Here is a 144,179-nt window from a genome sequence, read left to right as displayed (position 1 = left end):
TGGAGCATATTTAATCAGTAGGTGAAGTTATGATAGCTTAAAATAAAGGCTCCAAGCTCTTCCCTTTGGTTTACTTCTTCCATGATAGCTTACTTAGATAAAAATTCAAGTAACACATAATGGCTGAGGGATCCCCATCAATTCATATCTACAATTAAGTACATAACTTATAGCAGAACAAATGTTATAAGGCATCTTAGATTCAAATTCACTTAATGACCCTTGGGCTTAACTTTCTTGTCTCTGCTTATTAACAGAGAACTCACAACATAAATTATACCCTTATTTAGCTACTAATGAAACATATTATCCCTATTTTTTTCAGTATCACATCCTTGTTTGGTGTCACCTGAAGAAAGACTGTAAGTAGCACCCCTACTTGGCCTCTGCATCAGCTCCTGCCTCTAGGATCCTGCCATGATCAAGTCCTGACTTCCTTCAAGATGAACAGTACTGTGGAAATTCCAGTCAAATAAATTCTTTCCTCTCCCAACTTGCTTTTTGATTATGGTGTTTTGTCATAGCAATTAAAACCCTGACTAAAATAGCAATTTAGAGGATATTTTAGAAAACATTGAAGAAGAACACATTGCTGCAGATTAAAGGCACTATATTATCAAAATTTTAATAACTCCTTCATAAGTGCAGAGAGGATTCTAGGTACAAATCTTGAAGGAAATGACAGCACCAATTCTTCCAAATGCAAGGAAGTGTTAGCATTGGTATTTTTGTATCTGAAATAAGATTTCAATTATAAGTAATAACAGTAGTTCTAACATTCTCTTTTAAAATTACAATAGTTCAGAAATATCATGTGGTTGAAAAAAGTTAAAATACAGTTCATAATAGCTCTTTCTGAATATAGAAATTTGAATGAGAAGTGTCTCCCTTAGTCTTGTATGTTTGAATGCTTGATTTACAGTTGGGACACCTGTTTGGAAATGTTTACATAGTGTAGTCATACTGCAAAGTGTGTGTCATTAGATGGGGAATGTGACAATGACTTTTTTTACATTTCAGTACACATTGGGTAAATGCTTCCACTCAGAGAATCACTCTGAAGAGCCATTGAGAAGTGAAGTAAAAAAGGCTCCAAGTAATACATATGTTAAAATACTTACAAGTTAGTTTCCTATACATAATCTAATTAACCTCTGCATGACCTATTAAAAACTGTGTATACATAAACTGTATTATATGTGCAGAAAGCTGAGGCTCAGATAACCAAGGCCTAATGGCCAAAGTGAAGAAATCTGTAAGCAAGTAGCCTCATCCTCTGAATGATGTTCCAGTACACGATGCACACACATTTCCACATGAAAACACACTGTCACTGTGCAAACCAAATGAGCTTCCCTTAAGGCCCACAGCTGTCACCCTATTGTCAGCTCAATCTTGTCCTCTGACAGGAAAAATGTAAAAGCTGCTGCAAGTATATCTGATACTGACTATTAGTGTAGGGACTAGAGCATAGGTCTATTCATCTTTCACCCCTGGTGCCATCTAGGCCTTTGGAAAGTTCTTTCATATTTTTTTAATATAAATCCTTTCAGTTGAATTTCTTAACCTGAACTCTAAACTTTACTTGAACTTTAAATCACGTAGGATATGAAATCAGTCATTTCTTTATGGACTTCAATTCCAATTTAGCAGACTGTTTACTTATGCCATTAAAACTTTATATTATGGTACCTTTTCCTATAAGTTATATCTTCACATCAACAACAGTGACATGAGATTGTAAGATTGTAAGGGGCCGTGGACCCAAAACTATGCGGCTTAAAGCCCACCTTTGTAAGCCTTTTAATGACCTTTAAGTTTGCAGCTTAAAGCCAGCTCTGTGAGCCTCCTGTAACCTGTAATTAGATGGTTTGGCCACACGGAACTGCTAATTGCTTCTGTTCTGAGAAAGGACCTGGGGCTTTCCTGTTAGCTGTTCTGGGGAAGATCACAAGATATTCCGGCTGATAAGAAGAATGCTCCGGCTCCTTCCTGTTATCCCCAGCCTGCCTAATTTACTTGTTGCAGGGCTATATAAGCCCAGTGTGGACCCCAATAAATCGAGACCTTGACATTGCATAGACAGACTCTGGTCCCCTCTTTTGCGCCGCTTGGTCTCCTTCCTTCACCTGCCCATGACTCTTTCAGGCAGCCCCCCTCCAGAACCCTGAATGACTGACCCGCAGGACGGGACATGAGATCAGTGTAGTACCACTAGTTCCTGAGTTTTCAGATCCTCATCATGTGGGAGACTGCTCCTGCCACCCCCACTGGCACTCCCCATGTGGAGAAGACACCTGCAAAGAAGAAGAAGGGTGCCAAGAAACCCACAGGGGTTCACCACAAGGTGTAGGTATAGAAGAAAGTGAAGAATGCCAGCTCAAAGGCACAGAAAAACATATTCAACAAAATCATTTGAGAAAATTTTCCCAACCTGAAGAAGGAAATGACTATGAAAGAAGCTTACTGAACACCAAATAGACTGGACCAAAGAAACAAAGTCTCCTCACCACATTATAATCAAAACCCTAAACATACAGAATAAAGAAAGAATATTAAGAACAGCAAAGGAAAAAGACCAAGTAACGTATTAAGGCAGACCTATCAGAATTACTCCTGACTTCTCCATGGAAACTCTGAAAACCATAAGGTCCTGGATAGATGATCTACAAACACTAAGAGACCACAGATTCCAGCCCAGACTACTATAACCAGCAAAACTCTCAATCCTTATAGATTGAGACAACAAGATATTCCAGGACAAAACCACATTTACAAAATACATATCCACAAATCCAGCCCAACAGAAACTTCTGGAAGGAAGACTTCAACCCAATGAAGTCAACCACACTAGCAAAAACATGGGCAATAGATACTCCCAATTTACCAAAAGCCATAAAGGGGAAAAATCACACACAAAACCACCACCAAAAATGAATACAAAACAAACAATAATCAACAATAAATGGTCATTAATATCCCTCAATAACAATGGTCTTAACTCACCTATAAAAAGACATAGGCTAACCAAATGTCTACAAAGACAGAATCCATCCTTCTGCTACATACAAGAAACACACCTCACCTTCAAAGACAGACATTACCTCAGAATTAAGGATTGGGAAAAGATTTTTCCACTAATGGAGGTAGGAAGCAAGCAGGTGTAGCTATCCTAATATCTAACAAATTAGACTACAAATGGAATTAATCAAAAGAGATGAAGAAGGTCATTTCATATTCATCACAGGAAAAATCCATCAGGAAGAAGTATCAATTCTGAACATCTATGCCCCAAATACAACGGCATCCATGTTTGTAAAACAAACATCACTAAAACACAAACCACATAAAGCCTCACACACTTATAGTGGGAGACTTCAACATCCCACTCTCACCACTGTATAGGACTGCCAGGCAGAAACTTAACAAAGAAACAAAGGAACTAACAGAAGTTATGACTCATTTGGGTTTAACTGGCATCTATAGAACATTCCATCTAAACACGAAAGAATATACCTTCTTGGCACCACAAGGAACCCACTCTAAAACTGACCACATACTGGGCACTAAACAAACATCAAAAAATACAAAAAAATGGAATAATCCCCTGTATTTTATCAGATCACGATGGTTTAAAGTTAGAATTCAAAAGCAACAAAAATTGCAGAAACCCCACGAACTCACGAAAAGAACAATGCTCAATTGCATCACTCCTGGGTGAAGGAAGAAATAAAGAAAGAAATAAAAGACTTCCTAGAATTAAATGAAAATGAAGTAACAACATACACAAACCTATGGAACACTCTGAAAGCAATTCTAAGAGAAAAGTACATAGCACTAAGTGCCCACATGAAGAAACTTGAGAATAGCCACACTAGAGCATTAACAGAACACATGAAAGCTCTAGCACAAAAGAAGTAAACTCACCCAGGAGGAGTAGACACCAGGAAATAATCAAATTGAGAGCTGAAAACAATACAAAGAACAATGAAACAAAGGGTTGGTTCTTAAAGAAAATCAATAATGTAGACAAACCTTTATCCAACCTAACCAAAAGGCAAAGAGAGAACATGAAAATTAACAAAATAAGAAAAAAAGGGGGGACATAACAACAGATACTGAGGAAATACAGAGAATCATCAGGTCACACTATGAAAACCTGTACTCCACAAAATTGAAAAATTTAAAGGAAATTCAAGATTTCTGGATATATATCACTTATCAAAATTAAATGAAAAATGTATAAACAATTTAAATAGAGCTATAACCCCTAAGGAAATAGAAGCAGTCATCAAAATTCTCCCAAACAAAAACAGGCCCAGAGCCAGATGGCTTCAATGCAGAATTCTACTGGAAATTCAAAAAAGAGCTAATACCAATAGTCTTCAAATTGTTCCACACAATAGATGCAGAAGGATCATTGCCAAACTTTTTTTTACGAGACTACAATTATGTTGGTGCCCAAACCACACAAAGACAAAACTAAGATCCAATATGCCTCATGAACACTGATGCAAAAATACTCAATAAAATACTGGCAAATCAAATCCAAGAACACATGAGAAAAATCATATACCATGATCAAGTAGGCTTCATACCAAGGATGAAGGGATGGTTCAATATATGAAAATCCATCAATGTAATCCACCATATAAAAAAACTGAAAAAGAAAAACCACATAATCATCTCACTAGATGCTGAAAAAGCCTTTGACAAAATTCAACTCCCCTTCATGATAAAGGTCTTTGAGAGATCAGGAATAAAAGGAACATACCTAAACATAATAAAAACAATATATAGCAACCAAACAGATAACATCAAACTAAATGGAGGAAAAACTCAAGGTGATTCCTCTAAAATCAGGAACAAGACAAGGTTGTTCACTCTCTCCATACCTCTTCAATATTGTACTTGAATTTCATGCTAGAGCAATAAGACAACAAAAGGATATAAGGGGATACAAATTGAAAAGGAAGAAGTCAAACTTTCACTATTTGCAGATGATATGATATTCTACATAAGTGACCCAAAGAATTCTACCAGGTAACTCCTACAGCTGAAAAACACCTTCAGCAGAATGGCAGGATACAAGATTAACTAAAAAAAATCAGTAGCCCTACTATAAATAGACAATAAAGAGGCTGGGGAAGAAATCAGAGAAACATCACCCTTTACAATTGCCACAAAGAACATAAAATATCTTGGGGTAACTCTAACCAAACAGGTGAAATACCTGTATGACAGGAATTTGAGTCATTAAAAAAAGAAACAAAAGAAAATATAAGAACTGGAAGGATCACCCATGCTCTTGGATAGGTAGGATCAACATAGTAAATTGGCAATCATGTCAAAAAGCAATTTACAAATTTAATGCAATCACCATCAAAATCCCAACACAATTCTTCACAAACCTTGAAAGGACAATTCTCAACTTTACATGGAAAAACAAAAGACCCAGGACAGCCATCTAATGAAGACACTGATATTAACCCACACACCTATGAACAACTGGTCTTTTACAAAGAAGCTAAAACTATACAATGGAAAAAAGAAAACATTCAACAAATGGTGCTGGCATAACTGGCATGTAGAAGATTGCAAATAGATCCTTATCTATCACCATGCACAAAACTTAAGTCCAAATAGATCGAAGAACTCAACATAAATCCAGCCACACTGAACCTCTTAGAAGAGTAAGTGGGAAGTACCCCCTAATGTACTGGTACAGGAGATTGGTTCCTGAACATAACACCAATAGCACAAACACTGAGAAGGACAATTAATAAATGGGACCTTCTGAAACTGAGAAGCTTCTGTAAGGCAAAGGATGCAGGTCAGCAAGACAAAACGTCAGCCCTCAGACTGGGAAAAGATATTCACCAACCTCACATCTGACAGAGGCCTGATCTCCAAAATTTACAAGTACTCAAGAAGCTAGTATTCAAAACCCCAAATAATTCAATTAAATGTTGGGTATAGAACTAAATATAGAATTCTCAATAGATGAATATAAAATGGCTGAAAAATACATAAAAAAAAGTGCTCAAAATCCTTAGCAATCAGAGAAATGCAAATCAAAACAACTCTGAGATACCATCTCACTCCTGTCAGAATGGCTAAAATAAAAAACACCAATGGCAGTTTATGCTGGAGAGTTGTGGAGAAAGGGGAACCTCCATGGCTGGTGGAAGTGCTAACTTGTACAGTCATTTTGGAAATCAGTATGGATAATCCTCAGGAAAATTGGAATCAGTCTACCACAAGATCCAGCAATTCCACTCCTAGGCATAAATCCAAAAGATGCACATTCATACAATAAGGACATCTGTCAACTATCTATGTTCATAGTAGCTTTATTTGTAATAACCAGAACCTGGAAACAACCTAGATGACCCTCAACTGAAGAATGGATAGAGAAAATGTGGTATATTTATACAATGGAGTACTACTCACTGGAAAAACAACAATGGAATCTTGAAACTCTGAGGCAACTGGATGGAACTAGAAGAAACCATCATGAGTGAGGTAAGCCAGTCACAAAAAGACAAACGTGGTATGAACTCACTCTTATATGGATTTTAGACATGAGGCAGAGGATTACCAGACTACAATCCCACCACCAGAGTGTCTGTGAAACAGGGAGGACCTTAAGGTAGACGTGCATGGTACCCTGGAGAAGGAGAATGTTACAGGATTTCCTTAGCAAATTGGGAGCATAGAGGTAGGGGAGAGGGAGCTTGGAGAAAGAGAGGGGGAGAAGAGGAGGGAAGAGGAGGACATGCAGGAGCAGGAAATTTGAGTCAGGGGAAGAATAGAGAAGAAGAAGATAAATGATATCAAATAATGGGAGCCATTGTAGGTTTAAAGAGAAATCTGGCACTAGTGAGACTTCCAGAGATCTACAAGGATGACACCAACTGGCAATCTAAGCAATAGTGGAGAGGCTACCTTAAATACCCTTTCTCGATAATGAGATTGATGACTACCTTATATACCATCCTAGAACCTTCATCCAGTGGTTGATCGAAGCAGAGGCAGACACCCACAGCTAAACACTGACCCAAACTCCTGGAACCCAGTCACAGAGAGGGAGGAGAGATGAGCAAAGAGGTCAAGAATGAGCTGGTGAAACCCACAGAAACAGCCGACCTGAACAAGGGGAGATCAGGAAACCCAGACTGATGGCAGAGAGGCCAGCATTGGACAGATCCAGACCCTCTGAACATGGGTGTCAGTGAGGCAATCTATGGAGCCTTGGGTAGTAGGCCAGTATTTATCCACACAAATGGACTTTGGGAGCCCATTCTACATGGAACAATGCTCTCTCAGTCTGGGCACATGGGGGAGGGCCTACACCCTACCTGGGATGATGTGACAAACTTTGGAGATGCCCCCCCATGGAGGGCCTCCCCCTCCCTGGTTAGCAGAGGGTGGATGGTGGTGTTGAGGGGACTGGTGGGGGTTGGGGTTAAGGGAGGGAGAGGGAGCTAGGATTGACATGTGAAGCAAGCTTGTTACTAATTTTAATAATAATAATAATAAAAGAAATAAAAAACAATAGTGACGTGAAACTGATACATGCAATTAAATTCTCATCTCTATACATTTTTCATCTAATATACTGAAACCATTAAAGACTCAACCACAACTGCCTTCCTCCCTCCTCCATTTGTACTATCTTGAAAATATTTTGTGATGAGCCAAATATTTGGGATTGCTGTATGAGTGTAATGATATGAATGAGCAGGCAGTATTAAAGATGTTGGTGATGGAGACTTCTCTAAAAATCTGTTTAATTTTCCTTATTATTCATGCTTTCTTCATCTTAACATCCCCAAAATGTATTGTGACTTTTTTCATCAGTTTTTATTCTGTGCATATGAATTTGAAAGAGAGTGGAAAAGGGTATATGGTAATATTTGGAGAAAGGAAAGGGGTGGAAAATGTAAATAAGATACTATCTCAAAAATAGCAAAAAAAATGTTGTGGCTCAAACTGTGAAAAGTCTCAGGATTTTGACTCCAATGTGTGGTTATATTTACATCCTGTTACTTGGGGTACGAGGGATTACTTTTTCTTTGCTCCACCTATGTCATCTGACAAGAGAGATCATAACATTCCAGCAATTTAAATTAAAAAGTAGAAGAACCAGACCTGGTGATACATGTCTTTAATGCCAGAATTTGGAACACAGAGACAGGTCTATTTTTGTGAGTTCAACCAGGGCTACAGAATAAGTCTACATTAAGAAAATGTAGAAAGTGACAGACACTTGCTTATGACAATAATCAAGTCCTTATTTGACATTTATGATTTTGGATTATCATCTACCTCACTCTACCATTTAAGAATCCGGCTGTGTAAGGTCCCTTACAGCTTTAAATAGGTACCATATCTGATGCACAAAACACAGAAATGATACAGCCCTTCCATTCAGTATTGACCAAAGAAACACTAGCATGGCCTACCACATCACTGAATGGATTTAGGAGAAGATACTTAACCAATAAATGTGTTCCATTACTAAAAATATTTGAAAGTCAATGAACTCCTGTAGTTCTATAAAACATCATTTTTGTATCTTCAATTAACTACCTTTTAGTTGTTGCCATAATCACACTCAGAAAAGTATTCTTCTCAGAATTAAAAACATAAGAGGTTATCTTGAAACATCCACTCTTTTCCAAAATTGAAGTTTGTTTTTCAGAAACAAACTAGCTTGCATGCTATTTTCAAATATATAGTCATCCTAAAGCATTCAGGTGCTGAGCAGTTTTATGAGGAGAACGTTTTCCTTCAAACTAAGTACTTTTGATGATCTCCATATATAAAATAGCATAAAAAATAAAACAGCTGTGGTTGAAGTTAATATGCTGACAATAAAGCCCTTCAAGATGGAGTAGCTCCTCTCAGGTCAAGTAATAGGGTCTGTTCTCCATGATATCAAAATGCAGTGTCTCCATCCAGCTTTCCTGGATGATGCCAGTTGTACAACACTTCCACTGGCCCTGGTTTAAGCTCACTTAGCAATCCCAGATGGCTAGGAGATAACTAATATATTCTTTCAAACCAAAGACATGTAAAGTCACATGAGAAATGCTATGTAATTGTGTTGTAATTTGTTTATTCTTTACTCTTCAGTGCATAGCATGTTACCTCTGTACATTATTTATTCCAAATAAAAAATGATACCCAGAGAGAGTTTGTATTATGCATTAATATGAGGCACAGCTACTTGGGAGTATTTTTTTCTGTGATTAATAAACATGACTTTCTGTTCTTTTTTGATAAGTATGTCCTACCCAAATTTATTCATAACTTTACAGAACCAGGAACCACATCAATACAATAAAAAGAGTAATATTTTTAATTTATAACAAAATCAGTAACTTGTCCTGACCTGCAGGATGTCAACCTGGGGCAAGAGAGTCAGGGATAGGGAATGGGGACAAGAGACACAGAAAGAACGAGTGCATGACAGGATTCTGATCAAGTGGCAAACTTTACTTTTCTCAGGCCACCTTATATAGTCAGGATATGGAGAGGGGTAGAATGGGTTGTTTGTGCACCAGGTACTAATGTAGGCATGATATTAGGAAGCCACAAAGATAATGTTTGGCAGGGTAAAGATTTCATGAGTAAGAGGTCCAGGAAGAGTTGCCTAGTTGACTGAGCCTGTTGGTGGAAGACTGGGTAAAGTTGTTTCTTTTCTTGAGCTGAGGTTCTAAGGAGCTGATATGTAAAGGTTAATATACAACTATGTGGCCAGCCAAGAATGGCCTAGGATCTCATGCCCAGCCCTGAGATTTGGCTCCCAACAGTAACTGGAGAAATTCAGGTCCCTCCAAATGTCATTGTTAATAACTGATAACACAGGAGAAGCAACTTGTTTCCCCTAAAAGCAAATTACAAACAGCCTTACTGACAATAGGTTATCTAGCAAGATGGTCAGCATCACTAATGCAAGCAAAATATAAATATAAGCCACAATGAAATATTAGTTCTAAGATAGATGCAGACAAAAAGAAGAAATTTATTAAGGCAATTGGTTCATATGATTCTAGAGGCAAGAGGTCTCAACACATGTAATCGGCAAACTAGAGATAGAGGGATGCTATAATATGATTTAAATTAATGTCCAAGTTCAAAGCCTAGGAATGAGCAACAGAGAGGCACTGACCTAATTCTGCCATCTGAAGATCCAGAAAACAATCCCTGATGTCTAAGTGCAGAAAAAAAAATAGATACCTCAGGTCACAAAGAGAGTAGATCTGTTCTTACTCCAGTCTATCAATGACTTGGATGGTGCTAGATAATATTAGAGAGATTAGACATTTTTAATTATTTTTGAGTGCATGTGTAAGAGAGAAAAGGGGAGGTAGAGGGAGATATGTACAATGCATGCTCTGAGAGTGTTTAGGCATGTGCATGACACAGCATATACACGTGGAAGTCAGAAGACAACTTTCAGGAGTCAATTCTCTCCTTCTATCATGGGTTCCAAACACTGAGAGTCTCACCAACGACTGGAGGTAGATGCTAGCTATAATTGAATGTGATGAGTTGCTTTACTCCTGCTGCTTTCAAACTTCTTTGTGTTACTTCTATGAATTTGATTACAAAGTGCTTACAAATGTTATACTCCTGAGGCCTTGGGACAATTGCAGGTTAGGGAGAATAAAGATTATAAACCAGTGCCTTTTGAACATGACTGGACCACTGTTCATGAACACACAGCAGCATGTATCTACCCAAGATCTGCAGGATCAAGCCAGTTAAAGTTCCAGCATTTTGTTAGAGAGGTTTCTTGAGCCCCTAACTTGGCTGACAATCTATTCGCCATTAAATCTCTTAGCAAAAGGAGAGTCAGTTTTCTTGAAGGCTGTGTCATCTAGTTGATAGACCATTCACCAGAGGTTAACACACAACCAGAAGTATATGGGCATAGAGAACACAAGTCATTAAGAAGGAAAATGAGAAAGAGGACATGGAGTTGAGAGGACAGTGTAGGCAAGAGCAGATTTGGAAAGAGATAAAAAATATGATCAAAATACATTGTAATAAATTCCTAAATTTTTAACAAAAATATTATATTAAGAAAAGATGATTTATCTATTTGAGATTATTTGAAGACTCTTGAATCTGGATGATCAGGTCTCTGTCTAGATTTTACAAGCTTATATTTCTTAACAGAAGTTTATTTCTTTCCAAAAAGAAGAAAGTGAGAAGACATGATATTTAGAGAAGAGTGTAGGCAGGGCAAAGGTGTATCTGGAAGGAGTTTAAGAGAGGAGTGAGGGGGAAATATGTTTTTTTTTTTTCGCATGTACTTGTGGGCTGGCTGGTGAGTATACAGTTGAGCTCATTCTTAGAGCCTATGGGAAGGATGCCCTGGTAACTGAGTCCTTAGCAGTGAACCTTAAGCACTGGTCCACATTAGTAAACTCAATGCATTTTATACCCCCAAAGGAAGAGTATAATAAAACAAATTAACATAAGAGGTTTCTTATAGAAGTTGGGGGAGGGTTTGCTGGAGAATGTCTCAGTATTTAATAGATATATCTATTATGTAATTTGTTTCTGAAAAGAACACCTCTTCAAATTAAAAAAAATGAGCCAATGTTTCAACATAATTTGTTTTTGTTATTGCTGTTTTGTTTTCTTTTGCATTCATCTTAATCAGATAATAACAAATTTATTTTTATTTTAGTTATACAGCTCTACTCCTTCTAGCTTCCCTCCACCTTCCCTCTCTCCCATACTAATCCCCCTTCTGTTCCCTCTTCAGAAAAGAGCATTCTTCAAGAGACACAGCTAGACAGGAGAAAACAATATACAAAAAAGAAAAGGTCAAGTTCCTACATTTATTTTCCTGAGAAGCAGAAAATTTTGATGAGTGTAATCATGGAACAAAAATTAAAAGAGAGCTAATTCAAGAGACAAAGAATTATAAATTATAAAAATAAAGGAGGCCATTGACCTTCAAGAGAACGGAAACCAAGTTTCCAATACCTACATCTAGGTGACTCACTGCTGCTAACAAGTCAAGCTTCAGGGTGTCCCACACATCTAGCAATTTGGGCAATTATACTAATGTGTACATGTCCATGGAGAAACATACATACAATTTAAAATAATTTTTATTTTCTTTTTTCTTATTTGAAAATAGACTTTCTCATTTAATGTATCCTCATGACAGTTTCTCTGTCCACTCCTCCCACTTGTTCCTCACCTTCAATCTCCTGCAGACCTACTCCCTTTCTGTCTCTCCCTGAAAACAAACAAACAAAACAAATCAGGTTTACAAGAAACAACAGCCAAACATAACAAAATAAAATATAATAAGATGAAGCAAAAACTAGCACATCTAAGTTGCATACAGCAACTCAACAGGGGAACCAGTGTCACATAAAGAGGCACCAGACTCAGAGACCCACTTGCTGTCAAGTCGAGAGTGCCATAAAAATATTAAGCTAATAGAGGACATGGTGTAGACCCATGTAGGCCCTGTGCTTACTACTGTGAACTCATATGTGCCTTGTTTGCCTGAATCACAGGGAGTTGTGCTTCCTATGTCCTCTATCTTTTCAGGCTTACAATCTTTTTGCCCTCTCTTCCTTGGGATTCTGAGCTCTAAACAAACAGGGTAATTTGATGATGATCTCCCATCTAGACTTTTCTGCACAATTTCTGACTGTGGATATCTGCATTGATTTTCATCTACTACCACAGGAAGCTTCTCTAATAATGGCTGGATAAGACAGTGATCTATGAGTATACCAGAATATCATTAGGAATCATTTTATTGATAATTTTTAAAAGGCCAGTAGTGTTTGGTTTTACTCTAGATTTCTGGACTATCTAGTCTCTGGTTCTTGGTTACCCAAGCAATGTTGGGTATGGGTTCCTCCTTGTGAAGTGGGTCTTAAGTCAAATCAGGTATTATTTGACTACTCCCACAAGTTCTGTACCACCTTGCCCTAACTTCTAGGGCCTAGAATTTTTACAGGTAGGTCAAACGGTTTTTGACTGAGTTTGTTTCTACATTTCTCTTTGGAGACCCCACAGAGTATCAAATATTAGAACATACGGGTGAAGGTTCCATGTAGGACCAACTCAACTTCTCCATGTTCAAAGAGTTCCATGTATGTTATCTTCAAAAATGCCCTCCCACCAGTTTGTGGTTGAGGCTTTATTCATAGTAGCCAGAAATTGGAAACAACCTAGATGCCCCTCAACCTAAGAATTGATAAAGAAAATGTGACACATTTATACAATGAAATACTACTTGGCATTTAGAAAATAATGACATAAATTTTGCAGACAAATGGATGGAACTAGAAAAAATCATCCTAAGTGAGGTAACCCAAACCCAGAAAGATAAATATGGCATGCATCCACTTTTAAGTGGATATTAGCCACTAAGTAAATGGTAACCAAGATACAACCTGTAGGCCCAGTGAGATCAGATAAAGAGAAAGGATCTGGAGGGGGGGTTGCATTGATCTTCCTGAAAGAGGAAGATTTTATAAATTTTACAGTTGGGCTGGGGGTCAGTGGGGATAGGAGATGGGGGATCAACTAAGGGAGATATAGATTGAAGTGAGGGAGTGTGGGCAGAGGTAGTTGAATTGGGGAGGGTAGTTGGAGTGCTGTGGAAACATAGTGTAGTAGAAACTTCCTGCTATTTATGGAGGTTATAGTAATGAGGATTCCTAGTAATGGGGGATATGGTGTCTCAACTGACCATCTCTTGTCACCAGGTAAAGCTTCCAGTAGTAGAACTGGATCACATTCACTTGAGTTGTTCGTCAAAGGAATCCAATGGAAACATCCCACTCTCTGCTATATTTCCCCTATATGTGCCAACCAAGCACTTAAATATACATCTCAGAGCTTAACCTCTCACCATCCTGTATGGCAAAATTGGCATCATTTGTTTGTGTTTGCAGCTGTTCTGACAGTTTTAAGTGATTTTACAAAAGGACTTCTGAAAACAACTCAGCTAGATCTGCAATAGGAACTCATGGGTTGGGTCATTCTGATTTCACCCTACCAGAAGGTTCTTTTGATACTAAGATGCACTTGGCCACCATGTGTCCTAAAGAAGACACTGATGATCCTTTTGAGGAGTGAAGAAATTAAAGATTTTAGCAAAGCACAAGATCATATAATATAGGCTAAACAGATCCTGAGGAAATGCAGATAATGAATATGATATAAAAACTCATTTTTGAGAGATCATATTAAAATTAAAAATCTAATCTATGGAGGGCTATGAAATATGTTGGCATTGCCCAAGAATCATTGTGGCTTCTGTATCTCCAGTGATCAGAGAATCTATTGGCAGCTCAGTCTCTGAGCTGAAATAGCTCTGAGGCATTTCAAATCACCCTTCCTGAGACTGCCTTGACCTAGGACAAAAAAAAAAAAAAAAAAACAGCAGCAGCAACTATGAAAAGACCACAAAGCACACAAATATCCATTCAGAGTTCCAAGACGTATACTCTTTCAGAGCTGCAAATAACTTGGAAAACTAACCATCCATAGACTACACAGAAAGAGTTCAAAGGCTAGTCAACTACTAGTCCTTAAGGAGACATGAACTCTGCCTCTGCTGTCATTCCTGGCACTTTAATATAATAAATATGGCCATTCAACTCAGCTGCTCTAAAAAAGATTTTAGAAAGAACTTTGTTCACATCCAGCAGGGAATGCAAAGATAGTCATTTCTCCCATTGAAGCAACAATGTTGACAACTATAACCCACCGAACAAAAGTGTAATCAGCACAAAGCTCCAGAAGTCCCCAGGGAAACCATCTGAAAAACAAAACATGGACATGGAAACTGAATTTCTTAGAGGGAAACAGTTTCTCTTGATAGCTTTGTTTCAAATTTGTCCTTTTCTTTTTTCCTTTTTTTAAAATACTGGAATTTAGGATGAGATATGTAACGATAACTCTTTCTGCCAGCCGCCTGAGTTCCACCACCACATTAGCGCCCCCAAATAACACAGAAAGACTTAATATTAGTTACAATGCTGCTGGCCAATGACTAGAATTTCTTATTTTCTAGCTGTCTTAAGTATCAACCATAATCATTAATCTATACATTCTATAAAGACTTATCAAGGATGCCAACAGCATGCATCCTTTCTTCCCAGGATCACATGGTGACTCTCCTCTTTACTACATTTCCCAGAATCCTCCTTGACTCCTAGCCCCACCTATCCTGCTTCCCTATTGGCAAACAGTGCTTTATTTATCAACCAATAAGACAAAAATATACGCAGAAGGACTTCCCCCATCAGAGATAATATAATCTAACACTAATGTAGCATGCTACTGAACTATAGTTATTCCATCTCATGAAAGTATAACTAGTTAAGTACTAAAGTTAAGTTACTAAACCTATCTTGGGTAAACTAGTCTCTGGACCAGCCATAAATTCCTATTCAATGTCACCATGAGCTAAATAAAGGTTATGAGAAATTCCTGACCATTTAATTACTATCTCTCTGCTTCCATAAACAGGACTTTCTGACAGCAAATGTCCAGAGTTGTCTTTCTGTATATGTCACAATTTTGGTTTTTTGCCCTTATAAACCCAAACAAACCGTAGATCAAGTCTGCTTCCCACTACTCTTACTGAGACAGATCCAGTAAATAAATATTCCATTTAAATTATTCAGTCATCTTAGTCATTATTTTTTCCTTTTCAGGTATCCAACAATAATAATTGAAGTGGTTTATTGTGAAATGAGGCTCTGCACCTGTAAGCCACATGAGTGACCAGGCCCCTCCCCTGAGGATGTCCAATTCTCAGGTTCTCCCCAGAGAATATTCTAACTGCCTTAAAGAGTGGACCCTACCCCCAACCTACAGAGCAAAAGAGCCTCACTATGGACATGAAATCCCACCATTCTCCACCAGAGAAAGCTTCACTCTGAAAAGTTCTACACAAACACATCCAAGAAATTATATATAAAACCTGTCTTCTTCTCAGTTCTTTTCTGTTTCTTGCACAAGGAGAGGCAGTCACCCTTCTGTTTTTTCACTCCCAATAAATTTATTGCGTGAGGTTTATTGTTCTGTGTTACTCTGTGGTATTCCTTGGCTCCCAATTACCAGGATACCTTTCCGTCCAAGCTGTAATTCATACAGTATCATCATTACAGAAGTGAACAAAAAGAAGGACATGCTCTGGAAAGCCATTTTGAAATCTTGGAAGATAGACCCATCATGAAGGAAGCCATGAAGAAATGGAAAGAACTTAAATTTGGTGCTGGCTTCACTGGGCTGAGCAGTTTGCCACTGACCCCCCTTAATGCTTTCATAATCATTCTGCTATTTAAAAAGCCTCCCCTTATAAACACTCAGGTACCCTTGGCCAGGTTCCTACTGCTTTCTACCTGTCTTCCCCACTGAGTTTTATATGAAACTTTCCTGATCATCCTTCATCCAAGGCCTTCTACCTCAACATCTTGCTAGGTGGCATTTAATTTCATCAAGGCTTTGATAGAAGTTAATGCATTGCTAACTTCTCCTTACCAGACTACACCTGCTAACTCCTTGGCCTGCAGGATACCCACAGTGTGTGGGCTCTCTCTTTTACTTGTGGTCTGTTAACCACTGGGCCACTAGCACAAAGGTAGCTGAATGGGAGAGTAGAGTTTTATCTGGCTGTGAGTACTGTGGAAATACCCTTCTGGGAGCTAGCTTCAGTGAAACAGCACAACTTATTCCTTAGTGAGGAGAATTCATAAGATGGAGACAGCAGCTTGGGCATCACCTAATGGGTATACATAGTATGCTTCATTTGCATTTAGCAGCATGGTCCTATCCCATCATACAGATGGAAGCAACACCTAATTTTAACATGGGCAGTAAAGGGACCTAAAAAGGCATTTTTAGGGACCTGTGTCAAAGGTCACACTTAAGATGGATCAGGTGTCCAAGTTCAGGGCCAGCTTCCAAATAAGGCCATCCAGAGAGCAGGTAGCCCCTGATAGGGGAAGGGAGTCTTCCATTTTGTGCCAAGGTCAGAGAGATGTTTAGATATGGTGGACTATAACCTTAAGTAACTGGGTCTTCCAACAAAGGTCTTGACATCTGAAGGAATTTTTAGCCTTGTTACAAAACAAGAAATAGCATAGAGCAGTTCAAATCATTTTAAGTTGTCTACATTCAAAACCTTGAGCACTTTTTTTTACCTAATAAACAATGTCATTAAACACATTAGCACCCCCCCACACACACACAAACAATTCCCAGTCTGTCTTAGAAACCCTGTGCCCTTCTCTCCTGCTCAGCATTTGCTGATTTGGGGGGGGGGGGCATGGTCTGACCTCTACAATGGTGACTGGGCTTTTGCTTTGCTATTACTTATAAACTTGCAAAAGCCCAAATAAACACTATGATAAAAAATGCTCAAGAGTACACATTTGTTTAATTAACTTTACTTTCTTATCAATATGACAGAACAGAGGAGTTCAACACACATTGAAAGAAATCAAGTAGAGTCTATCTTTGGACAGGTAGAAGTGTTGTTTCAAATTTTAATCACTGATGAGAGCCATGTCTGTTTGACCTTATAACATACAATAGTGTACTATATTGCACTTATTGAAACTATTACACATGAGCATTAAAGTACAACATAGTTACTTACCTTCATTTTTCCAAACTGCAGACACAACAACCTTAGGGGCAATGTGAAAAATGCAGAAGGGTCATGAATTGAAGCTTTAAGTGACCTTTTAGAGAATGGATGGCTTCTACTCCAGTAAAATTATAGCTAAGATCTGAAGTCACTGAGTATGAAGCTTTTATACACATACCTCTAAAGGTTTCAAACCCCAAAGAGAGCTTAACTTAGAAATTAGCAAACTGGAAAAAATGCAGTGTTTTGTTTTGTTGTTGTTGTTGTTGTTTTGTTTGTTTGTGGGTTTTTTTCCTTCCAGGGAAACTTGTATAAGTCATAAGCCAATCTTGGGGCTGTCCCATATCAATCATTTTTTATTCACATAATGCTGATGTGTAAAGTATTCTGAGATTGTGGAGGTATAAATGAGAGTGCTAAGAACCAGGAAGCATGATCATCAGGTAGAGGAAAGATTTATAATCATGAGGGGAAGATGACCATAATGTTGTGATTTTACCTGAGAGTTTCCCAATGTGGACAGGATAATTTTTCTTACCTGAAATTATCTAACACCTCACTTTCAAAATTATCTTGCTCAAAAGAAGTTCTTCTTGGACTGGTTACAATGGCATACACCTATGAGTCTAGCTATTGAGGAGTCTAAGGGAGGAGGATTGTTTGAGCCTTGAAGCTTATAGCAAAATCTTGTCTTTTAAAAGAAAATTTGTAGTTGAAACCACATTCTACAAATATATTCAGAAAAATGAATTCTCTCAAAAATCTGTCATGTTTTATATCCAGTGGGGAAAGAGGTGAGGAAAGACAAATACAGTTGAGGAAATAGACACAATATTCCTAATATTTTGAATGTTTTAAATCATAAATTCAAGAATGCCCAATTGGCTTCCCACAGACCCCCCCCATACTACTAAATTTTTCCAAGAATTTATTTTCTAAGAAGGAAGCCCTGTACCCATAGCCACATTCTTGTCCCTGAGTTTTCTAATCTGGCTAAAGGAATCTCAAATCTTTGAGAACCACAGTTCTGTCTTTAAAGCCAATAGCTCCTAAATGTCACTTAATTTTCTAGACATAGAATTAAAAGATAACTTTTCCACAAACATACTTGCAATGTCAATGGCAAAAAGTTACACATAATAAAAACATAAGACTCTAATGCACTATGCAGAAAGTCCGGCAGCCCTGTCTAAAATGCCAATTCAAACAATATGACAATGGGCTCCTCCCCTACAATTTTGAAAAAGTCATTAGTGGAGCACTCCTTGGCTTATTCAAAGAGTTAGAAGTCAATATCACCCTCACTCCAGTAGGCACCTCATTCTTCAAGGAAAGATGTCGCGACCGCCTCGACCAGCAAGGAAGACACAATGCTGAGACTCTTCCTTAAGCAGTTTATTCAGGAAACTTAAACAATCTTCTGACCCCAGGGAAAGCCCGCCCACAGCTTAAAAGCACTCTTGCCAGCCAACCCCAGAACGCCACATGGCTAAGGCAGATAGGCTTGCATTTGCTGATGCAAGTTTGAATCTTAGACCAAGCCAAATAAGGAGTTGTTTATTCCAGAGATTGCTCACCCTCGGGATGGTGGAAGGCGGAAACCGGCGCCATCTTTAAGGGGTGCATCGAAGCTCTCCACAGAAAGAGACCACAACATCCAAGGGCTATGTTGATTCCTTCCATTTAACTCCTAAACTGACCCTGTCCTTACTCTCTCTTCATAAAAATTTTCAAAGAACTATGAAGAATGAGTGAAAATATCAAGATTAAAAGTCATACTTCTTTCAAAGAAAACTGTAGAATTGAAATGTGAAGCTCACATTCACATTTAGGAACATACAATACTCCACAATGCCATTGTATATTAAAGTTAGTAAACATTTATAAATAAACTTGCCAGGGTCAGATCATCATTTTCACCAGCTGTGAAATGGAAATCACACTGTCATCAAGAACCAGGATTACTTGCAGTGTCAGTGCTTAGGAGGGAACCAGGAATTGCAAGTAAACCTCTAACATACAGATATCATAAATGAATGTGAGCTACCATGTGGGCACTGGGAATCAAACTCGGGTTCTTCATAAAAGCAGCAAGTGAGCCAACTCTCCATGCACAGCAACAAATTATTAGTGGTTAGATTACAGTGGTAAGAGCAGCTGTCATAACAACCAAAATGCACTGTCCTTTTATGGCCTCCATTGGTACTAGACACACATATGGTGCGCAGATAAATAATCTGGCAAAACACTCACACTCATGTTTTTTTCAAAAATCTAATAATTTTTATTGCTGTTCTATAGTAATTAGCCATTTATAACTAATTGTGGCATTTGGTTCAAAAAAAGAATATTAAAACTTGATTTTTTACCTTTTATCCTGCTTTGTATTACATGTATTCTCATTAACAAGGGTTGTAATTACTGTTTTTTCTGATTTACAATATGTCACCTCAACTCAAGAGGTTTCTGTAAATGGGGCAGTTAAAATATAAGAAGTTTGACAGCTCTATCAAGCAAATGAAATGTGCAAAAATGAAAATGACTTTGAATGAGGACGAGAGTAACGTATCATTGCTATGAAATGGTAACTCAGGTGTGAGATATTATGAAAGAGAACTGTGCATGTGGAGAAATCCCCAATTAAAAGTGCCCTGCATAGTATATGTAAGAGAGCTGACTTTAGCTCTTTGGTTGCTGGTCTGCAGAATACTGTGGTAAAGATATGAGTCAGAATCAAGGAAGATGAGTTATTTCCTATAGAAATCAGAATCTTAACTAAAATTTCCAGAGCATTGCGCTGCATTGAGCCAGCTTGACAGAACAACAAATGCTGCCTTCCATATGTAAGCAGAAACAGTGTTTTGACAGTTCATGGCATATTTTGCAGGTCTATTGAGACCTCTGGGATTGTATTAAAGGAAAGATTTAGTTTTGTTTCTATGGAAACCATAGTTATTCTGTAATCCAGTAAAACAAAACAGTTCACAATGTGGTACCTTATTCAAGATGAGTAGTTTTTGCAATGTATCACTGATATTTTTTATCTAGATTTCAATATCTGCCTGAAAACAATTTAATATGTGATGCTCTGTATTAAAAGGACCAACCAAGCAGTCCTGGTATAAGCAAGCACCTCTGCACTCCAGATCCTATGCTGGAAATCAGAATGGACTCAACCTTGAGAAGGGATTCTGCCCAGCAATCACAACTAATATTCCTGCTTTGAACTAATGAGACAGTGCATTTCTTTATGCTGGTTCCAAATGTGTTTCTGTTTATTTCTCACCTTGTCTAATTACAAAGAAATTAAGCCACTTAAAGCAAATTGGCTTACCACCATAGGATTATAAAAGTCTGTCATTTCTTTTACCTGCTATCTATGATGATTGATGCATATCTACTAGAGTGCCATTTATCAGCAGTACCTATCACAAGACCCAGAACATAGGCTGAAAAGTAACTGCATGGATATAACAATAGTATTATTTTTATTGGTCAGCAGATATATTATAAATATTGTGCTTATTTCTTTAATTGAATGATCTCATTTAATCCTCAAGACAGTCCTAAGCATTGATACTTTGATGAGCCCCAGTGCACAGATAAAGAATCTTAAGTTCAGTGAATCTGGGAATGTGATATGACCTGTGTAGTGCAGCTAGTACACTAGTAGTAATGAAATATAAAGTTTGATCTGAGACTGGGGAGAGAGCTTAGTTAAGTAATGTGCTCATGTTGCAAGCATCAAGATCTGAGTTTAATCTTCAGAGGCCATGTGAAAATGTTGGGCATAGTGATATGGAAAAAGGGATCAGAAGTTAAGAGAGCCTACTCTTTTTCAGAAGACTCAAGTTTTGATCTCACCATATACACTGGGCAACTCACCACTGCCTATAATCCAGCTTCATGTGGTTGTTATCTATCTAGCCTCTGCAAGAACTTGCACATACACACCACCTACACAATTAAAAAGAAAATAAGTACTTTTTTATTCTGTACTATTTTGGTACCAAGTTATAAAGCCAGAAGTGGGGAATCAGAGAGAAGAATCCCTAAGCCCAGCCAAACTAACCTAATTAGTGAGTTCTGGTCCAGTCAAAGACTCTGACCCAAAGGAAGTGGATGGTGTTCCTTAAGATAATACCAGAGAAATACATTCCTACCCATGCAATGAAAAAAAATATAGTAGTATACTGAAGATAACACATAGTTAGTAAAATGGAAGCAGTGTGAGTAAGGTAGATACTATCCTCGATGTGAAATACTTTCTTTATATAGCTTTTTACTTTTCATCTGATATGAGGGGTATGTAGAGTTAAGACTGTAAAGAAACCTCCCATAAAGCTAAGGGCTTCCTTTAGCCTGAACTAGTTAGCATTCCAAAGAAAAGAAGACAACAAGTATTGGGCATACATTGTGGATGACCTGGGGTTCTGCTAATTACAACAGCTTAGAGCCAAGTTAGTATTCATGAGGTGGTGTGGGAGTTGGCAGAGCTGAAGTTGTCACACACCCTTGCTCCTCGACCAAAGTTTTCATTGCTGCCAAAACCACCTCCCCAACCATCACCAAAATTTCCAGAACCACTTCGACTGCTTAGGCTGGACGAAGCACTAGCCATCTCTTGCTTTGACAGGGCTTTTCTCACTTCACCCTTGTGGCCATTCAGAGTATGATATTTCTGAATAACAATCTTGCCCACAGAGTCATAGTCATCAAAGGTGACAAAAGCAAACCCTATTTTCTTCCCACTGCCTCTGTCCCTCATGATTTCAATCACTTCAATTTTCCCATACTGCCCAAAATAATCTCACAGGTTCTTCAGTGTCCTCTTTAATATCACCAACAAAGATCTTTTTCACAGTTAATTCCCCCCCCCCCCGCCCTGGTCTTTGAGAATCTTCACTTGAAACAGCTCTCTTAAGTTCCCCAACTCTGCTATCCACCTTGTGTGGCCTTGTAGTCATAGCAGCATCTACTTCTTCCACAGTGCCATATGTGACAAAGCCGAAGCAACTGAGTCGCTTGGTGTTTGGATTGCTCATTACCACACAGTGTGTGTTCCCCATTGCTCAAAATGTATTCTCAGACTCTCCTCAGTTGTTTTCAAGCTCAGCCTCCAATGAAGAGTTTCCACAGCTGTTCTGGCTCCTTGGGAGACTCCGACTTAGATGTGAAAAGAGACTTCAATGATGCTTCCTCCACCGCATCAAGAGGCAGAAAGGAGAAAACCCATTGAGCACATTCTTATGCATCTTTCAGCCATTTTAGATTGTTCCATTAAGAATTGGTACAGGTAGGAAGTCACCCAACATTGACCTCTGAAACACACACACACTTCACCAGCAAGAGCCACACTAGGGATGTGCCTGTCTACTTTTGCTAAGCTGTAACTCAGCATTCTAGTAGCCTAGTGATTATCAGAGAAAAGTGAGGAGGCCTTAAGAGAAGGCTATAATTTTATCCCACCAGTGACACTGAACCAAACTTCTGTGTTAACAATGATTACCATGTGGAAACCTAGCCTTTACTCTTCACCTCAAAACAGCTTAGTGTTCCCCCACCCCACCTGCCCACATCTTCTGACTGAGATGGTACCTGAAGAAGATCAGTGAAAAAATCAAAACTTCTTCTATTACCCATTCTGAAAAAAAAATAGTAATTTATTTTAAAACTAAATATACGTCTGTCATACAATGTTCAGATTCTTTTACTGGGTATTTATACCAGAGAAATGAGATATGTTCACACTACAATTTGCATACAAGTGCTTGATAATGATCTTTGTGCCCTTGATGGGTGAATATGAATAAACTGTGATACAGTCATACCATGGAATATATACTAGTCAACAATATAAAATAAATAAACTGTCACCATGAAACAATATCAATAGATCCATGGAGAGTGATGCAGAATGTAAAATATTAATGCCCAAAGGTCACACATGTCATAGTTCCATTTCTACAACACGTACATAACACCAGATTTACAGAAACAGAAGACAGACTAGTGGTTTTCCAGGGCTTAAAGGATCAGAGCAGTGAAGCACGTAGCTATAAAAGGTAATATGGATGGCTCTTATAGTGAAGGACTGTTTTGTGTCTCAGTTGTACCAATGTCAGCATTCTGCTTGTGATTTGTACTGTACTTTTTAAAAATATATAAATATTAGAGAAACTGAATAAATGGAACATGAGCTCTCTATTATTTCCATATGCAAATCTATAATTATCTCAGAATTAAAAAGCTTTATTGAAAACAGATTTTTTTCATGGAACTTGAAAAATTAATTTAGATCAATGTAGGAAAATGAAGCAAAAAAAATTATGTAGTGGGTTAGGAGTGTAAATAAGCACTGTTTGCTGAACATGGACAAGGCTCTAGGCTTCATACCCAGTAAGACCAAAACCAAAAGTAACAGTGAAGGACCTACTTAAGACTAAAAACAATATAGGGTTCTCTCTCCCTACTAAAAGCAGAAAATGAGCCAGCAAATCCTATTAGTTTCACTTTTTGAAGAATTTGGAAGTCTAGTAAAAGAAGAAAAATAGATTTAAAAAAAAAAAAGCTAGGAGTGACTTGGGGAAGGAATAGGCTGATGCTTTGTGGTCAGAGAATGAGCATTATGGTGTTTGAAAGTACTTGTCTACCATGCCCACACAGGCTGTACACTTAGTTCAATTTCCTACTGCCAGAGTTAGCAATGTAGAACTCACTCTCAAAGGCTTGTGCATGTGGATCTAAACCTGTCGGATAGTTTTTTCAACCAGGACAAGAGTTGCTTTATGCTACAACTAACTCAGTTTTTCTGGTTTCCCAGACAGCTTTGATAAGCCATGTGAAAGCACAGTATTGGCTGAGGTGTCCTAGGGCATACAATAAAAAACATTTAAGACAATCAATACATAGATCAAAAGTCTCTAGGAAGGCAGAGCTTAGGAAAGTAAGGGCTTCTGTGTATGCCAGAGGCTCAAGAAACCCATGTGTGGGCTCAGGATGGGATGAATGCTACACAATGACTTGGAAGACCTAAGATTTCACCTATAGCTACTCCCCAGTCTCCATACAAGTGAGGGAGGCTTAAATAAAGTAACAGAAAAACTGAACACTGGGGAATTGCTACAATACAAAGAAAAAGCGCACAAAGACCACAATACAGCGATTTTCTTTTCTCTTTTGCAAGCCTAAGTCTCTAAGATTACACTGTTAAAACACATGATGATAACTGAACTTAAAGACTACAGACTGCTATGCTTGACCAAAATAATACACAGGCCTGAAAAAAAAAATGGTTTGGAAAAACCACATAGCAAATAAATGACTACCTGAAATAGAAGCGCAATAAACCCCGAGGGGGTGGAAGAAGAGAAAATCTGAATTTTTGTGTTAGAATCACCTAGTATTTGGTAAAAATAAATAAGAACATATGATCTGGAAAAAAAAGAATTGGTACAGGAGACTGCTTTCTGAACACAACACCTGTATCACCAACACTGAGATCCACAATTAATAAGTGGGACCTCCTGAAACTGAGAACCTTCTGTATGGCTAAGGACACATTCAGCAAGACAAAATGGCAACCCACAGACTGGGAAAAGATATTCACCAACCCCATATCTAACAGAGGGCTGATCTCCAAAATACACAAAGAACTCAAGAAGCTAGTCTCCAAAACAATACAATCCAATTAAAAAGTGGGATAACATAACTAAATAGACAATTATCAATACAGAAATCTAAATGGGCTGAAAGACACATAAGAAAGTGTTCAACATCCTTAGTCATCAGGGAAATGCAAATCAAAACAACTCTGAGATACCATCTTACTCTTGTCAGAATGGCTAAAATCAAAAACACCAATGATAGTTTATGCTGGAGAGGATGTGGAGAAAGGGGAACATTACTCCAATGCTGGTGGGAGTGCCAACTTGTACAGCCACTTTGGAAATTAGTATGGCGACTTCTCAGGAAATTGGGAATCAATCTCCCACAAGATCCAGCAATTCCACTCTTAGGCATACAACCAAAAGAAGCACATTCATACAACAAGGACATCTGTTCAACAATGTTCATAGCAGCACAATTTGTAATAGTCCAGAACCTGGAATCAGCCTAGATGATGCTTAACTGAAGAATGGATAAAGAAAATATGGCACGTTTACACACTGGAGCTCTGCTCAGCAGAAAAACACAATGCAATCTTGAGATTCCAGGCAAATGGATGACACTAGAAGAAACCATTCTGAACAAGGTAACCCAATCACAAAAAGACAAACGTGGTATGTACTCGCTCATATGTGCATTTTAGACATACCAGCCTAAAATCCACACCGCCAGAGAAGCTAGTAAACAAGGAGGTCACTGAGAGAGACATACATGGTCCCCTGGAGAAGGGGAAAGTGACAAGATCTCCTGAGCAAATTGGGAGCAAGGGAGGAGGGGGGAGGGACCTAGGAGAATGAGAAGGGGAGAAGAGGAGGGGTTAGGAGGACATGAGGGAGCAGAAAGGTTGAGTCGGGTGAAAAATAGAAGAAAACAAGAAAGGAGATACCATAATAGGGTTTTAGTTGGGAGGGGGTGGTAGGAGAGGAAGAGAGGTAGTGGGAACTTGGATTGACATGTAAAATTATCTTTTTTCTAATTCAAATAAAAAAGAAATATAAAAAAGAAAATTGTATCTAATAAATAGTACATATTTAACAATAAAAACCTCCAACCCAATGAAAATAACTATGCTCAAAAACCATAGGCAATAGATAATCCCACTCTACCTAACACCAAAAGAAAAAAGGGGGGAATTCCACACATAATAACACCACCACCAACAAACCCAAAACAAACAAGAATCAACAATCAATGTTCATTAACAACACTCAATTTCAGTGGTCTTAACTTGCCTATAAAAAGATACAGGCTAACAGAATGGATATAAAGAACGAATCCATCCTTCTGCTGCATACAAGAAACCCATCTCAATGTCAAAGACAGGTGTTCCCTCAAAGTAAAGGGTTGGGAAAAGACATTCCAATCAAATGGACCCATGAAACAAGCCAGTGTAGGAATCCTAATATCTAACAAATTAGACTTCAAAATAAAATCAATCAAAAGAAATGAAGAAGGACATTTCATACTCATCACAGGAAAAGTCCATCAAGATGAAGTCTCAGTCCTAAACATCTATGCCCCAAATACGGAGGCAGCCACATTCATAAAAGAAACATTACTAAAGCTCAAATCACACGTAAAACCTCATACACTTATAGAAGCAAATTTCAACACCCCTATCTTACCACTAGATAGGACCACCAGACAGAAACTTAGCAAAAGAAACAAATGAACTAACAGACCAACTAACAAATGACCAACATAAACATTGGGTTTAACAGATATCTACAGAACACTCCATCCAAACAAAAAAGAATATACCTTCTTCTCAGCACCTCATGGAACTTTCTCTAAAGCTGACCACATATTTGGCAACGTAGCATACCTACACAGATACAAAAAGAAAAATTGGATAAACCCCCTATATCTTATCACACCACCATGCCTTAAAGTTAGAATAAAACAAGGGCACAAATTGTAAGAAGCCTACAAACTCATGGAAATTGAATAATGCGCAATTGCACCATTCCTGGGTCAAGGAAGAAATTAAAGACTTCCTAGAATATGAAGAGAATGAAGACACACATACCCAAACTTATGGGACACTTTGAAAGCAGTGCTAAGAGGAAATTTCATAGGGCTAAGGGCCCACATGATCAAACTGAATAAAGGTCACACTAGAGAATGTACACTGCAACTAAAATCTCTACAACAAAAGGAGGCATACTCACCCCGGAGGAGTAGACTGCAGGAAATAATCAAACTAAGGGCTGAAATCAATAAAGTAGAAACTACAAAAACACTACAAAGAATCAATGTGACAAAGAGTTGGTTCTTTGAGAAAGTCAACTAGACAGATAAACCTTTATCCAAACTAAAGAGAGAGCATAATAATTAACAAAATCATAAATGAAAAGGGGGACATAACAAGACACTGAGGAAATCCAGAGAATCATCAGGTCATACTTTGAAAACCTGTACTCCATAAAATTCAAAAATCTAAAGGAAATGGACAATTTTCTGGATAGATATAACTTATCAAATTAAATCAAGAACAGATAAGCAATTTAAACAGACTTATAGCCCCTAATAAATTGGAGCAGTCATCAAAAGTCTACCAACTAAAAAAACCCCAGGGCCAGGTGGTCTCAATGCAGAATTCTACCAGAAATTCAAAGAAGAGCTAATACCAGTACTCCTCAAATAGTTCCAAATAATAACAGCAGAAGGGACAATGGCATGATCTTTCTATGAGGCTACAATTACATTGGTGCCCAAGCCACACAAAGAAACAACTAAAAAAGAGAATTACAGATCAATTCAATCACTAACATCAATGCAAAAATATTCAACAAAATGCTGGCAAATCGAATCCAAAGACACATCAGAGAAATCATTCACCATAATCAAGTTGGCTTCATTCCAGGAATGCAGGGATGGTTTAACATATAAAAATCTATCAATGTAATCCACCATATAAACAAACTGAAAAAGAAAAGCCACATGATCATCTCCCTAGATGCTGAAAAAGCCTTTGACAAAAATCCAACATCTTCTCATGATAAAGTACTTGGAGAGATCAGAAATAACAGCAAGATACTTTAACATGATAAAAGCAATATACAGCAAACAAACAGCCAACATCAAACTAAATGGAGAGAAACTCAAAGTGATTCCTCTAAAATCAGGAACAAGACAAGGCTATCCACTTTCTTCATACCTCTTCAATATTGTACTTGAAGTTCTAGTTAGAGCAATAAGAAAACAAAAGAAGATCAAGGGGATACAAATTGAAAAGGGTTTAATTGCAGATGATAGGATAGTTTATATAAGTGACCTGAAAAACTCTACCAGGGAACACCTACAACTGATGAACACCTTCAGCAAAGTAGCAGGATACAAAGTTAACTCAAAAAAATCAGTATCCCTACAATATACAGATGATAAATGGGCTGAGAAAGAAGTCAGAGAAACATCACCCTTTACAATAGCAACAAACAACATAAAATGTCTTGGGGTAGCACTAACCAAAAATGTGAAAGACATGTATAGTAAGAACTTTGAGTCTTTAAAGAAAGAAATTAAAGAAGATACCAGAAAATAGAAAGATCTCTCATGCTCTTGGATAGGTAGGATCAACATAGTAAAAATGGCAACCTTACCAAAAGAGATATACAGATTCAATGCAATTCCCATCAAAATCACAACACATTTCTTCACAGATCTTGAATGGAAAGGACTCAACTCCATATAGAAAAAAAAAAAGGATACCCAAAACAACCATGTACAATAACGGAACATCCGGAGGCATCACTATCCTAGACTTCAAGCTCTATTATAGAGCCATAGTCCTGAAAAGAGCTTGGTATTGGCACAAAAGTAGGCAGGCTGACCAATGGAACCAAAGTGAAAACTCTGATATTAACCGACACACCTACAAACACCTGATTTTTTACAAAGAAGCTTAAGTTATACAATGAAAAAAGAAAGCATCTTTAACAAATGGTGTTGGCATAACTGGATTCTGATATGTAGAAGATTGCAGATAGATCCATATCTATTGCCATGCATAACACTTAAGTCCAAATGGATCAATGACCTTGACATAAATCCAGCCACACTGAATCTTCTAGAAGAGAAAGTGGGAGATACCCTTGAACAAATTGGTACAGGAGACCGCTTCCTGAACATTACACCAGTAGCACAGACATTGAGACCTGCAATTAATAAATTGGACCTCCTGAAACTGAGAAGCTTCTGTAAGGCAAAGCACACAGTCAGCAAGACAAAAGACAGCCCACAGAATGGGAAAAGATATTCACCAACCATATCTAACAAAGGACTGATTACCAAAATATAAAATGAACTCAAGAAGCTAGCCATGGAAACACCAAACAATGCAATTAAGAAATGGAGTGCAGAACTAAATAGAGAATTCTCAACAGAGGAGTCTAAAATGGCTGAAAGACACTTGAGAAAATGGTCCTCATCCTTAGCCATTGGGGAAAAGCAGCTAAAAACCACTATAAGATACCTTCTTACTCCTATAAGAATGGCTAAAATCAATAACACCAATGACAGTCTATGCTAGAGAAGATGTAGAGAAAGAGGAACACTCCTCCATTGCTGGTTGGAGTGCAAACTTGTACTGCCACTTTGGAAATCAGTATGGCAGTTTCACAGGATAATGGGCATCAGTTTACCTCAAGATCCAGCAATTCCTTTCTTGGGCATATACCCAAAAAATCCACACTCATACAATAAGGACATGTGTTCAACTATGTTCATAGCAGCATTATTTGTAATATCCAGAACCTGGCAGCACCTAGATGGCCCTCAAGTGAAGAATGGATAGAGAAAATGTGCTACATTTACACAACAGAGTACTACTCAGCAGAAAAAAATATGGAATCTTGAAATTTGTAGGCAAATGGAATGAACTAGAAGATACCATCCTAAGTGAGGTAACCCAGTAACAAAAAGATAAACATGATATGTACTCACTCATATATGGTTTTCAGACATAGAGCAAAGGATTACCAGTCTACAATCCACACTGCCAGAGGAGCTAGGAAACAAGGAGGACCCCCAAGAGAAGATTTAATAGTCCCTCAAAGAAGGGGATGGGGACAAGAACTCCTGAACAAAGTGGTAGCATGGGGGTGGAGAGGGAGGAGGTCAGATGGGAAGAAGGGAAGAAGAAGAAGAGGACTGAGACAGGGGATAAATAGAGGAGGGCAAGAAAGGAGATGCCTTGATAGAGGGAGACAGTACAGGTCTGACCCAAGGGAAATTTAGGGGATCCACAGAAATGACCCCAACTAAGAATCAAAGCAGTGGTGGAAAAGATGCCATTGATGCCCTTCCCCTATAATAAGATTGATGTGTAACTTGGTTACCATTCCTACAGCCTTCATGCAGTAGCTGTTTGAAGCAGAAGCATGCACCCACAGCTAATCACTGAACCATACTCCTGGAATCCAGTTGTGGAGAGGGAGGAGGGATGAGCAAAGGAGCCAATACAGTGCTGCAGAAACAGTTGACCTGACCTAGTGAGAGCATAGAGACCCTAGTCATAAAGCTGGGGAAACAGCATTGGACTGAACAAAGCCCTCTGAATGTGGGTGCCAGCTAGGAGGCCAAGACAGTCCATGGGACCTCTAACAGTGGAGCCAGTCTTCAACCCTAGAGCACAAATGGACTTTGGGTGACCATACCCTATGGAGGGATACTATTGCAGCCCATATACAGCAAGTAGAGCCTAGGCCTTCCCCCAAATGTTATGACAGACTTTTAAGGCCCCTGCTGGAGCCCCTGGGGATGGCTTGGGGGGATAAGAGGGAGAGGGAATGGGGGGATGGATATGTAATTATGAGTAGTAATTAAAGAATTTAAATAAAAATGGAAGAAAAAGATATCTTTCTTTAATAACCCCCTCTGTTTTTCCCCCAACTTGACCAACTGGATCCCTCATGTTCCCATCCCCAACCCACCCCCAGTTTACCCAGAATGTCTCATCTATTTCCCCTTCCCATGGAAATCAGTGTATCCCTCTTAGGCTCCTCTGTTACCTAGCTTCTCTAGTCTATGGATTTTAGCCTGGTTATTCTTTGCTTTACATTTGATATCCAATTATAAGTGAGTACATATCATGACTGTTTTGGGGGTGTCTTTGTTACTTCACTTAGGATGATTTTTTCTAGTTCCATCCATTTTCCTGCAAAATTTATGCCATCATCTGTTTTTGCCACTGAGCAATACTCTATTGTACAAATTAATCACATTTTCTTTAATCATTCTTTGGTTGAGGTATCTAGGTTGTTTCCAGGTTCTGGCTATTACAAATAGCACTTCTATGAACATCATTGAGAAAGTATCCTTGTGATACGATTAAGCATCCTTTTGCTATATGCTCAAGATTGATATCGCTGGGTCTTGAGATAGATTGCTTTCCAACTTTCTGAGAAACTACCATACTGGTTTCCAAAGTGGTTGTTCAAGTTTGCTCTACCACCAGCAGTTGAATAGTGTTCCCTTTGCTCCACATGCTCTCCAGCAAAGGCTGCCATTAGTGTTTTTGATCTTTTGATTCTGAGAGGTATGAGATATTATCTCAGAATTGTTTTGATTTACGTTTCCCTGATAGGTAAAGATGTTGAACAATTGTTTACCCACTAATATATTTTAGAGTTGCCTTGATTTATGACTTTTTCTTTTGTGTAAAACTATAAAATCTTTGTGAAACTGCTTCCATGTTAGAACATGGAATTTGGGGTATCCTCAATCTGTTTTCCAGGCTCATGGTGACTCAAAATTGCTCTAGAGTACTTTGCCTATTGCTGGGAGCCAAATTTCGGGGCTTGGCATGAGAACCTAGGCCATGCTTGGCAGGCCACATAGTTAACCTTTACATAGCAGCTCCTTAGAAACTCAACTCAAGAAAAGAAACAACTTGACCCAGTCTTCCACCCACAGGCTCAGTCACCTAGGCAACCCCTTCCTGGACCTCTTACTCATGAACTCTTTACCCTGCCAAACATCCTCTTTGTGGCTTCCTAATATCCTGCCTATACTAATACCTGGTGCACAAACAACCCATTCTGCCCCCCCCATATCCTGACTATATAAACTAGCCTGAGAAAAGTAAAGTTTGCCACTTGATCAAAATCCTGTCTTGTGCTCGTTCTTTCTGCGTCTCTTGTACCCATTCCCTATCCCTGACTCTCTTGCCCCAGGTTGATGTCCTGTAGGTTGGGACAGTCTATTATTCTCTTTAAGATGAATGCTGTGCTTTTTGGATTGACAGTTCTCATAACACAATGTAACACCCTGAGAATGATCTACTTTTCAATGAAGGCATCACATGAATGGAAGCCAAGTACTTGCATGGACCCATTGAATCCAGACCATCTGGTGTTATTTCCTCAGGTGAATTATTGATGAGTTCTTTCCAGGACCCAAGACTACCCGGTGTTTGGTCAGAGATACATTTTGTTTATTCTGGGCCACTTAAATAGGATCCTACTTTAATAGACACATTTTTGGGATAAAGACCATGCTGGGGAAATCCACAGAAACAGATGACCTGAGCAAGTGGTAGCTCATGGACTCTATCTAGAGTGAGTCATTGGAGAATGACTTTCTAACACAGTGACTTTGGAGTTGAGATCCAAGGAAATGAGTGAATTAGTAATTTCCCCAGTTACTAAAACCATGAAACTGAGAAGCTTCTGTAAGGCAAAGGAAACAGTCAGCAAGACAAAATGGCAGCCCACAGACTAGGAAAAGATATTCACCAACCCCACATCTGACAGTGGACTGATCTCCAAAATATACAAAGAACTCAAGAAGCTAGTCTCCAAAACACCAAACAACCCAATTAAAAAGTGGGGTGCAGAACTAAATAGACAATTCTCAATAGTGGAATCTAAATGGGCTGAAAGACACATAAGAAAGTATTCAACATCCTTAGTCATCATGGAAATGCAAATCAAAACAACACTGAGATACCATCTTATTCCTGTCAGAATGGCTAAAATCAAAAACACCAATGACAGTTTCTGCTGGAGAGTATGTGGAGAAAGGGGAACATTTCTCCACTGCTGGTGGGAGTGCCAACTTGTACAGCCACTTTGGAAATCAGTATGGCAACTCCTCAAGAAAATGGGAATCAGTCTACCACAAGATCCAGCAATTCCACTCTTAGGCATACATCCAAAAGAAGCACCTTCATACAATAAAGACATCTGTTCAACAATGTTCATAGCAGCACTATTTGTAAAGCCAGAAATTGGAAGCAGCCTAGATGCCCCTCAACCAAAGAATGGATAGAGAAAATGTGGTACATTTACACAATGGATTACTACTCAGTGGGAAAAAAATGGAATCTTGAAATTTGCAGGAAAATGGGTGGAACTAGAAGAAACCATTCTGAGCGAGGTAACTCAATCGCAAAAAGACAAACATGGTATGTACTCACTCATATGTGGATTTTAGACAGAGTAAAGGATTACCAGCCTAAAATCCACATTACCAAAAAAGCTAATAAACAAGGAGGACCCTAAGAGAGACATACATGGTCCCCTGGAGAAGGGGAAAGGGTCAAGATATGCTGAGCAAAGTGGGAGCACGGGAAGAGGGGGAAGGGAGCTAGAAGAATGAGAAGGGGAGAAGAGGAGGGATACAGAGGACATAAGGAGCAGAAAGGTTGAGTCAGAGGATGAATAGATGATAACAAGAATGGAGATATCATGATAGAGGGAAACATTTTTGGTTTACCAAGAAATCAGACACTAGGGAAATGTCTGAAGATCTACAAAGATGACACCAGCAAACAATCTAAGCAACAGAGGAGAGGCTACCTTAAATGTTCTACCCTGATAATGCTATTGATGACTAACTTATATGCCATCCTAGAGCCTTCATCCAGCAGCTGATGGAAGTAGAAGCAGACACCCACAACTAATCACCGAACTGAACTGAAACCCAGATTCAGAGAAGGACGAGTGAAGAGTGCAGGGGTACAGACCAAGCTGGTGAAACCCACAGAAACAGCTGACCTGAACATCGGGGATCTCTTGTTCCCCTGATTGATAGCTGGAATAACAGCATGGGACTGACCCAGACCCCAGGAACATGGGTTTCTGTCAGGAAACCTCAGAAATCTACGGGACCTCCTGTATAAGTTCAGTACTTATCCCTAGCATAGGTGTGGACTTTGGGAGCCCATTCCATATAGAGGAATACTCCCTGATCCAACACACATGGGGGTGGGCCTAGGCCCTATCCTAAAGGATATAATAGACACTGATGACACCCTTTGGAAGGCCTCATCATCTGGGGGATCAGAAAGGATATGTGATAGATAGGATTTTAGTTGGGGGGGGGGTAGGGGAGGACAGGTGGGAGAAGGGAACTGGGATTGTCATGTAAATCAATCCTGTTTCTAATTCAAATAAAAAAAAGTTGAAATAAAATAAATTGCCACAAACTTGTTGACTCAAAACCACAAGAATTTATTATTCCCAATGCCACATATCTGGAACCAAGGTGTTGGAAAAGCTGAACTCCCTCCAAATGTCCCAAGGATGAACCTGATGTCCTCTTTTTTAGGTTTTGATGGTTCCATACATCCCTTGACTTGTGGTCATAAAATTTCCATCTACTTCTGTCTTCACAATGCCTTTTCTTCTTATCACTTAAATAGCCAACCCAAGGATCAAGGATGATCTCATTTCAAGATTCTTAAGTACTCTTGGACAGACTTTGTTTTCCAAAATAAACTCAAATTCAGAGGTTCTAAGAGGTAAGGCAATGCCATGCCCTTTGGTGGGTGCATCATTCAACCTGTTATAGGCCTTGAGTACAAAGTACAAGATCAAAGCAGTTCAACTCTGTGTCACTCAGTTCCATAAAAGATAGTATTGACCTTACTGTCATTGTTTTGGAAATATATGTATCTCTGTAATATAAATTTATTTAGGTCAAAGACTTTATTTATCCTATTTTTATATTCTAAACTCTGACTTTGGCTATATGCACACAAAACAACTCCAGAAGTTTAAATTCCAAATGTGTGATAACAAAGTAAGAAATGACAAGTTTGCAAAGAAAATTAATAAGATAAACAAAAATGAAGGAGATTGCCCATTATAAAGATGTTTTCAGGAAGAAACATTTTGATGAATATTCTTGGTAGGATTAAAACTTTTTTGAGTCGGAGGTCTTTTATTGGCTTGGAATTAGTCAATTTATCTAAAATGGTGGACAAATCTTATGTCTCATCAGTGCTGGGATTACAACTACATACTACCATGCCTGTGCTTTTATGTGGATGCTGAGGATCAAACATGGTGTCTTTGTTATTGTTCTATTGTTAGGAAGAGAAACTATAATCAAGGAAACTGTTATAAAATTTTTAAAAATGCATTTAATTAAGACTTGCTTACATTTCAGAAATGTAGGCCACTATCATCATGGTAGGGAGACTGGCAACAGGAAGGCAGCCACAGTTCTGGGAAAGTAGCTAAGAGCTCTACATATTGATATGCAGGGATAAGACAGAGATAGACAGACAGACAAACAGACACAGACAGAGACAGACAGAGAGAGAGAGAGAGAGAGAGAGAGAGAGAGAGAGAGAGAAAGAGAAAGAGAGAGAGACTCTATTTGGTGTGGGCCTTTTAAACCTTAAATTGACACACCTCCTCCACCAAAGCCACACCTATTTCAACAAGGTCTCACCTCCTAATTATTCCCAAACTTCCAGTAACCTGTAATCAAGTATGCAAATATATGCACCTATAGGGGCCATTTTTATTCAAACCTCCACACCCATGGTCTTGTGTTTTTATGGCAAAGTCTTTCAGAGTTATCTCCACAGTCCTAATCCACAGTATTTTATTACAGCATTACAAACAAACTAATACATGAGCTCTGCCCAAAGAAGAATGATCTAAGTAGTTTGCTCTTCTATTCTTTGGAACTTGAATGGGGAAATGGCTTTAATCAGAAAATAAGCAGTCTACTCTGAAACTGATGAGTGATATAACTAGTGTTCCACCTACACAGGGTTAGGCCTTAAGTAAGCTCAAACTGTAAATTAGAATAATATGTAGAAGAAATACCAAAGGTTGGAAACATAAAAAACAACATGTGATGTTGGGTTGCACAGGCAATTGAACACTGCTGTGAGATCTCATAACTGATAGGGACTTTATTAACTTGTGTTGACAGGTTCAATTAAGCTTTGTGGCTCAGGATAGCACCTCTTTTACCTGCAACCTGGTCAGTTTTCTGGGTCACCTGACTGGATTCCAGCTTATCTAGTTCCATGTTAAAAGCTCTGTAAAAGTTACTACCCCTCCCAACATTCTTTTTATTTTTATTGCATACATAATTTATTGACAATAATTTCCAATGGTGCTGTCTATGTGGCAGGACTGTGAGATTTAGGGGCTTTCATCACAAACATGCACCATCTATCCACTTTCCTTTAAATGATGCCCTTATACATATTACCTTCTGATAGCAAAACAATGACAAAAATTATGGAAACTAAATTCTTGCTGGAGCAAGGGAGAGAACCATTTTTACTCTTACTTTAATAAAATCCTGTGGTTAGGTCAGACTTGATGGACTTAATTAATGTGCTAAGTACAGTCATGAACCAGTAATGACATTCTCTTCTTGATTCCAGGGGAAACAGTAACATCTAATCAGGAAACCTTAGCGTTCCTTATTCTCCCTGGGACCTGTCAGATGCTCATAACCACCAATTACTTCCCATGGCAACACAATGAAGTCAAACTTTCCTACTCTTGGCCTATTGTACCCTGCATTATTTGACCTATGGCAGTTGCCTGAGCACAACTTTCATTCTCCTTTCCCCAACCTATGGATGGCGTATATGCTCTAGCCTTACTTCAGATAAAGGGATCTCACTCTGGTTTCCCTTCAGCTCTCCAGTTCTTGTTATCTCTGTTGAAATACGTCAGAAAGGACAAAAGGTGGAGTATAGAAGATAGATGTAGTTTATCATAAGATAAATTGGTACATGCTCAAGGATTAGAGTGGGCAGTAACCAAAGGGACCATTGCTGAATGAACACTTTCATGGGGACAAAATGGACAATGGCCCTTCTGCCATTTTACATTGTTAAGTAGGTTTTAGACTGTATCTTCAAGTTTCTAAGATAGCTTTCCTGAGGAGCTTTTTTATGTGATTAACAGAAACATTATATATATGAAACAATCTTATTTTACATGATCAGGGATCATTAAAATCTACCAAGTCATTTGGGGCAGGGCCTAGGCCCTCCCCTGTGTATCTAGGTGAAGAGAGTATCCCTCCATGGGATACTCCCAAAGTACTCCTAACTGACACTCACATTCAGGGGGCCCGGTTTGGTCCAAAGTTGGTTCCCCAGCTGTCATACTAGGATCCATGAGTACCCAGTTGCTCAGGACATATGTTTCTGTGGATGTGACACATGGATGTGACACCATTGTTCCTCACTCCTCCCTCTCTGAAACTGGATTCTAGTAGTCTGCATCAGTGCTTGGCTGTGGATCTCTGCTTCTGCTTCCATTAGCTACTAGATGAAGGCTCTACAATGTTATTTAAGATAATCATCATTCTCTTTATAGGGAACAGGTATTTAAGGTCCTAGTTGGGGTCATCCTTTTGGATCTCTGTATAATTCCCTAGAACTAGATTTTTTTTAAACCTATAGTGGTTCCCTCTATTGATGTGTCTCTTTACTTGCTCTCCTCTATTCCTCTCCCCACTCAATTTTCCTGATTCCTTATGTTCTCCTCCCGCTACTCTTCTCCCCTCCTCTTTCTCCTACATCACTCCCCGCTCTCCTCATACTCTCCATTTGTTCAGGGGTTCTTGGCCCTTTTTGCTTGACTGGGAGACCATGTATGTCTCTCTTAGGGTCCTCCTAGCTCCCTAGCTTCTCTGGAGGTGTAAATTGTAGGCTTATATTCTTTTTCACTGTGTCTAGAATCCATATATGAGTGAGTACATACCATGTTTGCCTTTCTGGGCCTGAGTTACCTCAGGATGGTTTCTTCTAGTTCCATCCATTTGCCTGCAAATTTTAAGATTCTATTGTTTTTTTTCCCAATGAGTAGTACTCCATTGTGTAAATATACCACTTTTTCACCAACCATTCTTCAATTGAGGAGCATCTAGGTTGTTTCCAGGTTCTGGCTATTACAAATAATACTCCTATGAACATAGTTAAACAGATGTCCTTGCTGTATAAATGTGCATCTTTGCATACATGCCTAAGAGTGGAAATGTGCTAGATCTTGAGGTAGACTGGTTCCCATTTTCCAGAGAAATCACTATGCTGATTTCCAAAGTGGCAGTACAAGTTTGCACTCCCACCAGCAGTGGAGAAGCATTCCCCATTCTCCACATCCTTGCCAGCATAAACTGTCATTTTCAGATTTTAACCATTCTGACAGGTGTAAGATGATATCTCAGACTTGTTTTTATTTGCATTTCCCTGGTTGCTAAGGAATTTGAGCACTTTCTTACATGTCTTTCAGCCATTTTAGTTTCCTCTATTGAGAATTCTCTGTTTACTTCTGTACCCCACTTTTTAGTTCAATTATTTGGTGTTTTGGTAACTAGCTTCTTGAGTTCTTTGTATATTCCAAACATTAGACATGTGTCTGATGTGGGGGAGGTGAAGATTTTTTGTAGTTCAGTGGGCTGCCATTTAGTCTTGTTGACTGTGTCCTTTGCCTTACAGAAGCTTCTCAGTTTCAGGAGGTCCCATTTATTAATTGTCAATCGCAATGTCTGTGCTACTGGTGTTATGTTCAGGAAATTATCTCCTGTGCCAATTCATTCACGGTTACCTTCCACTATCTCGTCTAAGAGAAGGATCATTGCAAAACTCTTTTTATGAGGTTACAATTATCTTGGTACCCAAATCACACAAAGACACAACTAACATGGAGAACTACAAACCAATCTTCCTCATGAAAATTGATGTAAAAATGCTCAATAAAATTCTGGCAAATCAAATGCAAGAACATATCAGAAAAATCATGCACCATTATCAAGGAGGCTTCATCACAAGGGGATGGTTCAACATATGAAAATGTATCAATGTAATTCACCATATAAAGAAACTAAGAAAGAAAACAAAAACATGATCATCTCAATAGATGCTGAAAATGTCTTTGACAAAATCCAACACCCCTTCATGATAAAGGTCCTGGAGAGATCAGGGATAACAGGAACATACCTGAATATTATAAAAACAATATGAAGTAAACCAACAGCCAACATCAAACTAAATGGAGAAAAACTCAAGGCGATTCCTCTAAAGTCAGGAAGAAGATAAGGCTGTCCACTCTCTCTGTATCTCTTCAATATTGTACTTGAAGCTCTGGTTAGACCAGGAAGACTATAAATGGAGATCAAGTGGATAATAACTGGAAAAGAAGTAGTCAAACTTTCACTATTTACAGATGATATGATAGTTTACATAAGTGACCTTGACCTGAAAAACTCTACCAGGAAACTCTTATAGTTGATAAACACCTTCAGCCAGATGTCAGGATACAAGATAAACTAAAAAAAAAAAAAAATCAGTAGTCCTACTATATATAGACGATAAATGGGCTGAGAAATCAAAGAATCATCACTCTTTACAACAGCCACAAACAACATAAAATATTTTGGGGGTAACGCTAACCAAACAAGTGAAAGAACTGTATAGTAAGAACTTTTAGTCTTTAAAGAAAGAAATGAAAGAAGATACCAGAAATTGGAAAGATCTCCATGCTCTTGGATAGGTAGGATCAACATAGTAAAAATAATGGCAATCTTGCCAAAAGCATTCTACAGATACAATGTAATCCCCTTCAAAATATCATCAAAGTTCTTCACAGACCTCAAAAGAACACTAACCAACTTTATATGGAAAACCAAAAGACCCAGGATAGCCAAGACAACTCTGTATAATAAAGGAATTTCGGGCGACATCATCATCCCTGACTCAAGCTCTTTTATAGAACTATATTCCTGAAAACAGCTTTGTATTGGCACAAAAATGGACAGGTAGACCAATGGAATTGAATTGAAAACCCTGATATTAACCCACACACTATGAACACCTGATTTTTGACAAACAAGCTAAATTTGTACGATGGAATAAAGAAAACATCTTCAACAAATGGTGCTGGCATAATTGAATGCTGGAATGTAGAAGACTACAGATAGATACATATCTATAGCCATGCCCAAAACTTGATTCCAAATGGATCAAAGACCTCAACATAAATCCAGCCACACTGAACCTATTAGAAGACATAGTAGCAAATTCCCTTGAATTAATTGGTACAGGAGATCGATTCCTGAACATTACACCAGTATCACAGACATTGAGATCAACAATTAATAAGTGGGACCTGAAACTGAGAACCTTCTGTAAGGCTAAGAACACAGTCAATAAGACAAAACGGCAGCCCACAGACTGGGAAAAGATATTCACCAACCCCACATCTGATAGAGGGCTGATCTCCAAAATACACAAAGAATTCAAGAAGCTAGTCTCCAAAACACCAAACAATCCAATTAAAAAGTGGGGTAACAGAACTAAATAGACAATTCTCAATAGAGGAATCTAAATGGGCTGAAAGACACATAAGAAAGTTCTCAACATCCTTAGCCATCAGGGAAATGCAAATCAAAATATCTCTGAGAAACCATCTTACTCCAGTCAGAATGGCCAATATCAAAAACACCAATGACAGTTTCTGCTGGAGAGGATGTGGAGAAAGGGGAACACTCCTCCACAAGCCAACTTGTACAGCCACTTTGGAAATCAGTATGGTGACTCTTCAGGAAAATGGATCAATCTACCACAAGATCCAGCAATTCCACTCTTAGGCATATGCCCAAAAGAAGCACATTCATACAACAAGGACATATGTTCAACGATGTTCATACAGCACTATTTGTAACTGCCAGAACCTGGAATCAGCCTAGATGCCCCTCAACTGAAGAATGGATAAATCAAATATGGCACATTTACACAATGGAGTACTCCTCAGCAAAAAAAAAAAAAAAAAAATGGAATCTTCAAATTTGCAGGAAAATGGATGGAACTAGAAGAAACTATTCTGAGCAAGGTAACCCAAACACAAAAAAACAAACATGGTATGTACTCACTTATATGTGGATTTTAGACATAGAGTAAAGGATTACCAGCCTACAATCCACACCACTAGAGAAGCTAGTAAACAAGGAGGACCCTAAGAGAGACATACATGGTACCCTGGAGAAAGGGAAAGGGACAAGACCTCCTGAGCAAATTGGGAGCAAGGGAGAAGGGGGAAGGAAGCTAAAAGAATGAGAAGTTGAGGAGGACATGAGGGAGCCAAAAGTTTGAATGGGGCAAGAATAGGAGAAAACAAGAAAGGAGATACCATAATAGAGGGAAACATTTTAGGTTTACCAAGAAATCAGGCACTAGGGAAATGTCTGGAGATCTACAAAGATGTCACCAGCTAACAATGTAAGCAACAGAGGAGAGGCTACCTTAAATACCCTACCCTGATAATGAGATTGATGACTGTCTTATATGCCATCCTATAGCCTTCATCCAGAAGCTTGGATGTAGAAGCAGACACCCACAACTAATCTCTGAACTGAACTGGAATCCAGTTGCATATAAGAATGATTGATGGGCAAAGGGGTCCAGACCAGGCTGGTGAAACCCACAGAAACAGCTGACCTGAACAACAGGGAGCTCTTGGTCCCCAGAATGATAGCTGGAATACCAACATGGGACTGATCTAGACCCCAGGAATGTGGCCTTCAGTGAGGAGACCTCAGAAATCTACAGGACATCCTGTAGTAGTTCAGTACTTATCCCTAGCATAGGTGTGGACTTTGGGAGCCCATTCCACATAGAGGGATACTCTCTGAGCCAAGACACATGGGTGTGGACCTTGGCCCTATCCCAAAGTATATGGTAGACTCTGATGACCCCCTATGGAAGGCCTCACCCTCCCTGGGGAGCAGAAAGGGTGTGTGATAGGTAGGGTTTTAGTTGGGGGGGGTGTGGCAGGGGAGGAGGGAAGGGAGAGGGAACTGGGATTTACATGTAAAACAATCTTGTTTCTAATTCAAATAAAAAAAAACATGGGGGAAAGAAAATCAATCACACATAAAACCTCACACACTTATTGTGGGAGAATTCAACACCCCACTCTCATCACTTGACAGGCACACCAGACAGGAACTTAACAAAGACGCAAAGGAACTAATAGAAGTTATGACCCAATTGGGTTTAACAGATATCTATAGAACATTCTATCCAAACACAAAAGAATATACCTTCTTCTCAGTGCCACAAGTAACCTTCTCTAAAATAGACCCATACTTGGCAACATAGCAAACCTAGAAAATTTTATTGTTCATTGTGGAAGACTTAAATATTAATATCAACACAGAAAGTTTAACTTTTATAGGTATGCATACTGGGAAAGGTAATAATAAGTATGAAAATAAGCATGAGGGAAATTGGACTTTTAGAGAGATAACAGAGTTTTGATAAATACTAGTCCCTAGGTTTTGTTTTCCTCAGTCTTACTCCAATTGGCTTCTTTATAAGTTACAGAAACTCTGAATTTTATTTTAACAACATGCTTGAATTTAGAAAAGGAAAGCCAAATCCAACTCCAAAGCCAACATTGGTTTAACATGAATTGAGATTACCATAGTACTAGGAAGTAAGGATATATATATATCTTTATATAAAAATGGGTATTGGTACCATAAGCCAAATTCTTTGTTTGTTGGTTCTTTCTGGATAGCTATCCTTTCTTCTTTAGGCATCTACACATCAAGTGTCTTTTGGCATTTTGAAGGTGAGTGTTTTCTGTTTTCCTGTAAATACAAGAACAGAACACTCCCCCATCTTTGTCAGGTGTCCATACAACTTGTGGGATATACCTTGGTGGATGATCTATCATTTCTCCTCATCAAGAGGTTTCTACTACTCAGCAGTAAAAAACAAGGACATCCTAAAATTTGCAGGCAAATGGAAAGAACTAAAGGAAAAAGCATCCTGGGTGGGGTAACCCAAAACCAGAGAGACAAATATAGTATGTACTCACTCATAAGTGGATACCAGACATAAAGCAAAAAATACCTAACCTACAATCCATAACCCCAGAGAAGCTTGAACCCTCTTCCAGAAATAGATGGAAGCAGATGCAGAAATAAACAACTAACCAATGGGCCAAACTCCTGGAGTACAATTGAAGTGAGGGAGGAGTGGTAATATGAACAAAGGAGACAAGACCATGATGAGGAATCCCACAGAAACAGCTGACCCCAGCTAGTGAGAGATCAATGAACCGAACTAGGCTCCCTTAATGTAAGTGGCAATGGTCTGACTGGAACAATATATGAGACTATTGGCAGTGGTTCCAAGACCTAACACTAATGCACAAACTGAATAGTGCAGTTCATTCTATATGGAGAGATAACTTGCCCATCCCAGATACAAGGGTGTGTGGGGTAGAGAGGTGCCTTGGTCCTGTCTCAAGAAGACGATAAAATGGAGTTAGTAGACTTCCTGGGGTAGGCCTTACCCTCTGTGTGGAGCAGATGGGAAGTGGGGAGCTAGAGTGAGTTGGAGGAGCAGAAGAAATTGGAACTGGGATTGGAATGTAAAAAATAAATTAATAAAAAAGAAAAATTAATAATACTATGTATCTTATCTGATCACAATGGTTTAATATTAGAATTCAACAACAACACAAACTACAGAAGGCCTACAAACTCATGGAACTTGAACAATGCCCAATTGCATCAGCCCTGGGTCAAGGAAGAAATAAAGAAACAAAGTAAAGGCTTCATAAAATTCAATGAAAATGAAGGCACAGTATACCCAAACTTGTAAGACACTTTGAAAGCAGTGCTAAGGAGAAAGTTCATTGCACTGTCTACAAAAAGAAACTGGAGATTACCTACAATATTGACTTAATAGCAAACCTAAAAGCTCTAGAACAAAAAGAAGCAAACCCACACAAGAGGAATAGACACCAGGAAATAATTATATGAAGATTGGTATCAATTAAATAGAAATAAAGAAAACAATAGAAGGAATCAATGAAACAAAGAGGGGGTTCTTTGAGAAAATCAACAACATAGACAAACCTTTATCCAAACTAAGCAAAAGGCAAACAGAGAATAGGCATATTACCAAAATCAGAAATGAAAAGGGGAAAATATCAGTGGACACAGAGGAAATCCAGAGAATCATCAGGTCACACTTTGAAAACCCGTACCCCACAGAATAGGAAAATTTAAAGGAAATGGAAATTTTTCTGGATAGCTTTCTCATATCAAAATTAAATGAGGAACAGACAAGCAATTTAAATAGACCTATAACCCCTAAAGAAATAGAAGCAGTCATCAAAGTATCCCCCCCCTTCAAAAAAAAAGTCCAGTGCCAGATAGTTTCGGTGCATTATTCTACCAGAAATTCAAAAAAGAGTTAACACCATTACTCCTCAAAATTTTCCACACAATAGAATCAAAAGAGTCCTTGCCAAACTCTTTTTAAGAGGCTACAATTACCTTAATACACAAACACAGACACAACTAAGAAAGAGAATTTCAAACCAACATACCTCATGAATATTGATGTAAAAATTCTCATTAAAATTGTGACAAACGGAATCCAAGAACACATCAGAAAAATCATCTCAAGGCTCTCTGTAAGATTTTTCCTTTAAAGTTCTTTCTAATAATTTTTCCTCTATAAGTTCTCTCTCAAAAGTTCTTAGAAAGCTCTCCTCCTTAAAGATTCTCTCTTTTAAAATTCTCCTAAAGTTCTAAAATTTTCTAAAAGCTCCTTCGAAAATTTTCATGGATCCCACAAGGCTTCCAGAGAGAGAGAGAAAGAGAGAAAGAGAGAGAGAGAGAGAGAGAGAGAGAGAGAGAGAGGAGATTTAATAACTCTCTGACAATAGAGCATGCATACCTCTCAGAGCCAGGAAGGCAGATAAAATGTTGACAAAACCAGGGCACCTCATGTCTCAGAGAGGAGATATGACTCCTAAAATGTCCTGGCAAACTCAAGCCTCAAGAGACTTGTAAAACATGCTGCTAACTGATTAAAGGGGACTTTCTCAGCACTGTATCTAAAGGAAAAACTACGGTGATTTAGTATGAGATTCAGAGGCTGCTGCCTCCAGCCTCAGTAAGTAGAGGGGATCTCTTACCACTGACACCCTGGTGAGAAGGAATTCCTTTCTCTAGAGCCTATTTGAGAATATGAAGTACCCAGTATATATTCTATATACAGCCAAATTTGTAGTAATAAATATTCTGGAGTCTGTATTTCTTGCAGAATTTTCAAGGCAAGTTTTCTCCATTAGACGTTAATTCTGGAGGGTTGATGCCTAGAAAATTAATTGCTACCACTGTAATCAATGATAAAGGATTCCAGCATCTCATACTTTTTCAGTTTATTTTAAAAATGTATGTAGATTTCAGCATCTCATACTTTTTCAGTTTATTTAAAAAATGTATGTAGATTTCTCTCTTTGGGCAGCATAGACTGTGGAATAGAAAATGACTTAAAGTATAATAATTAATTAATGTACTGCTGGGGTTATTTGGGATGCATCCTGCTATGGAAAATGGAGGGTGCATTGGCCTCCAAAAGGTTCTACAGTGATAGCAGTGACTACTTCAAAAGGCAGGTATCCCCAAGGCCTTGCAAATAATTTTTCCTCCAACATATTGCATTATGATCTCACTGGGTCAGCCTAATGATTTTGTCAACTGAGATCTCATTGTATTATGCCTGTGTCCTATAGCAATTTTCCATATTTCCTTTTTTTGCTGGTAATGGAGTCAGTTTCATTAAGACATGCTGTCTGGGTAATTCATCTCAGTTTTCTGAGGGCCAAGTAGACTTACTAACAAGACTCCAATGATGATCGTAATCACTGAAAGTCCTATAGAGCAGGGGAACCATGGGGGTGCTTGATTATCTATGAATCATGACTGCAGGGTCCTTGGTGGCTTGGAGGAGGATCACAGGGTCCTTGCTAGATATGCTAGCAGTGTTGTTTTTAAAATAAAGCTCAGACTTTCTTCTTGTCCTGGAAGCAGGACATCTGCCATGCAGGATGGTGTCCCAGCCGACTGGCAGACAAATGCACTACAGGGCAGGTATACCTGTCTACCAAAAGCCTGCTCCTCCCTTACAGCATTTGTGAAGCTGAAAGTGGAGATGCTGAAGCATTGGTGATGAGAAGGAAAGGGTCTTGATGCTTTCTGGACAGTGATACTTCTGGTCTGATAGTTGTCTCCAGCATATAGGCATCCCACCACCTGGATTGGCCATTGTGTTTGATGAAAAGGGTTTGGGTCAGGTCTGTCCCAGCACTACTCCAGAAGTTGCCCCAGATAGGGGTCTGTTCTATGAAAGGTGGAGACCTTAACATAAATAGGATCCTGGAGAAATTTCATCAGTGGGTAGTCTTCAGTACCATAGTAAGAGCCATAGGTTTTGTCCTTGGTAATCTGAAGCTTCAGAGAGAGGGCCTCAGGCTGGGTCTTAGGAATGGGTGGTGGGAGAGTCAGCACTTGCATGTTAATTGGGGATGTGTTGCTGAGAACAGAGTAGCTACTGCTGACTCGGAGCCTAAAGATGCTGTAATAGATCCACTGCCCCAAGTTCTCACATCCTGAGTGGCCAATAGTTCATTTTCATACACTACCTACTCTCTAATGAACTTTCGATACCACAGGAAGTAAATTGAAATTGGAACACGGCAAAGGTGGGTGTTGCCATCACAGGATTACATCCACTGTCACTCCTGATGAGCAAGTGTAGTGAATTCAAGTGCATTCAGTGGTGAGGTCACATTCCTGGACATAGCAATGAAGAGGCCCTCTCTGGTGCACTGCGAAGTTACTGTGTTTCCATAGTAACAGGAGCCTACCTCTTCCTCTTCAGAGCTATAGTAGCAACCCAGCTCCTCACAGACACCTCGAGAGACCCGCAAGGGAGCACAGGAAAGCCTTTCTTTTACTGGCAAGGGATTACACACTTCAGTACTCAGGGTGTCTGGAGCTTGAGGATCCAAAGGGCATTTAAGCAGTCTCTTCCTTACTGCTGCCATAAGTCCAGATACATCCACCTCTTGCACTCCAACATCATTGACATAGTGGGAGCCGCTCATAGTGATATAGCAGCCATTATAGGTAGCTTCCAACTCCAGAGAGCCATCAGGACTGTCCATCACCCATTTACCACAGTCAGAGTCATTCTTTAGCCTTTGTGGCAGCCCTTGGCTATCCCAAGCTGTAAACACAGGACTCTCTGCCTCTATGCTGAGATTCACAGTAAACTGGAAGTTCTGTAGGCTACAGTGGAGCACACCTGGCACCATGGTCACATGATGCCCATTCAAAGGAGGACAGAATAGGAAACACAGAAAGATGCCGGGTGGAAGTCACAGAGTGCTACTGAGAGCCTGGCCAGCCATTCTTTCTCCTCCACTAGCCCACCATATTTCCTTTAATAAATGCAATATATGAATTTCTCTCTGTGCAATGGGCAGAGAAGATCCTACATGTTTGAGGACTGGAACAAAAAATAAAAAGATTAGTGCTCCTACAATTTCCAAGTTGATAATGAAGTTTTTACCTGAATTAACAACTCAAATAAATTAGCTACATCCTCTGTTGAGAAAAGCTGGAGCCTGGAATGGCCAATTTGATCTGAGAATGTAAAGTACCCGTGTTTATGCCTAGCTGGGAACTATTTTAAACACTTCTTAGTTAAGTCTTTATTTGATCCAATGACATTTCTAAACCATTGTAAGATAAAGGAGTGACATGTATCCACCTAAAATCAATGTGGCACAATGTTGTTAAGCATGTCTAAAAGTTGTACTTTTGAGTTAACAAAAGAAACATGTTAGCTTAGGACTCTAGTTTTATCTATTAGTCTTTGGTTAATTGTATTAAATTGATTTATCTGTATACTAATGAAGCATTGTTGGATAAAGAGTTTACCTGAATTAATAGTATCTGTAGGACCAAGATTGGAGTTAAACTTGCCAAATAAGTTAAACTTGTAATCAAAGCAATAATAAACCATTTTAGCTATGAGAGGGCAATACCAACTGTCTCAAAATATACATACATTACAGGATCATGATCAGAATCATTATAATATAAAATGTTTCAAAAAGCAGTTCAGCCCCTGGGCTGTAGAGTTCAATGTAGCAAAAGAAAGGAGTCAGTGACATAGGGTGTATAAGTTGCTCATGGTTGCTTCCTGCTTATATGGGGCAAAGTTGGAGGTCTTAAAGGCTGGAACACACTGGAAACCTAGGAAAAGCAGGTTGTTTGGGGCTTTGTGAGGCATGCAGGCAGCTTTGGAGCAGTCTGTGTCTGGAGAATGTAATAAGGCCACCTGGAATGAGAGCTGGAGGGCAGGGCAAAGGGCTGAAGCAAAACCATGATCACAGAAAAAATAATCTGTAACACTTTAAATGATTATAAATCTAGTGAAATAAATATATATTAATTGCAGAACATGAAGATAAGGAATTTAAAGAGGAAGCTTTTTTCTCTTAGGTGAACACTAGAAATTTTTAAGTGTATGGTTTGGCAGAAGAGATGCCAGGGGGAGTGGGAAAGTTCAAACCCACTCCCAAAAAATATGCAAGTGGGAAAACAAACTCTAGACAAGTAATACTTACCTGAGTTTATTTTCACCTGTGGTGATGCTAGAGGATGCAAATTGATCTCCTGAAGTTCAAAAGAACCATTCTTTAGAGGCAAAGATGTTAGATATATCAGTTTATTATTATTTGTAGTCTGTATTGAAATACATGTTGAAAGGGCAAGATGACTCATTTTTTGAGTCATAAAAGGAGTTTAGAAACCTAAAAAATAATTTTTGTTAAAAGCAATAATATCCCCTTTTCTGTTTAGAAGGCTGTATGTATATAAAATAAAAAGAGATCTCTATTAAAATCAGAATTTGTATGTTTTCCATTTTAAAAATGGAGAACGGGAACATAAAATACTAAGCTTGTGCCTAAAAAGTGTATATAGCCAAAGTATATAGGAGGAAATGATTATTGATGTTAAATTTAGGTTTCGTGATCACTTTTGGAAAGGAGTAACTTGGAGAATTGACCTGACTTTTTAACAGATTAAAAAAAGGCAATTGACTCCAAAGTTAAAATAGAGAATAAGCAGAAACTACAAAAAGGTATAGTTGTGCTTATCATGATACATTTAAACATTTTAAATGGCAAGGAGCTAAGTAAAGAATTATTTACATCTATAATAACATTTATAAATATAGTTTCAAATATATAAGAGCATATATTCAAGGATTACTTGAATATCTTTGAATATATATGTTAATATATATTTACTAACTAACATATATTAAGTAAATTTTTAATTAGTAAGTTCTGTAGGTTATAGTTAAGGTAAATTTAATTTGAACAGTGTATTTTTATCTAAATTAATTATTATATATTGTATCATATATTTTTTGTGTTTTTTTCTTTTATTTATTTATTTTTTTATTAGATCAAATTAGGACCAAGCTTGTTTCACATAACAATCCCTTCTCCCTCTCCCTACCCTCACCCTCATCCCTCAACCCCACCCCGACCTAACCCCACCCCATCCACCCTCCACTCCCCAGGCAGGGTAGGGCACTCAACCGGGGCTCTGCAAAGTCCACCACATCATCCTGGGCTGGGCCTAGGCCCTTCCCCATGTGTCCAGGGCAAGAGTGCATCTCTTCAGGGGGAATGGGCTCTCAAAGTCCCTTCTTGCACCAGGGAAAAATACTAATCCACTACCAGGGGCTCCCTAGAGTGCAGAGGCCTCCTTATTGACATCCATGTTCAGGGATCTGGATCAGTCCTGTACTGGCCTCCCAGTCAGCATCTGGGGTCGATGTATTCTCCCTTGTTCAGTCCATCTGTTTCTGTGGGTTTCTCCAACCTGGTACCAACCCCTTCAATCTTCATTCCTCCCTCTCTGCAACTAAATTTCAGAGTTCAGTTCAGGGTATATCTGTGAATGTCTGCCTCTGCTTCCATCAACCACTGGATGAGGGCTCTAGGATGGCATAAAAAGTAGTCATCAGTCTCATTTTAGGGGAAGGGTGTTTGGCTTATCCGCTCCACCATTGCCCGGATTGTCAGTTCATGTCATCCTTGTAGGTCTCTGGAAGTCTCCCTAGTGCCAGATTTCTCCTAGGACCTATAATGGCTCCCTCTAATATGGTATCTCTCATTCTGTTCTCCCCTCTTCTTCCCCCATCTCAATATTTTTGCTCTTCCATTTCCTCCTCTCCTCTCCTCTTCTCCTCCTCTCATTCTGGCAGCTCCCCCTCCCATACCCTCATTCTCACAATTAGCTCAGGAGTTCCTGCCCCTTCCCATTCCTAAAGTCCATGCATTTATCCCCTAGAGTACTTCATGTTTCCTGAATTTTTTGGTGAAGAGGATTGTAGGCTGGTAATCCTTTGCTCTATGTCTAAAATTCATATATGAGTGAATATATACCATGTTTGTCTTTTTGTGACTGGGTTACCTCACTCAGGATGGTTTCTTCTAGTTCCATCCATTTGCCTGCGAATTTCAAGATTCCATTGCTTTTTTCTGCTGAGTAGTACTCCATTGTATAAATGTACCACATTTTCTCTATCCATTCTTCAGTTGAGGGGCATCTAGGTTGCTTCCAGGTTCTGGCTATTACAAACAATGCTGCTATGAAGATGGTTGAACATATGTCCTTGTTGTATGAATATGCACTTTTTGGGTATATACCCAAGAGAGGAATGGCTGGATCTTGAGGAAGACTGATTCCCATTTTTCTGAGCAATCACCATGCAGATTTCGAGAGTGGTCTTAAAAGTTTGCACTCCCACCAGCAATTAAGAAGTGTTCCTTTTTCTCCACATCCTCTCCAGCATAGATTGTCATAGGTATTTTTGATTTTAGCCATTCTGACAGGTGAGAGGTGGTATCTCAGAGTTGTTTTGAGTTGCATTTCTCTGATGGCCAAGGATTTTGAGCACATCCTTAAGAGTCTTTGATCCATTTCACATTCCTCTGTTGATAATTCTCTATTTAGTTTTGCACCTCATTTTTTAATTTCATTGTTTGGTGTTTTGGTGGCTAGCTTCTTGAGTTCATTGTATATTTTGGAAATCAGCCCTCTGTCAGATGTGGGTTTGGTGAAGATCTTTTCCCATTCTGTGGGCTATCGTTTTGTCTTACTGACTATGTCCTTTGCCTTACAGAAGCTTCTCAGTTTCAGGAGGTCCCATTTATTAATTGAAGATCTCAATGTCTGTGCTACTGGTTCAGGAAGCAGTCTCCTGTGCCTATTCGTTCAAGGGTATCTCCCACTTTCTCTTCTAGAAGTTTCCATGTGGCTGGATTTATGGTGAGATCTTTGATCCATTTGCACTTAAGATTTGTGCATGGTGACAGGTATGGATCTATCTGCAATCTGCATGTCCGAATCCAGTTGTGCCAACACCATTTGTTGAAGATGCTTTCTTCCATTGTATAAATTTAGCATCTTTGTCAAAAATAAAGTGTTCATAGGAGTGTGGATTAATATCAAGGTTTTCAATTAGATTCCATTGGTCTATCCGTCTATTTTTGTGCCAATACCAAGCTGTTTTCAGAACTATGGCTCTATAATAGAGCTTGAAGTCAGGATGGTGATGCCACCAGAAGATCCTTTATTGTACAGAGTTGTTTTTTTCTATCCTGAGTCTTTTGTTTTTCCTTATAAAGTTGAGTATTGTTCTTTCAAGGTCTGTGAAGAACTCTGTTGGGATTTTGATGGGGATTGCCTTGACTCTGTAGATTACTTTTGGCAAGACTGCCATTTTTACTATGTTCCATCCATTTTCCTGCAAATTTCAAGATTCCATTGTTTTTTTTTGTTTTTTTTTCTGCTGAGAAGTACTCCATTGTGTAAATGTACCACATTTTCTCTATCCATTCTTCAGTTGAGGGGCATCAGTTGAGGTTGTTTCCAGGTTCTGGCTATTACAAATAATGCTTCTATGAATATAGTTGAACAGATGTCCTTGTTTTAGGAATGTGCTTCTTTTGGGTATATGCCTAAGAGTGGAATTGCTGGATCTTGTGGTAGACTGATTCCCATTTTCTGGAGGAATCACCATAAAGATTTCCAGAGTGGCTGTACAAGTTGGCACTCCCACCAATATTAGAGGAGTGTTCCCCTTTCTCCACATCCTCTCCAGCAGAAACTCATTGGTTTTTGATTTTGGCCATTCTGACTGGAGTAAGATGGTATCTCAGGGATGTTTTGATTTGCATTTCCCTGATGGCTAAGGATGTTGAGATGTTTTATTGTGTCTTTCAGCCCATTTAGAATCCTTTATTGAGAATTGTCTATTTAATGCTGTACCCCACTTTTTAATTGGATTGTTTGGTGTTTTGGAGAATAGCTTCTTGAGTTCTTTTTAAATTTTGGAGATCAGGCCTCTGTCAGATGTGGGGTTGGTGAATATCTTTTCTCAGTCTGTGGGCTCCCGTTTTTTCTTACTAACTGTGTCCTTAGCCTTACAGAAGGTTCTCAGTTTCAGGAGGTCCCCTTTACTAATTGTTGATCTCAATGTCTGTGATACTGGTGTAATGTTCAGGAATCGATCTCCTGTACCAATTAATTCAAGTGTATTTGCTACTATGTCTTCTAATAGGTTCAGTGTGGCTGGATTTATGTTGAGGTCTTTGATCCATTTGGACTCAAGTTTTGTGCATGGCAATAGACATGGACAGTCTTCTACATGCGAGCATCCAGTTATGCCAGCACCATTTGTTGAAGATGCTTTCTGTTTTCCATTGTATAGCATTAGTTTTTTTTTTATCAAAAATCAGGTGTTTGTAGGTGTGTTGGGTTTTCAACTCTATTCCATTGGTCTACCTGTCTATTTTTGTGCCAATACCAAAATGTTTTCAGGACCATAGCTCTGTAATAGAGCTTGAAGTCAGGGATGGTGATGCCTCCAGAAGTTCCTCTATCGTACAGGGTTGTTTTGGCTATCCTGGGTCTTTTGTTTCTCCATATAAAGTTGATAATTGTTCTTTCAAGGTCTGTGAAGAATTGTGCTGGGATTTTGATTGGGGTTGCATTGAATCTGTAGATTGCTTTTGGCAAGATTGCCATTTTTACTATGTTGATCTTATCTATCCAAAAACATGGGAGATCCTTCCATTTTCTGGTATCTTCTTTAATTTCTTTCTTTAGAGACTCAAAAGTCTTACAGTACAGTTCTGTCAGTTTTTGGTTAGCATTACCCCAAGGTATTTTATGTTATTTGTGGCAATTGTAAAGGGTGATGTTTCTCTGATTTCTTTCTCCATGAATATCTGTATATAATAGGGCCACAGAATTTTGGGGTTAATATTATATCCTGCAACTTTGCTGAAGGTGTTTATCAACTATAGGATTTACCTGGTAGAATTTTTTGGGTCACTTATGTAGACTATCATATCATATAAAAGTAGTGAAAGTTTGACTTCTTCCTTTCTGATTTTTTATCCCCTTGATCTCCTTTTGTTGTCATATTGCTAGCAGTGCTAAGAGTTAAGTTCATAGCACTAAGTGCCCAAATGAAAAAACAGGAGAATAATCACACTAGAGAATTAAAAGCATAATTGAAAGTTCTAGAACACAAAGAAGCCACTACAACCTGGAAGAGAAGAAGCCAGGAAATAATCATATTGAGGGCTGAAATCAATAAAGTGGAAACTAGGAGAATACAAAGAATCAATATAATGAAGAGTTGGTTCTTTGAGAAAATCAACATGATAGACAAACCTTTATCCAAACTTACCAAGCTGCAGAAAGTGAACATGAAAATTAATAAAATCAGGAATGTAAAGGGGGGACATAACAACAGACACAGAGGAAATCCAGAGAATCATCAGGTCATACTTTGAAAACATATTTCACTTCCAAAATTAAATCAAGAAGAGATAAGCAAATCGAATAGACTTATAACCCCTAATGAAATAGAAGCAGTCATCAAAAGTCTCCCAACTAAAAAAAGTCCAGGGCCAGAGGGTTTCAGTGCAGAATTCTACCAGAAATTCACATAACTGCTAGTACCAATTCTCCTCAAAGTATTCCACATTCTAGAAACAGAAGGGTCATTGCCAAACTCTTTTTACAAGGCTTCAATAACTTTGATACCCAAGCCACACAAAGACACAACGAAGAAAGAGAACTACAGACCAATATCCCTCAGAACACTGATGCAAAAAGACTCAATAAAATACTGGCAAATCAAATAAAAAAATTTTTAAAAATACTGGCAAATAGAATCCAAGAACACATTAGAGAAATCATCCACCATGATCAAGTAGTCTTCATCCCAGGGATGCAAGTGTGGTTCAACATATGAAAATCCATCAATGTAATCCACCATATAAACTGACTGAGAAAAAAAACACATGATAATCTCACTAGATTCTGAAAAATCCTTTGACAAAATCTAATACCCCTTCATGATAAAGGTCTTGAAGAGATCAGGGGTAACAGGAACATACTTTACCATAATAAAAGCAATATACTGCAAGCTGACAGCCAACATCAAATTAAATGGAGAGAAACTCAATGCAATTCCTCCAAAATGGGGGACAAGACGAGGCTGTCCACTCTCTCCATACATCTTCAATATTTTCCTTGAAGTTCTAGCTAGAGTATTAACACATTTCTATTAATCTGTGGTTCTCTAAGTGGTCCTGGCTTAATGTTAATGCCCAAATCTCTTGCTTCTTTGAGCTTTCTTTACTCCACCCACTACCTTTCTCTATCTCTATTTGGAATTCCTGCCTGGGTGAATCTTGCCTATCCATTGGCCAAAACCACAAATAATAGAAACATATTCACAGCATACAGAAAGACACCCCCATCAATCTCCTCTTTTTTGTGTAAATAAAAGGGAAGGTTTTATCTTTAACATAGTAAAATTATACATAACAAAACAGTTATCAAGTAAGAATTATAGTTACAATATTTATTCCATTTACATTTGTCAAAATTTAAAGAAAATATTCTATCTTATCTTTTTTAGTCTAAAGTTTTATATGTAATTTGTCTTTTATCATAACTAATAAACACCATAACCATAACTGTCTGTCCTCAACTCCATCAATGACCCCAGAAAATAATATATAAACTCTAGAATTGACAATCATCTCGATACCTGGACAGTCACCTAAAGTTCTTCTTTAACATTGTGGCATCCCTCTTCATCCTATATTCCAAGAATGTCTGGCAGACATTTTGATGAAGCAGGAACCTCGAAGGACCATCATGTCTCTTGGCAAAGTTTTTCAATTACTTTTCTTTGTAACATGCTTGTCCAGAATGGACAGCATGCTGTCAAGCAGTCCAGGCAAGTACAGTATTTTTGCCCAAATGGATATCCAGGCCATATTGAAGGCAAACTCCATAATAAGTTTCTTTGATTCCCATCTTCCTCTCTGACTTAATTGGTGTTATCAGGAGCAATTGTGTCTCATAGTCATGAAAACCCTAATAAAACATTTCAAATGCCATATTCTATAGGTCTTTGAAAGGTTTTGAAGAATACCTATCCATTTGAAATATATCTTTGTATATCTAGAAAACTTAACAAAGTTTTTTTCTTTTTTTATTAATTTTTTTACATTCCAAACCCAGCTCCCCCTCCCTCCTCTCCTCTCACTGCCCCCACTCCCAGCCTCCCCACATCTGCTCCAAGAAGAGGGTAAGACTTCCCCTAAGAAGTCAGCTAAGTCTCTCTCATCATCAAGTTGAGGCAGGAACAAGGAACCTCTCCTCCCCCACACCCCTGTGTCTACACTGGGCAAGGTCTCTCCATATAGAATGGGTTCCACTAAGTCATTCATGTTGCATCTTGGACCCACTCCCAGTGGCCTCATATATTGTCCCAGTCACATAATTGTCACCTATATTAAGGGAATCTAGTTCAGTTTTATCCTGGTTCCCCATTTGTCAGATCTGAGTCAGTGATCTCTCACTAGCTTGGGTCAGCTATTTCTGTGGAATTCCCCATCATGAGCTTGATTCCTTTGTTCATATTACCATCCTCTCTCACTTCAATTGTACTCCAGGAGCTTGGCCCATTGGTTAGTTGTTTATCTCTGCATCTGCTACATCTATTTCTGGAAGAGGGTTCAAGCTTTTCTGGGGTTGTGGATTGTAAACTGGGTATCTTTTGTTTTATGTCTGGTATCCACTTATGAGTGAGTACATACTATATTTGTCTTTCTGGTTTTGGATTACCTCAGTCTGGACTAGAGTTCTATCCATTTGCCTGCCAATTTTAGGATGTCATTGTTTCTTACCATTGTGCAAATATACCACATTTTCTTTATCCATTCTTCAGTTGAGGGGCAACTAGGCTGTTTCTAAGATCTGGCTATTACAAATAATGTTGTTATGAACATAGTTGAGCAAATGTCCTTGCGGTGTGAAGGTGCCGCCTTTGGATGTATGCCCAAAAGTGGAATTGCAGGGTCTTGAGGTAGGTTGATCCCTAATTTTCTGAGAAATTGCCATAATGATTTCCACAGTGGCCGTACAAGTTTGCACTTCCACCAGCAATGGAGGAGTGTTCCCCTTTCTCAACATCCTCTCCAGCATAAGCTGTCATTGGTGTTTTTGATGTTAGCCATTCTGATTGGTGTAAGATGGAATCTCAGAGTTATTTTGATTTGCATTTCCCCAATGACTAAGGATGTTGAGAGCATTTACTTAAGCGTCTTTCTGCCATTTGAGATTATTCTGTTGAAAATTCTCTACTTAGATCTGTACCCCCATTTTTTTCATTGAATTATTTGGTAGATTGATGTTCAGTTTCTTGAGTTCTTTGTATATTTTGGAGATCAGCCCTCTGTCAGATGTGGGGTTGGTGAAGATCTTTTCCCATTTTATAGAGAGCCATTTTGTCTTGTTGATGGTGTTCTTTGCTTTACAGAAGCTTCTTAGTTTCAGGATATCCCATTTATTGTTGTTCTCAGTGTCTGTGCTATTGGTGCTCTATTTAGGAAGTGGTCTTCTGTGCCTATGGTTTCAAATGTATTTCCCACTTTCTCTTTTATGAGTTTCAGTGTGGACGGCTTTATATTGAGGTCTTTGATCCACTTGGTCTTGAATCTTGTGCACGGCGATAGATATGGATCTATTTGAATTCTTCTACATGTTGACAACTAGTTATACCAGCACTATTTATTGAATATATTTTCTTTTTCCATTTTATATTTTTAGCTTATTTGTCAAAAATTAGGTATTCATTGGTATGTGGGTTGATATCAGGTTCTTTGATTCCATTGGTCTACCTGTTGTTTTTTATGCCAATACCAAGCTGTTTTCATTACCATAGCTCCATAGTAGAGTTTGAAGTCAGGAATGGTGATACCCCCACATGAACCTTTATTGTACAGGATTGCTTTGGCTACCCTTCGTTTTTTGGTTTTTCCAAAAGAATTTGAGTATTGCCCTTTCAAGTTCTGTGAAGAATTGTGCTGGGATCTTGCTGAGGATCGCATTGATATGTCAACTACTTTGGTAGGATTGACATTTTTACTATGTTGATCCTACCTATCCAAGAGCATGGGAGATCTTTCCATTTTCTGATGTCTTCTTTAATTTCTTCCTTTAAAGACCTGAAGTTCTTACCATATAGGTCTTTCTCTTGTTTAGTTAGATTTACCCCAAGATATTTTATGTTACTAACATAAGTTTTGACTATCTATATTCTGTATTTAATTATACATTACATTTTTAATGAGCTGTATGAACACAATACCTAAATAAGAGTAGAAATATACATATAACAAAATTGACTTTAAATTTGTATCAATAAACCACAATCCATTCCAATGCCAAGTATTCATTTCTACATCATATTCCCTTTTTTCTTTAGAGATTGACTATGCTCATTAATCATTTATAACCAAACCCATTGAAATGAACACAACCTTTTGTAAGCAATATTTGGGAATTTGGGCATGTTTCTCTCCAAATTGTTTTCTGCTCTTTGGAGGCACTGTCAATCCCATGGGAATTCTGAGAAAACTCAGAACCATGGCAAAATCCTGGCTGTAGCACTCTGTGAGGCTGCCTCATCTCAGCTGTTTTGGATTTGGATCACCTAGGCCACAGTTTCAGGGGGTCTTGCTTGATAAAATCATATTCTAAAATGAATCCACAGCTTTTAATCTTCTGTGGAAACAAAATCAGAACCTGTTTTCCAAAGTAACAAGACCTTAGACTTAAATTTTGATGTCAAGGCATTTTCAAAATGTATAGGTTGGATTAATCTAGTAGCATTTATAATCAAATGTCTTTCAGCAGCTGTTGCTTCTTCCTCGGGAGTCAAACAATTCAAAGACAACACAGTAACATACAGTATAGAGACTCTGTGTATTTTCCATCTTTACTTACTTTTTATTTTTGATTTTTTTTTTTCTGAGACAGGGTTTCTCTGTGTAACTTTGGCTATCCTGGAACTCACTCTGAAGACCAGGGTGGCCTTGAATTCCCAGAGATCCACCTGCCTCTTCTTCCTGAGTGCTGCAATTAAAGTCATGTATACCACACCCAGCTACTCTATTTGTTTTTAACAGAGTTCCATATACATTTTCTTTTCTCTCCCAAGCCTATATATATTTTAAACACTTTAGCGGTTTTCCTTCATCTAAATTACTCTTTACTGTGTATCTCTATCTTTTTCTGACCACACGATTCTTTCATCTGCTAAACAGCATGGCTAGGAGTAAAGCAGTGACTGGCTCCACCCAATTCCCTGGCTTCCTGAGAGTCTAGCTTCATTCTGGGATCCATGTTTATTTCCATAACTCTGTGGAGTTTCTATGTCCATGTCACCATCAAGAAGCATGCCACTGCCTGCTCATAAACACTATTTAGGTTGTTTGGTAATAGAGCCTCTTTAAAAGAGCCATGTTGGTTTTGCAGCTAATGATGAATCAGGAAATTTCTCTATAAGGAGCTGTGCCTTTGCTTGCCTGTAGCAAATAGAGCCCCACCACAAAGAAAATGCTGCTACCAAGAAGTTGTGCTTGAATCTGTGTGTGTGTGTGTGTGTGTGTGTGTGTGTGTGTGTGTGTGTGTGTGTGTGTTCAGAATCCCCTTTTAAGCTTTTGTCAGGTTTTACATGGAAATGCTTGACAAATCTTTGGGTGCCATGTGTAGAGGGAAGTTTCTGTCCTTCCCAGTCCCAAATAAACACACAGAGGCAAATATTAATTATTAACTAGCTGATGGCTCAGCCTTCTTATTGGCTAGCTATCTCTTATTAACCCATTTCTATTAATCTGTTTATCTCTAAGTGGTCTTGGCTTACTGGTGATGCTCTCTCCTCTTGCTTCCTGGACAGCTACATTGCTTCTCCTTGACTCCTTTTACTACCTTTCTCTATCCCTATTTGGATTTCCCACCTGGCTAAATCCTGCCTGTACATTGGCTGAAATTGATTTATTTATCAACCAGTAAAAGAAACATGCATTCACAGCATACAGAGGGACATCCCCCATCAGTTTATAAGTTAGTTGTCTTATAAACTTTGTATTTTATGTTTTATCTCTGTTAAATTTAGCCTAAAAATAATAATGAAGTCATTTTAATACAGAAACAAATGCTCTTAGCCAGGAATACAATATATAAAAGGAGACTCTTACCAGAAATCAGGAGACTCTTAATCAAAAATACAATATATAAGGAGATTTATAATTACGAATCCTTTATAATGTATCAATGGACAATTCAGGTGATTACAAACAACAAAACGGCTGCTTTATGGGTAAAGGAGGAAAAGTTCATTTTAAATTGTTATGGAGATAACAGGATAACAGAGAGGACATATAAACTCAGATATTTAATAAGAAGACAAAATAAACAGCTGAAAAAATAGATCCTGAGTGGGTAAGAGATTTTTAGAAGTAAGTGAAAACTGTAGCATTTAAATTTAAAAGGCAAGCAGCAGCAGCATTCCTTTTTAGTTTGGCTGGCTAGCCACCCACAACAAAGGGCAGGGGAAATATAAAAGCGTCAGGCTGCCAAGATCACACCAAGCTAGTTGTGTGGGGGGAAACAGACAGCACCATGGTAGAGTGCAGACAATTAGACTCAGTGAAGAGAGATACAAAGACACTGAACTTTAAAGAACCGTGTTTCTGTGATCCATTTAGACAGCTCCAAGTGAACTAAGAAACCTATAGAATATTTACAAACCCTGGAGAGAGAGTCCTGTCTCAGTGATTTGGTTTCAGGTGGGCTAACCAGAAGTTCCTGTAAGTGTTCACATTTTTTTTTTTATGAAAAAAAGAGGATCCAGGTATGCTCATCCATTTAGAGAGAAAGGCAGATTTATAGGGTAGCAATACGAAGAAAAGCTGTAAGAATCATTTGAGTGTTAAAGTAGCTGGAATAGTATGTTTAAGTGCAGCCTAATGCTGTCAGCCTGTTAGCAAAATTTGCTCTCTTATTTAAATGAGGAGCAGCAGGAGCACCATGGCTCTGAGCTGAAAGGCAGTTTGAAAAGTATAAAGCAGAATTTAACTCTTTAGCACCATGACCAAAGAAAGCTGTTCAGAACAGGCAAGGATCTGACCTGAAAGAGCCAGGCAAACATCATTGATGTTTGTTTACATTTTCAGATGGTCTTGTTCAATGATTAGTTAGATGTAACAAGGAATGCCAGTTAGGATTGTAATGCATTATTGTTTCTTGTTTAGACACCAAGTTAAATAGCACCTCTGTCCCTGTAAGAGAGAAGACAGTAGTGACTGATTTATCGCTACTGTCTCTGAACAATTAATTGCTGCATTGTAGATTTTGTTTGACCCCTAGTAAGAGGGAAATTTTTATAAAGAGAATAGTTAAAGAAGGTTGTGGAGAGACAGATATTCATCCTTAACAAAGCATTTAAGACCTTCCAACATGTAGCATTCTAACAGTGAGGAGTCTCTGAGAAGCAGCCAATTAGGAATCTCTGGGACACTTTCAGAAGGGACTTTTTGGGGTGCCCTCTGTGGGAGATGGCTAGAGATTTTTTTTTTCTTACCAACAAGAAGCTCTGGGTCTTCTGGTTCTGCAGTAACCTTCTTGGTGAGATACTGCTGTAGCTGATGGATTAGACCTCCAGTACATGTCTCCCAAGGAAACAGTCTCTACTAGGACAGTTCCCAAAATTACCTTTCTGATTCCCTGTATTTCCAGCGCTGAAATATTGAGACTTCAGGCAGGAGGCTAATAGCAAGTTGGGTCTGACTAACAAGGTTTTAGGACCAATGAATCAGTTCATACACATATAAATTTTCTCATGGCTCTTTATTCTTCAAAAAATGTTCTTCCCAAAAGTTCTCTCTCTCAAAAGATTTCTCCTTTAAAGTTCTCACTAATAATTTTATCTCTATAAGTATTCTCTTAAAGTTCTGTTTCAAAAGTTCTCCAATCCTCCTCCTTAATATTCTCTCCTTAAAACTAAAATTTCTCATAGATCCCACAAGGCTTCGTACACCCACACATACACACACACACACACACACACACACACACACACACACACACACACACACACACACACACACACACACATATATATATATATATATATATATATATATATATATATATATATATCCAGAGACACATTTAACAACTCTCTGACTATAGGGCATGCATATCTCTCAGAGCCAGGGAGGCAGATAAAATCTTGACAAAAGCAGGGCACCTCATGTCTCAGAGAGGAGACATGACTTGTAAAATGTGCTGCTAACTGATTAAAGGGACTTCTCTGCACTAGATCAAAGGGAAAAACTAAGGCTATGTACTATGAGATCCAGAGGGTACTGTTTCCAGCCTCAGTAAGCAGTGGGCCACTCTTAAGACTGACACCCCAGTGAGAAGTAATTCCTTTCTCTGGGGCCTATTTGAGAATACAAAGTACCCAGTATATATTCTCTATACAGCCAAATTCATACTAACAAATATTCTGTAGTCTATATTTCTTGCAGAATTTGCAAGTTTTCTATATTAGAAGCTAATTCTGAAGGGTCGATATGTAGAACATTAATTGCTACTTCTGCAATAAATGATAAAGGTTCCCACAGAGTAGTGTTCCCCTTACTTCACATCCTGTCCAACATAAGCTGTCATCCATGTTTTGATCTTAGCTATTCTGACAGATATAAGATGGTATCTCAGAGTTGTTTTGATTTGCATTCCCCTGATGCTTAAGGATGTTGGCAATCCCTTAAGTGTCTTTTGGCCATTTGAGATTTCTCTGTTGAGAATTCTCTGTTTAGATCTATACCCCATTTGAAAACTGGATTTGGTCTTTTGATATCTAGTTTCTTGGGTTCTTTGTACATTCTGGAGATCAGCCAGGTTTCAGATGTGGCATTGGCAAAGACATTTCCCCATTTTTACACTGTCATTTTGTCTTGTTGAACATGGTCTTTGCCTTAGAGAAGCTTCAGTTTCAGGAGGTCCCATTTATTAATTGTCAATCTCAATGTCTGTGCTACTAGTGTTATATTCAGAAAGTGGTCTCCTGTACCAATTCATTTCAGGGTACCACCTACTTTCTCTTTTAAGAGGTTCAGTGTGGCTTTAGGTTGCAGTCTTTAATGAAAGTTAACAGACCATATGCCTTGAAATATTTAAATGAAATCTTAAAACTGAGCAGTGTATTTTCTACTTACTGAAAGATTAATAGTGAGTACCATGAACACCTTAAGTAGTCTCAGTAATCTAATAATTAACACAATGGTGCATTGCTTTTCATTTTTTGAGCTATACAGAAAAGAAAAGCAGATGGCAAATATGATAAATTCAAATAATCAGGGCATTCTATTGGATGTTTTAAAACCTGGGCCAAGCTCAGTGAGAATTTTTGCCTCATATGCATTAATTCATGAGTTTGATCCCCAGTTCCACATACAATAGGGCTTACTGGCATAGACCTGTGATCTAAGCACATAGGAGACAGAGATATGAAGATCTGAGATTCAAAGTCATCCTTGGATACAGAATGAGTTTGAGGCCAGTCTGGGCTACATGAAAATATCTAAAGAGCACACAAACAAATACTAACATATAAATGCTACTTGTCTATGGTAATGACTCCCAGGATGCATAGTAAAGTTGATGCATAAAGCAGTTCATCCTCAAATTCTCGATCCAAGAAAGCACAAGAAAGATGTTGTGCTAGGCAAAACTCCACTTTCTCTGATAGTCTGGAATGGTAGCAAATCATGACCATATAGATGTAGGACTCCCCGAACAGAAAGCAAATGGAATATATGAACTACTTCATTGCATACTGAAAACATTTAACTCACTTGTTGATATGTATACAACATCTAATATCTGGAATCTGACATCAAACTGCAGTAAATGATCATGAATATAATAAAATGATTGTTTTGTAAATAGTGAGCACACTGATACTCAGCACAGTGAAAGTGACTGATAGAAGATGAATACATCTTTCCATTTATCATCAAAAAATGTCTTATTGAAAAATGTCTATTTGAAAAATAAGTCATTAAAGGCATTCCCTGTGTAAAAAGCTTCTGTTGCTGCATACTTTATACCACTAAATCCAAGATAATGATTCTATAGTTAAAAAACACCAATGGACATCTAATCTGTTGCTCAGGTACAGGCCATGCCAGCCAGAACAGGTAAGATCTCCACCTGCTGCATGAACCCTCCCACTACTTCAGTTTGGAGCCCAAGGCCACCCCTTTTTGAGCCTCTCCCCACCATAACCCTACCCTCAGGTAAAGCAGATATCCCCTTCACAGGTACAGGCTAGGAAAGCCAGAACAGGTAAGAGTCCCATATGACATCTGAACTCTTCCAGTCCCTTGGTTAAAAACCAAAAGACCCAAGCTACCGACACCACCATGACAATCTGCCCCAGCTTCCATGTCCCCTCCCATACACACAATGATACCCATTGCTCAATTGCAGGCCACACTAACCAGAAGAACAGAGATGCCATGCTGGGCCAAAGGCCACACTAACCACCAGAAGTCTAACCCCAAACAGAGACTTCCTGATGGATCAAAAGTTACAGTGGCCACCAAACATTCATACCACAAAGACTAGAAGACCAAACAGGAAACATAAACCAAGAACAAAACACCCATCCAACAAAGTCAAACTCAGAAATAAGCTCCTAGACCTATATTCATACCAAACCCAGATGCCTAGACACCACTGCAAGAATATGTCATGACGAGAGCCCAGTTCTCCCACTATAGCAATACTGGGCTATTTCAACACAGCTGTAGCACAAGAAAATGGTATTAAAGCTAATGTAACAAATATTACAGAGTTCCTTAAAGAATGAATAAATCCTTTAAAAAAATTTATGAATACAACGATTGGAGAAAATTAATAAACCCCTTAAAGAAGGGCAAGAAAAAACAAACAGATGAAGAAAATGAATAAAGCTGTTTGAATACTGAAAATGGGGCCATAGTCCCTTCTCTACAAACAGGACTAGATAAACTTGGGCCTGTTTCTGGCCCGCCTTCCGGTACCCTGCTCAGAGAGCAACCTGAGTCGTGGGGACTCCAAATCCCATCCCGGTCAGAGACTGCCAGTCAGCACCCTAGTCCCTTTCTCTGCACATGGCTTGAAGAAGAGGAGAGCCATCTAGAGTATTATTAGACCTGCTTCCACCCACCAGAAGGGAACCTTGGTCCCATACCCACCAGGAGAGGAAGAGACTCCTTCTGTACTCACTGAAAAAATGGATGGGAAGAAGACAATATGAAAACATATTGAACAACAGAAAAACCAATATGACATTACCAGAGTCTAGGGATTCTACATCAGCAAGACCTGATCATCCAAACACAGATGAAGCAGAAGAAAATGACTTTAAAAACAACTTCATGAAAATGATAGAGGTCCTCAAAGAGAGGAGAAAATGAGAAAATCTGTTAAAGAAATGGAAGAAAAAAACCAAACCAAAAAATACAAGAAATCAACAAATTTCAAGAAAGCAAGGAAAGACAAGAAAAAAAAAACAGATGAAGGAAATAATTCAAACAGATCAAGACATGAAAACTGAAATAGAGACAATAGATAAAACACAAACTGAGGGAATGCTGGAAATAGAAAAGCTGGGTAAATGATCAGGAACTACAGATGCAAGCATAACCAACAGAATACAAGAGATGGAAGAGAGAATCTCAGGCACTGAAGATACACTAAGAGAAATAGACTCATCAAACAAAATAAATCTTTTTAATTTAAATTAGAAGCAAGATTTACATGTCAATACCAGTTCCCTCTCACTCTTTTCCTCCCCTGACCCCCCCCAACTGCCACCCTACCTATGCCATACCCTTTCTGCTCCCCAGGGGGTCTTAAGAGTCTGTCACATCCTTTGGGATAAGGCCTAGGCCCTCCTCTGTGTGTCTAGGCTCAGAGAGTATCCCTCTATGTGGAATGGACTCCCAAAGTCCATTCCTATGCTAGGGATAAGTACTGATCTACTACAAGTGTCCCCATAGATTTCCGAGGCCTCTTCACTGACACCCACATTCATGGAGTCTAGATGAATCCCATACCATTTTTCCAGCTATCAGTCTGGGGACCAAGAGCTCCCCGATGTTCAGGTCAGCTGTTTCTGTGGGTTTCAGCAGCCTGGTCTTGACTCCTTCTCTGCAACTGGATTCTAATTGAGTTCAGTGTTTAGCTGTGAGTGTCTGCTTCTACTTTCTTCAGCTGCTAGATGAAGGCTCTAGGATGGTATATAAGTTAGTCATCAATCTCATTATCAGGGGAGGGCATTTAAGGTAGCCTCTCCTCTGTTGCTTAGATTTTTAGTTGGTGTCATCCTTGTAGATATCTGAACATTTTCCCTGTGCCCGATTTCTCTTTAAACCTATAGTGGCTCCTTCTATTATGCTATCTCTTATCTTGCTCTCCTCTATTCTTCCCCCAACACAACCTTCCTGCTCCTTCATGTCCTCCTCACCCCTCTTTTTCTCCCTTTTCATTCTCCTAGTTCCCCCCCCCCATGCTCGCAATTTACTCAGATCTTGTTCCTTTCCCCTTCTCTGGGAGACCATATATGTCCCTCTTAGAGTCCTCCTTGTTTCCTAGCTTCTCTGGTGGTGTGGATTGCAGGCTGGTAACCCTTTGCTCTATGTCTCAAATCCATATATGAGTGAGTACATACCATGTTTGTCTTTTTTTGACTGGGTTACCTCACTCAGAATGGTTTCACTCATGCCTTTAATCCCAGGACTCCGGAGGCAGAGGCAGACGGATCTCTGTGAGTTCGAGGCCAGCCTGGTCTCCAGAGCGAGTGCCAGGATAGGCTCCAAAGCTACACAGAGAAACCCTGTCTCGAAAAACAAAAATAACAACAAAAAATTGGTTTCTGATTTCCAGAGTGGTCTTACAAGTTCGCACTCCCACCAGCAATGGAGGAGTGTTCCTTTTTCTCCACATCCTCTCCAGCATAGTTTGTCATTGGTATTTTTTATTTTAGCCATTCTGACAGGTGTGAGGTGATGTCTCAGAGTTGTTTTGAGTTGCATTTCTCTGATGGCCAAGGATTTTGAGCACTTTCTTAAGTGTCTTTCAGCCATTTCAGATTCCTCTGTTGAGAATTCTCTATTTAGTTCTGCACCCCACTTTTTACTTTCATTGTTTGGTGTTTTGGTGGCTAGCTTCTTGAGATCCTTATATATTTTGAAAATCAGCCCTCTGGCAGATGTGGGATCGGTGAAGATCTTTTCCCATTCTGTGGGCGGTCGTTTTGTCTTTCTGACTGTGTCCTTTGCCTTGTAGAAGCTTCTCAGTTTCAGGAGGTCTCATTTATTAATTGCAGACCTCAGTGTCTGTGCTATTGGTGTAATGTTCAGGAAGCGGTCTCCTGTACCAATTTGTTCAAGGGTAACTCCCACTTTCTCTTCTAGAAGATTCAGTGTGACTGGATTTATGGTGAGATCTTTGATCCATTTGCACTTAAGTTTTGTGCATGGTGACAGGTATAAATCTATCTGCAATCTTCTGCATGTCTGAATCCAGTTGTGCCAGCACCATTTGTATAGATTTAGCATCTTTGTCAAAAATAAGGTGTTCCTAGGTATGTGGATTAATATCAGGGTTGTCAATTCGATTCCATTGGTCTATCTGTCTATTTTTAACTTACCAATTTCTATATTTATTAACACTTCAAGAACAGAGCAACGAACTGTGGTACATGTAATTTCAAGATTTTTTTTTCCCCTTTTAGGTGTCTGCCATCCAGCTTCCAAATGAATCAAACATAAAGGCTTATTCTTAGTTATGAGTACCCGGCCTTAGCTTGGCTTGTTTCTAGCCAGCTTTTCCTAGCTTTAAGGTATCCCATCTACCTTTTGCCTCTGGGCTTTCCCTGTTTTCTTATTTCTGTAAATCTTACTCTGTGAACTACTGTCTGCATGGCTTGGTTGGCTGGCCAGTCCCTGATGTCCTCCTCTCCTTGTTCTCTTGCTCTCTTTACTCTTCTCATTTCTCCTTCTATTTATACTCTGTGCCTGCCAGTCATGCCTATCCTTGCTCCGGCCTCACTATTGACCGTTCAGCTCTTTATTAAGATGACCAAGTGTTTTCAACAGGCACAGTAACAGTATCACAGCTTCACAGAGTTAAACAAATGCAGCATAAACTAAAGTCACACACCTTAAAATAATATTCCCCAACATGTACACACTTCCAATCCTTCCCTTACAGTACATCTTCACTACTCTTCGTGATTTTACTTTTAGATGCTATAAATTCCTTATTATCTTTTGTTGAAATAGTACATATCTTCTAAGAAAAAAAAAAGCAGTTGCCATTTTGGTGCTTTGCATGGCTGTTGTTTTTACTGAACTCTGGGCATTTCAACATGTTCTGACTAATGAATATATATATATATGCTTTTGAGTTTTGTTCTACAGTGCAATTAAGTTGGTTGGAAACAGTTTTGATACCTTTGCTTCTTCTAAGATCTTTCTCAAAACTAGATCAGCACTCAGACTTGAAACATCAATTTCAAACTACCACAGCTATTATTCTACAATATGTGCTAACATTCCATCTCCCCAGTCCCAGTCATACGCTTTTATATTCTAGGAGATAGAAAATATTACTGCTAATGCTCAAGTAGATTAATCTTTAGCCAAAGAAAGCCCCTTATTATATACACTAAAGTATGGCTCCCTGCAGATCTCTGTTCAGCATATTCTTCTGATGGGAGATGTCCTCCTGTGTATTTGTTTCTCTTATTGGTTGATGAATAAAACGCTATTTGGCCAATAGCCAGTAGAGGCAGGAAGATAGGCGGAACTAGGAGATGAGGAGAATACTGGGAGAGGGAGGCAGAGACAGACCTCAGAAAGTTGCCATGTGGAGACTGGGAGGATAGGACGTGACACGTGTTCTCTGGTAAGATAAGGCCATGTAGAAATACATAGATTAGTAGTTATGGGTTAATAATTAAGATAGAGCTAGCTAATAAGAAACACTAGACATCGGCCAACAGTTTAATAATTAATATAGTCTTTGTGTGTATATTTGGGACCTGGCTGGGAACAGAAACCACCAGCAACACTCTCCATCAATGACTGCCTTGTGGCCTAGATCCCTCTGTGATCAAAACTGTTTTTCTTAAAGTTGAATAATACATCAGGCTCTTCCTGGATCCCCCACTTTGTGCACATACTCAAAGTGATAGGAAAGGTCTTAGAGGAGTTACCTTACTTATTTCCTGTCTCGAAGCCATCACCAAACCTTATTCCAGGATTCTGATTCTGGAAATCATGGTTTGCCTGGAAATCATGGTTTATGTTGTCTGTTGGTGATTTTAGGGAGGAGGGAAACATGGTCAGTATATCTTATCTCCAGGTATAATTCTTCAACAATTTCTAATGCAAATGGAAGGCCAACTCAGCTAAATGAAGAGCACCAAGAACAGAGGAAAGAGCTAGACTCTTCTCAAGAACAGACTAAGATTCTAATACAGAAAAAAGTAACATGCCCAGATTAATTTCAGACTCACTAGAGAATATGAACTGACATTTTTCCTGCCTGCCTGCCTTCCTTTTCGATGACTGTGCCTACTTCATTAACATATGCTTCTCTCACTGCTGCAGAGTTAATAGCATATATGTGTGGGAAGAGTGCAGATAATTTATCTCTTATGTATATAGTTCTTTCAGAATGAATGGAAAAACACCTGAATTGCTCTTTATCTCCATCTTGCTTTAGATGAGACCCTGAAGCACAATCCAAAGCCTAAAGCCCCAATGCAATGAGGATTTGAATATACTTTTTTTTTTTTACAGTCAAGAAATATAAATTGTTTCACATTTCTTCTAGCAAAGGCAAGAATATGACCCCCACTTTGTTTTTTGTTTGTTTGTTTCATTTTTTGAGACTGGGTCTCTCTATGTAGTCCTGGCTGTCACTACATAGACCAGGCCAGCCTTGAACTCACAGAGTTATATCTGCATGCCTCCTGAATATTAGGATTAAAGCTTGCACTACCATGCTACGACCTATTCCTCTCCTTAAATATAGGTAGGTTTTATGTCAAGTTTGACAAACATAATACAGAAATATCAAGTTGTATCAGTATCTGGGCTCTGCTACAACCCACTTCTTGAAGCTTTCTTTGGAATACTAGTCTGGGGGAGTTTTAAGGAAGAGAAGAAATCCAGCTATCCTGAAAATGATACCAAAAATCCCCAGATGTTCCCCAGCCCAGACACTAGATATGTAAGTGACAAACCCACATAGAATATTCCAGAGCCAGCATTTCCAATATAAGGAACAGAAGCCCTCAACAAACAACTCTCATCATCTCCAGATGTTTGAGCCACTTTGGCCAAGGACCTAGACATCATTAAGTTAAAGGCAAATATGTAGCACAGATAATAAAAACCAAGAGACAGATACTGGGGTTGAAGCTGAAGATCATAGAAGCAAAGAAGCCAAACCACTAGATCTTACTTCTACCTCAGACTGAAAGGGGCGAATCTGTCTCCACGAATCCTCAGACTGCAGTGCTCCTCAGACTCACTCAGACTGCAATGAGTTCCTGTCTCCTCCTGCCTTATATTCCTCTCTCTGTCCAGTCATATCACTCCTGTTTCTAGCTCCTGAATGCTGGGATTAAAGGCATGTGATTCCAAGTGCTGGAATCACCTTTGTGTGAGTTCTGTTTCTCTTTTAGTCTGATTCACTCTCATGTAGCCCAAGGCGGCCTTGAACTCAGAGATCCACTTGACTATGTCTACTGAGACCTGAGATTAAAAGTGTGTGCCACCACTGACCTCTATGGCTGTGGCTAACTTTGCACTCTGATCTTCAGGCAAGCTTTATATGATATATCATAAACAAAATATTACCACACAAATCATTGAAAGTCACAAACATAGGTACAAGATAATAGTTATTATTACAAGTCACTGAGGCTTTGAGAAATTGACTGTGCACCAATTAGGAGTCAGGACAAAGAGGAATTCATTTGGGATACACCTGCTACAGATTCAGTAGAATTAAAGTAAAAAATAGTCATATTTTTTGAACTATCAACATAATACAGTACTTTATAAACAAATGTTTTAACTCACTGATTACAAAAATAAAAGTTTTAGTGTCATTTAAAACTTGATACAATAGTTTGAAACAAGCCAATAGTTTGAAAACACTATATTACAGTCAACCTCTACTATATATACACACATACACACTTAGATGTAATTCATAAGCACTGAAAATTGTCATTAAGCTTTACCATTATTTGTGAAATTTGAAAGGAACAAAAAGAATTGCCTTTTGTAAAATGCAAGGAACATACATGGAAACAATGATAGTCTGACATTAAAATAAATGCAACGTCACACTGACAATAGGTACTAACATTTTATAATAAATGCTAGTTTGATTTTTTTAAAAACATGTTTAAAAAAGTTATTACAACACATATTTTATAAAAACAGGTTTTCTCAAGACCAAATGAGAACAATAAAACTTAAGTACTTTTAATCAAGCAGGAATAAAAGAACATTCCTTGGATAGTTACATTATTTAATATTTGTGACAACATTAAAATCCCAATACAGTAATTTGGCTACAGATTTTAACTTTACATGAACCCCAAACAACTGAGAATTGCATTCTTTAGAACAATTACTTTTGAGAATACCAAAATTCAGACTATTTAAAGGTCCTAAAATAAAAACAAGTTTGCAGTTATATATTTTTATTATCATTAAATTCTTTAGTACTTTTTTAACAAAGATAATACAGTGATATTATATGCTACAAGTTAAAAAAACAAGAAAATAACTCTTCCATAAAACTATGAAAATAAATTTCACTTAGTACTGAATACATCTGGTTTAATTAAAAAGCACAAAAGAGCCGGGCACTGGTGGCACACGCCTTTAATCCCAGCACTCGGGAGGCAGAGGCAGGAGGATCTCTGTGAGTTCGAGGCCAGCCTGGTCTCCAGAGCGAGTGCAAAAAAAAAAAAAAACAAAAACAAAAACAAAAAAAAGCACAAAAGGAGCTAGGTAACAGACTCTACCTGGAATAAAACTCACTTTCCCCTGGAGCCTTGCAAGAACCCTGAAGACAAGTCCTTCTCTAGAGTAGCCAAGTAATTTGGAACAACCAGAAGTAGTAGATACAGAAAGGAAGGAGAACTGATAATCCTGAAACACCTGCTGTTATTCCACAAACTAAGTCCCCAGGAGTCTTGAGGAAGAAAACACTTTGACCTAACATGGATGTCAGTGATTAGAGTGGCCAGCTGCTGCTGCTTTCCCTCCGGGCCAAGGCAAAGTTGCTTGTAAATATTATAGACATAAATTGAATGGAAATGACACATGCAGGATACACTTAACAGCTTTTACTTTTGGTGACATCAAATGGTTTCCACCACTGAGCAAACTGCAACGCTTTCTTCCTCTGGTCCTCAAAGCTTTCTCTGATGCCCTTCCTCCACAGTCTAGGCTCTAGATCCAGCATACCACCAATGATTTCCTTGTAAAGAGTAAAAAGAATATGAATATATGCATGTATAAACAATGTAATCAAGAATGGAAGTACTCATTTATTCTGCTATTAAGTATAATAATAAATTGTTCTTTGTGACAATGTACACATATTACATATTCGTTTCAAGCAAAATAAGCCTTATTTCCAATCTTATCTATAAACTCTGTAATCCTTAGAGTACTTGTGGTGTCTATTGTAAAGCAACTTGTCTGCTTGCTTGCTTGCTTATTAGTGTATCTATCTAATGGTAGCAAAAGGGAGGAAGAAAGTGAAATTTAATTACCTTGCTCATAAAGATAACTAATATGTCAATAGAGAGCTCCTAAGAGAATATGCAAATATATTGAGAACCAGAATAATAAAGTCTCAGCTATACAGTGGGAAAAGGGAGCTGGCAAAGATCATAAGACATTTAAAACAATCAAATGTCCTATTTGTTGGATAAATCAGAAAAGTGAACCACCCATCATTAAGAAAGTATTCTGTATATGGCCTCAGGAGAAAACAGACAAACTCAGATTTAGTGCAAGAGTTTCCTGGCATCAGTCCATCTAAACAGCATAGTTTGAGAACGGGTAGTTTATGTGTCCGTCTGAAACTGTCTCTAGACCACTGCATGCATTATGTGAGTGCAAGATGCGTTCTCATTCTCTTACTGCAAAAGAGACCATTTTCCATTGTTCTCTGAGTAATTTCTTGGGCAGCAAGTCAAAGGAGGATCCAAAGTATTTCTTGAGACATGGGGAAATGCATGAGTAATATTTGAAGGGGAGGCAATTCTTCCAATAAAAATTTAAAATGTGAAACAATGGGTCATAGTGATGTCCTTTCCTCTGGAAACACATTTTAAGACTATGAATCCAGAGCTATAAATTGAAAGCTAAAGAGCAGTTAAAAATCTCTAGGGAACAACAGGATTGTTCAAAGCAGTGAAAACAAAGTTTTTGAGTTTTTGTTTTTTATTTGTTGTTGTTAATTCTGTAGAAAAATCAGCAAACTTCTCAAACAGGGGATAGGATACACCTAAGTTGGTAGAGCAGTAGAATGCAGGCCAGACATGCATGAAGCTATGGGTTTGATCCACAAGGCTGTGGAAAAACAGGCATGATGGTACAGTCCTGGAAACTCACATCAGGAGGTGGAGGCCGGATGAACAGCAGTGCAAGGATATAGTTAGCTATGTGGTGAGTTCAAGACCAGTCTGGGCTATGTGAGAATATTTAAGTAATAATTCAAAAATGCATGTGATTTTGGAATGTGCATATTCATTTAAGGCCAGCAGCATAGTGAGTTCTGGATTGAAACTAATGGAGCTGTTTTCTCTTGAAACATCCCAATTTCATTGTAGAAGATTATCTCATGCAGATGAGAGCAGGGCAGAGGGGGAAGCAGGGTGGGAAATTATGAACTCTCAGCAGAGTTTATCAAGGCTGGTCTCTGTAGAGGCATAATCACAGAAAGGTGATACAAGAAGGCTTGAGCTAGGCCCAGATTCATTTTTGCCAATTTCACACACTACATTAATTTCATTCCAGTTCCTGAAGAGAATTTAGATACTTAGTATGTAGACCTCTAAATTTAAGGAATATGCTCTTATGAAGGCATTTTTTTTTCCCCCTGAAAGAAACTACTGGTAATCAAATGATGGGGATTTTCATACGTGCCCAGAACCTAACTGTGAAATGAGTTATTTATTTTTCCTGGATTATACCTTAACTACAAATGAAGAGCTAACACCATTTATTTTCTGTATTAACCATCACCTGTGGTACCTGGGTCCTCTCACTTAGCACATAACCCTAGGGAAATCACAGAACCCCTTTGCAATTTAGAGTTTTCCTATCTTCACAACAAATGTTAGAACAAAATCTAGACAGTAGAGTAACTGTGAGCACTAGATGGCTGCTTAGACAGTAGATGGGCACACTGTAAGCCCTCAATAAACATTAGCAAATAACATAACTTTCAGGACAAAGCTGACTCCAAAGTTAGGAAAACATTATAGTTACAAAGACTGAGCGAGCACAATGTCCAAAAATGTCTGTTACACAATGAAATTTCTGATTGGCTAATGAATATTCTGGTACTTTTTTCTTTTATTGTTAATATCACACACACCCCCACACCCTTCTCTGTCAAACTTGTATAGAAAACAACTCATCAAATTCTGTGATTCAAACTTTTTCTTTCACAACCTTGTGAAAATATTAACCAAACCACTAATCTTCAGGGTTTTATCAAATTTCTGAGTATACCTTTCCAAAGTAACGAGGAAATTTGTGTTGATCTTCAATGACATGGGCAAATCCTCCCTGAAGGCCAAAGTCTACAGCAAAGTAAGGCAAGCCTCTGGGCACCTGAGTAAACAAAAAATTACATATGAAGTAGGAAAGCTATGCCTTCTCCAATTTTCTGCCATGAGAGAACTAATCATCATCCATCAGGAGGATGTGTATGACAAATTTCCAATGACCTAACTTTCCAAGGAAAAGATTTCACTCTGATAGCCTTTCAGCCAGACAGAGCTTCATCAAGTCTAGCAATTCACAATCAAAACAAACACTTTTCTGTTCTTGAAGACAGTAGAAAAAAGGTATTCAAATATTTTTGTAGTGCCAAGAAACAATTTTTCTACAATTACACAAATAAAAGTATGTTTTGTTCATATTTTACTTAGGAAGAGAACTTGATCATATATTTGTGGCTGTGTTTATACACTTATAAAATCTTCAATATGATAATATTTATTAAATATAAATAAATTTATAATTTTTATTTTTATCATTACTAGTGAGATAAAATAGCAATATTTACTTTACCAAGTTAATTTCACAATACATTGGGATCAGCTCTCTATTATCCTTCTATTCCTCATTTTACACACACACAGACACACACACAGACACACACAGACACACACAGACACACACAGACACACACAGACACACAGACACACACAGACACACACACACACACACACACACACACACACACACACACACACACACACACACACACACGGGAGCGAGGGAGAGAGGGACAGAGAGACAAAGGAAGAGTTTTAATCTCCATACTGATTGAAAAGAGCTATAATTTCTTGTTTTCTTATCTGGCAGATTTTGCATCTTTGTAAGTTTTTCCTCTAAGTCCCAACTTTTAACACTAGAAATTATCGAGGTTGGTCAATACACAGTAAGTTTCTCCTCTAATACCATCTCAAAATCAACATGACTCATCTGGGCACTGATCCACATATTGCTATTTAAGTACACACAACTGGTATTAAATACTTAGGAAGGCACAACTCAGAGTATGAGGTACTATATGGTACAAACAGAAAAGTCCTCTTTAATCATTATAAATCAAATAAAATTATTGACAACAAAATGCTGCTCATTTAACAGGAAAAGGAGGAAGTTAAAAAATCAGTCTACAAAGTAGTATAAGCATAAAAAGGCTGCTTCATATATTTATATTTTTCTGTAGTTTTGTATTTTTAGATAATAGTCATGTATTGACAATTGAGAAAAAATAAAGTAAAAACAGATAGACAAGGTTTTATGTAGGCATCTGGTCTGTGGACCTGAAACAGTAGCCACACCCCTTTGGGTGTGGCTTCAGGCAGAAGGAATTGGAAAAAGAGGAGCTTGAGATGTGGCTTTTCTTTGTGCACTTCTTTCTGGTGGGTCAGCAGATCCCATAGGAAGAGCAGGGAAAGGCTCTAGTGGTTCTTTGTATTTTTCTGTGTAATTGTCCCCAACAAACACCCATTTATCATTTATCTTGGGCCTAGTAATATAATTACATCCTCGCTTTCAGCTTTAAGCACATTTCTGATTCCTATGAATTAGAAATTGACAAACATTTGAGTCTTGGGAGAAACAAGAAGCATTCTGAGGTTTGCTGGGAACATCCTAGAGAATGACATAAATGTAAGTCCCCAGGTCTAATCTTAATATATGAGACTGTTACTTTCATTTCTATCTGCTCTACAAGAACAGCTCTGTGCAAAGTTATTCAATGACAATATGAAAGGAGGCTCTATTAAACACTGTGCCACCTAACTAGGTAATCAGGCATGCAGCATTCGATAACTTGAAAAAATGTATGGTGACAGTCCTCTTTCTTTTTCTTTCTACTCTGGTAGGCAGAATAGTGGTTCATGAATATGTCAAAGCCCTGAGTATGCTGCCCTGCATGGCAAAAGGGACATTAAAAGTGTGAACAAGCTAAGAGTCCTGAAATGAAATGGTTATCCTGGGTTATTCACATGAGATAAATGCAACCATGAGTGAGTATAATTACAAAAAACAGTAGGCCTGAATTATAAAGACTGGCAGATACCTAACTTCATTTTGGAGGCAGGGGAAGGCCACAAGCAATAGGTACAGAAAGCTTCTATCAACTGAGAAGATAAGAGTGTCCTCTCTTCTCTAGAACTGATGGCACAAGCCTATAGTCAAAGCTGAAATAGGAGGGCTTCAATTCAAGGACTTGGCTATAAACAACTCACTAGCTGGGGAGACCAGTGAGCATGCACTTAATAAGAAAAACAAAACTAAGGCTGGGGAAATGGATCACTGAGAATGCACTTGTCATTCATGTCTGGCTTTTCAGTCTGGATTTCTACCTCTGATTTCAATGTAATGCCTAACTTCCTCAAAGTATCTATACCTCTGGTTAACTCAAATTTACCTTGAAAAACTGTTTTCTTACTTAAAAAGCAATTAGCCCTAAATATTAACTATATTTCCACAAAGTTGACCTGAGTTGGGATCCCCAAAACCCAAAAAAGCTTGATGTGGTAGCATGCATCCATAATCTCAGGATTCCTGTGGCAAGATTAAATGCAGAGACGAGAATCCATGGAGGTTTGTGTTAGCTGACCTGGGGTATGCGGCACTAAACAAGAGACCCTCTCTAAGACACAGTAGAAGGTGAAGACATGGATGCACACATGCACACACATTTCTTTTCTTCTTCTTCTTTTATTTTTATTTAATGGAGTGGGAAGAGAGCAGGGACAGAGAAAACAGCAAGAGTGTTCTAAACTTAAAATGGAGCCCATATAAACTGTTTCTTTCATTAGAATACTAGTGACAAAAATGTCCTCTTGTGATGCTATCACAGCAGAATACAATCGAAACCACTGCCGATTATGGTGAGTAAAAGGGCAGGAAGTTGAAGACCAGGAAGAAAGATTTATTTGTACAAATAAAATCCCCCCTACAAACAAATGAGCATTTTATAGACCAGAGAGGCCTAATTCACAACCAAGAGGTAGACATTCATAAATTTCTTATATTAGGAAAACTTAATACTCACAGACTTTCTAATATCTTTTGAAGATAAATCAATCAACTTCTTATTCAGGGACCATTCTTCATCAGATTCCATTATGGCTTTCTAAGAAACAACCAGACCCCCCCCCCCAAAAAAAAAATCAATAGAGTAGCAAACACAGAGACAGGTTTGTGGTTTTTGTTTTTTGTATTTTTGGTGAATTCAGGTTTCACGGCATACAACAGACTGTTGTTATGAATGGGTGAAAGCCTTCATTAGATAACTTAAAACTAGAATTATTTAATGTTCTGAAGCCCAACTTTTAGTCAGAGACAATATTCTTTTACTCTTAACTCTACAGTGACCAGTTCAACTTCATGTGACAAAGACAACCTTGAGAAGATTAAGCAATTTAAGATAGAACATCATCTGTGAATATAAAATTTCACAAATTTATATTTGCATTTATAATTATCTACTCAAAAATTCATTTAATTTTACTATTCTTCTGCCAAACACAAAAGAACTATACACTATTTGTGGGTACCAAAAACTACATCAGACCATACAACTGGAAGTAAACATGTTGAGAAAAATCACTCTCAAAACTAAAGTCTACTTTTTTAAAGTAGAGCTAAAGATACATAGAAATGGAGTTTTAAGACTTTCTAAGTTAACTAGTATAAGTACAATTTATAAAATAAATTTTTATTTTTTATTTTTTGGCTACCATTAATGAAACACATTTTAAGATGAAATTAACATTCAACTAAATCCAATTTAAATACATCAGATAGGCTGTCATTCCATATTTACAACTGTGTGAGGTCACTTTTCTAGATTATGATTTAAAAGTGCCTCATGTTAAAACAATGACTTCACTAAAGACATTAAAATAGAAACTATATTATACTTCTAAGAAAATCTCTTTAGACAAAAAGTCCAAAATTCTTTATATAGAAATGCTTTTAGAATATTTTATGCTTTACCCCATTTCTTTATGTAAAATTTGGTACATTGTTACAAATATATTCCCCAAAAAATGAATGTAGAAAAAAATAAGATTGTACACAAAAACTGCTTATAAATACCTTAAAATAGATGGGAGCCATATCACCCACTTCCCTTGGAAGAGGGATACACTCATAAACCATATGATAATGCTTCTTCATGCCCATATTAGACTCTAAAAAGACACAATCCAATCCTTTCTCTTCAAACATCTTTACCAAGGATTTCCTAAACATCTAGAGGAAGGGGAGAAAGATGACAGATGTATATTCAATAACTTCTCCACATTACTTTTTAATCTCAAAAACCACTGGTTAGATGAAATAATTTGAGACAACCAATTGCACTGAAGGCAAAACTTTCTTCAAGCTCAACATAAAAATACTATTCAATTTGGATCTTTCTCATTTGCAATATGTGGTTGTTCAAGTATACTTCAATGATAATATCTTTATGTTTTCTGCCAAACATAAGATCCAAGGTCAAATCCAGTGTTAACAGGTATATACCAAGAAAATTACTGGAAAAGACATCCTGCATTTTCAAACAATATTTTGTGTTAAGCCAAATCACATTCAAAGTATACCTAATAAATAGGAACACAAATCAAGGATGAGTTACAAGAGTATAATTTATTTGAGTATGACACATATTTGGAAGTGAAATCAAAGCACTGTGCTTCTTCAGCTCCACTGGAACAGACATGTCAGCATGTCAGCATGCATCTCTCCATTCATGTGTAATCTCTAATGATGTTTTTACTTGTACAAGAACTATGACATTATTTGCATACAATTTGGCTTTTCCTCCCCCTCTCAGTTTTCCGTAATACCTCTGGTTCCCTGAAGTCTGCAAACAAGAATGCAGCCTGTCGTAGAAAACAGTATACCTTTGGGTACAATTAATGATCTTTACCTCTTCCCTTCCCACAGTGCCTGAAATGTTATATGTTCATGTGTCTACTTCCTAGTGGAGTAAATAAATGTTTTATCCACCTGGAGGCTTTTCATAATTTTCAATAAATATTTTAATATAATAATAATATAATATATATAATATATAATATATATATATATAATATAATATACATAATATTATATAATATATATAATATATTTAATATAATATAATATATAATATAATATATAATATATAATAATAATATATAATATAATAATAAATAAATATTTTAATTCCTCACAGAAATATAAAACATACACACAAGATTCTTGTAAATGAATGCTCTTTGTACTGTATTTTATTCTAAGTTATGTCAGTTTTTCATAAATTTTTAAGTATACATCAGAAAAGCCCTGTAATAATCCTTAAGGGCTAAATTACCTAGTGTTACTAACACTTGGAAAATTGTTTTTTCACATCAGAAATAACCTGTCTGTGTTACTAATTGTGCTAGCATTGACACAACAACATGATTGTTGCATGAACTCTGGGAGCATCAACCTTAAAAAAGCAAAGGAGTAAGAGACTACATTTTTGCAGGCGAATATGTCCTCTTTGGGTATCTTTATCCATACTGCAAAAACTAGCATATACTGTCCTCTCTTTAAAGTCTTACCATTCCACATTTTCTAACTTGGGTCCTCTGAAACCTCTACTCAGCTGACAGCACTTAAAATGGTTTCTTTTTCTTGGTCATTATGAGGTCTTGAAATAATTAAGCAACAATTCAACCCATGTTGTGCCTTTCAATCTCTCAAAGTATTAGCCATAAAACTATATAACTGACTCGTACAACTGACCTCACAGCCAGCATATGCTATGAAGGGAATCCAGAAGAAACAAGTTGGTATGGCAGTAAAACCACCTTAGCCAGAGGACAAGCAAATAGTAACTGCCTGCTTGTAAACCTCTGACTCCACATATTTTCATTCTTGAAACTTTTTCTGCTACAATTAGAAACCCATTGATTTAAGTAATTACTTTGTAAGTTTACTTAGTAAGCAAAAGATTTTAAAACAAGGAGAACCTGAGGAAACTAAAAAGTAGTGAGAGATGGAAACATGATGATCTATAGATACCTACAAATTGTTAAGATACCAAACTTGTGATGGTATATTATTCATGATTTAATAAAGCTTGCCTGAAGATCAGAATGGAAAGCTAACTATAGCCATAGAAGCCGGACAGTGGTGGCACACACCCAGAGGCAGATGGATCTCTGTGAGTACAAGGCCACCCAGAGCTACATGAGAGTGAATCAGTTTAAAAGAGAAACAGAGCTCATATCTTTAATCCCAGAACTAAAGAGTATATAAGGAGCTATGTGCAGTCTTGGATTCTGAGGCTTGGTGGAGAGCAGTGCAATCTGCAGATGCAATCTGAAGTTCTGTGAATTACCCCTTCAGTCTGAGCATTGGTAGAGGTGAGAGCTCTCTGGTGGTTTGTCTGCTTTGCTTCTCTGATCTTCAGTGGCTTTATTAGATCATAAACAATACAACACCACAATTACCCTTAGAGGCAAAGGGTCTCATGTGAGATTACTTTCCAGACACAGGGAAGACAGAATCTCCATTTCAGCCTTCGTAGACATAAAAGCTACTGGCTGGCTGCTTTGCTTTTCTGATCTTCAGGCAAGCTTTATTAGATCATAAACAATATATTACCACAAACCTGTTTGAGTTTATCAAAATAATCTGCAAAACCTCCTCATGAGCCTTGCAGACAATGAACAGGACAGTACTGACCTGAATCTCTTCCCAGATATCTTCATCCAACATGGTAGCTGCTTGAAGGTGCTGCAGAGGGACTATGAGGCAGTGGCCCTCAGTAAGAGACCGGAAGTTGGGTAAACATAAATAAACCTAGGGCCAAATTCCAATGGTGATGTGTTACTTAGCCATGGCTATAACAGATGAGACCATAGCAATGAAATCATGAGTATTTAATAAGGCAGACTTCCTTATAGCAACCAGTTTATTTTAATACTCTCAAAGATACTATTTACATTTAAAATGTCAAGAAAATGGCTTCTAATAAACTGGTAATTTAGAGCACAAGTCTGTTTTCATTGGTAAACACCAAAAACTAAGACTTCCCAAGAACAGACAATAACAAATGCCACTTGGCCTTTTATCTGAGGGAGCTATATACTTACAAACACCGAAAACAGCACCGGTTTTGAAAAATAAAGAGACACAATTATAAACCTTATGAATGGGAGTTCCTGGAAGAACTGCCACTTATTCTGTTTAGAGCTAATGAACCAGCCAGAGCTCCACTTGTTTCAGAGTCTATAGGGGAGCATGTCAAGTTACCTTGTGCTAATCTTTACCCCCACTTACTAGTTATTTATTGCCCTCCACTCTGTTCAGCCTAATATCTCTGTGGCCAGTAGGTAAATCTTCCAGAATGTATAACAGAACACTAACTTCTACCAACAAAAAAGCTAAGAAGTCTCAGACTGCTAAGATTTCCTGGCTGTTCTATAATTTACCCACCTGTTGTTTTCACTAACATATATAGCATCTTGGTGGGCTTTTCCCTTGTTATTCTAAAGACATTAAAAAATTGGAACATGAACCTTGGGGTGACCTAAATCAGTGTTCATGGGCTATGGTCATTCATGTTTGGCTCTAGAATATACAATCTTTGTTCCTTTGTGAGGACACATGTTTCCTTTGTTGATAGTCTAAATTATGTGTATCAATGAGTTAACTTAGTTAAGGGAAAGAAAACAGGTGTAAGATAGCTTTACCTCTCTGGTTAAACTCTGTTTATTTACATATATGAATCATCTATAACCCAGAACTATTTTTCTATTATATGCAAGGATGTATTCATATGTATATGAATGATGAGAAAGACAATAAATAAGTATGAATCTTCCCCAAATTATTAGTTCCTGAAACCAGAAGTTATTCATTTAGCTTCAGTTGCTCATTCTCCCTTAATCCACTCCAGTCTTTCTTTTTATTTTTAAACCGGGTTTTTTTCAGTCCTGGAGCTCTCTGTAGATGATGCTGGTCTTAATTTGAGAGAGATCTCCTTCTTCTTCCTCCCAACTGTAGGGATTAAAGGGGTGTCATGCAGACTTCTTTCTTTTTCCTGTTCCCTGTCAAGGCTTTTCATTCACTGGTGCCTCAGAGAAGACTTCTAGAATACCTTTTCAAAATAATAACTTCCAAGATTTTGTCCCGCATTTCATAATATCCTTCTCAACCGGGGTAATGTTTAAATTGCTTATTTTATTACAGATCAATCAAACACAAGCGTCAGAAGTGTAACTGCCTACAGCACTTGCCTAGAGATGGAGTCCTAGATTCAAATAGCAATACAAGCCTGGAAAAAATCTTTAAATGTAATAAACTTTTAAAATATTTTTTAAAGTCTACCTGACGCTCCACTTTTCCATGACAATTAGAATTTGGCACCTATCATATCCACAACCTAATTCACACAATGAAAAAATAGTCATCAACACATATTTATTGAATAAATGGCTCAGATATACTATGAAGATAAGATACTTGGAATACAATGTGAGCAAAGGTTATCTCTGTATTCCTGAGGTTGCAAGACTTGGGGAATAACCCAGCCAACAAGACAAAGTAACTTCAATTAGTTTTCAAACTGTGACAGAGTCTATGAGAAATCAATTGCACTCTATAAGGGAATAAGTAAAGAAATGAAAACAGCTTTAGACTTAGAGTCTGAGGGAAGATTTTAATGCTGAATTCAATTCAATTACTAGGTCATAAAGCTAGAAAACAGAATTTGATTTTCAAGAGAACAGAATCACCAGCAACAAGGGTTGAAACAAAGAAACACTGATAGGTAGTATATCAAAGACCCTAAGAACTATGGTAACTTAGAGAACAAAAACATTTGAAAATCAGAATAAGAAAAAACTTTCAAAATTTTTCTAAAAATGTGAAGTGTGAGCAAACCTGCATGTACTAACTGATCTTTACTTTGCCTGTGAGTGTTTTGTTTCTTACCTTCACACCGATGGCAACAATAAGGTGCTTGGGGAACTGAGAGCTATCAAAACAGTACAGACAGTTGGCCATCTGTGCAGCAAGACTCTGGTGCTCGGCAATCGCTTTCCTCCTCTGGCTTTCTTCTTTTTCACCAAGATGCTCTTTTTCAGCTGCTTTGGAGACAAACATGTCATCCAGAGTATAATGGTCGCCATCTGGTTTTCCCATGAACTAAAAAATAAAAATAATAACAGTAGGAGACAGAAGACGGTAGTTAATATTTTTATGAATAATGGCATCTTAATGTCCTCTCAGTAATATGACACAACCTATAATTTTTCAATGATTAAAATTCAGCTTGAGATTAAAAAACAGTCAATTCATCTGTCATTACTGAGGCCACTACCAACATTCTCACAGCTAAAGTCACTGAATCATTCATGCCACTTAATTAGTTTTCTACTACCATGATATGTAAACCATTACGATATTCATTTAAGATGAAAGGAAACAAAAATGCAGAGGTTAAGCTACTTGAAAACTTAGCACATATAAAATATAAAAAGTAAATATTGTTCTGTTCTCTACTTCTCCAACTTCTTTCCAACATTCAGACAGACACAAAACACAAATTTTGTATCACTACTTGGAATCCTTAAAGAGCTCAATATTGTGTGTAAGGCCAAATACTTTCTAAGCTATAGCCTATAAAATGCTGGATTCACCAAACTGTAGGAATTAGAAACTGCTAACATAACCACAGTAAAATGCTATCCCCTCCTTATTTAACCTTGAGCTTTCTATGAAGTATTTCTGCACTGTCTCAATTCCTTACTTTACATATATTTGTCTTCTTGGGTTATCCCTACAACATATAGGTGGTACAAGGTAAAGGCTCATAACTAAGCAACAGTTCTCATAGCAAAGCTTTTCATAATCTAGCATCAAAGGCCTCTCCAGACACATCTGGGCACACCTATTCTCTCTATACTCTAGCAGGTGTTAGCCTTCAAAGGCACTCACTGCTGCCTTCCACCGTGGCACGTGCTTTCTGACCAATTCGCTCCATTCTCCATGTTGCCATTTTTCAGCTGTAGCTTTAAACTCAGTTCTCACACCAGAAAGATATTTCCTTGATTATTCAAGACCCTTTGAAATATTACCATCAGTCTCATAATGACTACACTGTGTTACGTGTTCACTGGCTTGTTATTCCTTTTCCAAAATTATTTTCTACTCAATCTACCAGCCTCATCACCTCCCCTTTAAAAAAAGAAAAACTACTTGAAAAACCACAAAATACAAAGCAATAACAAGGTACTTGGATCTTAGCAGAATTTTAAAAACAATTTAATCAAAGAGTAGTTCAACTTAAGTAAACATTACTATTTTTAATCAAAGATTATGAAAGATAAAAAATGCTGGTTTCTCATGCTTTAATTCAGAGGCTTAAAGTCAGAGGTAGGTGGATCTCTGTGAGCTCAAGGCTAACCTGGTCAACACAGGGAGTTTCAAGTCAGTCAGTGCTACACAGTGAAACCCAGTGTCTAAAATAAAATGAAATAAAAGGCACAAAATTCTTAAAATTTATGTACCTAACAACAGAATTTCAAAACACACAATGCAAAAGCTCAGCACTAAAGGACAAATATAATGCACAGTCCAGAGATTGAAACATCATTTTAAAATTGCTGAAATATATAGAGAATCAAGGGACACATTGGAAACTTTAACAGACTATGAAGCAGTATGATCTAATTAACACTGACAGAGGTCCCACTTAGCAAGAGAGTGAATGTTTTTCCACCTGTGCAGAATATTCACCAAGACAGACAACATTCTGGGCCATAAAGAAACCTCAATCTTTTTTTTTTTTTTTTTCCTGTTTTTCTAGACAGGGTTTCTGTGTAACTTTAGAGCCTATCCTGGCACTTGCTCTGGAGACCAGGCTGGCCTCGAACTCACAGAGATCCGCCTACCTCTGCCTCCCGAGTGCTGGGATTAAAGGAGTGTGCCACCAACGCCCGGCGAAATCTTAATCATTTTAAGGATTCTAGAATGTAACCAGAAATGTTTTTGGAATAACTCCCAAGTTCTAAGACTACATGGAACATATTTTTGTCATTTTTTAAGAGTCTCACTATGTAGCTCAAGGTGACTTTGAACTCCCCTCTTGTCAGAGCCTCTTGATTGATGAGATTACAGGGAAGGACCAACACATACAGCTACATTTGTCTGACAACTGAGCTAAAGGGTGTCTGGCACATATATGAGAGTCTTCCCTCTTAAGAAGCCAATCTCTGAAGTATATCATCAACATATGGTAAATCATTCTACAAATCAGAAGAGTCAAAAGAAAACAAAATTTCCTCTAGAATAAATAAACCAAACAGTGTGAAGCTATTTTACTAAAAGGAGTAGAGATTTAGTGGGGGTTTGTTTTTATCTATAGTATACTAAAACAACACAGTACATGCTTCCACATATAAAATCATGTCTCTGTTAAATATAGTGCACCATTCATATATTATTAAAGGAGGTATTTATTTGATGTATACAGAAGACAGTACTTCCATACTTATAAAAGTCACACATATGCTGCCAATCTTCTCTAATTTATTTCTAGTGTTTGAACTGGTTCTGGTGTAGACTAGCAAGTGAGGATGATTCCACAACAGAACTGAAACATAGTTCCAATTATCTGAGAATGGCATTTATGATCACTTCCGCCTATACACCAATTATATGGACTTCTTCCTATTATCTTTTGGGTATGCTTCAAAATGTTCTCAACTTATCAGTCATATATGCCTCTTCTACAACTTTATGCCTATTATATTGCCATTCTTGGCATCAATAAACAACATTTTTACTGAGTATTCTTTTAACAGGTAGTAGAAAATATTTATCCTTGAAATGGAAAAGCCACTGTGGTATTCGAGGAGTGGAGATAAAGAAGGAAAACAGGGGCAGGAAAATAAACTCCATCATTTAGACAAAATGTTAAGGGAAAACAACTACACTACAATCTAAAACAGTACGCCACACGTCTGAAAACTTGAAGAACCTGTATGGCAAATATCAGAAAAAAATGTGCTAAAGTGAGTACAAAAATTAAAAGAAAGAAGATTTTTAAAGGGAAAGAGCATGTTAACTCTACACAAGGTGCTATACAGCTACAACGAAGTTCCTATTAAAAGGTCATTGATATTTATGGTAGAAAAACAAAATCTGTCTTGGTCTGATAACACAGAAAAGAACTCACAACTTGATGACTCCCAGACTGTGAGAGTGTGTCCAAACAAACAAACCAAAATGCAACCTACAACAAATTACCATCCTAAAAATCCCATGGATTGTCAAAGAATCCAAATAGCTAAAGTAATCCTGAAAAGCAAAAGTATAGACATGGAGAGTGCATACTTGTTGATTTTAAAACTTGCTATGAACTACAGGAATTAAAACACTACAGTAATGGCCAAAACAAAAACTACACAGACAAATGGGGCAGAATATGGAGACCAGAAATTAAAACACACATACATGGTCAAATGAAGATGCACACACACACACACACACACACACACACACAGAGAGAGAGAGAGAGAGAGAGAGAGAGAGAGAGAGAGAGAGAGAGAGAGAGAGAGAGAGAGAGAGAGAGGCAGAGGCAGAGGCAGAGGCAGAGGCAGAGACAGACAGACAGAGAGACAGTCAAGTAAACACACATGGACAACTGAATACATGTATACATGGCCAAATTACTTTGCACAAGGGTATCAAAATCTCTCTCTAGCCCTGATAGTTTGTTTTTAAAGAACTCTGAAGTCAATATAATGCATTTTAAGAAAGAGCAGGGCATATACAACTTATCCTCAAATACCAATAAATGACACAGGCAAACTAGTCAAAGATAATTAAATCTAGGCAGCAACCAACAACTATTTAAAGTGGAGTATTGTTCAGTAAAAAAAAGCTGGCCTAGGAGTTAAAAATTGAAGTTTGTGATTCTGCAGTCTGCCACTCAAGAATTTCAAGAACTAGGAAAGTTACCAAACTTTGGAAATTCCATTTAGCTTTTAGAGGTTGTTTTGCCTTTTGTGAACATGGAAGGATAATCAGATTAGTATGGTTCAGGTCTGTTCTATTCTATCATATTACACCTATTACAGTAGAGCAATTTACATGTATACACACAATTACTGAGCTCGCTTTTCATGGTTCTGTATTTAATGCTTCTTTTTCCATCAGCTATATAATCAAAAGGTATAATCCCAGCAGTGCTAGTGTGACTCCTGCAGTACAAATCACAGGATGGCATTACCACCTGTGCAAGAATTTCTGATTGCCTGTTTCTCTCCAGGCCCAAGATCCCTTTTCAGGAAAACTACTAAATAAGGGATATATCTACCAAAACCTATCATTTAAACAGCCAGTACCTAGGGGTAATACACTATGGCTCACAGGCCACACAGGGCTAGCCTTGTCTCCTCTCACCAAAATAATAACAATTGAAATTAAGCCATACGTTCATTTATATACTAAATACAGTTGCCTCTGTGCTGTAACAGGGCAGCTGAATATCACACAGAAAGCCAAAGCTGTTTATAAAAATGTTTGGTGACTTCTGTCCTGGATTAACCCTTTTCAACAATAACAAGAGGAAACACAGGCTAATTAGTTTTAAAGTCTCTTCATGAAAATATTTAGTACTAATAATACTATATTGAAAATATGATTTTTAAGAACGTAGTAACTCAGCTATTTAATTTATAAAGTTTGAATAGTAAAAAGATTAAGAATAGAAATATATTATAAACACTGCATTTCTTTTATACACATATAGTGTCACATCAAATTTTTACAAGATTTAATTTTGATTAATAAAAGTACAAAAAACAATTCTATGCTGTGGTTAGTTACTAAGCAGGATAAACTAAGTCACCATGCTAAATCAACATTTCCATAGCAACCTGTATCTCCTCAGCTTTGCCACAAATTGGAACCACTGCTGTGCTCACCTTTGATATTTTATGCAAAGTTGGCTACCTTCTTACTGTCACTATCAAACACAAGTACGTTTTCATCCCACACCCCCATGAGTAAAAAGTGATTACAAGAAAAAAGGGTTGTCACTGTTTCCATCTTCCTTAGAAGCACCAATAAAATTAGCATCTGCACTAACAGAAGAAACAACAGAGCAGCATGTGTGCCAAAATACTAACAGAACATTACTACAAATTCAAGGACATAACTTAGTCAACCAGCAATTGTAGGAAAGGTCCAGATTGAATGTGTTTTAGTTGTACACAAGTTTGTCTGGTGTGTAGTTTAAATACATGGTATCAGAAATACCCAAGTATACTATACCTCTGTCAGTTAAAGACAAAAATTTCCAGGGTGTAGGGGTGGGCAGTGGTGGTGCATGGCTTTAATCCCAGCACTTGGGAGGCAGAGGGAGATGGTTTTCTGTGACTTCCAGGCCAGCCTGGTCTACAGGGACAGCCAAGGCTACACAGAGAAACCCTGTCGCAAAAACGAGAAGAAGATAACTACACTCACAAAAACATAGGCAATTTTATCAGACACAAAAAGAAACAACAATAAATACAAAACAAATAAGAACCAACAATCAATGGACATTAATATCCCTCAATGTCAATGGTCTTAACCTACCTATAGAAAGATACAGGCTAACAGAATGGATACAAAGACAGAATCCATCCTTCTGATGTATACAAGAAACACACCTCAACTTCAAAGATAGGCAATACCTCAGAGTAAAGGGTTGGGAAAAGATTTTCCAATCAAATGGGCCCAAGAAACAAGCTGGTGTAGCAATCCTACTATCTAACAAATTAAACTTCAAACTAAAATCAATCAAAAGAGATGAAGAAGGGCATTTCATTCTCATCACAGGAAAAGTCCATCAAGAGGAAGTCTCAATCCTGAACATCTATGCCCCAAATACGAAGGCACCCTCATTTGTAAAAGAAACACTACTAAAGCTCAAACCACACACACTTATAGTGGGAGCCTTCAATATCCCGCTTTCACCACTAGACAGAATCAGCAGACAGAAACTTAACAAAGAAACAAAGGATCTAACAGAAGTTATGACCCAACTGGGTTTAACAAATATCTATAGAACATTCCATCCAAACACAAAAGAATATATCTTCTTCTCAGTGCCACATGGAACCTTCTCTAAAATTGACCACATAGCTGGCAACAAAGCAAACCTCCACATATACAAAAAAAAATTGAAATAAGCCCCTGTGTCTTATCAGATCACCATACATTAAAGCTAGAATTCAACAGCAATACAAATTGCAGAAAACCTACAAATTAAATAACACCCATTTGCTCCGTTCCGGAGTTAAGGAAGAAATAAAAAAGGAAATTAAAGACTTCCTAGAATTTAATGAGAATGTAGACATAACATACCCAAACTTATGGGACTCTCTGAAAGCAGTGATAAGACAAAAATTCATAGCATTAAGTGCCCACATGAAGAAACTGGATAATAGTCATACTAGAGAATTGAAAGAACAACTGAAAGCTTTAAAGCAAAAAGAAGCAAACTTACTACAGAGGAGTAGATGCCAGGAAATAAACTGAGGGCTGAATGCAATAAAATAGAAAGTAGGAAGACATTACAAAGAACCAACTAAACAAAGAGTTGCTTCTTTGAAAAGATCAACAAGGTAGACAAACCTTTATCCAAACTAACCAAAAGGCAGAGAGAGAGCACGCTAATTAACAAAATCAAAAAGGAAAAGGAGGATATAACAACAGACACTGAGGAAATCCAGATAATCACCGGGTTATACGTTGAAAACCTGTATTCCACAAAATTCAAAAATCTAAAGGAAATGGACAATCTTCAGGGTAGATATAACTTACCAAAATTGAATCAAGAACAGATAAGCCTCCCAACCAAAAAAAAAAAAAAAAAAAAAAAAAACCAGGGCAAGATGGCTTCACTGCAGAATTCTACCGGAAATTCAAACAAGAGGTAATACCAGTACTCCTCAAATTGTTCCACACAACAGAAGCAGACAGGACATTTCCAAACTCTTTTTACCAGGCTACCATCACTTAATACCCAAGCCACACAAAGATGCAACTAAAAAAGACAACTAGAGACCAATATCCCTCATGAACATAGATGCAAAAATACTCAACAAAATATTGGCGAATCGAATGCAAGAACATATCAGAAAACCATCCATTATAATCAAGTAGGCTTCATCCCAGGGATGCAAGGATGGTTCAACATACAAAAATCCATCAATTCAATCCACCATATAAACAAACTGAAAAAGAAAACCACATGATCATCTCACTAGATGCTGAAAAAGCCTTTGACAAAATCCAACATCCCTTCATAAAGATCTTGGAGAGAACAGGAATAACAGGAACATATCTAAACATGACAAACGCAATATACACCAAACCAACAGCCAACATCAAACTAAATGGAGAGAAACTCAAAGCTATTCCTCTAAAATCAGGAAAAAGACAAAGCTGTCCACTCTCTCCATATCTCTTCAATATTGTACTTGAAGTTCTAGCTAGAGCAATAAAACAAGGAGATCAAAGGGATACAAATTGGAAAGGAAGCAGTCCAACTTTCACTATTGGTAGACGATATGATAGTCTACATAAGTGACCGGAAATACTCTACCAGGGAACTCCTACAGCTGATAAACACCTTCAGCAAAGTAGCAGGATACAAAATTTAACTCAAAAAACTCAGTAGCCCTACTACATACAGATGATAAATGCAATGAGAAAGAAATCAGAGAAACATCACCCTTCACAATATCCACAAACAACATAAAACATCTTGGGGTAAATCTAACCAAAAAAGTGAAAGACCTGTACAGTAAGAACTTTGCGTCTTTAAAGAAAGAAGTTAGAGAAGATACCAGAAAATGGAAAAACCTCCCATGCTCTTGGATAGGTAGAATAAACATAGTAAAAATGGCAATCTTGCCAAAAGTAATCTACAGATTCAACACAATCCCCATCAAAATCCCAACACAGTTCTTCACAGACCTTGAAAGAACAATACTCAACTTTATATGGAAAAACAAAAAATCCAGGATAGCCAAACAACTCTGTACAATAAAGGATCTTCTGGAGGCATCACCATCCCTGACTTCAAGCTCTACTATAGAGACATAGCTCTGAAAACAGCTTGGTATTGGCACAAAAATAGACAGATAGACCAATGGAATGGAATTGAAAACCCTGATACTAACGCACACACATATGAACACCTTATTTTTGACAAAGATGCTAAATCTATACAATGGAAGAAAGATAGTATCTTCAACAAATGGTGCTAGCACAACTAGATTCAGACATGCAGAAGATTGCAGATAGATCCATATCTGTCACCATGCACAAAACTTAAGTGCAAATGGATCAAAGATCTCACCATAAACCAAGTCACACTGAATCTTCTAGAAGAGAAAGTGGGAGATACCCTTGAACGAACTGGCACAGGAGACTGCTTCCTGAACATTAGAGCAGTAGCACAGACATTGAGATCTGCAATTAATGAATGGGACCTCCTGAAACTGCGAAGCTTCTGTAAGACAAAGGACATAGTCAGTAAGACAAAATGACAGCCCACAGAATGGGAAAAGATCTTCACCAAACTCACATCTGACAGAGGGCTGCTTTCCAAAATATACAATGAACTCAAGAAGCTAGCCACCAAAACACCAAACAATGAAATTAAAAAGTGGGGTGCAAAACTAAATAGAGAATTATCAACAGAGGAATGTGAAATGGATCAAAGACTCTTAAGAAAGTGCTCAAAATCCTTGGCCATCAGAGAAATGCAACTCAAAACAACTCTGAGATACCACCTCACACCTGTCAGATTGGCTAAAATAAAAAACACCTATGACAATATATGCTGGAGAGGATGTGGAAAAAAAGAAACACTCCTCCATTGCTGGTGGGAGTGCAAACTTGTAAGACCACTTTGGAAATCAGTATGGCGATTGTTCAGAGAAATGGGAATCAGTCTACCTCAAGATCCAGCCATTCCTCTCTTGGGCATATACCCAAATAGTGCATGTTCATACAACAAGGACATATGTTCAACCATCTTCATAGCAGCATTGTTTGTAATAGCCAGAACCTGGAAGCAACCTGGATGCCCCTCAACTGAAGAATGGATAGAGAAAAGGTGGTACATTTATACAATGGAGTACTACTCAGCAGAAAAAAAGCAATGGAATCTTGAAATTGGTAGGCAAATGGATGGAACTAGAAGAAACCATCCTGAGTGAGGTAACCCAGTCACAAAAAGACAAACATGGTATGTATTCACTCATATATGAATTTTAGACATAGAGCAAAGGATTACCAGCCTACAATCCTCTTCACCTAGGAAACAAGAAGGACTCTAAGGGAAAAATGCATGGACCCCAGGAATGGGAAGTGGCAGGAACTACTGACTTATTGTGAGAATGAGGGTAGGGAAGAGGGAGCTGCCAGAATGAGAGGAGAAGAGGAGAGGAGAGGAGGAAATGGAGGAGCAGAAATATTGAGTTGGAGGAAAAATAGAGGAGAGCAGGATGAGAGATACCATATGAGAGGGAGCCACTATAGGTCCAAGGAGAGATCTGGCACTAGGGAGATTTCCACAGATCTACAAGGATGACACGAAGTGACAATCTAGGCAATGGTGGAGAGGATATCTTAAATGCCCTTCCCCTATAAGGAGACTGATGACTACTTTTTATGCCATCCTAGAGCCCTCATCCAGTAGCTGATGGAAGCAGAGGCAGACACCCACAAATATACATTGAACTGAACTATGGAACTTAGTTGAAGAGAGGGAGGAATGAAGATCAAAGGGGTGGGTACCAGGCTGGTGAAATCCACAGAAACAGCTGGTTTGAACAAGGGGGAGCACATGGACCCCAGACTGCTGTCTGGAAGGCCAGTACAGGACTGATCCAGACCCCTGAACATAGATGTCAATGAGGAGGCCTCTGCACTCTAAGGGGCCCCGTTAGTGGATCAGTATTGTTCTGTGGTGTAAGAAGGGACTTTGAGAGCCCATCCCATGTGAAGGGACTTGCTCTCTAGGCCTAGACACATGGGGGAGGACCTAGGCCCAGCCAAGGATGATGTGCTGGACTTTGGGGAGCCCCCATTGAGGGTCCTACCCTGCCTAGGGAGTGGAGGGGATATGGGGTGAGGCGTAGAAGGGAGGTTGGGGCCACGGTTGGGGGAAGGGGAGGGAGGGCAAAGGGATTGACATGTGAAGCAAGCTTGTTCCTAATTTGAACTAATAAAAAATAAATAAATAAAATCCATTGAAAATAAAACGTTCCTATAAACACACACACACATACACACACACACATACACACACACACACACACACACACACACAGAGATACACACACACACACAAAACCTAGAAAAAAAAAATCAAAAAACAAACAAACCAAAACAACAACAGCAAAAACACCGGCAGGGGGTGACTAGAAATATTTACTGTGTATCTAAGGAAGCTTTTCATAAGTAGATATAATAAAGAAAATAGGACAGGCTGACAACTTAAAAATAATACATTCTCAATCACTAAATTCTGACCCCAGCCCAAGCATGATAGTGTATACCCTTAGCCATTTGAGAGTACTACAGCAGGAGAGTCATACATTTGAAATTTGCATAGACAACATAGCACAATCCTATCTAGCCCAAAACTAAGCAAACTAGAATCTACACTTAAAAACTCACAAAAAGGCACTAGACTCAGAATCAAATCTGTTTCTCACTCAGCCATCATTAGAGAAGCTTCCTCCTACAACACATCGGAAATAACACAGAGACCCCAAACTAGACAATGTTCTGAGAGTGAGAGACCTCAGACCACTCAGTCCTAAATTTGACGTCTTCATCAAATTACTGCCTTCAAGATGCAGGGAGTTATGAAGAAGAGGAGGTAGAAAGATTGCAAGAGCCAGCAGGGATGGAAAGCACTGAGGAAACAGTGCCTTCCAGACACACACAGGAACTCAGAGAGACTGTGTTAGCATTCAGAGTCTGAACAGACCTAAACTATATGGGGTTCCAGCACTAAGAGGGGAAGTCGACATGAGCCCATACCCTAACCCTAACTATCTTAAAGTGTCAACTGCTAGCAAGGTAAAATTAATTTTCTCCAAGTGAGTCTCACTGGGTATACAAACCACACTTAAAGGAGGCCCCATGCCCAGTAGTAGATCGGCAACACATAACCAAATCAAATGGTATATCAGGAGACATTTTGTCTCATCATGCTTTATTTGGGCATTTTTTTTTTAACCTTAACTGGTCTTTGCTTTGTATATCAAAGTTTTTGATTTTGTGTTTCTTTGGAGGGTGGGTGTGTAGGAGTGAGGGCAGGCATGTTTCTCATGCTTCTCTTTTCATTTATGTTACCCCGTTTTGTCTGTTTTTAGAGAGAAATAAAGTGGGCATGTAGTTAAATGGATGGGGAGAAAACATGGGAGAAAATGAAGGAGGGGAACTTTTATCAGAATATATTTTATGAAAATAAAATTCAATTAAAATATTGGGGGAAAAATCACATAATTTTGCCTTAATATTTTCCTGATGTACCATATAAAGTTCAATTTAATCAAATATTTAAAGATTATCGATGATCAGATCTCTTTAACACGTACATCAACATTAGACTGATGAATCAGTTTGTCAAAACGCAAAGGTTTGTTGGGACTTTCTCTTACCTTAGATGCCATCCTCATGAAAAGTCTGTTTTGATCAATACCTGTTCCCATTTTTTCATTCTTGACTAAATCATTGAGACTCAGATGATCATCATCAGGAAAGTATCGGATCCTTTCTTTATCCTCGTGGGTTGCAACCTATAGCAAAGTGAACACAATGAAGTGTTTGCAGATGTTTTCAATGGTACCATAAATCTGGTAATAAATGTAAAAAACAAACAAACAAACAAAACAACAACAACAACAAAACCCCACCATATGTCACAATTGCTCCTTCCATCAGAATTACACTTTGTATTTCTTCCCCTTTCCTGTCTTCCTTCTGAGGAAGAAGAAACACATTAGCTGGTTGCCAAGTTTGGTAAAAGATTACAACTGTCCTATCCCATCTTCTGCTCTCCGTGTACTTAAAACTCCTTATCACGGTGGAAGGAAGAGTGTTGTTATTCAAATAGGAAATAAGCATTAAGAAAAACAAAACAAAAAAAACAGAGGTAAACTACCATAGGCTTACTGTTTGTATCACTTTCCTAACTCATATGTTTCGAGGAGTCAGGACTTTGGAGACATAACCAGGTTAATAAGGTGGAGCCCCTTGAGTAAGATTAGTATCTTATTAGTATCTTATAAAGACATGAGAGCACCTGTTCTGTCTCTGCTCTCTACTATATGAGAAAGCATCACTGTAAACTCAGATGTTGAGCCTACCAGTCATTTGGGATTCTCAGTCTCCAAGCTACTAAAATTTGACGTGTTATTCCAGTTGCTAGACTGATAAAATACTCATTCCTAACCACTGATTTGTTCTATAAACAGCTTTATCAAAAACAAAGCTGGTATTCTGAGATCATATACTTCAGCCCTGGGTTTTCCTCTCAGTTCCATGTCAACATGAGAATCACAAAGTGCTATTTTCTCCATAGTCCAACCACTCATTTCAGTATCCAAATAAAACCCACCCATTAACTTATTTGAGATACCTAAAACCAGTGTTCCATCATCTATTCTAACATTGCTAATATTTCATCACTAACTTGAATCTCATTTGACATGATTTTCCTGGCTCCACATACTTCATATTTGGCCTGAGTTTAAAATGCAAATCCCAGGCCTGAATGACTCGGTCTCTGACTTTATAATCACTTGTTTAGTTGTATGCAACTTAAAAGGGCTTCCCTGGCATCTGACAATGTGTTTATAGGTTCCTAGTCAGTCTGCCTTTTTATATATTAAAACCTTCATTTTTCTCCATGTCTCTCCAGCTTTCCCATTACATTGGCATACCAATCTCATTTCTATTTATTGAACAGGCCAACAATCAATATTTCACAGAAAATCCCCAAGTAAGTATTTGTATATTCAGTTATCACCTACATGATTTTCAAATTTAAAACAAAAGCCTAATTTCAGGGAAATGAAGGTATTGTTTTTGCCACCTTTCCATGCTCAAAGGAGTGCTAAATATTAATTACCAAAGTTGACAGACAGAAAATACAGCACTTAAAAGCTCATAGCCCCTATGTAATTAAGACATTACTATGCATGAACACCCCACTGTCAGACCTAAAACTAGGTTATTGACAAAGATAACAGGTTTAGGAGGTCAAGCTTTTCTATGTACACTTTGGTAAATATGCAAAAGAAACTGAATACAATGTCAAAGAAATGTACACTAAAATTAAAATTGCAGTAAGCCTTCCATGTCCAGTCACTTGAAAAGACACAGATGAATTGTTTGCCAATTGAAAAAGATTAAAAAAAGATATAACTAAGAATAAAAGTGAAAATTTATTATTTTCCAATGTTTTCATTTAAAAAAAAAAACTAGTGTAATGTAGAAGTAACTCAAAAGAGAAAAAAAGAATTGTGAATTAGTAAGTGAAAGCTTATAACACACATACTCTTTGTCTCTTTCTTCTTTTTGCTTTCACATCCAGGGTCTCTCTGGGGGTGTTCACAGGCCACATTCTTCCAGACTCATCTGTTCTAATGAGAATCACTTCTTCATCTTCATGCTACAGAAAGGTTTAGTTAATATTTGAAATACTTCAAAGGTTAAATGTCCACACTTAACAACAACAAATTACAGACAAGATTCTAATTTTCACACAGAACTATGGTCATTTAAAATCTTTGATCTTTATCACTCACTGTAAAGTAACCATAACAGAAAAGACAGCAGGGGGAGAGACCCAAATTTCATTTTAGTATTTTAATAATTCAATTACTGAGGCAACCTTTAAATAGTTCTCTTAACGTATTTAATTGAGCATAACGGGGGTTGAACCTAAGACCTCATGCATAATACTAAGTAAGCAGCCCACCAATGAGCTATATCCCAACCCTCTTATCTGTTTCTCTCTCTGTCTCTCTTTTTAAAGACTCTGAGATATGGTCTTACTAAATGTTCCAAGGTGGCCTCGAATTCACTCCATATCCCACACTGACCTTGAACTTGCTATATGCCCACCTTCTCCTCCATATGGCTAAGAATCTAAGCCTATGTCATAGGTCCAATTCAAATAGTTTTATCCAAATATTACTAAAAGATGATAATGAGAGAACAAAGATGGTGGTGCTGCCATGGTGGTCCATGCTGCCTACAGACGCCACCAAGTAAAGGCATGTGATCCCTGCTGCAACCTGGGGCAACATTTGTTTAGTGCCTCCACTGGAGGCTGTGTGTATGTCTGTTGTCTGTGCTCCTGCTGAGGCAATGTTGACATCAGTGGTCCGTGCTGCTGCCTGAAGCCATGCTGATTTCCATGGCCTTGCTTCTGCCAGGGACCATGGCCTATATTGCCCGAGGCCATATTGGTGTTCCCGGTCCATGCTGGGGCCAAGGCCATGATGATGCTTGGGGTCTGTGCTGCCTCAGGAGGCCATGTTGAGGACCATAGTCTGTGCTGCTGCCTAAGGCCATGTAGATGTCCTTGGTCTATACTGTCACCATAAACTACATGGAAGTCCATGATCATGCTGTTGCTGGCTATTACAGACAAGAAGGCTCCTTCTGCAGTGGTATAGATGACTGCAGACTCACAGTTGATATTGAGAGACATTGAAGGCTTCTGTGTAACCCTCCATGCCCACCTCCCAAAAAAAGTCTAGACAGGAAGCCATTGAACAGAGTCCTTAAAAATTGTGAAAAATATGCAGAAGTGTAGCTCTTCGCAGTTGATGGCCTCTGATAGGGTTTAAGGGCCTGACCACTGGAGTTTGACCATGCTTCAATGAGTATATGGGCACAAATTGGACTTGGTGTCTCTATCTCTCTGTCTCTGTCCCTCTTTCCCTCTCTTTTTCTTTTTGCCCAGTGAGGGCACAAGGGTGGGGGGAGGAGGACCTGGGAGGACTGAGAAGCAAGCATGATGGGGTACATTAGGTAAAATTCCCAAATAATCAATTAAAACATGTTTTAAAAGAGATGATAAAGTACTAATAATCTACCAGATCTTGTCTGAGAATGCCCATCTCTGATACAGTAGACAAAATAGATAATTGGTGTTTCAGAGACTTATAACTTAGACTCAATTATAACAAGGTAACCAACTGCCTTGTTACATCCAAAAGTTGGTGTTTCAAATGAGCTTTTGCAATGATATCAGCATTTCCTTTGTCTTAACACTTTTCAAATGCATTTTGTGTGTCTGGTGCTTCAGAAGTTATTACATTTCACATAGTTTAAAGATATGATATTTTCTAAACACTTGTAGCGAAATATATTCCTGGTATAATTTTCTATGATGGAAGTGGAATGCCATTGTTAACAATCAATAAGGAGCATTAGGTGATCAACTCATTAAAGATTAATTGAAACAAAGTCAATCAAATATTCACATTTCAATTTTTTTCTCAAATCAGATTTAATATCAAAATCAATTTCAATTACATTTAACAGTGTTGAAATAAAATACACACATATTACTGTACTAATAGGAATTTATTTTTCTCCAAATATTTAATGTCGATTAAAAACTGTCACTATATCTCCCTCAATTACTTTGTGAAATGTTATGTTCTACACCTTTCTACTTGTTCCCTTGCTAGAAAATAAAGATGGGAAAATATACAAATGTGGCTTCCAACTTCACACTGTGAAAGCTGCCCTCTAGTCTGCTACTAAAGACTTGCAAATTACTAAATCCAACAATTGTTCATTGCATAATCATAGTCCTTGATTTGAAAGTATTTTTATATATTTATCACATTATCCAGCCTGAATTCTTTTGAGTTTTGAGGTGAACACTGGTGTGTATGTGTAAGAATGCAATATGGAGACCAGAAGATGACCTTGGATGTGGGTCCTTGACTACCATCTACCTGGTTTGCTCAGTTTGTTTTTCCCCACTGGATTTCTTACTGCCCCAGGATTTGTCAGGTAGGGTAGGCTAGCTAGGTAATAAGCCCCAGGAATCTGCCTGTCTCCACTGTTCCAGCACTGGTTTTATTACATGGATTTTATTACATGGATTATGAAGATCTATCTCAAGTATTTTAGTGACTGAGCCAACTCCTAAGTCCTTGAAACTTTTTATGGCTAGCAAATACTGAAGTATCCATATTACCAAGTATTTTAAGTATCTATATTATTAGGAAATAAAATCCCTGACCTTGAAAGACTTAAAAATTAGCAAAGAAATATAGCCCAGATAAGGAAACTCTCCAAACGGAATGTAGGGTGGCCTAACCCAGAAACTGACTAAGGCCACTACTATGACTTGGTGCCTGGAATTTACCAGCTGCCAGCAATTACTCCCTTACAAGGCCATAAGATAACTGGGTACCAAGAATTCCCAGATGGCCAGCCTCCCCAAGGGGCTCATGAAGGAAACAGATTAAGGGTCCCTATGAAACAAAGAGATAGCTACCATTTGCTCAGGCAAGATTAAGTTAGCACATTCTGAGGTCCGCAGGTTTTACAACCGGTGGGTCAGGACGCCATCTGATTCCCAGCCCTCCCCTCAAGACAAACGGCCTCCTAGGAATCTATGACTCTGGTCACGTACTCAATGGACAGAGAGTCGAGGCCCCTCCCTAAGCCTGTGGTTTTTGCCTTTAAAAACGCCTGTGCCTGGGGGACGGGGCTGCTCTCTAGCCTGCATGCTGAGAGAGCCCGTTTGTACAAACGTCCACCTTTCATTAAAGCCTCTTGAAGTTTGCATCAAGTTTCCGCCTCCGCATGGTGATTGGGGTGGCCGAGGTCCTGGGAAAAGATCCTGGAGGCCTGAGCTTCCGGGGGTCTTACAACCTCAAGTTTATAGCTTCATATGAGAATTACTACCCATAAGAATTATTAATATAAAGACGCCAGATTCACTTTCTGCTACATTTTAGAGCTGGTGATTCCAATGTTAATTGATTTCTCAGAAATCCAACTTCATTGACACTAATACTGCTGCAAACTCCACTGCTAAACATAAACTTAACTGTGCTAGTCTTTACTTAATTTAGAAACCACATATTACAGGTCAGGTTGATGCTCAGAATGACCACGTGTGAAATATGTTATTAATATAATAAAAGATCTAGAAACTGAACATGCATACTTCTTTGAAGCAAACACACAGGGATTTTATGTTGATTCAACCTAAATTCAAGTTTGAGACATTTCGTGTATTCTTATATTTTTGTTTTACATGCATGAATGTTTAGTCTGCATACATGTGTATCACATATGAACCTAGTCCCTGAAGAGACAAGAAGAGGGGTACAGAACCCATGGAACTGCAGCTACAAATATTTGTCAATACTGCCATGTGCATGCTGCAAACCAAACCTATAGTAATTAACCACCGAGCCATCTCCCAACCCATTTCTTATATTCTTTATGTTGTTCTCCCAGAATGTGAATCTCATTTTATGACACCTATCATTCCAAGGTGAATGCAACACACACACACACACACACACACTTTATACATTTATAAACAAACTTAATCCTGCAGGGAAGGCTAGAGGCTCTGTATTAAATATGGAAAGGCCAAGAATCTGCAAGGCTGTCAACTTCTGGTCCTGTACTTCTTTCCTAGTTCTTCATAATTCTGGTAAATTTAGTGTATACACTTTACTTCCATTGCATAGAAAAAGTTACCTTCTTGTTCAACAAAGAAACCAAGGATATAATCACAGCCAACACTCAGTTCACAAGTAATTTTGAGAATATTCACATTACCATATCACAAATCATTAAAAAAGTAACTATCAGACTACTTGTGATTTTCTGTTTTAGCCACCTTTTCAGGCCAAGAAAAGTTAAGCATTTTAAGTACACATAAGACCTCATACAGTGTCAAACAACAGAGTCCTCAATAAATGCTTGATAAATGGAATTAATAAACCAGGGCCTCAAACTGGTTGATAAGCTCTCAAAATTAACCCACTTCCTTCCACTGGATGTCACATTGTCTATTTTCATTTCCATTATGCTGCCAGTACATAAGACCTGAAACCAACTCACTTTACGCAGCTACAACAGAGAGGTCCATCTACAGAGAAAATAGAGAGGGGAAAAAAAAAAAAAAGCCTGGCATGGTGGCAAACATTTTAATCCCAGCACTTGGGAGGCAGAGTCTGTTGATTTCAAAGCCAGCTGATCTACAATAGTGGGTTCCAGTAGAAGAGTTACAAAGTAGAGAGACCATGTCTCAAAAAATTAAAAAGCAAAATAGGCAAGCCATTCTTTACATCCATGTAATTTACTATTTTTCTCCAAAGAAAACAAACACATTTTCTTCTATAAATAAAAAGAATTTATGAAAAAAGGATTTATGAAAGCTTTCTATTTCCTAGGAATGCCAAATGCTCCAAAAAAGTAAAATAAAATAAAATAAAATAATCACAGTTCAACCTGCAAAGCTTTCAATTTTACATAAACTGAAACTGAATGTTTCATTATAAGTATTTTATGTGGCTATTGTTATAAACAAATCTCAAAATGGTTTAGTCCTATTCATTCATTGTCTATAAAACAGTCTTATGGTTGGCAGAAACTATGAATTCTTATTTTAAGGAAGAAAGGAGAAAACGAAATATAGACCGGAATGAATATTCCACACTGGAATCCAAAAAGGAATCTAAAATCTAAAATAACTGTGGGAAAGTAAATGTTATTATCTCAGAAAAGTATTATCAATTGTATAGTAAGAAAGGTCAGTATTTGCACCCCCCCCCAAAAAAAAAATTCACCTCCAAATCTAATAGTTCATTTCCAGTCACCCAACAGGTACTTAAAACTCTTTCTTTCCTACTCTTCTGGCATAGGATGTATAACTTTCCGATATGCACCATCACTTACTTTCCATTATCCCTGCATCCCTACTCAAATGGAAGCTCTAGACAGGTAAGTATTTTTATCTGTTTCAATCAATATTAAATAAATGAACAAACCATACACAAAATGATTTGCCTTTTCTGAAATGAATATCTAATTCAAGTCTCTTATTCTGTAGGAAAAGAGATGAAGGTCATCAAGCCACAGAATTTAGAATAAAAGCAGATTTCCTTGGCCCAAGGATGAGGCTTTCATCAAAGAATTCTAGTAAAATCTACATCTAGAATCACAATATCACTATTGCAGTATAATGACATTAAACTAAGTAATAATATGTATTTAAACAAACTTTTATTACTTACCTCTACTCCAGATCTTTTTGCTGATATCTGTGTCATGGTTTCTTTAAATCTATTTGCCTCTTTAAGTTGGGCTTTAAGTTGTTCAGCTAATTCCTTCAAAAGGAAAAATTAAACAGGTCAGCTGTGATGTTAAATTTCTCATTACACAGTATTTCAAAGCTATAAAACAAAAAACAATTTAACAAAAATACCTACAGCCAATAGTTAAGTTCGATAACCAACCAACATTAATTTTAATGAACATTCTTCAGTTACAAATTTCTCGAGTACTGAGGTCACTTGTTTATTATTTGAAGGAGAATAACTTCAAGAAACTATACTTTGACAGGGGAAGGAAAGTAGAAAAACTACATAGCATCAAGAATTACACTTTTGCAATTTCTTAGGTATTACAAACATCCAATACTAATGACATCAGTTATTTACATAGGAAGCAATCAGAAGACAAAAAAATTATTTTCTTCATTTCTGATGAGAAATTTACACAAAAGCTATATTTCACTCTTCTAAGAACTCTGCAAATTTATATAAAACAAGCAATAAACCATAAAATGATAAATTATTTATGTGACAAAAAAATTAGCATGCTAATCTGAAATGTTTCCATGAAAAACAGAACACTGTTTAAATGTAATTTAACTTCTAGGCAACCACTCCACTATTTTCACTGATTCTTCTGTACTATCAAATATTAAACTTCACTTTTTTCATTATAATTATTTGTTAATTATAATTACTAAGTTGAAATGGATTTCACTGGTTAGCAAAACCATGTTCAAAGAAACAGAGGCAATATACACCGTCTACAACAGAATAAGAAGAAACTGATCTTCCTCAGATGCCTCTTGTACTGTTAAAGAGCACTGGTAGTATACCAGAACAGAATATTTAAAGAGTATTTACTTTTAAATTTAAAACAAGCCCATGGATTTACTATAATAGAAGATAGAAGGATTTCTGTCTTTGCTATTCTGCCTTATAAGTTAACAAATTAGTACGACTATAATATATAATTGTATATAAATAAACAGATGAGTAGGTCCCACCAAATTATCCCTATTTCTATTTAATTTTATGCAAATTGATCTTAACTCATAAACATTTTTTAGGTTCTTTTTAAAACATTGTTGAATGCAGCACAGTGTAAGTGTGGAGGTCAGAGTACAACTTGAAGTAATGGTTCTACTGTGTGGGTTGCAAAGATCAAATGCAAGCCATCAGCCTTTGTGACAAACCCATTTGCCCCAAAGTTCTAGGTTCTTAAGCTTCATTTTAAGAAAGTCATAAGCACTATTGGGCTGCAAATAGCTCAGTGGTTAAGAGCATTTGCTGCTTTTACAAAGGACCAACCTTCAATACCCAGCACATACTTCAGGCAGCTCCCAACCACCTATAACTCCAAAACTCCAGAGGAGCCAACACCTTTTTCTGGCCTTACTGGGCATCCTAGTATACTTGAACACACCACACACACACACACACACACACACACACACACACACACACACACACCAATAAAAATTTTTAAAGAAAACTAAATCTTTACAAAAAGAAATCAATAACCATTCTTATTAAGTTAAAATGGAGATGAAACAAAGACATCTTTAACTCCTCCAACTATGTCCCAGATGTAAGTGAAAGAATAAAGTAAAAAATTGCTTAAAAATAAAATAACATGTTTTTTTTTCATAAATTTCAGAAATCTAATAAAGGAGAGATAATATATATTTCTTCAGTAGACAAACCACAAGAGTACTCTTTCTAGAAATTCTCAGGAATCTTTTTAAGGAATTATGAAGCAATAGGTATCTTCAAGGGATGCCACATCATTTAGATGTGGCTAAAGCTTCTAAAAATATCCGTGAAGGTTAACATTTCATTCTTCTCCAAGTGAACAGCACATAGGGTCTTACCATATTTCCCATCATCTCTGCCTTGATAATCTTAGCACCCAACTTGTTCTTTTCATCAACACTCAAGATACAGGTAGACTCTGCCTCTGGACTGCAGGTGAGACAGGACAGAGCAAGAGCATATGTCATGAATAAAATCATGCATTATCTTAACTGACCTCAGTAAAGCATTCAGCACTAATAGGAGATCACAATACTAACACATAAGAGTTAAGTCCAGCATTCTAGGGTGAATTACATTTCAAGATTCTGTTACAAAGCCAAGAACAACCTATTACAGTTACAATAATAACTGCAGAGTACTATTAACTATAAAATAAATAATATACAAATTAACATTTTCATTTTTAAATACTCAGTGTACTGGTGCACACCTGTAATCCCAACACTCAGTAGAAGTTGGAAGCTGCCATGAGTTACAAGCCACTTTGAGTATGGTGAATTTGAGGCCTGTGTTGGCTACACTAAGAGACACTGTCTCAGAAACAATAAACAAAATCTATACTCATTTTGAAAAGGAAATAAACAAAAGCACTTTTGTCAGACCACAATTTTCTATGTCTTAAGAAATTCTGTACTAAATTTGATGAATTTTTTATCATCTTAGAACTATAATCTTAGGATGATATACTTACCCAAATTCAACAAATAAAAACAACAATTGTGTGCTCTTTTGTAAAGCTGGTCCATAATTATTTAGAAAGAAAAATAATGTAAAATTGAGATTACTTGCCTAAGTCAGAGAAGCCTCACATACAAGAAAATTTTAGCTAATATCAGATAATCCCAGCTTAACTTTTGGAGACAAGGCTACAGAACAAGGAGGGTGAACCCAGCAAGAGGCTGGAGGAGTCCTGAGCAAACAATAGCAACAGTCCCACAAGTCGAAAGTAGTCCCAGTTCATAGCACAAACTGCCAAGAGAAAGCTATGCTATAAGAGAATCCTTCAGGATTACCCTGGAGTATTCAGCCAAGAAATACCTGTATTGAGGGAAACAATTCTCTTACTGGTTAAAGAATTGTTATGGGAAATTCTGATAATAGTGTCTAGTCCCATTAGTGACACATCAAAGTTACATAAGTGAGAAAATACTGGGTAGAATGCTTAGAAAATAATATGTTGTGCACAATAAAATGCTACTTCAAGCCCAAATTATAAAAAAAAAAAGTTAAAATTAAGAGACAAAAGTAGCAAATGGTTTCACATCAATTGCATTTAAAACAAAGTGCAAAAATATTTAAATACACGATACATTTGAATGAAAATATTCTTATGGAACTGAGTTTCATAAGATGAATACATGCCAATAAAAAACATGAAAAATGTAGCATTCAACAAGTAAACATCATTATATCTAGTATCCAAATATCAGTTATGCAAAAAGTATAACTCATATTTAGAAGATAATTCCATCAATCAAAAAGACACCCAGAACTGACACAGATATAAGAAATAAATAAGCACATTCAGTTATTAGGATAAATGTATCTTATATGTTCAAAAGAAATGATACAGCTATTGAAAAACCACTTTAGACAAGTTGGTGAGTGCATACCTAAAGTCAGGAGGATAAGGCAAGATGACAGAGTGTTCAAGACCAGCTTAGCCTTTGTCAGCACAAGACCTTGTATATAATGTCACAACTAACAACAACAACAACAACAAAAAGATGAAAATTGAACTTCTTTCTACTCAGGAAAACTACAAGCTAGGGATTAAAAATACCACATTAAATAACATTTTTAGAAAATCAGATTACTAAAGGACTATACAAAATGAAACCAAAGCAAAATTAAAGAGAATCAGAAGACTGCAGGGCAATTTTAAGTTCTCTGTCATATGGAGAGTCCCTCAAGGAAGGATGAGAAATAAAGAACAAAGGCTCAAATGCCCCAACTTTATTGAAAATAAAGAAGCTGCTCAAGGAAGTTGAAGTGAGCAGATGGATGGGATAATATAATACAGAAGAAAAACTCAGGGTTTTTTTTTTTTTTTTTCATGTATTCGGGCATCCTGCCCACCAAAGCATAGGAAATTTGAAAATATGAAAAAGACCTGAAGATTTTAGCATTCATATTATATGATAATCATACTCAAAATATAGGCTTATTAAAAGTATACAAAATTATCTTCAAGATACACACACATATGTATATACCAGATATCTTATGGGACAAAACATATTTCATGTACAGGCATATTTTCTGCAAGATATCTTATGATACACATGCAGGTGTAAATGCTCCAAAGGAAAATAAAAGTCCAAAATACTAAAAAAGGTCCCAAACATCTGAGATAAAGGATACCCAGCCTATATATCAATACATTTTCTAAATACTTGTATTAAAAAAGCAGGTATGGATATTTTAATTAACAAAAAATTTCTGTAAACATAAAGATATAAATGCGTTATACGTAAAAGGAAGATATACTGTGTCAACATTAGTCAAAGGAAAGCTGAAGTATCTATGTTAATATGAGACAAATTACTGTACAACACAAAAATATTATACTATTCTGGACAAAGAGGGCCATTTCATAAGAAAAATGGATCGAGCAATCAAAGTACATAGGAATCTCTATGTCTGTGTATCTAATAATGGAGATTCAATAAACAAAACCTGTGGGCTACAGCTACTCACCAGGTTAAAAAGCATGCCCACTGCCAAGTGTTTGAAAGTAAATAAGGGAAATGATGCTTCCATAATACTGTTGTTAATAACATGAAATGACCTGGCAATTCTAGGAAACAGTCTCACATTTTCTTAATATTCAAAGTGCAAGTACTGTTTGATCCAGTGATTCATGTCTTTGGGATTATGCTATAGAAAAGAAAGCGTAGGCAGTGAGTGCACAGAAATGCTTTGCTTGTTAATGGTCAAAAACAGGAACCAATCCAAAAGTCCACCGACAGGGAATGAAGAGATAGACTGTGGTTTACAAACGAATGATATCTTACCCATCTATCAAAAGGAATGAACTACTAATATTCACAAGCTGAAATGAAGCTAAAAACAACTAAGCTCAGTTAGAGAAGCCAGACTCCCTCAAAAAGTACACAATGTATTTCCCACTTACATAAAGTGTGTGTGTGTGTGTGTGTGTGTGTGTGTGTGTGGAGAAAAAGAAAGAAAGAAAGGAAGGAAGGAAGGAAGGAAGGAAGGAAGGAAGGAAGGAAGGAAGGAAGGAAGGAAGGAAGGAAGAAAGGAAGGAAGGAAGGAGACAGATCTGAAAATGTAGAGTTAGCAGTCTAAAGGGTGTAGACAGGAGGAAGCGATTATTAAAAACTCACCAGGAAACTTTTGTGACATTAGAGGCTAATGTCACAAGATACACATATACATATTCCAAAATTTACAAGTTGTGTACAGCACTTTATCATGCATGCATTCATTACACCTCATAAGGCTTTTAAATTTTCCCAAAGGGGAGCAACAAAGAAAAGGGTAAAGCAAAACATATTTCCAGAATCATCACAATCCTAAGTATAAAGGATGTATCTAGTGAACATGAGCAGGTCCACATTTATGGAAATGTCACAATGAAACCTCTTTCTGCACAATGGATATATGCTCATAAAAAGAACTTATCTTTCAAATGCTAGTTTTCCTGGATTCAAGTTTTTATCATACTTCATTGAAATTAAGCTATTATTTTGTTAACGTATTTTCTGAGAAAGAGTAACAAAACATAAGCAACTTCTGAGAAAGAGAGAGAAAACAAGCTAATTTCTCTGTCATAAAAAAAGACAATTTAACAGATACCATTTGAGTTTTGCTTTTCAAGACATTACATTATCCTTTGCTATAGAGCCTATTTTGTCTTATACTAGGTGAACACAAAGAGCAAAATTCTAGAGCCTAATATATATATATATATTTGCATATATATATAAACCTATACATATATACACCTACGTGTGTGTGTGTGTGTGTGTGTGTGTGTGTGGGTGTGTGTGTGGGTGTGTGTATAGAAGTAAGTAATCACTAGGAAGGAATTTTTTCCTTTCCTGTATTGTTCTTTTGAATCTATATTTTAAAAAGCAGTTAAAACAGTGGGGCATTGCATTCATATGATTAGGAGAATATCATAACTGTTTATTTACCTCTGTAAGTTGTTGCTGCTTGCACCACTAGTTGTACTCTTTTGTACAAAAAACTTCTCAAATTAAATAATACATCATTTTATTGTAATAAATGTAATTTTTGATTTTCAGCAACCCAGTTTTAATTCTATAAATTTTTACTTCCTACTCAACACAATTTTCTCAATTTGTATTATCTCCCATTCAGTTAAATTCCTGCTTTGAAAATGAACTGTTCTTGTCCTTTAGACAGAGGTTAAAGATACCAGTTAAATTTCTTCAGGAATATATACTGCTAAGTAGTGAACCACAGTTTATACCCCTCCTAAGGACAACCTAATCCAAAGCAGTCAACCACAGTTCACACTCCTCCTGAGAACAATCTAATACAAAGTAGACAACACATTTCACACCCTACTAAGGACAATTTAATGCAAAGTAGTCAACCACAGCTCATATACCTCCTAAGGATTATCTGTGGTTTATGTTCACAGCAAATGCACCTACTCCCAGGTTTGCTTCTCACATACCTCTGCTCCCTCCATGAGAAACTGCTTGCTTTCCTTTGGGTCGGTCTGGTCTACTTCTCCTCCCAAGTACTTACTATCTCATTAGATTTTCCTACCCAAAAATATATGTCCAATTTATCTATTTCAATCTTAAAATTGCCAGATAAGAAAATAAAGAGCTGAGGGAAGAAGAATGTTCCCCAATCCTTACCCGTTAGCACAAGAAAAGCTTACTAAAATCCAGATATGGGGCAATTCTACACAAGTTGTCATTGAAAAAGTAAGGTATCTTATAATCAAGCTTAAGTTGGACAGGATGAGAACGAAGAGCAGAAGCCATTCATCAAGGCATCCCCTTCATCTAAGGAAAGATATTAACTACATATCAAATGTCAATGTAGAAACAGGCTCATGCTCATTTCTATAAATAAAAGGAACAGCTGCAACAACCAATCAATCCTGACTTTCTACAATAAGCTATTCATGTGCTAGTAGTCACATCTTTATGATGTAACTTGCTTCTTCCTTTCTTGAAAAGAAGGAAAGTCCAGAGTGTTTCCAGAAAAGGTATTTCCCAGTCAGACAGACATGGGTCCAAATCCAGACTGCCATTAGCCAGATTTATGTATTGGCCAAGTACCTCAACCTATTCAAGACTACAAAAAAGGAGGGCTGGGAGAGATGGCTCACTAGTCAAGAGCCACTGATCTCTTGGCTCCTTGCACAATAACTAAATCCAATTCCCAGCACTCACATGGTGGCTCACAATTGCCTGTAACTATAGATCCAGGGGATCTGACACCCTCTTCGGAATTCTGCAGGCTCCTGTACATACATGGTGCACAGACATACATTCAGGACCACATATATAAAATCTTCAGGGACACATACACACACATAAAATTAAAAAGTATACATCTTAATTAAAAGAAAGTGATTAATACCAAGGCTCAAACTGCCAGAATGAAATGCAGAAATGTATAAATACAGTTATAGCAGTTGCAGGGGTAGACTACAAAGTACCTACCCAACCCAGTGCTTGATAACTACACATGACTTTGCCACTGACAGCTAACTGCTAAACCCCAGAATCTGACAACAAGTCCTTCATTGTTTGTGCTTAAAAGTCTAATGATGAAATCTCTCAAAAAAGAAAAAAAAAAAAAGGTTAAGAGAAACATTTAGAGCAATGCATAGACAAGTTAATAAATCCTTCTGAGAAACCAAAGAAATAACTCTCAATCTAATGCCACCTTTCTTCTACACCCACTTCTCTAGGACGAGACTTTTGTCTCTCAGCACAGCATCCTTCCCTTGCCCTTCTGAGCTGTAATATAAAATTGGCAAGATGACATGCAAAGCTTATAATAGTATATAGTAAATGTGTTAGTTTCTGACTAAATTCATAAACTCTAAGGAAACAGTATGTTCTACTCATTTCAAGTATCACTCTGGATTTCAGACTCCTAAGAGTGCTTCCAACCAAAAAACTATACACAAACACATTTTGTGTCTAAGAATAACGAGTTTAAAGCTTAAATGCATGTGACCCACAATTAGATAGTTTCCTATAAGATAATCACAGGCTCAAAAAAGAATGAAGGAAAAATAATAAAGATGATTCTTTATTGTTGATACTGCTATCCAGGTTGTTTGAAACAGGGTCTCTCATTTTTGTTACTCTATGTGCCTTGCCATGGTTATCCAGTCATTATAAGGAGATTTCTCCTTCAATTTTCAAAGGGCTTCTGGCTCATGAGCTTCTGGGGACTTCTCCTGTTTCCATTTCCCATTTTTCTGCTGGAGCAATGGGGTTATAAATATATACTGCTACACCAAATATCTGAGCTATCTACCCAGACCTTTAACCTATATTTTTAAAAGATTTATTTATTTATTATGTATACAGTGTCTGCCTGCACATAAGAGGGCACCAGATCACATTACAGATGGTTATGAGCCATCATGTGGTTGCTGGGAATTGAACTCAAGACCTCTGGAAGAGCAGCCAGTGCCCTTCTTATAAGCCATCTCTCCAAACCCCCTTAACTTACCTTAATGACCAATTAAGTGGAAGTTAGTCTTTACCTTTTGGACAAATTTTTTTCTACCTCCAACAGGACCACCCCTATGATAAAATCAAGTTTTCTGATCCCACTCAAGAAGCTAACTGAAAATACACACACACACACACACACACACACACACACATATATAAAATACCCAGCAATTGTTGACTTTGTATCTTGCAGTTGTCCTCTTCTTGGTGGGTCACCCCTCAAGCTCTCAGCCTGCAAGTGTTCTCTCCTGTCTCCTGGAGAGTGTTGATCAGCACTGCAGCTCCAGGTTTCCAATGGCTTTTGATCTGTATGCTTTTGGTCTCCTTCTCGCCCACCAGACAGGCTCAAGGATGTCAAATTTTCTTCACTGTTCTCTGTGGGTTTTCGAAAATCAAAATGCAAAGGAGCCTGAGCCACTAATGTAGAAGAAAAAGTGGATGGTTCAAAATTTCTCCTCTTGCTGTGAAATGATAGTTCATCCTCATCAGAGGGTCTTAAGAATTTAGGTCTCAAATTTCCAGAAGATTCTTGCTTTTGTCTTAGGGTAGATTCTCTTCTACATGTTTCTAAAGACCCAGATCTCTTCCCTGTTTTTGGACAACTAAACGTATAGTCACTGCTACTGCTGCTGTTTGCAATCTCTGTTGCGAAGTGTTTGTCCTCTGAGCCCTTTTTACATTTCACTAAGTCTGAAGTGCCACTTGCTTGACTACACTGTGTTCTATCTGAATATGCAGGCTTCCTCCACCGTTCCCATCCACAGTCTTCTCTTTTGCGTGCAATTTTTTCAGCTTCTTGTAATTTTGACTGAAATATTTCCATTGACTATAAGAGAGAATAATAATGTATCTACAATTAAAAAAGGTTCAATGTTTTGTCTCTCATATACTACTGTGTCATGATGCAATGTTAAATGAATCATAAAAATTACCACACACCAATAATACTTTAAAAAGCACAATAAAGAAAAACAATACAATCAAATTAAAATATTTCTAAAAGGGATGCACTGAGAACAAATGTTTTGTACAACAGAGTGTCACATAGACACCATGGATACAACTTTTAAAATGTTATAATTAATTCATGCTGGTAAGAATCTAGAGGTTGCTATGCTGCTAAAACTATATAGATCCTTGTAAAAAAGAAAAACTGCTTAAAAATAAAATGAGGGAAAAATTTTTCAGGTTTATTGAGTGAAATAAATTCTTAAAAATCAAATTGACCAAGAAACTTTCTATAGTTTGGGAAATAATAATAAGCATATGCATGTTTTAAGGAAAAAAAGGAAGAAAGAAAGAAAGAAAGAAAGAAAGAAAGAAAGAAAGAAAGAAAGAAAGACACAGTACATTCTAGAGAACCTCATAACTAGGTTTTAGTGCTTCTAGATAAAAAGGATGATGGGGAAAGCATGACAAAATAAAAATAAATAAATAAATAAATAAATAAATAAATAAATAAATAGAGGATTCCATACAACTGACTGTCTTGAACAGGAGAGACTTTAGGATGGGGACAGAAGGAGAAAGACTTATAGATTAAGATATCTAATCCTACTCAAAATAAAAATCTTTGCAGAAACTGGGCAGGGAAAAGTGTGTGCACATGGGAGTCCATTCACAGACAGGGTATGCAGTTAACACATTACCTGATAAGAAAAGACATCAAGATGGCTTACAAATGCTCGCCAAAGCATAGTCACATTGGCAAAATGCTACAAAATATGAAATTCTGGGAGATGACCAAAATGTCAACAGTGCTTATCTACAGAGACTCCCCTGTATTATTTACATTTTCTTCAGAAGAGAAAAATGCTACTTTTATATTAAACATGTGCACATTTTTAAGTTTTACACACTTACTTGGGTTTTACATCCAACATGTTAATCTTAAAAAGATAAAGGCTGGGCTAGCAAGATGACTCAGTGGCTAAAGGCACTTGCCACCACCTGATGACTTGTGTTTAAAAGCTGGGACGCACATGTGGAAGCCAACAACATGGCAGAAGGAGAGAACTGACTCCTTTTAGTTGGCCCCTTAACTTTCACAGGGGCCCTGGGCATGTGTGCATTCCTGAGTATGGGCACACAGGTAAATAAATGTAAAAACATTTTAAAGCAATATCCTTACATAAGAAGGAGCAGGAAATTACTTAAAAGAATAAAGATAAATCTAACATTATTTTGATTTAAAACATTTCATTATTCAAAACAAAGATTTATTTTTTCAAATAACTACGAAAACAATACATATCTCCTTAAAACACAAATACTTACCCCATATTTTTCAGCTACAATATCCTCAAAATTTCTGTTTTCTTTTTGAGCTTGTTCTTTCATTCTTTTATAAGACTTTCTTAGCCAGCTTAATCCACCATCCTCTACTCCTGAAGCTAAATTCCAAAAATAATCATTAGCATTATTTTTAGGTGGTTATTATAGAATTATTTACTGTTTCTATCACTTTTAAAGTATAAAATTAAATACTTTCCTTGAAAAAAAATTATAAATAATTAATATTCACCAAATATTTAAATACCTACCTATGCAAGCTAAAAAGGCTTGTCAAGATGAAAAAAAGAGAAACAAAACTACCTGTAAATAAATACCAATTTAAGAGAACAAGCATGAAATTATATAATACAAGAAAGTTACAGGAAAATCAAAGAAATTAAGGATTACTTATTTAATGAAACAAGGTCTTATTATGCAAGCCTAGATGACCTTACTATGCAAGCCTGATCACTATATAGATCAGGCTGACCTTAAACTCACAGAGCTTTGCCTGCCTTTGTCTTCTAAATGCTGGGATTAAAAGCATGTGTCATCATTTTTAGTCAAAGCATTATTCTATGGCATTTCCTGGCCTTCCAATTGCATTTATTTTAAAATATACAGGGAAATGGCACTCCAAGGTATAAGAAATAAATGTGCACAGAGGAGAAAACAACACAAATAATAAATACGAAAGTTATAAAAGATAATGTCATTAAGTTAAACCTTACTTATGATTAGCAACTATAAACATTTGAATGTTTTCAATGAACCATCTCTCTCTCTGTGTGTGTGTGTGTGTGTGTGTGTGTGTGTGTGTGTGTGTGTATTATGGCCTATTTTCAATCTATACAAAGAAATTTAATTGATTACTAAATTAAAACTCTGTTCCTGATTTTCCTTGCTCCAATGAGGATTGCTTTTAGATCCCTCCAGCTCCTGAGCCAAGAAACACACAGAGGCTCTTGGAGACTGCATAAGAATCTTCATAACAAAACAACCTACCAAAAGCTTAAACATGGAAATATCCATAACCAGAGAGAGACACAGGGATCATGATCCATTCTTTTTTTTTATCATTTTTTTATTTGAATTATAAACAAGATTGAATTACATGACAATCCCAGTTCCCTTCTCCCTCCCATCCTCCCCTACCACTCCCCCAACTAAAAACCTACCTATCACATATCCTTTCTTCTAATCTACACCTGACTCAACCTTTCTTAATTGGACTACTGTACAGCAACAAGAATGAATGAATTAGTTATATGGAGGAACTTCAAATGTAGACAATAGAATTAAAGAGGTGATGTGTATAACTCATCTTTGGTACTAGAAAAGAGGACAGTAGTTACTCCTCCAGTGTCAGTTACTAGCCGGGGATAAATACATTTTCTAAGGTGCTCAGACTTGCTTCTCCGACTGTGTGCTGACTTTCCACAACACTGGATGACAATTGTCACTGTTTCATCTGTGGTTTAGGTACTTTTCTATGTACACAGACTTTGATAAGAGGTTTAAGAAGGAGTGGAGTAATGGCTCAGTGTTTAAGGGCATACGCTGCTCTATCAGATGACCCAAGAGTTCAGTTCCCACACTCACATCAGTTGGCTCACAATTCTCTAGAACTGTAGCTCCAGATCTGACATATCTGGCCTGCATGGGCACCTACATTCACATTCGTATAACACCCCAACTCCATATGTATGCATAACTAGAATAGCAATATTTTTTTAAGTTTAAAGACAGAACAAAAAGCAAAACAGATATTTTAATTATATTCTAATTAATTGTATTGTTTTACTCAAATCTTAACACATTCAAGCCCAGATTGCTAATGATGCCATTTTTCATTCAAAAGCTTATTTCACTTGTCATTTTTTATTTATATCCTGTAAATGACATACTGTAAACACTCAAGGAACATAGCCCAAACCTGCAGCCAGCATGGTGATAACTGAAAAACCCACAGCAGTTTATGTCTTTATGAATATTCCAGCTTCATAGTTAGATCACTGAGTCTAAAGAATCATCTATGAAACTAATCAAGCAACAATTGGGCATCATGAAAATCTCTCAACTGTCACTAAGAAATTAGCAGTCCAGAGACAAATTCAGGAGAACAAAAATAAGACTGCTTCTCCTATGCTGCTATCTGTGAAGGAAATCTAGCCAGATTAAAAACCCAACAAATTCAGTCACAACTTGAGTCCTAACTTTGGGAATATTTGTGCATCATTAACTGTGGTTGATAAACTAAATTAACAGTCTTATTAGTGTTATCACAAGGAATGAAACTAATACAGTACTAAGAAATCACCCAACTTAATATGTTTAAGGAAAAACAACCACTCATTTGAAGCAGCAACCTCAGATTTAATCAGTACATCAATAATGACTATTTAGCACTTATGAAAACTGTAAACACACTATAATCAAAAAACCATAAATAAGCATGGTTCTAGCCCTCTGTACTGAAAAAGAGGTCTGCCAATAATTACAGTAAATTCAATGGTATACTACACTTAATAAATAACTCTATCCTAAACCTATTTTTTTTTAGTAAGTATAAAATTAGGTTTTAATTTCATGGTTCTAACAAGCTTTGCAGTAATAAACAAACCACAACCAAACAAACACTAGGAATCTCTTCCATTTCTCTCAGAAGACAAGTTAATACATAAAAATCCATAAACTGAGCATCAGGAAACCTAGACTTCAGTATTATTGCTACTACTAAGTATCTGTAACATCAAAAAACAAATCATTTATTTCTTTGAACTTTTGCATCTTTATAAAGCACCTAATTAAAGCCACCTTTAATCCTCCTTTTAATTTAAAAACCTCTAACAGAAAAGTCAAAAAAAAAAAAAAAAAGAACAGGAAGACGAATCAACAAAAGCTCACTGAAAAAGCCCATAAACTAGTGTCTACTAAGCACATGAAGAAATAAGTCTTCTCAAGGACACACAGTAACGAATGCTTCATTGTAAATCTGAGGGCTGCTCTCTTACTACTCACATGACCACAGACAGATCACCTGACCATTCCAAGCCTCAGACTGACCTAACTCATCAGTTGCTATCTGTTAAGGTTCTAGAAAACTCTATTTCAAAGGGAGCTTTATATGACTACCATTGCTATTACTTAATCTGGTAGAGACATTTCTGCTCATGATAAAAGCAAAATAAAAATGTGCCACTGTGGAATAATCCTTTTGTACACTGTGAAGATTTGTCACCCAGATTGGTTAAAAAAAAAAAAAAAAAAAAAAAAAAAAAAAAAAGCTGGTTGGCCAGGGAGGAAGTATAGGTGGGAAAACCAAAGGAAAGACTCTGGGAAGGAGAGTGGAGTCAGAGGAGTTGCCAGCTAGATGCAGAGGGAGCAGGAGATGAATATGCTATCCTAATGAAGCCACTGCCACCTGGCAGAGCATAATAAGGAAGATAAAAATAGGTTAATTTGCTTTTCCTTTTCCACCGACCGATCCACAACTAGGTGAGTGAGCCTCTGCTCTTACCGAACCCCTGTCCAAACCATCCTTCACCCTGACCTGCCCCGGGCCTGCACCTGCCTGTTTGGGGTAGACACACTCAGACAGGGAAGAGCTCCTGAATCTGGTAATACCCCACCCTTCCATCCTTTTCCGCCTACCAATCCACAATGAGAGTGAGGAGACTACCAGGAGAGGCAAGACCATTGAGAGCTTCAGACATTGAAGTCCTGGCCCCCACACACCACTGGGTCAAAGAGGAGATAGAGAGACCCCACCTGCTCCCACTAGAAGAAGATATGGGAAAAAGACATAATAAGATCTCACTCAACAACAGAAAGACCAATAAGACACCACCAGAATCTAGGGACTCCACTCCAGCAAGATCTGAAAAGCCCAACACAGAGCATGAAGAAGAGATGGACCTCAAAAATTATCTCGGCAAGATGATAGAGACTTTTAAATAGGAAACAAGAAAATCACTCGAAGAAATAGAAGAAAAAGCATGCAAAAAATTACACGAAATGGAGGAAAAGACAAACCAAAAAATTCAAGAAATAAACAAATCTCTTAAAGAATCTAAAGGAACCCAAGAAAAAAACATCCAAACAAGTGAAGGAAGTTCTTGAGACAGTTCAAAGCATGAAAGCAGAAATAGACACAATAAAGAAAACAAGAATGAGGCGATGCTGGAAATGGAAAGGCTAGATAAACGATCAGGAACTAAATATGTGAGTATAACTAATAGAATTCAAGAGATGGAAGAGAGAATCTCAGCTATTGAAGACTCGCTAGAGGATATACATTCATCAACCAAAGAAAACCTCAAGTCCAACAAATCCCTAACACAAAATATCCAGGAAATATGGGACACAGTGAAAAGACCAAACCTAAGAATAATAGGTATAGAAGAAGGTGAAGAAACACTGCTCAAAGGTACAGAAAACATATTCAACAAAATCATAGAAGAAAACTTCCCCAACCTACGGAAGGATATGCCTATGAAAGTACAAGAAGCTCACAGGACACCAAACAGACTGGACCACAAAAACAAGTCCCCCCAACACATAATAATCAAAACACCAAATCTACAGAATAAAGAGAAAATATTAAGAGCAGCAAAGGAAAAAGGCCAAGTAACATATAAAGACAAACCAATCAGAATCACACCCGACTTCTCAAAGGAAACTCTGAAAGCCAGGTCTTGGATAGATACCCTACAAGCACTAAGGGAGCATGGATGTCAAACCAGACTACTGTAACCAGCAAAACTTTCAATCACTATAGATGGAGAAAACAAGATATTCCATGACAAAAATAGATTTAAGTAATACATATTCACAAATCCAGCAACAGAAGGTTCTGGAAGGAAAACTCTAACCCAACGAACATAACTACACTTCCAAAAACACAGGCAATAGAAAATCTAATTTTACCAAACACAAAAAGAAACAGGAGGGCAAAATCCACACACAATGACACCACCAACAATAAATCCAAAACAAACAAGAACCAACGAACAATGGACATTAATATCCCTAAATGTCAATGGTCTTAACTTAACCAGAAAAAGATCTAGGCTAACAGAATGGATATGAAGACAGAATCAATCCTTCTGGTGTTTACAAGAAACACACCTCAACTTCAAAGACAGGCGATACCTCAGAGTAAAAGGATGGGAAAAGATTTTCCAATCAAATGGGCTCAAGAAACAAGCTGGTGTAGCAATCCTAATATCTAACAAATTAGACTTTAAACTAAAATCAATCAAAAGAGATGAAGAAGGGCATTTCATACTCATCACAGGAAAAGTCCATCAAGATAAAGTCTCAATCCTGAACATCTATGCCCCAAATACAAAGGCACACACACTTGTAAAAGAAACATTACTAAAGCTCAAACCACACATAAAACCACACACACTTATATTAGGAGACTTCAACACCCACCTTACACCACTAGACAGGACCACCAGACAGAAACATACCAAAGAAACAAAGGATCTGATAGAAGTATGACCCAACTGGGTTTAACAGGTATCTATAGGACATTGCATCCAAACACAAAAGAATATACCTTCTTCTCAGCGCCACATGGAACCTTCTCTAAAATTGACCACATAGTTGGCAGCAAAGCAAACATCCACATATACAAAAGAATTGAAATAACCCCCTGGATCTTATCAGATCACCATACATTAAAGCTAGAATTCAACAGCAATACAAATTGCAGAAAACCTACATACTCGTGGAAAATGATTAACACCCAAATGCACCATTCCTGGGTTGAGGAAGAAATAAAAAAATTAAATTAAAGACTTCCTAGAACTTAATGAGAATGTAGACACAACATACCCAAACTTATGGGACACTCTGAAAGCAGTGCTATGAGGGAAGTTCATAGCACTAAGTGCCCACATGAAGAAACTGGAGAAAAGTCACATTAGAGAATTGACAGAACAACTGAAAGCTTTAGAGCAAAAAGAAGCAAACTCACCAAGGAGGAGTAGACGCCAGGAAATAATCAACCTGAGGGCCGAAATCAACAAAGTAGAAACTAGGAAAACAGTACAAAGAATCAATGAAACAAAGAGTTGGTTCTTTGAGAAGATCAATAAGATAGACAAAACTCTAGCCAAACTAACCAAAAGACAGAGAGAGAGCATGCTAATATACAAAATCAGAAACGAAAAGGAGGATATAACAACGGACACTGAAGAAATCCAGAGAATCTTCAGGTCATACTTTGAAAACCTGTACTCCACAAAATTTGAAAATCTAAAGGAAATGGACAGTTTTCTGGATAAATATCACTTACCAAAATTAAACCAAAATCAGATAAACAGTTTAAATCGACCTATAACCGCTAATGAAATAGAAGCAGTCATCAAAAGCCTCCCACCAAAAAAAGGCCAGGGCCAGATGGCTTCACTGCATAATTCTACCGGAAATTCAAACAAGAGCTAATTCCAGTACTCCTCAAACTGTTCCACACAATAGAAGCAGATGGGATATTGCCAAACTCTTTCTACGAGGCTACAATCACTTTGATATCCAAGCCACACAAAGCTATGACTAAGAAAGAGAACTACAGACCGATATCCCTCATAAACATCAATGCTAAAATACTCAATAAAATATTGGCAAACCGAATCCAAGAACATATCAGAAAAATCATCCACCATGATCAAGTAGGCTTCATCCCAGGGATGCAAAGATGGTTCAACATACGAAAATCCTTCAATGTAATCCACCACATTAACAAACTAAAAAAGAAAAACCACATGATCATCTCAATAGATGCTGACAAAGCCTTTGACAAAATCCAACATCCCTTCATGATAAAGGTCTTGGAGAGAACAGGAATAACAGGAACATATCTAAACATGATAAATGCAATATACACTAAACCAATAGCCAACATCAAACTAAATGGAGAGAAACTCAAAGCTATTCCTCTAAAATCAGGAACAAGACAGGGTGTCCACTCTCTACATATCTCTTCAATATTGTACTTGAAGTTCTAGCTACAGCAATAAGACAAGAAAAGAGGATCAAAGGGATACAAATTGGAAAGGAAGAAGTCAAACTTTCACTATTTGCAGATGACATGATAGTCTACATTAGTGACCCGAGAAACTCTACCAGGGAACTCCTACAGCTGATAAACACCTTCAGCAAGGTAGCAGGACACAAAATTAATGGAATCAAATTGAAAACCCTGATACTAACCCACACACCTACGAACACCTTATTTTTGACAAAGGTGCTAAATCTATACAATGGAAAAAGGATAGCATCTTCAACAAATGATGCTGGCACAATTGGATTCGGACATGCAGAAAATTGCAGATAGATCCATATCTGTCACCATGCACAAATCTTAAGTGCAAATGGATCAAAGATCTCAACATAAATCCAGCCACACTGTATCTTCTAGAAGAGAAAGTGGGAATCACCCTTGAACAAATTGGCACAGGAGACCACTTCCTGAACATACGCCAGGAACAGACATTGAGGTCTGCAATTAATAAATGGGACCTCCTGAACCCGAGAAGCTTCTTCAACGGTAAGGATACAGTCAGTAAGAAAAAACGACCGCCCACAGAATGGTAAAAGATCTTCACCGATCCCATATCTGACAGAGGGCTGATTTCCAAAATATATAAGGAGCTCAAGAAGCTAGCCACCAAAACACCAAACAATGAAATTAAAAAGTGGGGTGCAGAACTAAATAGAGAATTCTCAACAGAGGAATCTGAAATGGCTGAAAGACACTGAACAAAGTGCTCAAAATCCTTGGCCATCAGAGAAATGCAACTCAAAACAACTCTGAGATACCACCTCACACCTGTCAGAATGGCTAAAATCAAAAATACCAATGACAATCCATGCTGGAGAGGATGTGGAAAAAAAGGAGCACTCCTCCATTGCTGGTGGGAGTGCAAACTTGTAAGACTACTCTGGAAATCAGTATGGCAGTTGCTCAGAAAAATGGGAATCAGTCTACCTCAAGATCCAGCCATTCCTCTCTTGGGTATATACCCAAAATGTGCATGTTCATATAACAAGGACATATGTTCAATCATGTTCATAGCAGCATTGTTTGTAATAGCCAAACCTGGAAGCAACCTAGATGCCCCTCAACTGAAGGATGGATAGAGAAAAGGTGGTACATTTATACAATGGAGTACTACTCAGCAGAAAAAAAGCAATGGAATCTTGAAATTTGCAGGCAAATGGATGGAACTAGAAGAAACCATCCTGAGTGAGGTAACCCAGTCACAAAAAGACAAACATGGTATGTACTCACTCATATATGAATTTTAGACATAGAGCAAAGGATTGCCAGCCTATAATCCTCTTCACCAAAGAAATTAGGAAACATGAAGGACTCTAAGGGATAAATCGACCCCAGGAATGGGAAGTGGCATGAACTCCTGAGCTAATTGGGAGCACAAGGGTAGGGGAGAGGGAACTGCCACAATAAGATCAAGAGAAGAGGAGTAGAGGAAAGGAAATGGGGGAGCAGAAATATTGAGTTAGGGGAAGAATAGAGGAGAGAGAGCAGGATGAGAGATACCACATTAGAGGGAGCCACTATAGGTCCGAAAAGAGATCTGGAACTAGGGAGATCTCCAGAGACCTACAAGGATGACACGATCTGACAATCCAGGCAATGGTGGAGAGGATAACCTAAAAGCCCTTCCTCTAAAATGAGATTGATGACTACTCTTTATGCCATCCTAGAGCCCTCAACCAGTGGCTGATGGAAGCAGAGACAGACATCCACAGATAGCTGAGATGAAATCTGGAATTTAGTTGAAGAGAGGGAGAAATGAAGAGCGAAGGTGTCTGTACCAGGTTGGAGAAACCCACAGGAACAGCTGGGCTGAACAAGGGAGAGCACATCAACCCCAGATGCCGTCGGGGAGGCCAGTACAAGAGTGATCCAGACCCCTGAACATGGATGTCAATAAGGAGGCCTCTGCACTCCAGGGAGCCTCTGGTAGTGGATTAGTATTTTTCCCTGGTGTAAGAAGGGACTTTGAGAGCCCATCCCACTTGAAGGCATACACTCTGGCCCTGGACACATGGGGAAGGGCCCAGGCTCAGCACAGGAAGATTTGGTGGACACTGCAGAGCCCCCGTTGAGGGCCCTACCCTACCTAGGGAGTGGATGGTGGATGGATGTATTGGGGGTGGGAAAGGAGGGATGGGGGTGAGGGGATGGAGAGGGACAAGGGACTTACATGTGAAACAAGCTTGTTCCCTAACTTGAACTAATAAATTCAAAAAAAAAAAAAAAAAGGATAAGTTAATTTAAAATGTTAGCAATAAGCCTGAGCTACTGGCCAATCATTTATAATTAATACTAAGAGACTGGGGTTGAGAGGTTAGGGCAGGAAAACTCTGCTTACTAATAGTAATAGTAGTAACTAATAACTTAGTAAAAATACTAAGTAAGAATTCTAAAGATGTCTTGGAGTAGATTTGGTGGCCTCATGCTCACATACAATGAAGAATTTTAAGCAGCCATATAGAAATTAAATGGAAAAAGATAACATTATTTATAATATTATTTTATTCTGGCTAAATTATATTTCAAGTTATCACTGAATTGGCAATATAATAATATACTGAGCACTATGTGATGCTCATATATATTGTCTTGTCTCCACTGACTGGAAAATACTAGCAGTCTTCTCCTAAGATCCTAAGAATAACACACAAATTTTATGATTGCTGAAAACTGAGGAATTTCTAAAAGCAATAAAGTTGCATCTTTAATATCTATAATTTTAAGCCAGGTGTTGGTGGGGCGCATGCCTTTAATCCCAGCACTCAGGAGGCAGAGGCAGGCGGATCGCTGTTAGTTCAAGGCCAGCCTGGTCTACAGAGCGAGTTCTAGGACAGCATCTAAAACAATACAGAGAAACCCTGTCTCGAAAAAAAAAAAAAAAAAATCAAATCTAATACAAAGTTTCATATAATCATGCTTTGTCTTAGCCCATTTAAAATAGAAACTTGAAAATTATGGTTATTATATACAATATATACTGAATCACCTTCCTCCAAAATGCATAATAGTAAACTTTCCAAATAATAATGACTTAAATAAGACTTCAAAAGATCACACATATTTCATAAATATTTTGTTATATATAAACTCGAGTTTACATATAAACTCGAGTGTATATTAACTGTACAATATATATAAACTCGAGTGTATATTAACTGTACAAAACAGGTGTCATTATGAAATTTTCACATATATATAACATACTTTAATCACATTTACCCCTTTCATTAGTAGAATGTGAGAAATGCCTATAAGTCTAAAGAAAATATAAGGATACCTTTAGTAACTGCTGGTATACAATTTTCTGAAGGGAGACCTGTCCCACCATCCTTCCAGTATGGATTCAATTCTCTTTCTAGTAGTTTGGACTAGAAGAAAACATTTTGAAAGGTTAGAGTGTAAAAGTCAATCCACCATGGAAATGATTACTAAATAATTTGAGGTGGCTAACTGTCTGATTTACAAGGCTTAACAAATCATTTAAAATTCTTAGGACACGTTATATAACTTGCAGGAACAATGTCTAACTAATGTTGATATATCTTTATTGAACACCTACTGTTTTTCAGAACCTTTCAGACTAACTCAGAGATTTAGACAAGACATCCCAAAACTTAGACAAGACATTCCAAAATTCCTGTCCTCCAATGGTCCACATGGTAGCAGCTTGATTACAAAACAGCATGTTTATCATACTTAAACTTAAAATTAGACTGGGAGAAAAAACAAAACAACACTGACCACAGAACTCTCAAAATCACTTGGCTATATTTTTCACTTGTTCTATATTACATTCAAGGTAAATTATAACACAATCTCTGAAAGCATTTCTAAACTTTATGGTCGCTAAGGGTTTCCCATTGTTTTCTTTTTTTAATATTTATTTATTTATTATGTATACAGTATTCTGACTGCATGTATCCCTGCACTCCAGAAGAGGGCACCAGACTACATTACAGATGGTTGGGAACCACCATGTGGTTGCTGGGCATTGAACTCAGGACCTCTGGAAGAACGGGCAGTGTTCTTAACCCCTGAGCCATCTCTCCAGCCCCTCCCATTGTTTTCTTGACATCAAAGTGAAAACAATAACATGAACATGCCTGTTTAGTATTTTCTATGGCATTCTAGGCATCTTGAAACCATTCTTAGGATTAACTAATTAGTGTACAATCAGAAGGCTCAGTTGATGGCTCAACTGTAATTAATGGCAATCATGTAACAGACAATAACTGCTTAACTACATTTACCTAGATTACCACATCTAGTATGTCTTTTAAAAGATATATTTTATGTGCCCGTGTCTGGGTGTGCATATGTGAACATGTGTACAAGTGCCTGCCCAAACCAGAAGTACTGGCTCTCCTTAAATTGGGATTAGAGACAGCAACGATTTACCCACTGTGGGTTCTGGGAATTAAAGGGTCCTATGGAAGAGCAGTATATGCTCTTAACTACTGACCCATCTTTCCAGTCTAAATCTAATACACTTCTCAAAAAAAATCCGTATTTATTTTTATTTTATGTGTACAAGTAATTTGTCTGTATGTCTATGTGCTACATGTGTGCAGTGCCCACAGAGGCCTAAAAAGGCCAATAAATCTCTAGAACTGGAGTTACAGCTGCCATGTGGGTACTAAAAACCCAATTTGAGTACTCTAACAGAGCAGCCAATATTCTTACCGGCTGAAACATCTCTCAACCCCTAGTATACATTTAAACAGCTTCCCTATAAGAAATTAACTTTTTAAAAAATTGTTTCACATTCCTCAGTTATCATACACCACTAAAAAATGTACTTTACAAATAAAAATGATATTACAAATAAGGCAAATTAAAAAATGAAAGCACTGAAATTGTTCTCTTACCTGCTCTAGTGCTTGGGCTTTTTCCTGCTCTGTCTTCCTTAAAGTCTCCTTTTCAGCTTTGATTGATGATGAGGACACAGTTTTAACAGACATAAAATCAACAGTCATCCATTCATCCCGCTGTTTAAAAGAATGAAGCCATTTCAATCTGTACTTAAGACCTACTTAATAGCAGACTGCAGGCACTAGCCAAGAGCAAACACTATGTGGCTAGGTACTCAACGAGTTTCTCATTTTTGCTGCACCTTATTCTCTGCCTTATAAAAGTGGAGTGAAGAACTCACCTTTCAAGTTTGTTTGGAGTAAACAAAATAAGTATAAAAGGTAGCCAACATAGGGTCTGGTGCACACAATGAAATGTTAGCTACTGTTCACCTTTTTTCCTGTTTCTGTGGCTAAGTGGGCAAACTCTATTCTTTCTTATGCATATGAATTTATCTGCTACTCAACTGTAAGCATTGATGAACAAATTGTGACATAAGGGAACAGAAAGAAAAGTTGCAACTGAACTAGATGCATACAAGAGGTTCAGACTTCTGTATTAGGTAAACCCAACTAAAAAGGAAATGCCAACAACCATAGTAAAGAGAGTTCTGAAGGGTGACAGCACAGATGAGCATCCAGATGATGGGATTCCAGATGATGAGCTTCCAGAGCAGGAGAAGGCCAGTCTGAATACCAGCATTCAGCAATTCATAAACTACTGCTAAAGTATAATCCTCCTGAAGAAGTTATAGTCATAAGTTTAATACCAATCCATTCTTAGAAGCCAATTTGCTCTGAATCAGCTGGGTGCTCACCTGCATAACATGCCTGTCACATTCTTCTTCTGGCTTTTCGTCTTTCACTTTCCAGGTCTTTTCTTTGCCAAGTGTCTGGAAGGGAACAGCCTCAACCCACTCTTCAGAGCTCTAGAACATTTAGCATATACATGACATTCACAATTTGCATACTTATATATAAAATACTGAATTAAGTGGACATAATTCAGCTAATTAGAAGAGATTCTTTCATTCTTTTTCCCCTTCAAGAATAATACTGGAAAATCTCAAGAAATACCATGAAAACCCTACTTTAGCTTGAGCCCAAAAGAGACAGCCAAATTCATTCTTCCTCTCATGAGTTATATCAAAAAATAAAATGAAAAGCTAGGAAGGAAAGTGATATAGAAATTAATACTTTGCATTGGTATGGATTTTGGTTTACTGATACAAATTTAAGGTCAATTTTGTTACCTGTATATTTCTACTCCGGGTTAAGTATTGTGTTTATACAGCTCTTTTAAAAATGTAATGTATAATTAAATACAGATTATAGATAGTCACCTATATAGTCATGTTAGTTTTCTACATATACAGAGATATATATGCAATGGATAGATATTCTTCAAACCTTTCAAAGAACTATAGGTTATGACATTTAAAATGGTTTATTAGGGTTTTTCATGACAAGGAGACACAACACCAATTACATCAGAGAGGAGGATGGAGTGTGCCTTCAATATGGCAGGAATACCCATTTGGACAAGAAACTGCTCTTGTCTGGACTGCTTGAAAACATACTGTCCAAACTGGACAAGCAGGTTGTAAAGAAAAGTGACTGCTGAACTTGCCACAGGACAGGATGGTCCTTCAAGATTCCCGCTTCACAGAAAAGTCTACCAGACACTGGGCCTATAGGGTGAAGAGGGACGCCCCAACGTTACAGAGGAACTTTGGGTGACTGTCCAGGCAGCAAGATGTCTCCATCAGTTCTAGAGTTTATATATTATCCTTCTGAGGTCTTAGATGGAGTTGAAAGTTATGATTATTGTTTTCATTAGTTATGATAAAAGTTACATATTAAAGTTTAGACTCACAAAGATAGGATAGATGGTAGAATATTTTTTTTAATTTTGCCAAATGTTAATGGACTAAATATTGTTAACAATAGTTCTTATTTGATAACTGTTTTGTTATATATGATTTTACTATGTTAAAGTTAAAACCTTCCTTTTTATTTAGACAGAAAGGAGATGAGGGGGATGTCCTGTATGCTATGAATATAGGTTTCTCTGATTGGTTGATGAATCAATGCTGATTGGCCAGTAGCCAGGCAGGAAGTACAGGCAGGGCTACCAGACTAGGAGAATGCTGGGAAGTGGAAGGTAGAGAAGGCTTCAGAGAGAAGCCATGTAGCTACAGGAAGATAGGACACCGGGCATTCTCTGGTAAGCCAAGACCACAATGGAGATACACAGATTAATAGAAATGGGTTAATAATTAAGAGAGCCCTAACCAATAAGAAGCCCGAGCCAATGGCCAAACAGTTTATAGTTAATATAAGTCTCAGTGTGTTTGTGTCCAACCAGCTGCAGGACTAGGCAGATTAGAAACTGTCTACAGGAAAGCACCATGGCAAGGCTCAATTTCTACCAACATCCAAATGAACACATATATTTATCTCAGTAGCACCAGAGAAATAACATGCATGTAAAGGATTTTGCTATTTGCTCTAAGTGTCAAATTTGGGGGGGGGGGGAGCTCCTAGATCTAAAATTGCAAAGATCTCTAATAACATCTAGGCTGGTTACCTTGATCTATCACTTATCACCTTATTCTCTTGTAAGAGTCTCTGACTGAACGTGGGTGGCCTCAGAAGCCAGCAAGCCCCAGAAAACCTCCTCTCTCTGCTTCTGCACAGTGCTTGGTTATTGGCGTGTAAAGCCACACCAGCTTTTTACTTGGGTGCTAGTGACTGAGACTCACACCCTCATGCCTACACAGCAAACACTTTTACCAACTCAGCCAAGGCCCTCTAAGAAAATTACATTCTTCTATTCCATGAAATACCTCAAAATTGCCTAAGCATTTAAAACATTTATTTGTGTATTGGCTGGTTTTGTGTGTCAACTTGATGTAAGCTAGAGTCATTAGAGAGGAAGGATCCTCATGTGAGGAAATACCTTGATGAGATCCAGCACTTTCTCATTTAGTGATCACTAAGGGAGGGCCATCCCTGGGCTGGTGGTCCTGGGATCAATAAAAAGGTGGGTTAAGCCGGGCACAGCCCAGCACTCGAGAGAAAGAGGCAGGTGGATCTCTGTGAGTTCGAGGCCAGCCTGGTCTCCAGATCGAGTGCCAGGATAGGCTCCAAAGCTACACAGAGAAACCCTGTCTCAAAAAAACAAAACAAAACAAAACAAAACAAAACAAAAAAACAACAACAACAACAACAAAAAAAGGTGGGCTGAGTGGGCCACAGGAAGCAAGCCAGTAAGAGCACCCCTGGACGGCATCTTCATCAACTTCTGCCTCCAGGAGTCTGCCCTGTTGAGTTCCTGTTCTGACTTCCTTCAGTGATGAACAGCAATGCTGAAGTGTAAGCCAAATCAACCCTTTCCTCCCCAGCTTGCTTTTTGGTCATGGTGCTTCTTCACAGCAATATAAGCCCTAAAACAAATTGTTTACCATTGTAATACGGTATTGCTGTCACAGACCTGACCATGTTTTGCAGAGATCTGTGGAAGGATTTTGAAACTTTGGGCTAGAAGAACCATTGAGTATTAAGAGCTCAGCGGGATGTTCTTTGGGAGCTTGGGAGATAACAATGTTAAGAGCAGTGCAGAAGATGGAGAACAGGCTTGTGAAATTTCAGAGGGAAGTTTAAAGGCTCTATTATGACCATTGTTATTTTGAATTAAGATCCTGTAGTTCTGATTAGCTGGGGCTGAAGAATCAGCTGTAATCAACAAGACACCAGAACTACTAAAGTAAAATTTTACTTTGCTGGAATACTGGATGCTGGTTGGCTGGAGCTAAGAAATTAGTGGTGATTAAGAAGAGACCAGCATCAATGAGGTGAAATCTTCTGGGAAGTGTTTTGGGAAGCACAGGGAAACTGTATTCAAGAGGTGGCTAAGATTGTACCTCATGCAGGCAGCAGGACTTGGAACTGTGTGAGCATCACCCAGGTGGTACTGGTTTTGAACGCATGAAGGGGTCATAAAGAGCAGCTGAGGCGTGACACTATGAAAGGCCCCGAAAGACCATTGATGAAGGTGTAGTCTCAGTGGCAGCTGAAAGCCCAGGACTGAAGGGGTCATACGAAGAAGCAGAGGCTTGACACCATGAAAAGAGCCTATTAGAGGCTATTGGTGAAAGTGCAGCCCAGTTGCAGTGAGGGACCGCAGGATTTTGGAGATGCCAGTACCATGGGATGACAATGAAGAACAACACAAGCCATGGAGTGGAGCCAGCAGGAAAACAAAAGACAAGGTGTGTGTACTGCAGAAGACAGAACTGAAGAAGTGACCCAAGCCCTTACAATTTTCGAACCACTTTCATACAAGTGGTTTCCTCTCCTTCCCATGTGGCTCATCATCAGTGTTGGTGTCCATCCAACAAAGAACAACAAATTGTATACCATTTTCTAAAATGAACAATCTACATTGCCAGTATTTCCTAGGGAACTCCAAGTGGGTGTCTTATAGACATTTTTCTGTCATAAGCTGTAATATTTTAAGGTCCCATGCACCATCAGTTCCCATACATTATTCCTTCAAGAGCACCACTCTCCACAGCTGCAGGACTCAGCCTCAGTGCTCACTTACCGAGGAACTGTCAGTCGACTCACTCTGTTTTTCATATTTCTGTTTCTTGCTCTTTTTCTTCTCTTTCTTCACTTTCTTTGAATGCTTGTCCTTTTTCTTCTTTTTCTTCACAGAGTGTTCCTAATAATTTTGAACAAGTATAACATGAATTTAATCTTACCTAATTTTAACAGGAGGCATTTTGAGTGAAAAGAAAAATACATGTTCCAAGAAACTTTACATTCTTTTACAAAAAGAAACAAAGATCACATGTATATATATAATAAAATTTTCTAAAAAACTTTAGCATACTTTCTGTAAGACAAGCACTACTAATCAACATAGTAACTCAGGTTTCTTACCAGAAAAGATATGAGTAAAGTTTTGGTTAAGATATTTGTATGTGACAAGTATAAAAAATAAATACAGATATAAACATATAACCATTAAGCTTTAGTGATAGGTGGTTCAGGACCAGGATCGTGGTTCTGAATACACAATAAACATTTAAAAATTCCTAAAACACAGATTTTAATATTCTCACCAGAAAAAAAGAAAAAGTGAGTGTATGAAGGGTGTATACCCTCCACTAAATCTTTCTATAATGTGTACACAGATCAAAATATCAGTGTCCTCTGTAAATACAAACAATTAACATAGTTCAATTAAAAACAAAATAAAACAGACAACAAAAAACCCTGCACAATTGTGGGGACACATGCCAGAATGCAAACTGCTAAAAACTTGTAAAAAAGAGAAAATAAGGCTCGATAAAAACAAATTATTTAATTAATTAAATAAAAATAAAAAGCATGAATCTTAAAACATGTACTTTCAGATCTAAAAGCTTCCTACAAATAGCCAAGAGATTTATAACCAATTCTACCAGCCAACACAAATAACAAAATCTTTTCATATCATGATGAAATTGTGGTCAAGACAGACATTTTGTTGCCTAAGGAGACAAATTTCAATAATGCTAAGCACCTAATAGTGAACATGTTACTGATAAACACAGTTCAATCCCCAGAACCCACGAAGTAGGAGAAAAGTCACTCAGGCAAGTTGCCCTTTGACCTGCACACATAAACCATCACACACACACACACACACACACACACACACACACACACACACACACACACACAGAGAGAGAGACAGAGAGGGCCAGAGAAAGAGATAGCGATAGAAACAACAAATAAACATAAAGGAAAAAGTTGTTTCTCAATATTAATTGAATCATACTTTAAAAAGAAAAGACATACACTAGACTGAGTGGTACATGCCTTTAGTACTTTTAATACCAGCACTTGGTAGGCTTTTGAGGCCAGCCTGGTCTACCCAACAAGTGCCAGGCCAGCAAGGTCCAGATAGAGAGACCCTTCCTGAAAATACAAAGTCAAGAAAGTAAGTCCTACCATTACATCAAAGACATCTGTTAATATTCACCTGTGAGAACTGTTCAATTCGCTCATTTACATCAGGTAGCATCCATGTGTCCTCACCTCGAAGTTGCTTAAGTTCTTTACGCCTTTGTTCTTTTTCAAAATTATCTTTGGCCTATAACAAAAGAATACAAAAAACAAATTGACAATTGATATAACTGCTTTTCAAATACAAAAAGAAAACTTGGTAGCACTTTCATGTAAAGATTCTTATTTAATTAATGGTTTATTCTTCACAATAAATTTGCTTCTACTACTAAAGAAAAGATTTTTTAAACCCTAACAATAGCTTTTCTTTGGGACTACCAACCTTCAGTAAATCTCTGTACAAATCACACACAGTATCCTGTCCAGGTCTAGTCTATGTCCTCCTTTCTCCCTGTCTCAAATATGACTTGGAATCACTTTAACCTTCATCATCCCTGTAACTAGTTCTTTAGACTTTTGCAACAATTATGAAGGTGACTTTTTCCATGCCTTCAATAGGCAATATCTGTACCCCAATATTTTGTCTCAGAAAAAAAAAAAATCTTCTTAAAAAGATAGGATCATCTTCACCAAAGAAACTAGGAAACATGAAGGACTCTAAGGGATAAATGGACCCCAGGAATGGGAAGTGGCATGAACTCCTGAGCTAATTGGGAGCACAAGGGTAGGGGAGAGGGAACTGCCACAATAAGATCAAGAGAAGAGGAGTAGAGGAGAGGAAATAGAGGAGCAGAAATATTGAGTCAGGGGAAGAATAGAGGAGAAAGAGCAGAATGAGAGATGCCATATTAGAGGGAGCCACTATAGGTCTGAGAAGAGATCTGGAACTAGGGAGATCTCCAGAGACCTACAAGGATGACATGATCTGACAATCCAGGCAATGGTGGAGAGGACAACCTAAAAACCCTTCCCCTAAAATGAGATTGATGACTACTCTTTATGCCATCCTAGAGCCCTCATCCAGTGGCTGATGGAAACAGAGACAGACATCCACAGATACACACTGAGCTGAAATCTGGAATTTAGTTGGAGAGAGGGAGGAATGAAGAACAAAGGGGTCTGTACCAGGTTGGAGAAACCCACAGAAACAGTTGGCCTGAACAAGGGGGAGCACATCGACCCCAGATGCTAACTGGGAGGCCAGTACAAGAGTGATCCAGATCCCTGAACATAGATGTCAATAAGGAGGCCTCTGCACTCCAGGGAGCCTCTGGTAGTGGATTAGTATTTTTCCCTGGTGTAAGAAGGGACTTTGAGAGCCCATCCCACATGAAGGGTTACACTCTGGCCCTGGACACATTGGGAAGGGCCCAGGCCCAGCACAAGAAGATTTGGTGGACTTTGCAGAGCCCCCGTTGAGGGCTACCCTGCCTGGGGAGTGGTGGGTGGATGGGGTGGGGGGTAGGTTGAGGTGGGGGAGGAGGGATGGGGGTGAGGGGAGGGAGAGGGAGAAGGGACTTACATGTGAAACAAGCTTGTTCCCTAACTTGAACTAAGGAAAAAAAAAAAAAAGATAGGATCATACTGCTAGTTTCTAGTCAACAGTCAACAAACGCCAAACAATGCAAGGTTTTTTCTGCTTTCTCATCTACCTCTCAAACATCAAAGCTGAGTTTGGTCCTATATGCAGATCCCTATAAAATTCATTACAGTTTATAAAGAGTTTCCTCCCAAAACTTCTGGAAATACCAGTCAGACAATAATGAAGAATATTATTATATCTACTTTGAGATCAATGAAAAATCACAATGGTTTATTTGTCCGAGACCAGGTACTCACTCCCATAAAAATATGACGATCATTACTCATTCTTCCTATCTTTTCTATTCTTTATATACATTTAAACTTATTAAAACTTCTTCCCCTTAAGCCCCCCACCAAATTGTTACCAAACACTGTTGTTCTTCAACTACAAATTTGCCCTTTGTGCAGTCACAGTTTGGAAAAACTTATCAGATAATTCAATATTTACTTTTTCCATTTTTTATAAATTCCATATATTTCAATATTAATGAGAATTCTGTTTACCAAACTTTTGGGGGAGACACACATTCTGAGTCTCTTATGTTAAACAGTGTTTCAATCAGTCTGTCTGGTGTTGTGTCTCACTGTCATGAAAAACCGTAATAAACCATTTTAAATGCCCAGTGAAAGACAGACAGACAGTGGAGGAATGCCCACTGTACTCAAATGTTTCCCACTTCCAATAGGCCGAAGAAATGACTCGGTCTGCAAGACAACTGGTGTCTTCAAATGTGGTACAGTACATAGAAACTGAGCAATCCACACTCAAAGCACAAGGACATTTGCTCAGTAATGTTCATGGCAGCATTACTTGTAATAGCCAGGACTTGGAGTCAACCTGGATGCCCCTCAATCGAAGAATGGACAAGGAAAATGTGGTACATTTAGACATTGGAGTACTACTCAGTGATTAAACCAAAAAAAGAAAGAAAGAAAGAAAGAAAGAAAGAAAGAAAGAAAGAAAGGACATCTTGAAATTCGAAGGCAAATGGATGGAACCAGAAAAAAAAAAAAAATCCTGAGTGAGGTAACCCAGACCCAGAAAGACAAATATGTACTCACTCATGATTGGATATTAGACTTAAAGCAAAGGACAACCAGCCTACAGGCCACAACCCCTGAGAACCTAGAGGACCCTAGGAAAAGGAACTAGACAAGATCTCCTAAGTAAATAGGAAGAGTAGGGGCAGGAGGGAGAGTGGAAGGGGAGGGGAGAGGGAAGGAGAGTGGGGGATGTATTGCTCAATGTTTTTTAAACTGGGCAAAAAAAAAGAAAAAGAAACCTAGCGATCCAGGCGGCAGAAATGTCAAGAATAGATGACTAAAAGCTAAGGAACCCAATCACATCTCTCTGCAAAGGGAATGAGCAAAGCGAGCGGGCAGAGAATTTAGGAGACACTGCTTTGGGAAAACAGCTGACAGCCTGACATGGAGAAATACCGACGTGAGGAGAGGAGTAGGTGGACTACCTCCCGGAAGTGTCAAGTCCTGCAATTCTAAGTAACTTTCCGAGATCTGTCTAAGAGAAAAAACGACAGCATTTCAGGAACGAAAGACGGATTCTCTGGGAGAGTGCTGGCCTGAAGTGCAGGAAGCGCTCAGTGTGAGCCCTGGTCTTAAAAGGAGGAAAGAAAACACTCCAAAGCGGAGATACCTGGCGTAACACTTCGGCCCTGGCAATGCGGGTCCGTTCTTTTCGCTCTTCGATACTCCTAGCACTTTCAAATCTTCCACCCAACGCCGCCATAGTTGTAGCTGTCATAAAGCGAGGAAGCCGTCCGGAAACCTCAGTTTACGACTGTCGCAAAGCAGGAACCAAATCCTGGCCTGTTACTATGCCAACGGAGCAGGCGCAGATTGAAAGGCGGCAGAGCTAAAGGTTTGGTGGAACGTTGGAAGTCCGCCCCGCGGCGGGCGTTTTAGGTGTGCGGGGTTCGCTGAGTTAATAATCAGCATGCGCAATGATGTACCTTGCACTGTGCTAGCTCCTGTCTTATCAAGACTCTTACTATCCAGATATCTGCGTTCTTGCCTGATTTCCTGTGATGGTGCACCAGGCTAAAGGGACGCTAATCAGAAAGTCAGGAGAACGTGGGGGGAAAGGGAAAAAAAAAATTGCTCTAAGATTCACTATTTTTTTTTTGTTGGTGGGTGTTTTTAAATATATTGGAAACGGAGTTGGAGAGATGGGTGAGTGGTTTGCTCTTGCAAAGGACCTAAGTTCAGATCCAAAAGCCTTGTGGAGGTTCACAACCATCTGTAGCTCTATTTCCAGGGGACCCACCGCCCTCTTCTGGCTTCCACAGGCACTTCACCTCCTTGGTGTACTTAGATAAAGGCAAACAAAACACTCACACACACATTCACACACCCTGTAGAGGTTGAGAGTGTTGCACAAGCCTGAGTGCAGGAAGAGTTCTCATCATTGGGTGTGAGATGCATTGAGTGTAAGATTCTCTCTCATGAAGAAAGCTGGGTGTTGGTGGCACAGGCCTTTAATGCCAACACGGGAGGCCGAGGCAGGCGGATCTCTGTGAGTTCAAGGCCAGCCTGGGCTATAGAGCTAGTTCCAAGACAGCCTCCAAAGCCACAGAGAAACCCTGTCTCTAACCCCCTCCCCCAAAATAAAAAAGCAGGGACCTTATGTTTACTGCATCTTGCTTAAATAAGTCTCTGTATCAAAATACTAGTTCTTATCTGTGCTACATATGATTCGTTCACAAGGATGGTAATAGGAAAATTGAGATAAGCCATTTCTCTTTCTTTTTACCTCTGGCAACTCAGCAGAATTTAAAATGCCAAACTTCAACGGTTACACCCCTATGCCCCCCACCAAGTGCTATTGTTGATTTGATTCATTACATTTAGAAGGCTGCAACCTGCACAGATGTACCCACTGAGAGTAACCAGCCAATACAGAGCTGATTGGAAGGGCTGCTGCACCTGCTCACCTAATACCAAAGGCACCCATAGGAGCACACCATGAAATATACTGCAGCTGGTCTGCTGGTTTTCAGTAACCTGGCTTCTCTGTTAGTCAGAACTGCTGTGAAAGTTCATTTTGCTGTTAAGAAGCAATACTCACGAGCCTTTGTATTGCAGAAGAAATGAAAATGTCAGGAAACTAAAAACTAGATTTTGATAATTTCCCTCCTGACCTTCCCTGTTCCATATCCCAGCATGATGACCAGGCTGATATTGTTACAACTAAGGTAGAGCTGCCTGTATCTCCATTCATCCCACAGGGTTTGCCCTGCTCCAACTGCATACAAAGAGACACATATTAGGCCTTGAGATGTCCTTATTGAGACAGGCTAGGCTCAGATATGTTGAAATCTGGCCTTCTTGTCAGTCCTAGAGACGAGCCATGCATATTAGCCACCCTGTAGCTGTGCTTTCATGGCCTCTTCTGTGTGAACTTCCCTCCCTCTCTTACTCTTCCCCTTTCTCCATCCCCTCCCTTACTTCCAGTGCTGGGCCTCAGTCACAAGGGCCCCATTCCATCTTTCATTACCACATAAGGCTTTTGTATGTCTTCATATCCCAGGTAAAACAAATATCCCTTTCACTGATCATAAAATCTAATGTTCCCATCTACACACTACTCCCCACATATTTTCACATCATGATTTAATGCTATTATAGCTCTCTATCTCTACTTGAAGTTGTCTTGACTGTTTTCTTGCTTGTTTCCTGGATAACCCCCTGAATACCTAGTGCATGTCAGTTCAAGAACTTTCATGAATGGTTGAATTTACATAAATAAATTGCATATATCTGCTTATGATTTTAAAACTCCCTTTATTTTTTATTTTTTTCATTTTTTATTTGAATTAGAAACAAGATTGTTTTACATGCTAATCCCAGTTCCCTCTCCCTCCCCTCCTCCTCTACCACCCCTCTTAAGTAACACCCTACCTATCACATACCCTTTCTGCTCCCCAGGGAGGGTGTAGCCTTCCATAGGGTGTCTTCAGAGTCTGTCATATCCTTTGGGATAGGGCCTAGGCCCACCACCATGTGTCTTGGCTCAGGGAGTATTCCTCTATGTGGAATGGGCTCCCAAAGTCCACATCTATGCTAGGGATAAGTACTGATCTACTACAGGAGGCTCCATGGATTTCTGAGATCTCCTCACTGACACCCACATTCCTGGGGTCTGGATCAATCCCATGGTAGTTTCCCAGCTATCAGTCTGGGGAGCAAGAGCTCCCCTGTAGGGCGACACTGTAGCCCCGCCTCCTAGGAGCCCCTACAGGTGTGCCTGGACACGCCCATGAGGGCGTGGTCAGGGGAGGTGGAGGATGACTCCTGAGAATTCTTAAGGAGCTGCAGACATGTGGAGAGCCCCTTCTCTCTGGCCTCCCTAGCTTGCTGCCTTTGAGCACGCTCTGGCTTGCGTTTGGCTGGTGTTTATCTGAATAAAGAAATCTTAGCCTTATGGACTATGGATCATCTTCACGCACGCAATACTCCATATTATTCAGGTCAGCTGTTTCTGTGGGTTTCACCAACCTGGTTTGACCCCTTTCCTCATCACTCGTCCTTCTCTGCAATTGGATTCCAGTTCAGTTCAGTGATTAGCTGTGAGTGTCTGCTTCTAACTGTGGGGCGTTGGTAGCACACGCCTTTAATCCCAGCAGAGGAGGCAGAGGAGGCAGAGGCAGAGGCAGAGGCAGAGGCAGGCGGATCTCTGTGAGTTCAAGGCCAGCCTGGTCTCCAGAGCAAGAGCCAGGATAGGCTCCAAAGCTACACAGAGAAACCTTGTCTCGAAAAACCAAAGAAACCAAAAAAATGTTTCTCGGCCTTTTGACTAAGATCAAGTTTAGTATCAGTTTACAACTCCCTTTATATTCATAGTAATTTATATTCATAGTAATTACCATAAGAAGTACAAAGTTAGGCATATAGAATCTGTACTTTACACAAAATAATCTGTGGATGAAGAGATGGCTCAGCAGTTGAAAGGAATTGTTCATGTTAAGTCCCATGTTGAGTTCCCAACACCTACAAAGCAAGCCACAACCATTTATAACTCTATTTCCACAAAATCATATGCCCTCTTCTGGTGTCTGTGAGCATTATACTTAAGTAGAGTTAAAATATTCATACACTTAAAAGAAAAATAATCAGAAATCTTTTAGTAGATTCGTAATGCTTACCAAATTAGACAACCTGTTTGAAAACAATTATATGAAATGATGTTTTGGAGAGGTTAAATTCTAAAATAAAATAAAGGCACTTGGGTGTGTGAAAACAATCTTACACAGTAATACAGTAATATGAATAAATTAACATGCAAGGGATATAGGTATATTCTCTTTCACCAGGACACACAGAGAGAGAATGTCTTTGAGGCTGAAACAGGTCCTGTGAGGATGACCATATGTCCTAGCTCACATAAAGCAATCTAATTTATATTTGTTTCCCTGATGGTTATCAACAACTCCTTAATTAGTTTTTCAAAGGGTCATAGTTTAGATCCTAAATCACATGACCACCCCAATATTAATTCTATGTTAATTCCTTTTCAACATATAGTTGGTTGTCTTTCGGTGGCCAAGAGCCAAGAAAGACCAAGTAATTCTTCTGACAATATTTGTAGCCAAGAAGAGAGATTCCAGCCACTCCGACTGTGATAAGTTCTGAGGTATTAGTAATATGTTCCGTGCACAATTTCTGAAGCCAGATTTGCTAGTTTTAAAACCCTGCCACTTACTTTTACATAAACTGCTTCTTTTGGATGCCTCTAATTTCTGTGAGAATTGAATGAGTTAAAGAATGTGGAGTTGGCAGGCTAAGTGCTAAGTGTAAATCAAGGGCAATGATTTTCAGATTTTGGTATTATCTCCGAGTCGGTGGCCTGAAGTCATATGTTCTAGTCACCTTAGTCAGCTTGATACAGCCTATAGTCATGTTAGAGGAAAGCCTTCACTGAGGGAATATCTAAATCAGATTTGCCAGTGGGCAAGGAGTGGAGACAACTTCCTTGGTTGGTAAGTGCTGTAGGGGGGCCCAGCCCACTATGTATGCCACCATTCCTTGTCCAGCTAGTCTTGGACTATAGAATAAGTATGAGCAAGTTAGCCTAGGAACAGAGAACTAATATTCCTCCGTGTTTTCTGCTTCAGGTTCCTGCCCTGACTTCCCACAATAATGGACTGTGACCTGGAAATACAAACCAGATAAATCCTTTCCTCCCCTAAACATGGTCTTTATCACAGCACTAGACTGAAACTAGCAAACTAAACTACCTTTTTGTCTCTCCAATGTTTATGGCATGAGTGCCTTCTATCTTCATTGCATTCTTGTTATTAGTCATGTAGGAAAGCAGGGTGGTGGTGGTGGTGGTGGTGGTGGTGGTGGTGGTGGTGTACACCTTTAATCCCAGCACGTGGGAGGCAGAGGCAGGCAGATCTTTGTGAGTTCAAAGCCAGCCTGGTCTACCAAGATAGCCAGGAGAAGCTCCAAAGCTACACAGAGAAACCCTATCTCTAATCCCCACCACCCAAAAAGAAGTCATGTAAGAAGCAAGGAAAACATTTCTCAGTAGGCTCCTTAGCATTGGAACACATCACTGATTCTCCCTGCTGGAGTATCAAAGTAGTTTGTATTCAGATTCTATCTTCTCAACAAATCACCAACACCTTTTGTGGTTCACATCAGGTAAGTAAAGTGTCCAACTGAATTTTTAAAAATTATATTTACTTATTCTTTTAAATTTCATTTTACGTACCAACCACAGCTCTCCCTCCCACCTCCTCTCACCTCCCCCCCCAAGCCCATGCCCTGTCCACCCCTCCTCAAAGGTAAGGGTTCTCATGAGGAGTCAACAAAGTCTGACACAATAGGTTAGGGCAGGGCCAAGCCCCTCTCCCATGCATTAAGGCTGAGCATGGCATCCCACCACCGGGAATGTGTTCCAACAAGCTAGCTCATGTACCAGGTTTGTATCGTGGTCCTACTGCCAGGGACCCCTCTGACAGTACAAGCTTCATAACTGTTCAATGAATTTTAAGGTAGAGATGTCACTATGGTGAGTATTTTCATTATCATCTACGAGTAGAAACATGGAAAATATTCTCTCAACTTCTGCCTCCTGTAAACAATGACCTCCACTGTGTTCAAGTCCATCTAATATGTAAACCAAAGTCTATAAATTCCTACACCACTTTGTCTCACAGAGATAATCCCTAAATGCCACAATAATCATGCATTTACTTAAGTCGTTACAGTTATTTAAAGTATTCTATAAATCTCTCCTTTTATCTTTTTTATTCATCGTATAATGAAGGCTTTGCCATTCCCAAGTTGAAAAACTATGGTGCAGAGAATGTATGAATGTGTCTTTCCCTAACAACACACTGTTGGTAAAGTTTTTTTTTTTTTTCCAAGCCTGGATCTCCTAATTCCTATAATGGTTCTCTTTAAAAGAGAACAGAATTAAATTCCCTTTCTCCATTAGAGTATACACAAATCACCTAGGGAGTCTGTAAAATGCATCCATTAATGATCCAACCAAAGAGAGTTGAGCTCAGTTATCTAGACAGACCTATAAATGTGGACTTCAGTTGGGGAGTGTCAGGTAATCATGCAGGTACTGGCAGCCACATTTTGAGAAACATCACTCTAGGAGATGGCACGCTATATGGAGATTGTAGGAGAAACTCCAAAGGACTGGTTTATCCATGTAATATGGTAATTTAAAAATAAATAAGTAGAGGGGAAGACAATTTTTGGTCAGAAGAGATCACAGTCCTACACACAAGTACATTTTCCCTGTAATGGTGACAGTTAACTCTTAAAAGTTATATCTTTTATTTTCCTTAACAGTGGGATGACCAGATGTCTGCTGTGTCAATTCAAAGCTCTTCTTTCTCAGATGAAATAGGTGTGTTATTTCTCTTCCAGGAGGCACAGACATCCCTTGTTGTATTTCTCACTTCAGATGGGTTTTGAAGGAACTAATTAAGTTGAGGTATTTTGTGCAATTTTTTCTCATGAGAATGGGCTGATGTTTTGTTGACAAGGACAATATTCTAAGGCCACCTGAAAAAGGAAATTCTACACCTACAGTAGAAAAGGACCTCCTACTTCCAACCAGACTTGAGTCTTTTAAGTGAGATACAATTCATAGTGTGGAAGTCTGAAGAAGATAACATATTCGTGTTCCCACAGTAAATTTGCCAATTTGCATATACTTTTGTCTATAGGCCAAGTAGGTTGACAGTATCTTGGATTAAGTTTGAACTTTGTGTAGTCAAAGCAAACTATACCAGTCTATTTCTCAAGCATATTGTGGCGCTTTGAATAAGTTACTGTCATCATTATGAACTGACATGTTAATTTTGAGACTGGGTAATTTATATAAATGTCTTATTTCTCTTAACAGATTTTTCCTGGTTCAAATTAAATTTCTCAAAGAGCAAATTTATTAGATTTGAACCTCACAGATTGATACATTAGCTCAGGAGTTAGAATACTTTTGGAATTGTAAACTGAGTGATCTTTGTGGCAAATGCTCAACCTTCTGGTTTATGCAAATCACTAGAGGGTGCTGAGTGGAGGAGTGAGGTTACTGAGCTTTCACTAAAGTTCCACACATTAAGCTGTAGTTTTCTTTATTTTCCCATAAGACAGGGTTTCATGTGTCCTTGACTGGCATTGAACATTATATGAAGATGAGGATGTTCTTCAACTTATGATCCTCTATCTAGTCTCCTCTCTCAAGTTCTGCAATTGCAGAAATCTAATGCCATTCCCACTTTTATGCTGTGCTGGGAGTAGAACCCATGGCTTCCTGAATGCTAGGCAAGCACTTTTCCCAGCACTGCACAACACTTTTTCTTATCTGAAGGTGCTGATGTCTGCATGTATAAGTTATTTGTCACAGATGTTGTAAAATGTGCCTAAGATTTAAAAAAAAACTGTGTTGAAAGTATTGTGAAATGATAAACATTTCTTTTGGAAGAACATTTTTTACATCTAGATAATTTTCACTTTTGTATTATTGATAAAATGGTGACCATTTTCAAATTCCTAAAAAAGCATGATAGGACTCCATGGGTCTTAAGAGTGATGATAATTCATTGAAAGTTGCTATGAGCACATTTTTCATTCTGTGGCTTTGAAAGACTTAAAAATTAACAAAGAAATATAGCCCAGATAAAGAAACTCTGCAAACTGAATGTAGGGCAGCTTAACCCAGAAATTAAGGCCACTACTACTAGTGCCTGGAATTAACCAGCTTACAAGGCCATAAGATAATTGGGTACCAAGAATTCCCAGATGGCCACCCTCCCCTGAAGGGACCTGCTCCCCTTTCCGCAGCCATAACAGCCGAACACATGCTTGCCATAAACCTGCCTTGGTCACTTAGAGGTCAGATGCCTGTCTCGTGACAAGGAACCCATCAGAAGTTAGTCACTAGAAAGTCAGATGCCTGCCTCGTGACAAGGAACCAATCAGAAGATAGCTGGTGGCACTATGCTTTACGACTCTGGGTGTGCTTTACGGACAAGTGCACAGCAATGATGCACAAAACATAGCAACCACCCTGGGAGGGCCTATGGGCCATAACAACCAGTTGACCAATCAACACAGGGCAAGCCCTCCAAGCCTGGAGGCACACCAATAGTGAGCCTGTGCGTACCCCTAGACACTCCCCTTACGCTGCCCTATAAGATCTCTTGGGAGACCCTAGGAGCTGTCTTTTGCTAGCCATCCACCATGGCGGGTGGGTGAAAGACCCGAGCTAACATGAGGTTAGCTCGTTAAATTACAATAAAGCCTCGTGCAGTTTGCATCAAGCTCTCGAATCTGCCTGATGATTGGGGTGACCGCGAATGTGGCCTGGGACCCCGGATATTTGAGTTTTTGGGGGTCTAATACCCCGAGGGGCTCATGGAGGAAACAGATTGCCCCACTGGCCAATGTGTCAATAATTAACAATTAAGGGTCCCTATGAAACAAAGAGATAGCTACCATTTGCTCAGGCAAGATAAGCATATCCTGAGGTCTGCAGTTTTTACAACTGGTGGGTCAGGAGGCCATCTGATTCCCAGGCCTCCCCTCAAGACAAGGAGCCTCCTAGTAACCCATGACTCTGGTCACGTATTCAACAGACAGAGAGTCAAGGCCCCTCCCTAAGCTTGTGGTTTTTGCCTTTAAAAATGCCTGTGCCTGGGGGACGGGGCTGCTCTCTAGCCTGCGTGCTGAGAGTCCGTTTGTACAAACGCCCACCTTTCATTAAAGCCTCTTGCTGTTTGCATCAAGTTTCTGCTTCCTCATGGGGATTTGGGTGGCCACAGTACTGGGAAAAGATTCTGGAGGCCTGAGTTTCCTGGGTTCTTGCAGCTTGAGTAAAATTTATGGCTGAACATCTTTATTATAAAGGAAGATCAAAAATTAGTTGGAAATTCTCCCAAATATGCATCGATTTCATTTGACTGATGCCTCAAAATCATGAGGGAATTCATATTGTGATTCAATGCTGGTTTTTGTAAATTTTAAAAATCTTATATTCTCGGGGGCTGGAGAGATGGCTCAGCAGGTAAGAGCACTGACTGCTCTTCCAAAGGTCTCTGGTTCAATTCCTAGCACCCACATGGCAGCTCACAACTGTCTGTAACTCCAAGATCTGACACACTCACACAGACATACATACAAACAAAATACCAATGCAAATAAAATAAAAATAAATATATTTAAAAAAAATCTTATGTTCTGGAAAGATTGTTTTTTCTTTGTTAGACCCCCTGAAAACTCA

At 38.2% G+C, this 144,179-nt stretch overlaps 2 protein-coding genes and 1 pseudogene across 2 annotated transcripts; all 3 read right to left on the bottom strand.

The window, feature by feature from the left end:
- Positions 1–22,130: 22,130 nt before the first annotated feature.
- LOC100768095 (heterogeneous nuclear ribonucleoprotein A1-like) lies at positions 22,131–22,722 on the bottom strand. The gene is given in 2 exon segments (XM_035444193.1): positions 22,131–22,479; positions 22,481–22,722. Coding segments are annotated over 2 exon segments (576 nt in total). The 5' UTR covers positions 22,708–22,722.
- Positions 22,723–46,186: 23,464 nt separating this feature from the next.
- LOC100767805 lies at positions 46,187–47,820 on the bottom strand (annotated as a pseudogene).
- Positions 47,821–70,832: 23,012 nt separating this feature from the next.
- Positions 70,833–135,196, bottom strand: Cwf19l2 (CWF19 like cell cycle control factor 2). Its single transcript, XM_027415213.1, has 18 exons — positions 135,066–135,196; positions 131,904–132,014; positions 130,476–130,595; positions 126,685–126,795; positions 125,885–126,004; positions 124,294–124,384; positions 113,945–114,060; positions 111,832–112,493; positions 105,014–105,104; positions 103,101–103,193; positions 97,367–97,480; positions 95,466–95,603; positions 83,716–83,928; positions 81,463–81,579; positions 78,838–78,993; positions 77,789–77,869; positions 74,719–74,820; positions 70,833–72,448 (listed from the first exon to the last, which is right to left on the bottom strand). Exons 1-18 carry the CDS (start codon positions 135,171–135,173, stop codon positions 72,305–72,307), a joined length of 2,688 nt encoding a protein of 895 aa, XP_027271014.1. The 5' UTR covers positions 135,174–135,196; the 3' UTR covers positions 70,833–72,304.
- Between the last annotated feature and the right edge of the window lie 8,983 nt (positions 135,197–144,179).

This window comes from Cricetulus griseus, chromosome 4 (assembly GCF_003668045.3).
Source record: "Cricetulus griseus strain 17A/GY chromosome 4, alternate assembly CriGri-PICRH-1.0, whole genome shotgun sequence".
NCBI lineage: Eukaryota > Metazoa > Chordata > Mammalia > Rodentia > Cricetidae > Cricetulus > Cricetulus griseus.
This window is presented reverse-complemented; position numbering and strand designations above follow the sequence as displayed.

Excerpts from the sequence above, each read along its gene's own strand:
- Cwf19l2 (XM_027415213.1), bottom strand. The coding sequence starts at position 135,173 with ATGACAGCTACAACTATGGCGGCGTTGGGTGGAAGATTTGAAAGTGCT. Across the intron at positions 130,596-131,903 it reads GAATTGAACAGTTCTCACAG|GAACACTCTGTGAAGAAAAA; the intron begins GTGAATATTAAC and ends CAAAATTATTAG. Across the intron at positions 95,604-97,366 it reads AAAGAAGAAAGAGACAAAGA|GTTGCAACCCACGAGGATAA; the intron begins GTATGTGTGTTA and ends ACTTTGCTATAG.